The following is a 144,179-nucleotide window of genomic DNA, read 5'->3' on the forward strand; positions in this document are numbered from 1 at the left end:
CTTGAATTATTTATATAATAAATTAAACAATTGATTATAAATTAAACGATTGAATTATTGATATAATAAATTAAAGCATGAATTATTCATATAATAAATTAAAGCTTGAAATATTTACATAATAAATTAAACTATTGCATTATTTATGTAAAAAATTAAACTTTGAATTATTTTTATAATAAATTAAACAATTCATTTTGAAATAATCACTTCAATTATTTATATAATAAATTAAACAATTCATTCTAATGTAAACTATTGAATTATTTATATAATAAATTAAACAATTCATTATAAATTAAACGATTGAATTATTTTTATAATAAATTAAACCTTGAATTATTTTTATCATAAATTAAACAATTCATTTAAAAAATATTCACTTGAATTATTTCTATAATAAATTAAACAATTCATTCTAAATTAAACTGTTGAATTATTTATATCACAAATTAAACTTTGAATTATTTTTATAATAAATTAATCAATTTATTTTAAAATAATCACATGAATTATTTATATCATAAATTAAACAATTAATTATGAATTAAACTATTGAATTATTTATAAAATAAATTAAACAATTCATTATGAATTAAACTATTGAATTATTTATATAATAAATTATACAATTAATTTTAAATTTAACTGTTGAATTATTTATATGATAAATTAAACTTTGAATTATTGTTGTAATAAATTAAACTTTGAATTACTTTTATAATAATTTAAACAATTCATTTTCAAATAATCACATGAATTCTTTATAAAATAAGTTCAACAATTCATTATGAATTAAATTATTGCATTATTTATACAATAAATTAAACCTTGAATTATTTTTATAATAAATTAAACAATTCATTTCAAAATAATCTCTTGAATTATTTGTATAATAAATTAAACAATTCATTCCAATGTAAATATTGAATTATTTATATAACAAATTAAACTTTGAATTGTTTTCATAAAAAAATATCAATTTATTTTAAAATATTCACACGAATTATTTATATAATAAATTAAACAATTAATTATAAATTAAACTATTGAATTATTTATATAATAAATTAAACTTTGAATTGTTTTTATAACAAATTAAACTTTGAATTATTTATAAAATAAGTTAAACAATTCATTATTAATTAAAGTATTGATTTATGTATATAACAAATTAAACTTTGAATTATTTTTATAAAAAATCAATCAATTTAATATAAAATAATCACACGAATTATTTATATAATAAATTAAACAATTAATTATAAATTAAACTATTGAATTATTTATATAACAAATTAAACTTTGAATTATTTTTATAAAAAATTATTCAATTTATTGTAAAATAATCACATGAATTTTTTATATAATAAATTAAACAATGAATTATATATTAAAGTATTGAATTATTTATATAATAAATTAAACTTTGAATCATTTTTATAATAAATCAATCACTTTATTTTAAAATAATCACTTGAATTATTTATAAAATAAATTAAACAATTCATTTTTAAATAATCACATCAATTATTTATAAATTATATTAATCAATTCATTATAAGTTAAATTATTGAATTATTTATCAAATAAATTAAACAATTCATTATAAATTAAACTATTGAATTATTTATATAATAAATTAAACAATTGATTATAAATTAAACGATTGAATTATTGATATAATAAATTAAAGCGTGAATTATTCATATAATAAATTAAAGCTTGAATTATTTACATAATAAATTAAACTATTGCATTATTTATGGAAAAAATTAAACATTGAATTATTTTTATAATAAATTAAACAATTCATTTTGAAATAATCACTTCAATTATTTATATAATAAATTAAACAATTCATTCTAATGTAAACTATTGAATTATTTATATAATAAATTAAACAATTCATTATAAATTAAACGATTGAATTATTTTTATAATAAATTAAACGATTGAATTATTTATATAATAAATTAAACCTTGAATTATTTTTATCATAAATTAAACAATTCATTTAAAAAATATTCAATTGAATTATTTCTATAATAAATTAAACAATTCATTGTAAATTAAATTATTGCATTATTTATACAATAAATTAAACTTTGAATTATTTTTATAATAAATTTAACAATTCATTTTAAAATAATCACTTCAATTATTTATATAATAAATTAGACAAATCATTATAAATTAAACTATTGAATTATTTATATAACAAATTAAACTTTGAATTATTTTTATAAAAAATTATTCAATTTATTGTAAAATAATCACATGAATTTTTTATATAATAAATTAAACAATGAATTATATATTAAAGTATTGAATTATTTATATAATAAATTAAACTTTGAATCATTTTTATAATAAATCAATCACTTTATTTTAAAATAATCACTTGAATTATTTATATAATAAATTAAACAATTGATTATAAATTAAACGATTGAATTATTGATATAATAAATTAAAGCATGAATTATTCATATAATAAATTAAAGCTTGAAATATTTACATAATAAATTAAACTATTGCATTATTTATGTAAAAAATTAAACTTTGAATTATTTTTATAATAAATTAAACAATTCATTTTGAAATAATCACTTCAATTATTTATATAATAAATTAAACAATTCATTCTAATGTAAACTATTGAATTATTTATATAATAAATTAAACAATTCATTATAAATTAAACGATTGAATTATTTTTATAATAAATTAAACCTTGAATTATTTTTATCATAAATTAAACAATTCATTTAAAAAATATTCACTTGAATTATTTCTATAATAAATTAAACAATTCATTCTAAATTAAACTGTTGAATTATTTATATCACAAATTAAACTTTGAATTATTTTTATAATAAATTAATCAATTTATTTTAAAATAATCACATGAATTATTTATATCATAAATTAAACAATTAATTATGAATTAAACTATTGAATTATTTATAAAATAAATTAAACAATTCATTATGAATTAAACTATTGAATTATTTATATAATAAATTATACAATTAATTTTAAATTTAACTGTTGAATTATTTATATGATAAATTAAACTTTGAATTATTGTTGTAATAAATTAAACTTTGAATTACTTTTATAATAATTTAAACAATTCATTTTCAAATAATCACATGAATTCTTTATAAAATAAGTTCAACAATTCATTATGAATTAAATTATTGCATTATTTATACAATAAATTAAACCTTGAATTATTTTTATAATAAATTAAACAATTCATTTCAAAATAATCTCTTGAATTATTTGTATAATAAATTAAACAATTCATTGTAAATTAAATTATTGCATTATTTATACAATAAATTAAACTTTGAATTATTTTTATAATAAATTAAACAATTCATTTTAAAATAATCACTTCAATTATTTATATAATAAATTAAACAATTCATTCCAATGTAAATATTGAATTATTTATATAACAAATTAAACTTTGAATTGTTTTCATAAAAAAATATCAATTTATTTTAAAATATTCACACGAATTATTTATATAATAAATTAAACAATTAATTATAAATTAAACTATTGAATTATTTATATAATAAATTAAACTTTGAATTGTTTTTATAACAAATTAAACTTTGAATTATTTATAAAATAAGTTAAACAATTCATTATTAATTAAAGTATTGATTTATGTATATAACAAATTAAACTTTGAATTATTTTTATAAAAAATCAATCAATTTAATATAAAATAATCACACGAATTATTTATATAATAAATTAAACAATTAATTATAAATTAAACTATTGAATTATTTATATAACAAATTAAACTTTGAATTATTTTTATAAAAAATTATTCAATTTATTGTAAAATAATCACATGAATTTTTTATATAATAAATTAAACAATGAATTATATATTAAAGTATTGAATTATTTATATAATAAATTAAACTTTGAATCATTTTTATAATAAATCAATCACTTTATTTTAAAATAATCACTTGAATTATTTATAAAATAAATTAAACAATTCATTTTTAAATAATCACATCAATTATTTATAAATTATATTAATCAATTCATTATAAGTTAAATTATTGAATTATTTATCAAATAAATTAAACAATTCATTATAAATTAAACTATTGAATTATTTATATAATAAATTAAACAATTGATTATAAATTAAACGATTGAATTATTGATATAATAACTTAAAGCGTGAATTATTCATATAATAAATTAAAGCTTGAATTATTTACATAATAAATTAAACTATTGCATTATTTATGGAAAAAATTAAACATTGAATTATTTTTATAATAAATTAAACAATTCATTTTGAAATAATCACTTCAATTATTTATATAATAAATTAAACAATTCATTCTAATGTAAGCTATTGAATTATTTATATAATAAATTAAACAATTCATTATAAATTAAATGATTGAATTATTTTTATAATAAATTAAACGATTGAATTATTTATATAATAAATTAAACCTTGAATTATTTTTATCATAAATTAAACAATTCATTTAAAAAATATTCAATTGAATTATTTCTATAATAAATTAAACAATTCATTGTAAATTAAATTATTGCATTATTTATACAATAAATTAAACTTTGAATTATTTTTATAATAAATTTAACAATTCATTTTAAAATAATCACTTCAATTATTTATATAATAAATTAGACAAATCATTATAAATCAAACTATTGAATTATTTATATAATAAATGAAACTTTTAATTATTTTTAAAATAAATTAAACAATTCATTTTAAAATAATCACTTGAATTATTCATACAATAAATTAAACAATTCATTCTAAATTAAACTATTGAATTATTATTCAATAAATTAAACTTTGAATTATTTTTATAATAAATTGAACAATTCATTTTAAAATATTCACTTGAATTATTTATATCATAAATTAAGCAATTTATTAAAAATTAAACTATTGAATTATTTATATAATAAATTAAGCTTTGAGTTATTTTTATAATAAATTAAACAATTCATTTTAAAATAATCACTTGAATTATTCTATTGAATTACTTATATAATTTATTAAACTTTTAATTATTTTTATAATAAAGTAAACAATTCATTTTAAAATAATCACTTGAATTATTCATATAATAAATTAAACAATTCATTATAAATTAAACTATTGAATTATTATTCAATAAATTAAACTTTGAATTATTTATATAATAAATTGAACTATTTAATTATTTATATAATAAATTAAACTTTGAATTATTTTCATAATCAATTCAACAATTCATTTTAAAATAATCACTTGAATTATCTATAAAATAAATTAAACAATTCATTATGAATTAGCTATTGAATTATTTATATAATAACTTAAACAATACATTATAAATTAAACTATTGAATTATTTATACAATAAATTAAACTTTGAATCATTTTTATAATAAATTAAACAATTCATTTTAAAATAATCACTTGAATTATTTATATAATAAATTTTAAAAATCATTACAAATGAAACTCTTCAATTATCCATGTAATAAATTAAACTTTGAATTATTTTCATAATAAATTAAACAATTCATTTTAAAATTATAATTTGAATTATTTATATAATAAATTAAACAATTCATGAAAATTAAACTGATGAATTATTTATATGATAAATTAAACTTTGAATTATTTTTAGAATAAATTAATCAATTCATTTAAAAATAATCACTTGAATTATTTATAAAATAAATTAAACAATTCATTATAAATTAAACTATTGAATTATTTATAAAATTAATTCAATTTGAATTATTTTATAATAAATTAAACAATTCATTATAAATTGAACTATTGCATTATTTACATAATAAATTGAACTAGTGAATTATTTATATAATAAATTGAACTATTAAATTATTTATATAATAAATTCAACTTTGAATTATTTTTATAATAAATTAAACAATTCATTTTTAAATAATCACTTGAATTATTTATATAATAAATTTTAAAAATCATTATAAATTAAACTCTTCAATTATCCATGTAATAAATTAAACTTTGAATTATTTTTATAATAAATTAAACAATTCATTTTAAAATAATCATTTGAATTATTTATATAATAAATTGAACTTTGATTTATTCTTAAAATAAATTAAACAATTCATTTTAAAATAATCACTTGAATTATTTATATACTAAATTAGACAAATCATTATAAATTAAACTATTGAATTATTTTTAAAATAAATTAAACAATTCATTTTAAAATAATCACTTGAATTATTCATATAATAAATTAAACAATTCATTCTAAATTAAACTATTGAATTATTATTCAATAAATTAAACTTTGAATTATTTTTATAATAAATTGAACAATTCATTTTAAAATATTCACTTGAATTATTTATATCATAAATTAAGCAATTTATTAAAAATTAAACTATTGAATTATTTATATAATAAATTAAGCTTTGAGTTATTTTTATAATAAATTAAACAATTCATTTTAAAATAATCACTTGAATTATTCTATTGAATTACTTATATAATTTATTAAACTTTTAATTATTTTTATAATAAAGTAAACAATTCATTTTAAAATAATCACTTGAATTATTCATATAATAAATTAAACAATTCATTATAAATTAAACTATTGAATTATTATTCAATAAATTAAACTTTGAATTATTTATATAATAAATTGAACTATTTAATTATTTATATAATAAATTAAACTTTGAATTATTTTCATAATCAATTCAACAATTCATTTTAAAATAATCACTTGAATTATCTATAAAATAAATTAAACAATTCATTATGAATTAGCTATTGAATTATTTATATAATAACTTAAACAATACATTATAAATTAAACTATTGAATTATTTATACAATAAATTAAACTTTGAATCATTTTTATAATAAATTAAACAATTCATTTTAAAATAATCACTTGAATTATTTATATAATAAATTTTAAAAATCATTACAAATTAAACTCTTCAATTATCCATGTAATAAATTAAACTTTGAATTATTTTCATAATAAATTAAACAATTCATTTTAAAATTATAACTGGAATTATTTATATAATAAATTAAACAATTCATGAAAATTAAACTGATGAATTATTTATATGATAAATTAAACTTTGAATTATTTTTAGAATAAATTAATCAATTCATTTAAAAATAATCACTTGAATTATTTATAAAATAAATTAAACAATTCATTATAAATTAAACTATTGAATTATTTATAAAATTAATTCAATTTGAATTATTTTATAATAAATTAAACAATTCATTATAAATTGAACTATTGCATTATTTACATAATAAATTGAACTAGTGAATTATTTATATAATAAATTGAACTATTGAATTATTTATATAATAAATTCAACTTTGAATTATTTTTATAATAAATTAAACAATTCATTTTTAAATAATCACTTGAATTATTTATATAATAAATTTTAAAAATCATTATAAATTAAACTCTTCAATTATCCATGTAATAAATTAAACTTTGAATTATTTTTATAATAAATTAAACAATTCATTTTAAAATAATCATTTGAATTATTTATATAATAAATTGAACTTTGATTTATTCTTAAAATAAATTAAACAATTCATTTTAAAATAATCACTTGAATTATTTATATACTAAATTAGACAAATCATTATAAATTAAACTATTGAATTATTTTTAAAATAAATTAAACAATTCATTTTAAAATAATCACTTGAATTATTCATATAATAAATTAAACAATTCATTCTAAATTAAACTATTGAATTATTATTCAATAAATTAAACTTTGAATTATTTTTATAATAAATTGAACAATTCATTTTAAAATATTCACTTGAATTATTTATATCATAAATTAAGCAATTTATTAAAAATAAACTATTGAATTATTTATATAATAAATTAAGCTTTGAGTTATTTTTATAATAAATTAAACAATTCATTTTAAAATAATCACTTGAATTATTCTATTGAATTACTTATATAATTTATTAAACTTTTAATTATTTTTATAATAAAGTAAACAATTCATTTTAAAATAATCACTTGAATTATTCATATAATAAATTAAACAATTCATTATAAATTAAACTATTGAATTATTATTCAATAAATTAAACTTTGAATTATTTATAAATAAATTGAACTATTTAATTGTTTATATAATAAATTAAACTTTGAATTATTTTCATAATCAATTCAACAATTCATTTTAAAATAATCACTTGAATTATCTATAAAATAAATTAAACAATTCATTATGAATTAGCTATTGAATTATTTATATAATAACTTAAACAATACATTATAAATTAAACTATTGAATTATTTATACAATAAATTAAACTTTGAATCATTTTTATAATAAATTAAACAATTCATTTTAAAATAATCACTTGAATTATTTATATAATAAATTTTAAAAATCATTACAAATTAAACTCTTCAATTATCCATGTAATAAATTAAACTTTGAATTATTTTCATAATAAATTAAACAATTCATTTTAAAATTATAACTTGAATTATTTATATAATAAATTAAACAATTCATGAAAATTAAACTGATGAATTATTTATATGATAAATTAAACTTTGAATTATTTTTAGAATAAATTAATCAATTCATTTAAAAATAATCACTTGAATTATTTATAAAATAAATTAAACAATTCATTATAAATTAAACTATTGAATTATTGATAAAATTAATTCAATTTGAATTATTTTATAATAAATTAAACAATTCATTATAAATTGAACTATTGCATTATTTACATAATAAATTGAACTAGTGAATTATTTATATAATAAATTGAACTATTGAATTATTTATATAATAAATTCAACTTTGAATTATTTTTATAATAAATTAAACAATTCATTTTTAAATAATCACTTGAATTATTTATATAATAAATTTTAAAAATCATTATAAATTAAACTCTTCAATTATCCATGTAATAAATTAAACTTTGAATTATTTTTATAATAAATTAAACAATTCATTTTAAAATAATCATTTGAATTATTTATATAATAAATTGAACTTTGATTTATTCTTAAAATAAATTAAACAATTCATTTTAAAATAATCACTTGAATTATTTATATACTAAATTAGACAAATCATTATAAATTAAACTATTGAATTATTTTTAAAATAAAGTAAACAATTCATTTTAAAATAATCACTTGAATTATTCATATAATAAATTAAACAATTCATTATAAATTAAACTATTGAATTATTATTCAATAAATTAAACTTTGAATTATTTATATAATAAATTGAACTATTTAATTATTTATATAATAAATTAAACTTTTAATTATTTTCATAATCAATTCAACAATTCATTTTAAAATAATCACTTGAATTATCTATAAAATAAATTAAACAATTCATTATGAATTAGCTATTGAATTATTTATATAATAACTTAAACAATACATTATAAATTAAACTATTGAATTATTTATACAATAAATTAAACTTTGAATCATTTTTATAATAAATTAAACAATTCATTTTAAAATAATCACTTGAATTATTTATATAATAAATTTTAAAAATCATTACAAATTAAACTCTTCAATTATCCATGTAATAAATTAAACTTTGAATTATTTTCATAATAAATTAAACAATTCATTTTAAAATTATAACTTGAATTATTTATATAATAAATTAAACAATTCATGAAAATTAAACTGATGAATTATTTATATGATAAATTAAACTTTGAATTATTTTTAGAATAAATTAATCAATTCATTTAAAAATAATCACTTGAATTATTTATAAAATAAATTAAACAATTCATTATAAATTAAACTATTGAATTATTTATAAAATTAATTCAATTTGAATTATTTTATAATAAATTAAACAATTCATTATAAATTGAACTATTGCATTATTTACATAATAAATTGAACTAGTGAATTATTTATATAATAAATTGAACTATTGAATTATTTATATAATAAATTCAACTTTGAATTATTTTTATAATAAATTAAACAATTCATTTTTAAATAATCACTTGAATTATTTATATAATAAATTTTAAAAATCATTATAAATTAAACTCTTCAATTATCCATGTAATAAATTAAACTTTGAATTATTTTTATAATAAATTAAACAATTCATTTTAAAATAATCATTTGAATTATTTATATAATAAATTGAACTTTGATTTATTCTTAAAATAAATTAAACAATTCATTTTAAAATAATCATTTGAATTATTTATATAATAAATTGAACTTTGATTTATTCTTAAAATAAATTAAACAATTCATTTTAAAATAATCACTTGAATTATTTATATACTAAATTAGACAAATCATTATAAATTAAACTATTGAATTATTTTTAAAATAAATTAAACAATTCATTTTAAAATAATCACTTGAATTATTCATATAATAAATTAAACAATTCATTCTAAATTAAACTATTGAATTATTATTCAATAAATTAAACTTTGAATTATTTTTATAATAAATTGAACAATTCATTTTAAAATATTCACTTGAATTATTTATATCATAAATTAAGCAATTTATTAAAAATAAACTATTGAATTATTTATATAATAAATTAAGCTTTGAGTTATTTTTATAATAAATTAAACAATTCATTTTAAAATAATCACTTGAATTATTCTATTGAATTACTTATATAATTTATTAAACTTTTAATTATTTTTATAATAAAGTAAACAATTCATTTTAAAATAATCACTTGAATTATTCATATAATAAATTAAACAATTCATTATAAATTAAACTATTGAATTATTATTCAATAAATTAAACTTTGAATTATTTATATAATAAATTGAACTATTTAATTGTTTATATAATAAATTAAACTTTGAATTATTTTCATAATCAATTCAACAATTCATTTTAAAATAATCACTTGAATTATCTATAAAATAAATTAAACAATTCATTATGAATTAGCTATTGAATTATTTATATAATAACTTAAACAATACATTATAAATTAAACTATTGAATTATTTATACAATAAATTAAACTTTGAATCATTTTTATAATAAATTAAACAATTCATTTTAAAATAATCACTTGAATTATTTATATAATAAATTTTAAAAATCATTACAAATTAAACTCTTCAATTATCCATGTAATAAATTAAACTTTGAATTATTTTCATAATAAATTAAACAATTCATTTTAAAATTATAACTTGAATTATTTATATAATAAATTAAACAATTCATGAAAATTAAACTGATGAATTATTTATATGATAAATTAAACTTTGAATTATTTTTAGAATAAATTAATCAATTCATTTAAAAATAATCACTTGAATTATTTATAAAATAAATTAAACAATTCATTATAAATTAAACTATTGAATTATTGATAAAATTAATTCAATTTGAATTATTTTATAATAAATTAAACAATTCATTATAAATTGAACTATTGCATTATTTACATAATAAATTGAACTAGTGAATTATTTATATAATAAATTGAACTATTGAATTATTTATATAATAAATTCAACTTTGAATTATTTTTATAATAAATTAAACAATTCATTTTTAAATAATCACTTCAATTATTTATATAATAAATTTTAAAAATCATTATAAATTAAACTCTTCAATTATCCATGTAATAAATTAAACTTTGAATTATTTTTATAATAAATTAAACAATTCATTTTAAAATAATCATTTGAATTATTTATATAATAAATTGAACTTTGATTTATTCTTAAAATAAAGTAAACAATTCATTTTAAAATAATCACTTGAATTATTTATATACTAAATTAGACAAATCATTATAAATTAAACTATTGAATTATTTTTTAAATAAATTAAACAATTCATTTTAAAATAATCACTTGAATTATTCATATAATAAATTAAACAATTCATTCTAAATTAAACTATTGAATTATTATTCAATAAATTAAACTTTGAATTATTTTTATAATAAATTGAACAATTCATTTTAAAATATTCACTTGAATTATTTATATCATAAATTAAGCAATTTATTAAAAATTAAACTATTGAATTATTTATATAATAAATTAAGCTTTGAGTTATTTTTATAATAAATTAAACAATTCATTATTAATTAGCTATTGAATTATTTATATAATAACTTAAACAATACATTATAAATTAAACTATTGAATTATTTATACAATAAATTAAACTTTGAATCATTTTTATAATAAATTAAACAATTCATTTTAAAATAATCACTTGAATTATTTATATAATAAATTTTAAAAATCATTACAAATTAAACTCTTCAATTATCCATGCAATAAATTAAACTTTGAATTATTTTCATAATAAATTAAACAATTCATTTTAAAATTATAACTTGAATTATTTATATAATAAATTAAACAATTCATGAAAATTAAACTGATGAATTATTTATATGATAAATTAAACTTTGAATTATTTTTAGAATAAATTAATCAATTCATTTAAAAATAATCACTTGAATTATTTATAAAATAAATTAAACAATTCATTATAAATTAAACTATTGAATTATTTATATAATTAATTCAATTTGAATTATTTTATAATAAATTAAACAATTCATTATAAATTGAACTATTGCATTATTTACATAATAAATTGAACTAGTGAATTATTTATATAATAAATTGAACTATTGAATTATTTATATAATAAATTCAACTTTGAATTATTTTTATAATAAATTAAACAATTCATTTTTAAATAATCACTTGAATTATTTATATAATAAATTGAACTTTGATTTATTCTTAAAATAAATTAAACAATTCATTTTAAAATAATCACTTGAATTATTTATAACATAAATTAAACAATTCAATATATATGAAACTATTGAATTATTTATACATTAAATTTAACAATTCTTTATGTACAAAACTATTGAATTAATTATATAATAAATTAAACTAATGAATTATATATATAATAAATTAAACAATTCATCATAAGTTAAATTTTGAATTATTTTTATAATAAATTAAACAATTCATTTAAAAATAATCACATGAATGATTTAGAAAATAAATCAGCAATTCATTTTTAATTAAACTATTGAATTATTTATTCAATAAATTAAAAAATTCATTATAAATTAAACTACTGAATTATTTATATAATAAATTGAACTTTGAATTATTTTTATAATAAATTAAATAAGTTATTTTAAAATAATCACTTGAATTATTTATAAAATAAGTCATACCAATCATTAAAAATTAAACTATTGAATTATATATATAATAAATTAAACAATTCATCATAAGTTAAATTTTGAATTATTTTTATAATAAATTAAACAATTCATTTTAAAATAATCACATGAATGATTTAGAAAATAAATCAGCAATTCATTTTTAATTAAACTATTGAATTATTTATATAATAAAATAAACTTTGAATTATTTTTATAATAAATTAAACAATTCATTTTAAAATAAACACTTGAATTATTTATAAATTAAATGAAACAATTCATTATAAATGAAACTATTGAATTATTTATGTAACAAATTAAAATAATAAATAGTTTTTAGAATAAATTAATCAATTTATTTAAAAATAATCACTTGAATTATTTATAAAATAAACAATTCATTATAAATTAAACTATTGAATTATTTATACAATTAATTAAAGTTGAATTATTTTATAATAAATTATACAATTCATTATAAATTAAACTATTGTATTATTTATATAATAAATTGAACCATTGAATTATTTATATAATAAATTAAACTTTGAATTATTTTTATAATATATTAAACAATTCATTTTAAAATAATCACATGAATTATTTATATAATAAATTTAACAATTCATTAGAATTTAAACTATTGAAATATTTATATAATAAATGAAACTATTCAATTATTATATAATAAATTAAAATTTGAAATATTTTTATAATAAATTGTATTATTAATATAATAATTTAAACAATTCATTATAAATTAAACTATTGAATTATTATTCAATAAATTAAACTTTGAATTACTTATATAATAAATTAAACAATTTATTAGAATTTAAACTATTTAATTATTTATATAATCAATTAAACTTTCAATTATTTTTATAATACATTGAACAATTCATTTTAAAATAATCACTTGTATTATTTATACAATAAATTAAACATTTCATTATGAATTAAACTATTGCATTATTGAACCTTAAATTAAACTGTGAATTATTTTTTCAATAAATTAAACAATTCATTTTAAAATAATCACTTGAATTATTTATATAATAAATTAGACAAATCATTATAAATTAAACTATTGAATTATTTATATGATAAATGAAACTTTGAATTATTTTTAAAATAAATTAAAGAATTCATTTTAAAATAATCACTTGAATTATTCATATAATAAATTAAACAATTCATTCTAAATTAAACTATTGAATTATTATTCAATAAATTAAACTTTGAATTATTTTTATAATAAATTGAACAATTCATTTTAAAATATTCACTTGAATTATTTATATCATAAATTAAGCAATTTATTAAAAATTAAACTATTGAATTATTTATATAATAAATTAAGCTTTGAGTTATTTTTATAATAAATTAAACAATTCATTTTAAAATGATCACTTGAATTATTGATAAATTAAATGAAACAATTCATTATAAATGAAACTATTGAATTATTTATGTAACAAATTAAAATAATAAATAGTTTTTAGAATAAATTAATCAATTTATTTAAAAATAATCACTTGAATTATTTATAAAATAAACAATTCATTATCAATTAAACTATTGAATTATTTATACAATTAATTAAAGTTGAATTATTTTATAATAAATTATACAATTCATTATAAATTAAACTATTGTATTATTTATACAATAAATTGAACCATTGAATTATTTATATAATAAATTAAACTTTGAATTACTTTTATAATATATTAAACAATTCATTTTAAAATAATCACATGAATTATTTATATAATAAATTTAACAATTCATTAGAATTTAAACTATTGAATTATTTATATAATAAATGAAACTATTCAATTATTTATATAATAAATTAAAATTTGAAATATTTTTATAATAAATTGTATTATTAATATAATAATTTAAACAATTCATTATAAATTAAACTATTGAATTATTATTCAATAAATTAAACTTTGAATTATTTATATAATAAATTAAACAATTTATTAGAATTTAAACTATTTAATTATTTATATAATCAATTAAACTTTCAATTATTTTTATAATACATTGAACAATTCATTTTAAAATAATCACTTGTATTATTTATACAATAAATTAAACATTTCATTATGAATTAAACTATTGCATTATTGAACCTTAAATTAAACTGTGAATTATTTTTTCAATAAATTAAACAATTCATTTTAAAATAATCACTTGAATTATTTATATAATAAATTAGACAAATCATTATAAATTAAACTATTGAATTATTTATATGATAAATGAAACTTTGAATTATTTTTAAAATAAATTAAAGAATTCATTTTAAAATAACCACTTGAATTATTCATATAATAAATTAAACAATTCATTCCAAATTATACTATTGAATTATTATTCAATAAATTAAACTTTGAATTATTTTTATAATAAATTGAACAATTCATTTTAAAATATTCACTTGAATTATTTATATCATAAATTAAGCAATTTATTATAAATTAAACGATTGAATTATTATTCAATAAATTAAACTTTGAATTATTTTTATAATAAATTAAACAATTCATTTTAAAATAATCACTTGAATTATTCATATAATAAATTAGACAAATCATTATAAATTAAACTATTGAATTACTTATATCATTTATTAAACTTTTAATTATTTTTATAATAAAGTAAACAATTCATTTTAAAATAATCACTTGAATTATTCATATAATAAATTAAACAATTCATTATAAATTAAACTATTGAATTATTATTCAATAAATTAAACTTTGAATTATTTATATAATAAATTAAACAATTTATTAGAAATTAAACTATTTAATTATTTATATAATCAATTAAACTTTCAATTATTTTCATAATAAATTGAACAATTCATTTTAAAATAATCACTTGTAATATTTATACAATAAATTAAACATTTCATTATGAATTAAACTATTGCATTATTGAACCATAAATTAAACTGTGAATTATTTTTACAATAAATTAAACAATTCATTTTAAAATAATCACTTGAATTATTTATATAATAAATTAGACAAATCATTATAAATTAAACTATTGAATTATTTATATGATAAATGAAACTTTGAATTATTTTGAAAATAAATGAAAGAATTCATTTTAAAATAATCACTTGAATTATTCATATAATAAATTAAACAATTCATTCTAAATTAAACTATTGAATTATGATTCAATAAATTAAACTTTGAATTATTTTTAGAATAAATTAATCAATTCATTTAAAAATAATCACTTGAATTATTTATAAAATAAATTAAACAATTCATTATAAATTAAACTATTGAATTATTTATATAATTAATTCAATTTGAATTATTTTATAATAAATTAAACAATTCATTATAAATTGAACTATTGCATTATTTACATAATAAATTGAACTAGTGAATTATTTATATAATAAATTGAACTATTGAATTATTTATATAATAAATTCAACTTTGAATTATTTTTATAATAAATTAAACAATTCATTTTTAAATAATCACTTGAATTATTTATATAATAAATTGAACTTTGATTTATTCTTAAAATAAATTAAACAATTCATTTTAAAATAATCACTTGAATTATTTATAACATAAATTAAACAATTCAATATATATGAAACTATTGAATTATTTATACATTAAATTTAACAATTCTTTATGTACAAAACTATTGAATTAATTATATAATAAATTAAACTAATGAATTATATATATAATAAATTAAACAATTCATCATAAGTTAAATTTTGAATTATTTTTATAATAAATTAAACAATTCATTTAAAAATAATCACATGAATGATTTAGAAAATAAATCAGCAATTCATTTTTAATTAAACTATTGAATTATTTATTCAATAAATTAAAAAATTCATTATAAATTAAACTACTGAATTATTTATATAATAAATTGAACTTTGAATTATTTTTATAATAAATTAAATAAGTTATTTTAAAATAATCACTTGAATTATTTATAAAATAAGTCATACCAATCATTAAAAATTAAACTATTGAATTATATATATAATAAATTAAACAATTCATCATAAGTTAAATTTTGAATTATTTTTATAATAAATTAAACAATTCATTTTAAAATAATCACATGAATGATTTAGAAAATAAATCAGCAATTCATTTTTAATTAAACTATTGAATTATTTATATAATAAAATAAACTTTGAATTATTTTTATAATAAATTAAACAATTCATTTTAAAATAAACACTTGAATTATTTATAAATTAAATGAAACAATTCATTATAAATGAAACTATTGAATTATTTATGTAACAAATTAAAATAATAAATAGTTTTTAGAATAAATTAATCAATTTATTTAAAAATAATCACTTGAATTATTTATAAAATAAACAATTCATTATAAATTAAACTATTGAATTATTTATACAATTAATTAAAGTTGAATTATTTTATAATAAATTATACAATTCATTATAAATTAAACTATTGTATTATTTATATAATAAATTGAACCATTGAATTATTTATATAATAAATTAAACTTTGAATTATTTTTATAATATATTAAACAATTCATTTTAAAATAATCACATGAATTATTTATATAATAAATTTAACAATTCATTAGAATTTAAACTATTGAAATATTTATATAATAAATGAAACTATTCAATTATTATATAATAAATTAAAATTTGAAATATTTTTATAATAAATTGTATTATTAATATAATAATTTAAACAATTCATTATAAATTAAACTATTGAATTATTATTCAATAAATTAAACTTTGAATTACTTATATAATAAATTAAACAATTTATTAGAATTTAAACTATTTAATTATTTATATAATCAATTAAACTTTCAATTATTTTTATAATACATTGAACAATTCATTTTAAAATAATCACTTGTATTATTTATACAATAAATTAAACATTTCATTATGAATTAAACTATTGCATTATTGAACCTTAAATTAAACTGTGAATTATTTTTTCAATAAATTAAACAATTCATTTTAAAATAATCACTTGAATTATTTATATAATAAATTAGACAAATCATTATAAATTAAACTATTGAATTATTTATATGATAAATGAAACTTTGAATTATTTTTAAAATAAATTAAAGAATTCATTTTAAAATAATCACTTGAATTATTCATATAATAAATTAAACAATTCATTCTAAATTAAACTATTGAATTATTATTCAATAAATTAAACTTTGAATTATTTTTATAATAAATTGAACAATTCATTTTAAAATATTCACTTGAATTATTTATATCATAAATTAAGCAATTTATTAAAAATTAAACTATTGAATTATTTATATAATAAATTAAGCTTTGAGTTATTTTTATAATAAATTAAACAATTCATTTTAAAATGATCACTTGAATTATTGATAAATTAAATGAAACAATTCATTATAAATGAAACTATTGAATTATTTATGTAACAAATTAAAATAATAAATAGTTTTTAGAATAAATTAATCAATTTATTTAAAAATAATCACTTGAATTATTTATAAAATAAACAATTCATTATCAATTAAACTATTGAATTATTTATACAATTAATTAAAGTTGAATTATTTTATAATAAATTATACAATTCATTATAAATTAAACTATTGTATTATTTATACAATAAATTGAACCATTGAATTATTTATATAATAAATTAAACTTTGAATTACTTTTATAATATATTAAACAATTCATTTTAAAATAATCACATGAATTATTTATATAATAAATTTAACAATTCATTAGAATTTAAACTATTGAATTATTTATATAATAAATGAAACTATTCAATTATTTATATAATAAATTAAAATTTGAAATATTTTTATAATAAATTGTATTATTAATATAATAATTTAAACAATTCATTATAAATTAAACTATTGAATTATTATTCAATAAATTAAACTTTGAATTATTTATATAATAAATTAAACAATTTATTAGAATTTAAACTATTTAATTATTTATATAATCAATTAAACTTTCAATTATTTTTATAATACATTGAACAATTCATTTTAAAATAATCACTTGTATTATTTATACAATAAATTAAACATTTCATTATGAATTAAACTATTGCATTATTGAACCTTAAATTAAACTGTGAATTATTTTTTCAATAAATTAAACAATTCATTTTAAAATAATCACTTGAATTATTTATATAATAAATTAGACAAATCATTATAAATTAAACTATTGAATTATTTATATGATAAATGAAACTTTGAATTATTTTTAAAATAAATTAAAGAATTCATTTTAAAATAACCACTTGAATTATTCATATAATAAATTAAACAATTCATTCCAAATTATACTATTGAATTATTATTCAATAAATTAAACTTTGAATTATTTTTATAATAAATTGAACAATTCATTTTAAAATATTCACTTGAATTATTTATATCATAAATTAAGCAATTTATTATAAATTAAACGATTGAATTATTATTCAATAAATTAAACTTTGAATTATTTTTATAATAAATTAAACAATTCATTTTAAAATAATCACTTGAATTATTCATATAATAAATTAGACAAATCATTATAAATTAAACTATTGAATTACTTATATCATTTATTAAACTTTTAATTATTTTTATAATAAAGTAAACAATTCATTTTAAAATAATCACTTGAATTATTCATATAATAAATTAAACAATTCATTATAAATTAAACTATTGAATTATTATTCAATAAATTAAACTTTGAATTATTTATATAATAAATTAAACAATTTATTAGAAATTAAACTATTTAATTATTTATATAATCAATTAAACTTTCAATTATTTTCATAATAAATTGAACAATTCATTTTAAAATAATCACTTGTAATATTTATACAATAAATTAAACATTTCATTATGAATTAAACTATTGCATTATTGAACCATAAATTAAACTGTGAATTATTTTTACAATAAATTAAACAATTCATTTTAAAATAATCACTTGAATTATTTATATAATAAATTAGACAAATCATTATAAATTAAACTATTGAATTATTTATATGATAAATGAAACTTTGAATTATTTTGAAAATAAATGAAAGAATTCATTTTAAAATAATCACTTGAATTATTCATATAATAAATTAAACAATTCATTCTAAATTAAACTATTGAATTATGATTCAATAAATTAAACTTTGAATTATTTTTATAATAAATTGAACAATTCATTTTAAAATAATCACTTGAATTATTCATATAATAAATTAGACAAATCATTATAAATTAAACTATTGAATTACTTATATAATTTATTAAACTTTTAATTATTTTTATAATAAAGTAAACAATTCATTTTAAAATAATCACTTGAATTATTCATATAATAAATTAAACAATTCATTATAAATTAAACTATTGAATTATTATTCAATAAATTAAACTTTGAATTATTTATATAATAAATTAAACAATTTATTAGAAATTAAACTATTTAATTATTTATATAATCAATTAAACTTTCAATTATTTTCATAATAAATTGAACAATTCATTTTAAAATAATCACTTGTAATATTTATACAATAAATTAAACATTTCATTATGAATTAAACTATTGCATTATTGAACCATAAATTAAACTGTGAATTATTTTTACAATAAATTAAACAATTCATTTTAAAATAATCACTTGAATTATTTATATAATAAATTAGACAAATTATTATAAATTAAACTATTGAATTATTTATATAATAAATGAAACTTTGAATTATTTTTAAAATAAATTAAACAATTCATTTTAAAATAATCACTTGAATTATTCATATAATAAATTAAACAATTCATTCTAAATTAAACTATTGAATTATTATTCAATAAATTAAACTTTGAATTATTTTTATAATAAATTGAACAATTCATTTTAAAATATTCACTTGAATTATTTATAGCATAAATTAAGCAATTTATTAAAAATTAAACTATTGAATTATTTATATGATAAATTAAGCTTTTAGTTATTTTTATAATAAATCAAACAATTCATTATAAATTAAACTACTGAAATATTTATATAATAAATTAATCTTTGAATTATTTTTAAAATAAAGTAAACAATTCATTTTAAAATAATCACTTGAATTATTCATATAATAAGTTAGACAAATCATTATAAATTAAGCTATTGAATTATTTATATAATAAATTAAAACTTCAATTATTTTTATAATAAATTGAACAATTCATTTCAAAATAATCACATGAATTATTTATATCATAAATTAAACAAATCATTTTAAAATAATCACTTGAATTAATTATGCAATAAATTATACAATTAATTATAAATTAAACTACTGCATTATTTATATCTTAAATTAAACTTTGAATTATTTTTATAATAAATTTAACAATTCATTTTAAAATATTGACTTGAATTATTTATATAATAAATTGAACAATTCATTAAAAATTAAATTGTTGAATTATTTATATAATAAATTAAATGATTGAATTATTTATATTACAAATTTTACTTTGAATTATTTTCATAATAAATTAAACAATTCATTTTTAAATAATCACTTGAATTATTTATATCATAAATTAAACTTTGAATTATTTTTATAATATATTGAACAATTCATTTTAAAATAATCACTTGGATTATTTATAACATAAATTATACAATTCAATATAAATGAAACTATTGAATTATTTATACATTAAATTTAGCAATTCTTTATGTACAAAACTATTGAATTAATTATATAATAAATTAAAGTAATGAATTATACATATAATAACTTAAACTTTGAAATATTTTTATAAATATTTAAACAGTTCATTTTATATAATCACTTGAATTATTTGTATAATATGTTAAACTTTTGAATGATTTACATAATAAACTAAACCATTCATTATAAATTGAACTATTGAATTATTTATATAATCAATTAAGCTGTTCAATTATTTATATAATTAATTATATTTGAATTGTTTTTATAATAAATTAAACAATTCATCATCAAATAAACTATTGAATTATTTATGTAATAAATTAAACTTTGAATTATTTTTAGAATAAATTAATCAATTCATTTAAAAATAATCACTTGAATTATTTATAAAATAAATTAAACAATTCATTATAAATTAAACTATTGAATTATTATTCAATAAATTAAACTTTGAATTATTTATATAATAAATTAAACAATTTATTAGAAATTAAATTATTTAATTATTTATATAATCAATTAAACTTTCAATTATTTTCATAATAAATTGAACAATTCATTTTAAAATAATCTCTTGTAATATTTATACAATAAATTAAACATTTCATTATGAATTAAACTATTGCATTATTGATCCATAAATTAAACTGTGAATTATTTTTACAATAAATTAAACAATTCATTTTAAAATAATCACTTGAATTATTTATATAATAAATTAGACAAATTATTATAAATTAAACTATTGAATTATTTATATGATAAATGAAACTTTGAATTATTTTTAAAATAAATTAAACAATTCATTTTAAAATAATCACTTGAATTATTCATATAATAAATTAAACAATTCATTCTAAATTAAACTATTGAATTATTTATGTAACAAATTAAAATAATAAATAGTTTTTAGAATAAATTAATCAATTTATTTAAAAATAATCACTTGAATTATTTATAAAATAAACAATTCATTATAAATTAAACTATTGAATTATTTATACAATTAATTAAAGTTGAATTATTTTATAATAAATTATACAATTCATTATAAATTAAACTATTGTATTATTTATATAATAAATTGAACCATTGAATTATTTATATAATAAATTAAACTTTGAATTATTTTTATAATATATTAAACAATTCATTTTAAAATAATCACATGAATTATTTATATAATAAATTTAACAATTCATTAGAATTTAAACTATTGAAATATTTATATAATAAATGAAACTATTCAATTATTATATAATAAATTAAAATTTGAAATATTTTTATAATAAATTGTATTATTAATATAATAATTTAAACAATTCATTATAAATTAAACTATTGAATTATTATTCAATAAATTAAACTTTGAATTACTTATATAATAAATTAAACAATTTATTAGAATTTAAACTATTTAATTATTTATATAATCAATTAAACTTTCAATTATTTTTATAATACATTGAACAATTCATTTTAAAATAATCACTTGTATTATTTATACAATAAATTAAACATTTCATTATGAATTAAACTATTGCATTATTGAACCTTAAATTAAACTGTGAATTATTTTTTCAATAAATTAAACAATTCATTTTAAAATAATCACTTGAATTATTTATATAATAAATTAGACAAATCATTATAAATTAAACTATTGAATTATTATTCAATAAATTAAACTTTGAATTATTTATATAATAAATTGAACTATTTAATTATTTATATAATAAATTAAACTTTGAATTATTTTCATAATCAATTCAACAATTCATTTTAAAATAATCACTTGAATTATCTATAAAATAAATTAAACAATTCATTATGAATTAGCTATTGAATTATTTATATAATAACTTAAACAATACATTATAAATTAAACTATTGAATTATTTATACAATAAATTAAACTTTGAATCATTTTTATAATAAATTAAACAATTCATTTTAAAATAATCACTTGAATTATTTATATAATAAATTTTAAAAATCATTACAAATTAAACTCTTCAATTATCCATGTAATAAATTAAACTTTGAATTATTTTCATAATAAATTAAACAATTCATTTTAAAATTATAACTTGAATTATTTATATAATAAATTAAACAATTCATGAAAATTAAACTGATGAATTATTTATATGATAAATTAAACTTTGAATTATTTTTAGAATAAATTAATCAATTCATTTAAAAATAATCACTTGAATTATTTATAAAATAAATTAAACAATTCATTATAAATTAAACTATTGAATTATTTATAAAATTAATTCAATTTGAATTATTTTATAATAAATTAAACAATTCATTATAAATTGAACTATTGCATTATTTACATAATAAATTGAACTAGTGAATTATTTATATAATAAATTGAACTATTGAATTATTTATATAATAAATTCAACTTTGAATTATTTTTATAATAAATTAAACAATTCATTTTTAAATAATCACTTGAATTATTTATATAATAAATTTTAAAAATCATTATAAATTAAACTCTTCAATTATCCATGTAATAAATTAAGCTTTGAGTTATTTTTATAATAAATTAAACAATTCATTTTAAAATAATCACTTGAATTATTCTATTGAATTACTTATATAATTTATTAAACTTTTAATTATTTTTATAATAAAGTAAACAATTCATTTTAAAATAATCACTTGAATTATTCATATAATAAATTAAACAATTCATTATAAATTAAACTATTGAATTATTATTCAATAAATTAAACTTTGAATTATTTATATAATAAATTGAACTATTTAATTATTTATATAATAAATTAAACTTTGAATTATTTTCATAATCAATTCAACAATTCATTTTAAAATAATCACTTGAATTATCTATAAAATAAATTAAACAATTCATTATGAATTAGCTATTGAATTATTTATATAATAACTTAAACAATACATTATAAATTAAACTATTGAATTATTTATACAATAAATTAAACTTTGAATCATTTTTATAATAAATTAAACAATTCATTTTAAAATAATCACTTGAATTATTTATATAATAAATTTTAAAAATCATTACAAATTAAACTCTTCAATTATCCATGTAATAAATTAAACTTTGAATTATTTTCATAATAAATTAAACAATTCATTTTAAAATTATAACTTGAATTATTTATATAATAAATTAAACAATTCATGAAAATTAAACTGATGAATTATTTATATGATAAATTAAACTTTGAATTATTTTTAGAATAAATTAATCAATTCATTTAAAAATAATCACTTGAATTATTTATAAAATAAATTAAACAATTCATTATAAATTAAACTATTGAATTATTTATAAAATTAATTCAATTTGAATTATTTTATAATAAATTAAACAATTCATTATAAATTGAACTATTGCATTATTTACATAATAAATTGAACTAGTGAATTATTTATATAATAAATTGAACTATTAAATTATTTAGAAATAAATTCAACTTTGAATTATTTTTATAATAAATTAAACAATTCATTTTTAAATAATCACTTGAATTATTTATATAATAAATTTTAAAAATCATTATAAATTAAACTCTTCAATTATCCATGTAATAAATTAAACTTTGAATTATTTTTATAATAAATTAAACAATTCATTTTAAAATAATCATTTGAATTATTTATATAATAAATTGAACTTTGATTTATTCTTAAAATAAATTAAACAATTCATTTTAAAATAATCACTTGAATTATTTATATACTAAATTAGACAAATCATTATAAATTAAACTATTGAATTATTTTTAAAATAAATTAAACAATTCATTTTAAAATAATCACTAGAATTATTCATATAATAAATTAAACAATTCATTCTAAATTAAACTATTGAATTATTATTCAATAAATTAAACTTTGAATTATTTTTATAATAAATTGAACAATTCATTTTAAAATATTCACTTGAATTATTTATATCATAAATTAAGCAATTTATTAAAAATAAACTATTGAATTATTTATATAATAAATTAAGCTTTGAGTTATTTTTATAATAAATTAAACAATTCATTTTAAAATAATCACTTGAATTATTCTATTGAATTACTTATATAATTTATTAAACTTTTAATTATTTTTATAATAAAGTAAACAATTCATTTTAAAATAATCACTTGAATTATTCATATAATAAATTAAACAATTCATTATTAATTAGCTATTGAATTATTTATATAATAACTTAAACAATACATTATAAATTAAACTATTGAATTATTTATACAATAAATTAAACTTTGAATCATTTTTATAATAAATTAAACAATTCATTTTAAAATAATCACTTGAATTATTTATATAATAAATTTTAAAAATCATTACAAATTAAACTCTTCAATTATCCATGCAATAAATTAAACTTTGAATTATTTTCATAATAAATTAAACAATTCATTTTAAAATTATAACTTGAATTATTTATATAATAAATTAAACAATTCATGAAAATTAAACTGATGAATTATTTATATGATAAATTAAACTTTGAATTATTTTTAGAATAAATTAATCAATTCATTTAAAAATAATCACTTGAATTATTTATAAAATAAATTAAACAATTCATTATAAATTAAACTATTGAATTATTTATTTAATTAATTCAATTTGAATTATTTTATAATAAATTAAACAATTCATTATAAATTGAACTATTGCATTATTTACATAATAAATTGAACTAGTGAATTATTTATATAATAAATTGAACTATTGAATTATTTATATAATAAATTCAACTTTGAATTATTTTTATAATAAATTAAATAATTCATTTTTAAATAATCACTTGAATTATTTATATAATAAATTGAACTTTGATTTATTCTTAAAATAAATTAAACAATTCATTTTAAAATAATCACTTGAATTATTTATAACATAAATTAAACAATTCAATATATATGAAACTATTGAATTATTTATACATTAAATTTAACAATTCTTTATGTACAAAACTATTGAATTAATTATATAATAAATTAAACTTATGAATTATATATATAATAAATTAAACAATTCATCATAAGTTAAATTTTGAATTATTTTTATAATAAATTAAACAATTCATTTTAAAATAATCACATGAATGATTTAGAAAATAAATCAGCAATTCATTTTTAATTAAACTATTGAATTATTTATTCAATAAATTAAAAAATTCATTATAAATTAAACTACTGAATTATTTATATAATAAATTGAACTTTGAATTATTTTTATAATAAATTAAATAAGTTATTTTAAAATAATCACTTGAATTATTTATAAAATAAGTCATACCAATCATTAAAAATTAAACTATTGAATTATATATATAATAAATTAAACAATTCATCATAAGTTAAATTTTGAATTATTTTTATAATAAATTAAACAATTCATTTTAAAATAATCACATGAATGATTTAGAAAATAAATCAGCAATTCATTTTTAATTAAACTATTGAATTATTTATATAATAAAATAAACTTTGAATTATTTTTATAATAAATTAAACAATTCATTTTAAAATAAACACTTGAATTATTTATAAATTAAATGAAACAATTCATTATAAATGAAACTATTGAATTATTTATGTAACAAATTAAAATAATAAATAGTTTTTAGAATAAATTAATCAATTTATTTAAAAATAATCACTTGAATTATTTATAAAATAAACAATTCATTATAAATTAAACTATTGAATTATTTATACAATTAATTAAAGTTGAATTATTTTATAATAAATTATACAATTCATTATAAATTAAACTATTGTATTATTTATATAATAAATTGAACCATTGAATTATTTATATAATAAATTAAACTTTGAATTATTTTTATAATATATTAAACAATTCATTTTAAAATAATCACATGAATTATTTATATAATAAATTTAACAATTCATTAGAATTTAAACTATTGAAATATTTATATAATAAATGAAACTATTCAATTATTATATAATAAATTAAAATTTGAAATATTTTTATAATAAATTGTATTATTAATATAATAATTTAAACAATTCATTATAAATTAAACTATTGAATTATTATTCAATAAATTAAACTTTGAATTACTTATATAATAAATTAAACAATTTATTAGAATTTAAACTATTTAATTATTTATATAATCAATTAAACTTTCAATTATTTTTATAATACATTGAACAATTCATTTTAAAATAATCACTTGTATTATTTATACAATAAATTAAACATTTCATTATGAATTAAACTATTGCATTATTGAACCTTAAATTAAACTGTGAATTATTTTTTCAATAAATTAAACAATTCATTTTAAAATAATCACTTGAATTATTTATATAATAAATTAGACAAATCATTATAAATTAAACTATTGAATTATTTATATGATAAATGAAACTTTGAATTATTTTTAAAATAAATTAAAGAATTCATTTTAAAATAATCACTTGAATTATTCATATAATAAATTAAACAATTCATTCTAAATTAAACTATTGAATTATTATTCAATAAATTAAACTTTGAATTATTTTTATAATAAATTGAACAATTCATTTTAAAATATTCACTTGAATTATTTATATCATAAATTAAGCAATTTATTAAAAATTAAACTATTGAATTATTTATATGATAAATTAAGCTTTTAGTTATTTTTATAATAAATCAAACAATTCATTATAAATTAAACTACTGAAATATTTATATAATAAATTAATCTTTGAATTATTTTTAAAATAAAGTAAACAATTCATTTTAAAATAATCACTTGAATTATTCATATAATAAGTTAGACAAATCATTATAAATTAAGCTATTGAATTATTTATATAATAAATTAAAACTTCAATTATTTTTATAATAAATTGAACAATTCATTTCAAAATAATCACATGAATTATTTATATCATAAATTAAACAAATCATTTTAAAATAATCACTTGAATTAATTATGCAATAAATTATACAATTAATTATAAATTAAACTACTGCATTATTTATATCTTAAATTAAACTTTGAATTATTTTTATAATAAATTTAACAATTCATTTTAAAATATTGACTTGAATTATTTATATAATAAATTGAACAATTCATTAAAAATTAAATTGTTGAATTATTTATATAATAAATTAAATGATTGAATTATTTATATTACAAATTTTACTTTGAATTATTTTCATAATAAATTAAACAATTCATTTTTAAATAATCACTTGAATTATTTATATCATAAATTAAACTTTGAATTATTTTTATAATATATTGAACAATTCATTTTAAAATAATCACTTGGATTATTTATAACATAAATTAAACAATTCAATATAAATGAAACTATTGAATTATTTATACATTAAATTTAGCAATTCTTTATGTACAAAACTATTGAATTAATTATATAATAAATTAAAGTAATGAATTATACATATAATAACTTAAACTTTGAAATATTTTTATAAATATTTAAACAGTTCATTTTATATAATCACTTGAATTATTTGTATAATATGTTAAACTTTTGAATGATTTACATAATAAACTAAACCATTCATTATAAATTGAACTATTGAATTATTTATATAATCAATTAAGCTGTTCAATTATTTATATAATTAATTATATTTGAATTGTTTTTATAATAAATTAAACAATTCATCATCAAATAAACTATTGAATTATTTATGTAATAAATTAAACTTTGAATTATTTTTAGAATAAATTAATCAATTCATTTAAAAATAATCACTTGAATTATTTATAAAATAAATTAAACAATTCATTATAAATTAAACTATTGAATTATTATTCAATAAATTAAACTTTGAATTATTTATATAATAAATTAAACAATTTATTAGAAATTAAACTATTTAATTATTTATATAATCAATTAAACTTTCAATTATTTTCATAATAAATTGAACAATTCATTTTAAAATAATCTCTTGTAATATTTATACAATAAATTAAACATTTCATTATGAATTAAACTATTGCATTATTGATCCATAAATTAAACTGTGAATTATTTTTACAATAAATTAAACAATTCATTTTAAAATAATCACTTGAATTATTTATATAATAAATTAGACAAATTATTATAAATTAAACTATTGAATTATTTATATAATAAATGAAACTTTGAATTATTTTTAAAATAAATTAAACAATTCATTTTAAAATAATCACTTGAATTATTCATATAATAAATTAAACAATTCATTCTAAATTAAACTATTGAATTATTATTCAATAAATTAAACTTTGAATTATTTTTATAATAAATTGAACAATTCATTTTAAAATATTCACTTGAATTATTTATATCATAAATTAAGCAATTTATTAAAAATTAAACTATTGAATTATTTATATGATAAATTAAGCTTTTAGTTATTTTTATAATAAATCAAACAATTCATTATAAATTAAACTACTGAAATATTTATATAATAAATTAATCTTTGAATTATTTTTAAAATAAAGTAAACAATTCATTTTAAAATAATCACTTGAATTATTCATATAATAAGTTAGACAAATCATTATAAATTAAGCTATTGAATTATTTATATAATAAATTAAAACTTCAATTATTTTTATAATAAATTGAACAATTCATTTCAAAATAATCACATGAATTATTTATATAATAAATTAAACAATTCATTTTAAATAATCACTTGAATTATTTATATCATAAATTAAACAAATCGTTTTAAAATAATCACTTGAATTAATTATGCAATAAATTATACAATTAATTATAAATTAAACTACTGCATTATTTATATCTTAAATTAAACTTTGAATTATTTTTATAATAAATTTAACAATTCATTTTAAAATATTGACTTGAATTATTTATATAATAAATTGAACAATTCATTAAAAATTAAATTGTTGAATTATTTATATAATAAATTAAATGATTGAATTATTTATATTACAAATTTTACTTTGAATTATTTTCATAATAAATTAAACAATTCATTTTTAAATAATCACTTGAATTATTTATATCATAAATTAAACTTTGAATTATTTTTATAATATATTGAACAATTCATTTTAAAATAATCACTTGGATTATTTATAACATAAATTAAACAATTCAATATAAATGAAACTATTGAATTATTTATACATTAAATTTAGCAATTCTTTATGTACAAAACTATTGAATTAATTATATAATAAATTAAAGTAATGAATTATACATATAATAACTTAAGCTTTGAAATATTTTTATAAATATTTAAACAGTTCATTTTATATAATCACTTGAATTATTTGTATAATATGTTAAACTTTTGAATGATTTACATAATAAACTAAACCATTCATTATAAATTGAACTATTGAATTATTTATATAATCAATTAAGCTGTTCAATTATTTATATAATTAATTATATTTGAATTGTTTTTATAATAAATTAAACAATTCATCATCAAATAAACTATTGAATTATTTATGTAATAAATTAAACTTTGAATTATTTTTAGAATAAATTAATCAATTCATTTAAAAATAATCACTTGAATTATTTATAAAATAAATTAAACAATTCATTATAAATTAAACTATTGAATTATTTATATAATTAATTCAATTTGAATTATTTTATAATAAATTAAACAATTCATTATAAATTGAACTATTGCATTATTTACATAATAAATTGAACTAGTGAATTATTTATATAATAAATTGAACAATTCATTTTTAAATAATCACTTGAATTATTTATATAATAAATTTTAAAAATCATTATAAATTAAACTCTTCAATTATCCATGTAATAAATTAAACTTTGAATTATTTTTATAATAAATTAAACAATTCATTTTAAAATAATCATTTGAATTATTTATATAATAAATTGAACTTTGATTTATTCTTAAAATAAATTAAACAATTCATTTTAAAATAATCACTTGAATTATTTATAACATAAATTAAACAATTCAATATATATGAAACTATTGAATTATTTATACATTAAATTTAACAATTCTTTATGTACAAAACTATTGAATTAATTATATAATAAATTAAACTTATGAATTATATATATAATAAATTAAACAATTCATCATAAGTTAAATTTTGAATTATTTTTATAATAAATTAAACAATTCATTTTAAAATAATCACATGAATGATTTAGAAAATAAGTCAGCAATTCATTTTTAATTAAACTATTGAATTATTTATACAATAAATTATACAATTCATTATAAATTAAACTACTGAATTATTTATATAATAAATTGAACTTTGAATTATTTTTAGAATAAATTAAATAAGTTATTTTAAAATAATCACTTGAATTATTTATAAAATAAGTCATACCAATCATTAAAAATTAAACTATTGAATTATATATATAATAAATTAAAGAATTCATCATAAGTTAAATTTTGAATTATTTTTATAATAAATTAAACAATTCATTTTAAAATAATCACATGAATGATTTAGAAAATAAATCAGCAATTCATTTTTAATTAAACTATTGAATTATTTATAAATAAATTAAACAATTCATTATAAATTAAACTATTGAATTATTTATATAATAAAATAAACTTTGAATTATTTTTATAATAAATTAAACAATTCATTTTAAAATAAACACTTGAATTATTTATAAATTAAATGAAACAATTCATTATAAATGAAACTATTGAATTATTTATGTAACAAATTAAAATAATAAATAGTTTTTAGAATAAATTAATCAATTTATTTAAAAATAATCACTTGAATTATTTATAAAATAAACAATTCATTATAAATTAAACTATTGAATTATTTATACAATTAATTAAAGTTGAATTATTTTATAATAAATTATACAATTCATTATAAATTAAACTATTGTATTATTTATATAATAAATTGAACCATTGAAGTATCTATATAATAAATTAAACTTTGAATTATTTTAATAATATATTAAACAATTCATTTTAAAATAATCACATGAATTATTTATATAATAAATTTAACAATTCATTAGAATTTAAACTATTGAATTATTTATATAATAAATGAAACCATTCAATTATTTATATAATAAATTAAAATTTGAAATATTTTTATAATAAATTGTATTATTAATATAATAACTTAAACAATTCATTATAAATTAAACTATTGAATTATTATTCAATAAATTAAACTTTGAATTATTTATATAATAAATTAAACAATTTATTAGAATTTAAACTATTTAATTATTTATATAATCAATTAAACATTCAATTATTTTTATAATACATTGAACAATTCATTTTAAAATAATCACTTGTATTATTTATACAATAAATTAAACATTTCATTATGAATTAAACTAGTGCATTATTGAACCATAAATTAAACTGTGAATTATTTTTACAATAAATTAAACAATTCATTTTAAAATAATCACTTGAATTATTTATATAATAAATTAGAAAAATCATTATAAATTAAACTATTGAATTATTTATATGATAAATGAAACTTTGAATTATTTTTAAAATAAATTAAAGAATTCATTTTAAAATAATCACTTGAATTATTCATATAATAAATTAAACAATTCATTCTGAATTAAACTTTTGAATTATTATTCAATAAATTAAACTTTGAATTATTTTTATATAATAAATTGAACAATTCATTTTAAAATATTCACTTGAATTATTTATATCATAAATTAAGCAATTTATTAAAATTTAAACTATTGAATTATTTATATAATAAATTAAGCTTTGAGTTATTTTTATAATAAATTAAACAATTCATTTTAAAATAATCACTTGAATTATTCATATAATAAATTAGACAAATCATTATAAATTAAACTATTGAATTACTTATATAATTTATTAAACTTTTAATTATTTTTATAATAAAGTAAACAATTCATTTTAAAATAATCACTTGAATTATTCATATAATAAATTAAACAATTCATTATAAATTAAACTATTGAATTATTATTCAATAAATTAAACTTTGAATTATTTATATAATAAATTAAACAAATTATTAGAATTTAAACTATTTAATTATTTATATAATCAATTAAACTTTCAATTATTTTTATAATACATTGAACAATTCATTCTAAAATAATCACTTGTATTATTTATACAATAAATTAAACATTTCATTATGAATTAAACTATTGCATTATTGAACCATCAATTAAACTGTGAATTATTTTTAAAATAAATTAAAGAATTCATTTTAAAATAATCACTTGAATTATTCATATAATAAATTAAACAATTCATTCTAAATTAAACTATTGAATTATTATTCAATCAATTAAACTTTGAATTATTTTTATAATAAATTGAACAATTCATTTTAAAATATTCACTTGAATTATTTATATCATAAATTAAGCAATTTATTAAAAATTAAACTATTGAATTGTTTATATAATAAATTAAGCTTTGAGTTATTTTTATAATAAATTAAACAATTCATTTTAAAATAATCACTTGAATTATTCATATAATAAATTAGACAAATCATTATAAATTAAACATTGAATTACTTATATAATTTATTAAACTTTTAATTATTTTTATAATAAAGTAAACAATTCATTTTAAAATAATCACTTGAATTATTTATATCATAAATTAAGCAATTTATTAAAAATTAAACTATTGAATTATTTATGTGATAAATTAAGCTTTCAGTTATTTTTATAATAAATCAAACAATTCATTATAAATTAAACTACTGAAATATTTATATAATAAATTAATCATTGAATTATTTTTAAAATAATGGAAACAATTCATTTTAAAATAATCACTTGAATTATTCATATAATAAATTAGACAAATCATTATAAATTAAACTATTGAATTATTTATATAATAAATTAAACAATTCATTATAAATTAAGCTATTGAATTATTTATATAATAAATTAAAACTTCAATTATTTTTATAATAAATTGAACAATTCATTTTGAAATAATCACATGAATTATTTATTTTATAAATTAGACAAATCATTATAAATTAAACTATTGAATTACTTATATAATTTATTAAAATTTTAATTATTTTTATAATAAAGTAAACAATTCATTTTAAAATAATCACTTGAATTATTCATATAATAAATTAAACAATTCATTATAAATTAAACTATTGAATTATTATTCAATAAATTAAACTTTGAATTATTTATATAATAAATTAAACAATTTATTAGAAATTAAACTATTTAATTATTTATATAATCAATTAAACTTTCAATTATTTTCATAATAAATTGAACAATTCATTTTAAAATAATCACTTGTAATATTTATACAATAAATTAAACATTTCATTATGAATTAAACTATTGCATCATTGAACCATAAATTAAACTGTGAATTATTTTTACAATAAATTAAACAATTCATTTTAAAATAATCACTTGAATTATTTATATAATAAATTAGACAAATCATTATAAATTAAACTATTGAATTATTTATATAATAAATGAAACTTTGAATTATTTTTAAAATAAATGAAACAATTCAATTTAAAATAATCACTTGAATTATTCATATAATAAATTAAACAATTCATTCTAAATTAAACTATTGAATTATTATTCAATAAATTAAACTTTGAATTATTTTTATAATAAATTGAACAATTCATTTTAAAATATTCACTTGAATTATTTATATCATAAATTAAGCAATTTATTAAAAATTAAACTATTGAATTATTTATATGATAAATTAAGCTTTCAGTTATTTTTATAATAAATCAAACAATTCATTATAAATTAAACTACTGAAATATTTATATAATAAATTAATCATTGAATTATTTTTATAATAAATTGAACAATTCATTTTAAAATAATCACTTGAATTATTCATATAATAAATTAGACAAATCATTATAAATTAAACTAATGAAATATTTACATAATAAATTAAACAATTCATTATAAATTAAGCTATTGAATTATTTATATAATAAATTAAAACTTCAATTATTTTTATAATAAATTGAACAATTCATTTTAAAATAATCACATGAATTATTTATATAATAAATTAAACAATTCATTTTAAATAATCACTTGAATTATTTATATCATAAATTAAACAAATCATTTAAAAATAATCACTTGAATTAATTATACAATAAATTATACAATTAATTATAAATTAAACTACTGCATTATTTATATCTTAAATTAAACTTTGAATTATTTTTATAATATATTAAACAATTCATTTTAAAATAATCACTTGAATTATTCATATAATAAATTAAACAATTCATTATAAATTAAACTATTGAATTATTATTCAATAAATTAAACTTTGAATTATTTATATAATAAATTAAACAATTTATTAGAAATTAAACTATTTAATTATTTATATAATCAATTAAACTTTCAATTATTTTCATAATAAATTGAACAATTCATTTTAAAATAATCACTTGTAATATTTATACAATAAATTAAACATTTCATTATGAATTAAACTATTGCATTATTGAACCATAAATTAAACTGTGAATTATTTTTACAATAAATTAAACAATTCATTTTAAAATAATCACTTCAATTATTTATATAATAAATTAGACAAATCATTATAAATTAAACTATTGAATTATTTATATAATAAATGAAACTTTGAATTATTTTTAAAATAATTTAAACAATTCAATTTAAAATAATCACTTGAATTATTCATATAATAAATTAAACAATTCATTCTAAATTAAACTATTGAATTATTATTCAATAAATTAAACTTTGAATTATTTTTATAATCAATTGAACAATTCATTTTAAAATATTCACTTGAATTATTTATATCATAAATTAAGCAATTTATTAAAAATTAAACTATTGAATTATTTATATGATAAATTAAGCTTTCAGTTATTTTTATAATAAATCAAACAATTCATTATAAATTATACTACTGAAATATTTATAGAATAAATTAATCTTTGAATTATTTTTAAAATAAAGTAAACAATTCATTTTAAAATAATCACTTGAATTATTCATATAATAAATTAGACAAATCATTATAAATTAAACTATTGAATTACTTATATAATTTATTAAACTTATAATTATTTTTATAATAAAGTAAACAATTCATTTTAAAATAATCACTTGAATTATTTATATAATAAATTTTAAAAATCATTACAAATTAAACTCTTCAATTATCCATGTAATAAATTAAACTTTGAATTATTTTCATAATAAATTAAACAATTCATTTTAAAATAATCATTTGAATTATTCATATAATAAATTAGACAAATCATTATAAATTAAACTATTGAATTACTTATATAATTTATTAAACTTTTAATTATTTTTATAATAAAGTAAACAATTCATTTTAAAATAATCACTTGAATTATTCATATAATAAATTAAACAATTCATTATAAATTAAACTATTGAATTATTATTCAATAAATTAAACTTTGAATTATTTATATAATAAATTAAACAATTTATTAGAAATTAAACTGTTTAATTATTTATATAATCAATTAAACTTTCAATTATTTTCATAATAAATTGAACAATTCATTTTAAAATAATCACTTGTAATATTTATACAATAAATTAAACATTTCATTATGAATTAAACTATTGCATTATTGAACCATAAATTAAACTGTGAATTATTTTTACAATAAATTAAACAATTCATTTTAAAATAATCACTTGAATTATTTATATCATAAATTAGACAAATCATTATAAATTAAACTATTGAATTATTAATATAATAAATGAAACTTTGAATTATTTTTAAAATAAATTAAACAATTCAATTTAAAATAATCACTTGAATTATTCATATAATAAATTAAACAATTCATTCTAAATTAAACTATTGAATTATTATTCAATAAATTAAACTTTGAATTATTTTTATAATAAATTGAACAATTCATTTTAAAATATTCACTTGAATTATTTATATCATAAATTAAGCAATTTATTAAAAATTAAACTATTGAATTATTTATGTGATAAATTAAGCTTTCAGTTATTTTTATAATAAATCAAACAATTCATTATAAATTAAACTACTGAAATATTTATATAATAAATTAATCATTGAATTATTTTTAAAAGAATGGAAACAATTCATTTTAAAATAATCACTTGAATTATTCATATAATAAATTAGACAAATCATTATAAATTAAACTATTGAATTATTTTTATAATAAATTAAACAATTCATTTTAAAATAATCACTTGAATTATTTATATAATAAATTTTAAAAATCATTACAAATTAAACTCTTCAATTATCCATGTAATAAATTAAACTTTGAATTATTTTCATAATAAATTAAACAATTCATTTTAAAATTTTAACTTGAATTATTTATATAATAAATTAAACAATTCATGAAAATTAAACTGATGAATTATTTATATGATAAATTAAACTTTGAATTATTTTTAGAATAAATTAATCAATTCATTTAAAAATAATCACTTGAATTATTTATAAAATAAATTAAACAATTCATTATAAATTAAACTATTGAATTATTTATATAATCAATTTGAATTATTTTATAATAAATTAAACAATTCATTATAAATTGAACTATTGCATTATTTACATGATAAATTGAACTAGTGAATTATTTATATAATAAATTGAACGATTGAATTATTTATATAATAAATTAAACTTTGAATTATTTTTATAATAAATTAAACAATTCATTTTTAAATAATCACTTGAATTATTTATATAATAAATTTTAAAAATCATTATAAATTAAACTCTTCAATTATCCATGTAATAAATTAAACTTTGAATTATTTTTATAATAAATTAAACAATTCATTTTAAAATAATCATTTGAATTATTTATATAATAAATTGAACTTTGATTTATTCTTAAAATAAATTAAACAATTCATTTTAAAATAATCACTTGAATTATTTATAACATAAATTAAACAATTCAATATATATGAAACTATTGAATTATTTATACATTAAATTTAACAATTCTTTATGTACAAAACTATTGAATTATTTATACAATAAATTAAACAATTCATTATAAATTAAACTATTGAATTATTTATATAATAAAATAAACTTTGAATTATTTTTATAATAAATTAAACAATTCATTTTAAAATAAACACTTGAATTATTTATAAATTAAATGAAACAATTCATTATAAATTAAACTATTGAATTATTTATGTAACAAATTAAAATAATAAATAGTTTTTAGAATAAATTAATCAATTTATTTAAACATAATCACTTGAATTATTTATAAAATAAACAATTATTATAAATTAAACTATTGAATTATTTATACAATTAATTAAAGTTGAATTATTTTATAATAAATTATACAATTCATTATAAATTAAACTATTGTATTATTTATATAATAAATTGAACCATTGAAGTATTTATATAATAAATTAAACTTTGAATTATTTTTATAATATATTAAACAATTCATTTTAAAATAATCACATGAATTATTTATATAATAAATTTAACAATTCATTAGAATTTAAACTATTGAATTATTTATATAATAAATGAAACTATTCAATTATTTATATAATAAATTAAAATTTGAAATATTTTTATAATAAATTGTATTATTAATATAATAACTTAAACAATTCATTATAAATTAAACTATTGAATTATTATTCAATAAATTAAACTTTGAATTATTTATATAATAAATTAAACAATTTATTAGAATTTAAACTATTTAATTATTTATATAATCAATTAAACATTCAATTATTTTTATAATACATTGAACAATTCATTTTAAAATAATCACTTGTATTATTTATACAATAAATTAAACATTTCATTATGAATTAAACTATTGCATTATTGAACCATAAATTAAACTGTGAATTATTTTTACAATAAATTAAACAATTCATTTTAAAATAATCACTTGAATTATTTATATAATAAATTAGAAAAATCATTATAAATTAAACTATTGAATTATTTATATGATAAATGAAACTTTGAATTATTTTTAAAATAAATTAAAGAATTCATTTTAAAATAATCACTTGAATTATTCATATAATAAATTAAACAATTCATTCTGAATTAAACTTTTGAATTATTATTCAATAAATTAAACTTTGAATTATTTTTATATAATAAATTGAACAATTCATTTTAAAATATTCACTTGAATTATTTATATCATAAATTAAGCAATTTATTAAAATTTAAACTATTGAATTATTTATATAATAAATTAAGCTTTGAGTTATTTTTATAATAAATTAAACAATTCATTTTAAAATAATCACTTGAATTATTCATATAATAAATTAGACAAATCATTATAAATTAAACTATTTAATTACTTATATAATTTATTAAACTTTTAATTATTTTTATAATAAAGTAAACAATTCATTTTAAAATAATCACTTGAATTATTCATATAATAAATTAAACAATTCATTATAAATTAAACTATTGAATTATTATTCAATAAATTAAACTTTGAATTATTTATATAATAAATTAAACAAATTATTAGAATTTAAACTATTTAATTATTTATATAATCAATTAAACTTTCAATTATTTTTATAATACATTGAACAATTCATTCTAAAATAATCACTTGTATTATTTATACAATAAATTAAACATTTCATTATGAATTAAACTATTGCATTATTGAACCATCAATTAAACTGTGAATTATTTTTAAAATAAATTAAAGAATTCATTTTAAAATAATCACTTGAATTATTCATATAATAAATTAAACAATTCATTCTAAATTAAACTATTGAATTATTATTCAATCAATTAAACTTTGAATTATTTTTATAATAAATTGAACAATTCATTTTAAAATATTCACTTGAATTATTTATATCATAAATTAAGCAATTTATTAAAAATTAAACTATTGAATTGTTTATATAATAAATTAAGCTTTGAGTTATTTTTATAATAAATTAAACAATTCATTTTAAAATAATCACTTGAATTATTCATATAATAAATTAGACAAATCATTATAAATTAAACATTGAATTACTTATATAATTTATTAAACTTTTAATTATTTTTATAATAAAGTAAACAATTCATTTTAAAATAATCACTTGAATTATTCATATAATAAATTAAACAATTCATTATAAATTAAACTATTGAATTATTATTCAATAAATTAAACTTTGAATTATTTATATAATAAATTAAACAATTTATTAGAAATTAAACTATTTAATTATTTATATAATCAATTAAACTTTCAATTATTTTCATAATAAATTGAACAATTCATTTTAAAATAATCACTTGTAATATTTATACAATAAATTAAACATTTCATTATGAATTAAACTATTGCATTATTGAACCATAAATTAAACTGTGAATTATTTTTACAATAAATTAAACAATTCATTTTAAAATAATCACTTGAATTATTTATATCATAAATTAGACAAATCATTATAAATTAAACTATTGAATTATTAATATAATAAATGAAACTTTGAATTATTTTTAAAATAAATTAAACAATTCAATTTAAAATAATCACTTGAATTATTCATATAATAAATTAAACAATTCATTCTAAATTAAACTATTGAATTATTATTCAATAAATTAAACTTTGAATTATTTTTATAATAAATTGAACAATTCATTTTAAAATATTCACTTGAATTATTTATATCATAAATTAAGCAATTTATTAAAAATTAAACTATTGAATTATTTATGTGATAAATTAAGCTTTCAGTTATTTTTATAATAAATCAAACAATTCATTATAAATTAAACTACTGAAATATTTATATAATAAATTAATCATTGAATTATTTTTAAAAGAATGGAAACAATTCATTTTAAAATAATCACTTGAATTATTCATATAATAAATTAGACAAATCATTATAAATTAAACTATTGAATTATTTTTATAATAAATTAAACAATTCATTTTAAAATAATCACTTGAATTATTTATATAATAAATTTTAAAAATCATTACAAATTAAACTCTTCAATTATCCATGTAATAAATTAAACTTTGAATTATTTTCATAATAAATTAAACAATTCATTTTAAAATTTTAACTTGAATTATTTATATAATAAATTAAACAATTCATGAAAATTAAACTGATGAATTATTTATATGATAAATTAAACTTTGAATTATTTTTAGAATAAATTAATCAATTCATTTAAAAATAATCACTTGAATTATTTATAAAATAAATTAAACAATTCATTATAAATTAAACTATTGAATTATTTATATAATCAATTTGAATTATTTTATAATAAATTAAACAATTCATTATAAATTGAACTATTGCATTATTTACATGATAAATTGAACTAGTGAATTATTTATATAATAAATTGAACGATTGAATTATTTATATAATAAATTAAACTTTGAATTATTTTTATAATAAATTAAACAATTCATTTTTAAATAATCACTTGAATTATTTATATAATAAATTTTAAAAATCATTATAAATTAAACTCTTCAATTATCCATGTAATAAATTAAACTTTGAATTATTTTTATAATAAATTAAACAATTCATTTTAAAATAATCATTTGAATTATTTATATAATAAATTGAACTTTGATTTATTCTTAAAATAAATTAAACAATTCATTTTAAAATAATCACTTGAATTATTTATAACATAAATTAAACAATTCAATATATATGAAACTATTGAATTATTTATACATTAAATTTAACAATTCTTTATGTACAAAACTATTGAATTATTTATACAATAAATTAAACAATTCATTATAAATTAAACTATTGAATTATTTATATAATAAAATAAACTTTGAATTATTTTTATAATAAATTAAACAATTCATTTTAAAATAAACACTTGAATTATTTATAAATTAAATGAAACAATTCATTATAAATGAAACTATTGAATTATTTATGTAACAAATTAAAATAATAAATAGTTTTTAGAATAAATTAATCAATTTATTTAAACATAATCACTTGAATTATTTATAAAATAAACAATTCATTATAAATTAAACTATTGAATTATTTATACAATTAATTAAAGTTGAATTATTTTATAATAAATTATACAATTCATTATAAATTAAACTATTGTATTATTTATATAATAAATTGAACCATTGAAGTATTTATATAATAAATTAAACTTTGAATTATTTTTATAATATATTAAACAATTCATTTTAAAATAATCACATGAATTATTTATATAATAAATTTAACAATTCATTAGAATTTAAACTATTGAATTATTTATATCATAAATGAAACTATTCAATTATTTATATAATAAATTAAAATTTGAAATATTTTTATAATAAATTGTATTATTAATATAATAACTTAAACAATTCATTATAAATTAAACTATTGAATTATTATTCAATAAATTAAACTTTGAATTATTTATATAATAAATTAAACAATTTATTAGAATTTAAACTATTTAATTATTTATATAATCAATTAAACATTCAATTATTTTTATAATACATTGAACAATTCATTTTAAAATAATCACTTGTATTATTTATACAATAAATTAAACATTTCATTATGAATTAAACTATTGCATTATTGAACCATAAATTAAACTGTGAATTATTTTTACAATAAATTAAACAATTCATTTTAAAATAATCACTTGAATTATTTATATAATAAATTAGAAAAATCATTATAAATTAAACTATTGAATTATTTATATGATAAATGAAACTTTGAATTATTTTTAAAATAAATTAAAGAATTCATTTTAAAATAATCACTTGAATTATTCATATAATAAATTAAACAATTCATTCTGAATTAAACTTTTGAATTATTATTCAATAAATTAAACTTTGAATTATTTTTATATAATAAATTGAACAATTCATTTTAAAATATTCACTTGAATTATTTATATCATAAATTAAGCAATTTATTAAAATTTAAACTATTGAATTATTTATATAATAAATTAAGCTTTGAGTTATTTTTATAATAAATTAAACAATTCATTTTAAAATAATCACTTGAATTATTCATATAATAAATTAGACAAATCATTATAAATTAAACTATTGAATTACTTATATAATTTATTAAACTTTTAATTATTTTTATAATAAAGTAAACAATTCATTTTAAAATAATCACTTGAATTATTCATATAATAAATTAAACAATTCATTATAAATTAAACTATTGAATTATTATTCAATAAATTAAACTTTGAATTATTTATATAATAAATTAAACAAATTATTAGAATTTAAACTATTTAATTATTTATATAATCAATTAAACTTTCAATTATTTTTATAATACATTGAACAATTCATTCTAAAATAATCACTTGTATTATTTATACAATAAATTAAACATTTCATTATGAATTAAACTATTGCATTATTGAACCATCAATTAAACTGTGAATTATTTTTAAAATAAATTAAAGAATTCATTTTAAAATAATCACTTGAATTATTCATATAATAAATTAAACAATTCATTCTAAATTAAACTATTGAATTATTATTCAATCAATTAAACTTTGAATTATTTTTATAATAAATTGAACAATTCATTTTAAAATATTCACTTGAATTATTTATATCATAAATTAAGCAATTTATTAAAAATTAAACTATTGAATTGTTTATATAATAAATTAAGCTTTGAGTTATTTTTATAATAAATTAAACAATTCATTTTAAAATAATCACTTGAATTATTCATATAATAAATTAGACAAATCATTATAAATTAAACATTGAATTACTTATATAATTTATTAAACTTTTAATTATTTTTATAATAAAGTAAACAATTCATTTTAAAATAATCACTTGAATTATTTATATCATAAATTAAGCAATTTATTAAAAATTAAACTATTGAATTATTTATGTGATAAATTAAGCTTTCAGTTATTTTTATAATAAATCAAACAATTCATTATAAATTAAACTACTGAAATATTTATATAATAAATTAATCATTGAATTATTTTTAAAAGAATGGAAACAATTCATTTTAAAATAATCACTTGAATTATTCATATAATAAATTAGACAAATCATTATAAATTAAACTATTGAATTATTTTTATAATAAATTAAACAATTCATTTTAAAATAATCACTTGAATTATTTATATAATAAATTTTAAAAATCATTACAAATTAAACTCTTCAATTATCCATGTAATAAATTAAACTTTGAATTATTTTCATAATAAATTAAACAATTCATTTTAAAATTTTAACTTGAATTATTTATATAATAAATTAAACAATTCATGAAAATTAAACTGATGAATTATTTATATGATAAATTAAACTTTGAATTATTTTTAGAATAAATTAATCAATTCATTTAAAAATAATCACTTGAATTATTTATAAAATAAATTAAACAATTCATTATAAATTAAACTATTGAATTATTTATATAATTAATTCAATTTGAATTATTTTATAATAAATTAAACAATTCATTATAAATTGAACTATTGCATTATTTACATGATAAATTGAACTAGTGAATTATTTATATAATAAATTGAACGATTGAATTATTTATATAATAAATTAAACTTTGAATTATTTTTATAATAAATTAAACAATTCATTTTTAAATAATCACTTGAATTATTTATATAATAAATTTTAAAAATCATTATAAATTAAACTCTTCAATTATCCATGTAATAAATTAAACTTTGAATTATTTTTATAATAAATTAAACAATTCATTTTAAAATAATCATTTGAATTATTTATATAATAAATTGAACTTTGATTTATTCTTAAAATAAATTAAACAATTCATTTTAAAATAATCACTTGAATTATTTATAACATAAATTAAACAATTCAATATATATGAAACTATTGAATTATTTATACATTAAATTTAACAATTCTTTATGTACAAAACTATTGAATTATTTATACAATAAATTAAACAATTCATTATAAATTAAACTATTGAATTATTTATATAATAAAATAAACTTTGAATTATTTTTATAATAAATTAAACAATTCATTTTAAAATAAACACTTGAATTATTTATAAATTAAATGAAACAATTCATTATAAATGAAACTATTGAATTATTTATGTAACAAATTAAAATAATAAATAGTTTTTAGAATAAATTAATCAATTTATTTAAACATAATCACTTGAATTATTTATAAAATAAACAATTCATTATAAATTAAACTATTGAATTATTTATACAATTAATTAAAGTTGAATTATTTTATAATAAATTATACAATTCATTATAAATTAAACTATTGTATTATTTATATAATAAATTGAACCATTGAAGTATTTATATAATAAATTAAACTTTGAATTATTTTTATAATATATTAAACAATTCATTTTAAAATAATCACATGAATTATTTATATAATAAATTTAACAATTCATTAGAATTTAAACTATTGAATTATTTATATAATAAATGAAACTATTCAATTATTTATATAATAAATTAAAATTTGAAATATTTTTATAATAAATTGTATTATTAATATAATAACTTAAACAATTCATTATAAATTAAACTATTGAATTATTATTCAATAAATTAAACTTTGAATTATTTATATAATACATTAAACAATTTATTAGAATTTAAACTATTTAATTATTTATATAATCAATTAAACATTCAATTATTTTTATAATACATTGAACAATTCATTTTAAAATAATCACTTGTATTATTTATACAATAAATTAACATTTCATTATGAATTAAACTATTGCATTATTGAACCATAAATTAAACTGTGAATTATTTTTACAATAAATTAAACAATTCATTTTAAAATAATCACTTGAATTATTTATATAATAAATTAGAAAAATCATTATAAATTAAACTATTGAATTATTTATATGATAAATGAAACTTTGAATTATTTTTAAAATAAATTAAAGAATTCATTTTAAAATAATCACTTGAATTATTCATATAATAAATTAAACAATTCATTCTGAATTAAACTTTTGAATTATTATTCAATAAATTAAACTTTGAATTATTTTTATATAATAAATTGAACAATTCATTTTAAAATATTCACTTGAATTATTTATATCATAAATTAAGCAATTTATTAAAATTTAAACTATTGAATTATTTATATAATAAATTAAGCTTTGAGTTATTTTTATAATAAATTAAACAATTCATTTTAAAATAATCACTTGAATTATTCATATAATAAATTAGACAAATCATTATAAATTAAACTATTGAATTACTTATATAATTTATTAAACTTTTAATTATTTTTATAATAAAGTAAACAATTCATTTTAAAATAATCACTTGAATTATTCATATAATAAATTAAACAATTCATTATAAATTAAACTATTGAATTATTATTCAATAAATTAAACTTTGAATTATTTATATAATAAATTAAACAAATTATTAGAATTTAAACTATTTAATTATTTATATAATCAATTAAACTTTCAATTATTTTTATAATACATTGAACAATTCATTCTAAAATAATCACTTGTATTATTTATACAATAAATTAAACATTTCATTATGAATTAAACTATTGCATTATTGAACCATCAATTAAACTGTGAATTATTTTTAAAATAAATTAAAGAATTCATTTTAAAATAATCACTTGAATTATTCATATAATAAATTAAACAATTCATTCTAAATTAAACTATTGAATTATTATTCAATCAATTAAACTTTGAATTATTTTTATAATAAATTGAACAATTCATTTTAAAATATTCACTTGAATTATTTATATCATAAATTAAGCAATTTATTAAAAATTAAACTATTGAATTGTTTATATAATAAATTAAGCTTTGAGTTATTTTTATAATAAATTAAACAATTCATTTTAAAATAATCACTTGAATTATTCATATAATAAATTAGACAAATCATCATAAATTAAACATTGAATTACTTATATAATTTATTAAACTTTTAATTATTTTTATAATAAAGTAAACAATTCATTTTAAAATAATCACTTGAATTATTTATATAATAAATTTTAAAAATCATTACAAATTAAACTCTTCAATTATCCATGTAATAAATTAAACTTTGAATTATTTTCATAATAAATTAAACAATTCATTTTAAAATTTTAACTTGAATTATTTATATAATAAATTAAACAATTCATGAAAATTAAACTGATGAATTATTTATATGATAAATTAAACTTTGAATTATTTTTAGAATAAATTAATCAATTCATTTAAAAATAATCACTTGAATTATTTATAAAATAAATTAAACAATTCATTATAAATTAAACTATTGAATTATTTATATAATTAATTCAATTTGAATTATTTTATAATAAATTAAACAATTCATTATAAATTGAACTATTGCATTATTTACATGATAAATTGAACTAGTGAATTATTTATATAATAAATTGAACGATTGAATTATTTATATAATAAATTAAACTTTGAATTATTTTTATAATAAATTAAACAATTCATTTTTAAATAATCACTTGAATTATTTATATAATAAATTTTAAAAATCATTATAAATTAAACTCTTCAATTATCCATGTAATAAATTAAACTTTGAATTATTTTTATAATAAATTAAACAATTCATTTTAAAATAATCATTTGAATTATTTATATAATAAATTGAACTTTGATTTATTCTTAAAATAAATTAAACAATTCATTTTAAAATAATCACTTGAATTATTTATAACATAAATTAAACAATTCAATATATATGAAACTATTGAATTATTTATACATTAAATTTAACAATTCTTTATGTACAAAACTATTGAATTATTTATACAATAAATTAAACAATTCATTATAAATTAAACTATTGAATTATTTATATAATAAAATAAACTTTGAATTATTTTTATAATAAATTAAACAATTCATTTTAAAATAAACACTTGAATTATTTATAAATTAAATGAAACAATTCATTATAAATGAAACTATTGAATTATTTATGTAACAAATTAAAATAATAAATAGTTTTTAGAATAAATTAATCAATTTATTTAAACATAATCACTTGAATTATTTATAAAATAAACAATTCATTATAAATTAAACTATTGAATTATTTATACAATTAATTAAAGTTGAATTATTTTATAATAAATTATACAATTCATTATAAATTAAACTATTGTATTATTTATATAATAAATTGAACCATTGAAGTATTTATATAATAAATTAAACTTTGAATTATTTTTATAATATATTAAACAATTCATTTTAAAATAATCACATGAATTATTTATATAATAAATTTAACAATTCATTAGAATTTAAACTATTGAATTATTTATATAATAAATGAAACTATTCAATTATTTATATAATAAATTAAAATTTGAAATATTTTTATAATAAATTGTATTATTAATATAATAACTTAAACAATTCATTATAAATTAAACTATTGAATTATTATTCAATAAATTAAACTTTGAATTATTTATATAATACATTAAACAATTTATTAGAATTTAAACTATTTAATTATTTATATAATCAATTAAACATTCAATTATTTTTATAATACATTGAACAATTCATTTTAAAATAATCACTTGTATTATTTATACAATAAATTAACATTTCATTATGAATTAAACTATTGCATTATTGAACCATAAATTAAACTGTGAATTATTTTTACAATAAATTAAACAATTCATTTTAAAATAATCACTTGAATTATTTATATAATAAATTAGAAAAATCATTATAAATTAAACTATTGAATTATTTATATGATAAATGAAACTTTGAATTATTTTTAAAATAAATTAAAGAATTCATTTTAAAATAATCACTTGAATTATTCATATAATAAATTAAACAATTCATTCTGAATTAAACTTTTGAATTATTATTCAATAAATTAAACTTTGAATTATTTTTATATAATAAATTGAACAATTCATTTTAAAATATTCACTTGAATTATTTATATCATAAATTAAGCAATTTATTAAAATTTAAACTATTGAATTATTTATATAATAAATTAAGCTTTGAGTTATTTTTATAATAAATTAAACAATTCATTTTAAAATAATCACTTGAATTATTCATATAATAAATTAGACAAATCATTATAAATTAAACTATTGAATTACTTATATAATTTATTAAACTTTTAATTATTTTTATAATAAAGTAAACAATTCATTTTAAAATAATCACTTGAATTATTCATATAATAAATTAAACAATTCATTATAAATTAAACTATTGAATTATTATTCAATAAATTAAACTTTGAATTATTTATATAATAAATTAAACAAATTATTAGAATTTAAACTATTTAATTATTTATATAATCAATTAAACTTTCAATTATTTTTATAATACATTGAACAATTCATTCTAAAATAATCACTTGTATTATTTATACAATAAATTAAACATTTCATTATGAATTAAACTATTGCATTATTGAACCATCAATTAAACTGTGAATTATTTTTAAAATAAATTAAAGAATTCATTTTAAAATAATCACTTGAATTATTCATATAATAAATTAAACAATTCATTCTAAATTAAACTATTGAATTATTATTCAATCAATTAAACTTTGAATTATTTTTATAATAAATTGAACAATTCATTTTAAAATATTCACTTGAATTATTTATATCATAAATTAAGCAATTTATTAAAAATTAAACTATTGAATTGTTTATATAATAAATTAAGCTTTGAGTTATTTTTATAATAAATTAAACAATTCATTTTAAAATAATCACTTGAATTATTCATATAATAAATTAGACAAATCATCATAAATTAAACATTGAATTACTTATATAATTTATTAAACTTTTAATTATTTTTATAATAAAGTAAACAATTCATTTTAAAATAATCACTTGAATTATTTATATAATAAATTTTAAAAATCATTACAAATTAAACTCTTCAATTATCCATGTAATAAATTAAACTTTGAATTATTTTCATAATAAATTAAACAATTCATTTTAAAATTTTAACTTGAATTATTTATATAATAAATTAAACAATTCATGAAAATTAAACTGATGAATTATTTATATGATAAATTAAACTTTGAATTATTTTTAGAATAAATTAATCAATTCATTTAAAAATAATCACTTGAATTATTTATAAAATAAATTAAACAATTCATTATAAATTAAACTATTGAATTATTTATATAATTAATTCAATTTGAATTATTTTATAATAAATTAAACAATTCATTATAAATTGAACTATTGCATTATTTACATGATAAATTGAACTAGTGAATTATTTATATAATAAATTGAACGATTGAATTATTTATATAATAAATTAAACTTTGAATTATTTTTATAATAAATTAAACAATTCATTTTTAAATAATCACTTGAATTATTTATATAATAAATTTTAAAAATCATTATAAATTAAACTCTTCAATTATCCATGTAATAAATTAAACTTTGAATTATTTTTATAATAAATTAAACAATTCATTTTAAAATAATCATTTGAATTATTTATATAATAAATTGAACTTTGATTTATTCTTAAAATAAATTAAACAATTCATTTTAAAATAATCACTTGAATTATTTATAACATAAATTAAACAATTCAATATATATGAAACTATTGAATTATTTATACATTAAATTTAACAATTCTTTATGTACAAAACTATTGAATTATTTATACAATAAATTAAACAATTCATTATAAATTAAACTATTGAATTATTTATATAATAAAATAAACTTTGAATTATTTTTATAATAAATTAAACAATTCATTTTAAAATAAACACTTGAATTATTTATAAATTAAATGAAACAATTCATTATAAATGAAACTATTGAATTATTTATGTAACAAATTAAAATAATAAATAGTTTTTAGAATAAATTAATCAATTTATTTAAACATAATCACTTGAATTATTTATAAAATAAACAATTCATTATAAATTAAACTATTGAATTATTTATACAATTAATTAAAGTTGAATTATTTTATAATAAATTATACAATTCATTATAAATTAAACTATTGTATTATTTATATAATAAATTGAACCATTGAAGTATTTATATAATAAATTAAACTTTGAATTATTTTTATAATATATTAAACAATTCATTTTAAAATAATCACATGAATTATTTATATAATAAATTTAACAATTCATTAGAATTTAAACTATTGAATTATTTATATAATAAATGAAACTATTCAATTATTTATATAATAAATTAAAATTTGAAATATTTTTATAATAAATTGTATTATTAATATAATAACTTAAACAATTCATTATAAATTAAACTATTGAATTATTATTCAATAAATTAAACTTTGAATTATTTATATAATACATTAAACAATTTATTAGAATTTAAACTATTTAATTATTTATATAATCAATTAAACATTCAATTATTTTTATAATACATTGAACAATTCATTTTAAAATAATCACTTGTATTATTTATACAATAAATTAACATTTCATTATGAATTAAACTATTGCATTATTGAACCATAAATTAAACTGTGAATTATTTTTACAATAAATTAAACAATTCATTTTAAAATAATCACTTGAATTATTTATATAATAAATTAGAAAAATCATTATAAATTAAACTATTGAATTATTTATATGATAAATGAAACTTTGAATTATTTTTAAAATAAATTAAAGAATTCATTTTAAAATAATCACTTGAATTATTCATATAATAAATTAAACAATTCATTCTGAATTAAACTTTTGAATTATTATTCAATAAATTAAACTTTGAATTATTTTTATATAATAAATTGAACAATTCATTTTAAAATATTCACTTGAATTATTTATATCATAAATTAAGCAATTTATTAAAATTTAAACTATTGAATTATTTATATAATAAATTAAGCTTTGAGTTATTTTTATAATAAATTAAACAATTCATTTTAAAATAATCACTTGAATTATTCATATAATAAATTAGACAAATCATTATAAATTAAACTATTGAATTACTTATATAATTTATTAAACTTTTAATTATTTTTATAATAAAGTAAACAATTCATTTTAAAATAATCACTTGAATTATTCATATAATAAATTAAACAATTCATTATAAATTAAACTATTGAATTATTATTCAATAAATTAAACTTTGAATTATTTATATAATAAATTAAACAAATTATTAGAATTTAAACTATTTAATTATTTATATAATCAATTAAACTTTCAATTATTTTTATAATACATTGAACAATTCATTCTAAAATAATCACTTGTATTATTTATACAATAAATTAAACATTTCATTATGAATTAAACTATTGCATTATTGAACCATCAATTAAACTGTGAATTATTTTTAAAATAAATTAAAGAATTCATTTTAAAATAATCACTTGAATTATTCATATAATAAATTAAACAATTCATTCTAAATTAAACTATTGAATTATTATTCAATCAATTAAACTTTGAATTATTTTTATAATAAATTGAACAATTCATTTTAAAATATTCACTTGAATTATTTATATCATAAATTAAGCAATTTATTAAAAATTAAACTATTGAATTGTTTATATAATAAATTAAGCTTTGAGTTATTTTTATAATAAATTAAACAATTCATTTTAAAATAATCACTTGAATTATTCATATAATAAATTAGACAAATCATCATAAATTAAACATTGAATTACTTATATAATTTATTAAACTTTTAATTATTTTTATAATAAAGTAAACAATTCATTTTAAAATAATCACTTGAATTATTTATATCATAAATTAAGCAATTTATTAAAAATTAAACTATTGAATTGTTTATATAATAAATTAAGCTTTGAGTTATTTTTATAATAAATTAAACAATTCATTTTAAAATAATCACTTGAATTATTCATATAATAAATTAGACAAATCATTATAAATTAAACATTGAATTACTTATATAATTTATTAAACTTTTAATTATTTTTATAATAAAGTAAACAATTCATTTTAAAATAATCACTTGAATTATTTATATCATAAATTAAGCAATTTATTAAAAATTAAACTATTGAATTATTTATGTGATAAATTAAGCTTTCAGTTATTTTTATAATAAATCAAACAATTCATTATAAATTAAACTACTGAAATATTTATATAATAAATTAATCATTGAATTATTTTTAAAAGAATGGAAACAATTCATTTTAAAATAATCACTTGAATTATTCATATAATAAATTAGACAAATCATTATAAATTAAACTATTGAATTATTATTCAATAAATTAAACTTTGAATTATTTATATAATAAATTAAACAAATTATTAGAATTTAAACTATTTAATTATTTATATAATCAATTAAACTTTCAATTATTTTTATAATACATTGAACAATTCATTCTAAAATAATCACTTGTATTATTTATACAATAAATTAAACATTTCATTATGAATTAAACTATTGCATTATTGAACCATCAATTAAACTGTGAATTATTTTTAAAATAAATTAAAGAATTCATTTTAAAATAATCACTTGAATTATTCATATAATAAATTAAACAATTCATTCTAAATTAAACTATTGAATTATTATTCAATCAATTAAACTTTGAATTATTTTTATAATAAATTGAACAATTCATTTTAAAATATTCACTTGAATTATTTATATCATAAATTAAGCAATTTATTAAAAATTAAACTATTGAATTGTTTATATAATAAATTAAGCTTTGAGTTATTTTTATAATAAATTAAACAATTCATTTTAAAATAATCACTTGAATTATTCATATAATAAATTAGACAAATCATTATAAATTAAACATTGAATTACTTATATAATTTATTAAACTTTTAATTATTTTTATAATAAAGTAAACAATTCATTTTAAAATAATCACTTGAATTATTTATATCATAAATTAAGCAATTTATTAAAAATTAAACTATTGAATTATTTATGTGATAAATTAAGCTTTCAGTTATTTTTATAATAAATCAAACAATTCATTATAAATTAAACTACTGAAATATTTATATAATAAATTAATCATTGAATTATTTTTAAAAGAATGGAAACAATTCATTTTAAAATAATCACTTGAATTATTCATATAATAAATTAGACAAATCATTATAAATTAAACTATTGAATTATTATTCAATAAATTAAACTTTGAATTATTTATATAATAAATTAAACAAATTATTAGAATTTAAACTATTTAATTATTTATATAATCAATTAAACTTTCAATTATTTTTATAATACATTGAACAATTCATTCTAAAATAATCACTTGTATTATTTATACAATAAATTAAACATTTCATTATGAATTAAACTATTGCATTATTGAACCATCAATTAAACTGTGAATTATTTTTAAAATAAATTAAAGAATTCATTTTAAAATAATCACTTGAATTATTCATATAATAAATTAAACAATTCATTCTAAATTAAACTATTGAATTATTATTCAATCAATTAAACTTTGAATTATTTTTATAATAAATTGAACAATTCATTTTAAAATATTCACTTGAATTATTTATATCATAAATTAAGCAATTTATTAAAAATTAAACTATTGAATTGTTTATATAATAAATTAAGCTTTGAGTTATTTTTATAATAAATTAAACAATTCATTTTAAAATAATCACTTGAATTATTCATATAATAAATTAGACAAATCATTATAAATTAAACATTGAATTACTTATATAATTTATTAAACTTTTAATTATTTTTATAATAAAGTAAACAATTCATTTTAAAATAATCACTTGAATTATTTATATCATAAATTAAGCAATTTATTAAAAATTAAACTATTGAATTATTTATGTGATAAATTAAGCTTTCAGTTATTTTTATAATAAATCAAACAATTCATTATAAATTAAACTACTGAAATATTTATATAATAAATTAATCATTGAATTATTTTTAAAAGAATGGAAACAATTCTTTTTAAAATAATCACTTGAATTATTCATATAATAAATTAGACAAATCATTATAAATTAAACTATTGAATTATTTTTATAATAAATTAAACAATTCATTTTAAAATAATCACTTGAATTATTTATATAATAAATTTTAAAAATCATTACAAATTAAACTCTTCAATTATCCATGTAATAAATTAAACTTTGAATTATTTTCATAATAAATTAAACAATTCATTTTAAAATTTTAACTTGAATTATTTATATAATAAATTAAACAATTCATGAAAATTAAACTGATGAATTATTTATATGATAAATTAAACTTTGAATTATTTTTAGAATAAATTAATCAATTCATTTAAAAATAATCACTTGAATTATTTATAAAATAAATTAAACAATTCATTATAAATTAAACTATTGAATTATTTATATAATTAATTCAATTTGAATTATTTTATAATAAATTAAACAATTCATTATAAATTGAACTATTGCATTATTTACATGATAAATTGAACTAGTGAATTATTTATATAATAAATTGAACGATTGAATTATTTATATAATAAATTAAACTTTGAATTATTTTTATAATAAATTAAACAATTCATTTTTAAATAATCACTTGAATTATTTATATAATAAATTTTAAAAATCATTATAAATTAAACTCTTCAATTATCCATGTAATAAATTAAACTTTGAATTATTTTTATAATAAATTAAACAATTCATTTTAAAATAATCATTTGAATTATTTATATAATAAATTGAACTTTGATTTATTCTTAAAATAAATTAAACAATTCATTTTAAAATAATCACTTGAATTATTTATAACATAAATTAAACAATTCAATATATATGAAACTATTGAATTATTTATACATTAAATTTAACAATTCTTTATGTACAAAACTATTGAATTATTTATACAATAAATTAAACAATTCATTATAAATTAAACTATTGAATTATTTATATAATAAAATAAACTTTGAATTATTTTTATAATAAATTAAACAATTCATTTTAAAATAAACACTTGAATTATTTATAAATTAAATGAAACAATTCATTATAAATGAAACTATTGAATTATTTATGTAACAAATTAAAATAATAAATAGTTTTTAGAATAAATTAATCAATTTATTTAAACATAATCACTTGAATTATTTATAAAATAAACAATTCATTATAAATTAAACTATTGAATTATTTATACAATTAATTAAAGTTGAATTATTTTATAATAAATTATACAATTCATTATAAATTAAACTATTGTATTATTTATATAATAAATTGAACCATTGAAGTATTTATATAATAAATTAAACTTTGAATTATTTTTATAATATATTAAACAATTCATTTTAAAATAATCACATGAATTATTTATATAATAAATTTAACAATTCATTAGAATTTAAACTATTGAATTATTTATATAATAAATGAAACTATTCAATTATTTATATAATAAATTAAAATTTGAAATATTTTTATAATAAATTGTATTATTAATATAATAACTTAAACAATTCATTATAAATTAAACTATTGAATTATTATTCAATAAATTAAACTTTGAATTATTTATATAATAAATTAAACAATTTATTAGAATTTAAACTATTTAATTATTAATATAATCAATTAAACATTCAATTATTTTTATAATACATTGAACAATTCATTTTAAAATAATCACTTGTATTATTTATACAATAAATTAAACATTTCATTATGAATTAAACTATTGCATTATTGAACCATAAATTAAACTGTGAATTATTTTTACAATAAATTAAACAATTCATTTTAAAATAATCACTTGAATTATTTATATAATAAATTAGAAAAATCATTATAAATTAAACTATTGAATTATTTATATGATAAATGAAACTTTGAATTATTTTTAAAATAAATTAAAGAATTCATTTTAAAATAATCACTTGAATTATTCATATAATAAATTAAACAATTCATTCTGAATTAAACTTTTGAATTATTATTCAATAAATTAAACTTTGAATTATTTTTATATAATAAATTGAACAATTCATTTTAAAATATTCACTTGAATTATTTATATCATAAATTAAACAATTTATTAAAATTTAAACTATTGAATTATTTATATAATAAATTAAGCTTTGAGTTATTTTTATAATAAATTAAACAATTCATTTTAAAATAATCACTTGAATTATTCATATAATAAATTAGACAAATCATTATAAATTAAACTATTGAATTACTTATATAATTTATTAAACTTTTAATTATTTTTATAATAAAGTAAACAATTCATTTTAAAATAATCACTTGAATTTTTCATATAATAAATTAAACAATTCATTATAAATTAAACTATTGAATTATTATTCAATAAATTAAACTTTGAATTATTTATATAATAAATTAAACAAATTATTAGAATTTAAACTATTTAATTATTTATATAATCAATTAAACTTTCAATTATTTTTATAATACATTGAACAATTCATTCTAAAATAATCACTTGTATTATTTATACAATAAATTAAACATTTCATTATGAATTAAACTATTGCATTATTGAACCATCAATTAAACTGTGAATTATTTTTAAAATAAATTAAAGAATTCATTTTAAAATAATCACTTGAATTATTCATATAATAAATTAAACAATTCATTCTAAATTAAACTATTGAATTATTATTCAATCAATTAAACTTTGAATTATTTTTATAATAAATTGAACAATTCATTTTAAAATATTCACTTGAATTATTTATATCATAAATTAAGCAATTTATTAAAAATTAAACTATTGAATTGTTTATATAATAAATTAAGCTTTGAGTTATTTTTATAATAAATTAAACAATTCATTTTAAAATAATCACTTGAATTATTCATATAATAAATTAGACAAATCATTATAAATTAAACATTGAATTACTTATATAATTTATTAAACTTTTAATTATTTTTATAATAAAGTAAACAATTCATTTTAAAATAATCACTTGAATTATTTATATCATAAATTAAGCAATTTATTAAAAATTAAACTATTGAATTATTTATGTGATAAATTAAGCTTTCAGTTATTTTTATAATAAATCAAACAATTCATTATAAATTAAACTACTGAAATATTTATATAATAAATTAATCATTGAATTATTTTTAAAAGAATGGAAACAATTCATTTTAAAATAATCACTTGAATTATTCATATAATAAATTAGACAAATCATTATAAATTAAACTATTGAATTATTTATATAATAAATTAAACAATTCATTATAAATTAAGCTATTGAATTATTTATATAATAAATTAAAACTTCAATTATTTTTATAATAAATTGAACAATTCATTTTGAAATAATCACATGAATTATTTATTTTATAAATTAGACAAATCATTATAAATTAAACTATTGAATTACTTATATAATTTATTAAAATTTTAATTATTTTTATAATAAAGTAAACAATTCATTTTAAAATAATCACTTGAATTATTCATATAATAAATTAAACAATTCATTATAAATTAAACTATTGAATTATTATTCAATAAATTAAACTTTGAATTATTTATATAATAAATTAAACAATTTATTAGAAATTAAACTATTTAATTATTTATATAATCAATTAAACTTTCAATTATTTTCATAATAAATTGAACAATTCATTTTAAAATAATCACTTGTAATATTTATACAATAAATTAAACATTTCATTATGAATTAAACTATTGCATCATTGAACCATAAATTAAACTGTGAATTATTTTTACAATAAATTAAACAATTCATTTTAAAATAATCACTTGAATTATTTATATAATAAATTAGAAAAATCATTATAAATTAAACTATTGAATTATTTATATAATAAATGAAACTTTGAATTATTTTTAAAATAAATGAAACAATTCAATTTAAAATAATCACTTGAATTATTCATATATTAAATTAAACAATTCATTCTAAATTAAACTATTGAATTATTATTCAATAAATTAAACTTTGAATTATTTTTATAGTAAATTGAACAATTCATTTTAAAATATTCACTTGAATTATTTATATCATAAATTAAGCAATTTATTAAAAATTAAACTATTGAATTATTAATATGATAAATTAAGCTTTCAGTTATTTTTATAATAAATCAAACAATTCATTATAAATTAAACTACTGAAATATTTATATAATAAATTAATCATTGAATTATTTTTATAATAAATTGAACAATTCATTTTAAAATAATCACTTGAATTATTCATATAATAAATTAGACAAATCATTATAAATTAAACTATTGAATTATTTACATAATAAATTAAACAATTCATTATAAATTAAGCTATTGAATTATTTATATAATAAATTAAAACTTCAATTATTTATATAATAAATTAAACAATTCATTTTAAATAATCACTTGAATTATTTATATCATAAATTAAACATATCATTTAAAAATAATCACTTGAATTAATTATACAATAAATTATACAATTAATTATAAATTAAACTACTGCATTATTTATATCTTAAATTAAACTTTGAATTATTTTTATAATATATTAAACAATTCATTTTAAAATAATCACTTGAATTATTCATATAATAAATTAAACAATTCATTATAAATTAAACTATTGAATTATTATTCAATAAATTAAACTTTGAATTATTTATATAATAAATTAAACAATTTATTAGAAATTAAACTATTTAATTATTTATATAATCAATTAAACTTTCAATTATTTTCATAATAAATTGAACAATTCATTTTAAAATAATCACTTGTAATATTTATACAATAAATTAAACATTTCATTATGAATTAAACTATTGCATTATTGAACCATAAATTAAACTGTGAATTATTTTTACAATAAATTAAACAATTCAATTTAAAATAATCACTTGAATTATTCATATAATAAATTAAACAATTCATTCTAAATTAAACTATTGAATTATTATTCAATAAATTAAACTTTGAATTATTTTTATAATAAATTGAACAATTCATTTTAAAATATTCACTTGAATTATTTATATCATAAATTAAGCAATTTATTAAAAATTAAACTATTGAATTATTTATATGATAAATTAAGCTTTCAGTTATTTTTATAATAAATCAAACAATTCAATATAAATTAAACTACTGAAATATTTATAGAATAAATTAATCTATGAATTATTTTTAAAATAAATTAAACAATTCATTTTAAAATAATCACTTGAATTATTTATATAATAAATTTTAAAAATCATTACAAATTAAACTCTTCAATTATCCATGTAATAAATTAAACTTTGAATTATTTTCATAATAAATTAAACAATTCATTTTAAAATAATCACTTGAATTATTCATATAATAAATTAGACAAATCATTATAAATTAAACTATTGAATTACTTATATAATTTATTAAACTTTTAATTATTTTTATAATAAAGTAAACAATTCATTTTAAAATAATCACTTGAATTATTCATATAATAAATTAAACAATTCATTATAAATTAAACTATTGAATTATTATTCAATAAATTAAACTTTGAATTATTTATATAATAAATTAAACAATTTATTAGAAATTAAACTATTTAATTATTTATATAATCAATTAAACTTTCAATTATTTTCATAATAAATTGAACAATTCATTTTAAAATAATCACTTGTAATATTTATACAATAAATTAAACATTTCATTATGAATTAAACTATTGCATTATTGAACCATAAATTAAACTGTGAATTATTTTTACAATAAATTAAACAATTCATTTTAAAATAATCACTTGAATTATTTATATCATAAATTAGACAAATCATTATAAATTAAACTATTGAATTATTAATATAATAAATGAAACTTTGAATTATTTTTAAAATAAATTAAACAATTCAATTTAAAATAATCACTTGAATTATTCATATAATAAATTAAACAATTCATTCTAAATTAAACTATTGAATTATTATTCAATAAATTAAACTTTGAATTATTTTTATAATAAATTGAACAATTCATTTTAAAATATTCACTTGAATTATTTATATCATAAATTAAGCAATTTATTAAAAATTAAACTATTGAATTATTTATATGATAAATTAAGCTTTCAGTTATTTTTATAATAAATCAAACATTCATTATAAATTAAACTACTGAAATATTTATAGAATAAATTAATCTTTGAATTATTTTTAAAATAAAGTAAACAATTCATTTTAAAATAATCATTGAATTATTCATATAATAAATTAGACAAATCATTATAAATTAAACTATTGAATTATTTTTATCATAAATTAAACAATTCATTTTAAAATAATCACTTGAATTATTTATATAATAAATTTTAAAAATCATTACAAATTAAACTCTTCAATTATCCATGTAATAAATTAAACTTTGAATTATTTTCATAATAAATTAAACAATTCATTTTAAAATTTTAACTTGAATTATTTATATAATAAATTAAACAATTCATGAAAATTAAACTGATGAATTATTTATATGATAAATTAAACTTTGAATTATTTTTAGAATAAATTAATCAATTCATTTAAAAATAATCACTTGAATTATTTATAAAATAAATTAAACAATTCATTATAAATTAAACTATTGAATTATTTATATAATCAATTTGAATTATTTTATAATAAATTAAACAATTCATTATAAATTGAACTATTGCATTATTTACATGATAAATTGAACTAGTGAATTATTTATATAATAAATTGAACGATTGAATTATTTATATAATAAATTAAACTTTGAATTATTTTTATAATAAATTAAACAATTCATTTTTAAATAATCACTTGAATTATTTATATAATAAATTTTAAAAATCATTATAAATTAAACTCTTCAATTATCCATGTAATAAATTAAACTTTGAATTATTTTTATAATAAATTAAACAATTCATTTTAAAATAATCATTTGAATTATTTATATAATAAATTGAACTTTGATTTATTCTTAAAATAAATTAAACAATTCATTTTAAAATAATCACTTGAATTATTTGTAACATAAATTAAACAATTCAATATATATGAAACTATTGAATTATTTATACATTAAATTTAACAATTCTTTATGTACAAAACTATTGAATTATTTATACAATAAATTAAACAATTCATTATAAATTAAACTATTGAATTATTTATATAATAAAATAAACTTTGAATTATTTTTATAATAAATTGAACAATTCATTTTAAAATAAACACTTGAATTATTTATAAATTAAATGAAACAATTCATTATAAATGAAACTATTGAATTATTTATGTAACAAATTAAAATAACAAATAGTTTTTAGAATAAATTAATCAATTTATTTAAACATAATCACTTGAATTATTTATAAAATAAACAATTCATTATAAATTAAACTATTGAATTATTTATACAATTAATTAAAGTTGAATTATTTTATAATAAATTATACAATTCATTATAAATTAAACTATTGTATTATTTATATAATAAATTGAACCATTGAAGTATTTATATAATAAATTAAACTTTGAATTATTTTTATAATATATTAAACAATTCATTTTAAAATAATCACATGAATTATTTATATAATAAATTTAACAATTCATTAGAATTTAAACTATTGAATTATTTATATAATAAATGAAACTATTCAATTATTTATATAATAAATTAAAATTTGAAATATTTTTATAATAAATTGTATTATTAATATAATAACTTAAACAATTCATTATAAATTAAACTATTGAATTATTATTCAATAAATTAAACTTTGAATTATTTATATAATAAATTAAACAATTTATTAGAATTTAAACTATTTAATTATTTATATAATCAATTAAACTTTCAATTATTTTTATAATACATTGAACAATTCATTTTAAAATAATCACTTGTATTATTTATACAATGAATTAAACATTTCATTATGAATTAAACTATTGCATTATTGAACCATAAATTAAACTGTGAATTATTTTTACAATAAATTAAACAATTCATTATAAATTAAACTACTGAAATATTTATAGAATAAATTAATCTTTGAAGTATTTTTAAAATAAACTAAACAATTCATTTTAAAATAATCATTGAATTATTCATATAATAAATTAGACAAATCATTATAAATTAAACTATTGAATTATTTTTATAATAAATTAAACAATTCATTTTAAAATAATCACTTGAATTATTTATATAATAAATTTAAAAAATCATTACAAATTAAACTCTTCAATTATCCATGTAATAAATTAAACTTTGAATTATTTTCATAATAAATTAAACAATTCATTTTAAAGTTTTAACTTGAATTATTTATATAATAAATTAAACAATTCATGAAAATTAAACTGATGAATTATTTATATGATAAATTAAACTTTGAATTATTTTTAGAATAAATTAATCAATTCATTTAAAAATAATCACTTGAATTATTTATAAAATAAATTAAACAATTCATTATAAATTAAACTATTGAATTATTTATATAATCAATTTGAATTATTTTATAATAAATTAAACAATTCATTATAAATTGAACTATTGCATTATTTACATGATAAATTGAACTAGTGAATTATTTATATAATAAATTGAACGATTGAATTATTTATATAATAAATTAAACTTTGAATTATTTTTATAATAAATTAAACAATTCATTTTTAAATAATCACTTGAATTATTTATATAATAAATTTTAAAAATCATTATAAATTAAACTCTTCAATTATCCATGTAATAAATTAAACTTTGAATTATTTTTATAATAAATTAAACAATTCATTTTAAAATAATCATTTGAATTATTTATATAATAAATTGAACTTTGATTTATTCTTAAAATAAATTAAACAATTCATTTTAAAATAATCACTTGAATTATTTGTAACATAAATTAAACAATTCAATATATATGAAACTATTGAATTATTTATACATTAAATTTAACAATTCTTTATGTACAAAACTATTGAATTATTTATACAATAAATTAAACAATTCATTATAAATTAAACTATTGAATTATTTATATAATAAAATAAACTTTGAATTATTTTTATAATAAATTGAACAATTCATTTTAAAATAAACACTTGAATTATTTATAAATTAAATGAAACAATTCATTATAAATGAAACTATTGAATTATTTATGTAACAAATTAAAATAACAAATAGTTTTTAGAATAAATTAATCAATTTATTTAAACATAATCACTTGAATTATTTATAAAATAAACAATTCATTATAAATTAAACTATTGAATTATTTATACAATTAATTAAAGTTGAATTATTTTATAATAAATTATACAATTCATTATAAATTAAACTATTGTATTATTTATATAATAAATTGAACCATTGAAGTATTTATATAATAAATTAAACTTTGAATTATTTTTATAATATATTAAACAATTCATTTTAAAATAATCACATGAATTATTTATATAATAAATTTAACAATTCATTAGAATTTAAACTATTGAATTATTTATATAATAAATGAAACTATTCAATTATTTATATAATAAATTAAAATTTGAAATATTTTTATAATAAATTGTATTATTAATATAATAACTTAAACAATTCATTATAAATTAAACTATTGAATTATTATTCAATAAATTAAACTTTGAATTATTTATATAATAAATTAAACAATTTATTAGAATTTAAACTATTTAATTATTTATATAATCAATTAAACTTTCAATTATTTTTATAATACATTGAACAATTCATTTTAAAATAATCACTTGTATTATTTATACAATGAATTAAACATTTCATTATGAATTATTTATATAATAAATTGAACTAGTGAATTATTTATATAATAAATTGAACGATTGAATTATTTATATAATAAATTAAACTTTGAATTATTTTTATAATAAATTAAACAATTCATTTTTAAATAATCACTTGAATTATTTATATAATAAATTTTAAAAATCATTATAAATTAAACTCTTCAATTATCCATGTAATAAATTAAACTTTGAATTATTTTTATAATAAATTAAACAATTCATTTTAAAATAATCATTTGAATTATTTATATAATAAATAATCACTTGAATTATTTATAAAATAAACAATTCATTATAAATTAAACTATTGAATTATTTATACAATTAATTAAAGTTGAATTATTTTATAATAAATTATACAATTCATTATAAATTAAACTATTGTATTATTTATATAATAAATTGAACCATTGAAGTATTTATATAATAAATTAAACTTTGAATTATTTTTATAATATATTAAACAATTCATTTTAAAATAATCACATGAATTATTTATATAATAAATTTAACAATTCATTAGAATTTAAACTATTGAATTATTTATATAATAAATGAAACTATTCAATTATTTATATAATAAATTAAAATTTGAAATATTTTTATAATAAATTGTATTATTAATATAATAACTTAAACAATTCATTATAAATTAAACTATTGAATTATTATTCAATAAATTAAACTTTGAATTATTTATATAATAAATTAAACAATTTATTAGAATTTAAACTATTTAATTATTTATATAATCAATTAAACTTTCAATTATTTTTATAATACATTGAACAATTCATTTTAAAATAATCACTTGTATTATTTATACAATGAATTAAACATTTCATTATGAATTAAACTATTGCATTATTGAACCATAAATTAAACTGTGAATTATTTTTACAATAAATTAAACAATTCATTATAAATTAAACTACTGAAATATTTATAGAATAAATTAATCTTTGAATTATTTTTAAAATAAAGTAAACAATTCATTTTAAAATAATCATTGAATTATTCATATAATAAATTAGACAAATCATTATAAATTAAACTATTGAATTATTTTTATAATAAATTAAACAATTCATTTTAAAATAATCACTTGAATTATTTATATAATAAATTTTAAAAATCATTACAAATTAAACTCTTCAATTATCCATGTAATAAATTAAACTTTGAATTATTTTCATAATAAATTAAACAATTCATTTTAAAATTTTAACTTGAATTATTTATATAATAAATTAAACAATTCATGAAAATTAAACTGATGAATTATTTATATGATAAATTAAACTTTGAATTATTTTTAGAATAAATTAATCAATTCATTTAAAAATAATCACTTGAATTATTTATAAAATAAATTAAACAATTCATTATAAATTAAACTATTGAATTATTTATATAATTAATTCAATTTGAATTATTTTATAATAAATTAAACAATTCATTATAAATTGAACTATTGCATTATTTACATGATAAATTGAACTAGTGAATTATTTATATAATAAATTGAACGATTGAATTATTTATATAATAAATTAAACTGAATTATTTTTATAATAAATTAAACAATTCATTTTTAAATAATCACTTGAATTATTTATATAATAAATTTTAAAAATCATTATAAATTAAACTCTTCAATTATCCATGTAATAAATTAAACTTTGAATTATTTTTATAATAAATTAAACAATTCATTTTAAAATAATCATTTGAATTATTTATATAATAAATTGAACTTTGATTTATTCTTAAAATAAATTAAACAATTCATTTTAAAATAATCACTTGAATTATTTGTAACATAAATTAAACAATTCAATATATATGAAACTATTGAATTATTTATACATTAAATTTAACAATTCTTTATGTACAAAACTATTGAATTATTTATACAATAAATTAAACAATTCATTATAAATTAAACTATTGAATTATTTATATAATAAAATAAACTTTGAATTATTTTTATAATAAATTGAACAATTCATTTTAAAATAAACACTTGAATTATTTATAAATTAAATGAAACAATTCATTATAAATGAAACTATTGAATTATTTATGTAACAAATTAAAATAACAAATAGTTTTTAGAATAAATTAATCAATTTATTTAAACATAATCACTTGAATTATTTATAAAATAAACAATTCATTATAAATTAAACTATTGAATTATTTATACAATTAATTAAAGTTGAATTATTTTATAATAAATTATACAATTCATTATAAATTAAACTATTGTATTATTTATATAATAAATTGAACCATTGAAGTATTTATATAATAAATTAAACTTTGAATTATTTTTATAATATATTAAACAATTCATTTTAAAATAATCACATGAATTATTTATATAATAAATTTAACAATTCATTAGAATTTAAACTATTGAATTATTTATATAATAAATGAAACTATTCAATTATTTATATAATAAATTAAAATTTGAAATATTTTTATAATAAATTGTATTATTAATATAATAACTTAAACAATTCATTATAAATTAAACTATTGAATTATTATTCAATAAATTAAACTTTGAATTATTTATATAATAAATTAAACAATTTATTAGAATTTAAACTATTTAATTATTTATATAATCAATTAAACTTTCAATTATTTTTATAATACATTGAACAATTCATTTTAAAATAATCACTTGTATTATTTATACAATGAATTAAACATTTCATTATGAATTAAACTATTGCATTATTGAACCATAAATTAAACTGTGAATTATTTTTACAATAAATTAAACAATTCATTATAAATTAAACTACTGAAATATTTATAGAATAAATTAATCTTTGAATTATTTTTAAAATAAAGTAAACAATTCATTTTAAAATAATCATTGAATTATTCATATAATAAATTAGACAAATCATTATAAATTAAACTATTGAATTATTTTTATAATAAATTAAACAATTCATTTTAAAATAATCACTTGAATTATTTATATAATAAATTTTAAAAATCATTACAAATTAAACTCTTCAATTATCCATGTAATAAATTAAACTTTGAATTATTTTCATAATAAATTAAACAATTCATTTTAAAATTTTAACTTGAATTATTTATATAATAAATTAAACAATTCATGAAAATTAAACTGATGAATTATTTATATGATAAATTAAACTTTGAATTATTTTTAGAATAAATTAATCAATTCATTTAAAAATAATCACTTGAATTATTTATAAAATAAATTAAACAATTCATTATAAATTAAACTATTGAATTATTTATATAATTAATTCAATTTGAATTATTTTATAATAAATTAAACAATTCATTATAAATTGAACTATTGCATTATTTACATGATAAATTGAACTAGTGAATTATTTATATAATAAATTGAACGATTGAATTATTTATATAATAAATTAAACTGAATTATTTTTATAATAAATTAAACAATTCATTTTTAAATAATCACTTGAATTATTTATATAATAAATTTTAAAAATCATTATAAATTAAACTCTTCAATTATCCATGTAATAAATTAAACTTTGAATTATTTTTATAATAAATTAAACAATTCATTTTAAAATAATCATTTGAATTATTTATATAATAAATTGAACTTTGATTTATTCTTAAAATAAATTAAACAATTCATTTTAAAATAATCACTTGAATTATTTATAACATAAATTAAACAATTCAATATATATGAAACTATTGAATTATTTATACATTAAATTTAACAATTCTTTATGTACAAAACTATTGAATTATTTATACAATAAATTAAACAATTCATTATAACTTAAACTATTGAATTATTTATATAATAAAATAAACTTTGAATTATTTTTATAATAAATTAAACAATTCATTTTAAAATAAACACTTGAATTATTTATAAATTAAATGAAACAATTCATTATAAATGAAACTATTGAATTATTTATGTAACAAATTAAAATAATAAATAGTTTTTAGAATAAATTAATCAATTTATTTAAACATAATCACTTGAATTATTTATAAAATAAACAATTCATTATAAATTAAACTATTGAATTATTTATACAATTAATTAAAGTTGAATTATTTTATAATAAATTATACAATTCATTATAAATTAAACTATTGTATTATTTATATAATAAATTGAACCATTGAAGTATTTATATAATAAATTAAACTTTGAATTATTTTTATAATATATTAAACAATTCATTTTAAAATAATCACATGAATTATTTATATAATAAATTTAACAATTCATTAGAATTTAAACTATTGAATTATTTATATAATAAATGAAACTATTCAATTATTTATATAATAAATTAAAATTTGAAATATTTTTATAATAAATTGTATTATTAATATAATAACTTAAACAATTCATTATAAATTAAACTATTGAATTATTATTCAATAAATTAAACTTTGAATTATTTATATAATAAATTAGACAAATCATTATAAATTAAACTATTGAATTATTTATATAATAAATGAAACTTTGAATTATTTTTAAAATAAATGAAACAATTCAATTTAAAATAATCACTTGAATTATTCATATATTAAATTAAACAATTCATTCTAAATTAAACTATTGAATTATTATTCAATAAATTAAACTTTGAATTATTTTTATAATAAATTGAACAATTCATTTTAAAATATTAACTTGAATTATTTATATCATAAATTAAGCAATTTATTAAAAATTAAACTATTGAATTATTTATATGATAAATTAAGCTTTCAGTTATTTTTATAATAAATCAAACAATTCATTATAAATTAAACTACTGAAATATTTATATAATAAATTAATCATTGAATTATTTTTATAATAAATTGAACAATTCATTTTAAAATAATCACTTGAATTATTCATATAATAAATTAGACAAATCATTATAAATTAAACTATTGAATTATTTACATAATAAATTAAACAATTCATTATAAATTAAGCTATTGAATTATTTATATAATAAATTAAAACTTCAATTATTTTTATAATAAATTGAACAATTCATTTTAAAATAATCACATGAATTATTTATATAATAAATTAAACAATTCATTTTAAATAATCACTTGAATTATTTATATCATAAATTAAACAAATCATTTAAAAATAATCACTTGAATTAATTATACAATAAATTATACAATTAATTATAAATTAAACTACTGCATTATTTATATCTTAAATTAAACTTTGAATTATTTTATAATAAATCAAACAATTCATTTTAAAATAATCACTTGAATTATTCATATAATAAATTAGACAAATCATTATAAATTAAACTATTGAATTATTTACATAATAAATTAAACAATTCATTATAAATTAAGCTATTGAATTATTTATATAATAAATTAAAACTTCAATTATTTTTATAATAAATTGAACAATTCATTTTAAAATAATCACATGAATTATTTATATAATAAATTAAACAATTCATTTTAAATAATCACTTGAATTATTTATATCATAAATTAAACAAATCATTTAAAAATAATCACTTGAATTAATTATACAATAAATTATACAATTAATTATAAATTAAACTACTGCATTATTTATATCTTAAATTAAACTTTGAATTATTTTTATAATAAATCAAACAATTCATTTTAAAATAATCCCTTGAATTATTTATATAATAAATTAAACAATTCATTATAAATTAATCTATTGAATTATTTATACAATAAATTAAACTATTGAATTACTTATATAATAAATTAAACTTTGTGTTATGTTTTATAATAAATCAAATAATACATTTTAAAATAATCACCTGAATTATTTATACAATAAATTATACAATTCATTATAAATTAAACTACTGAATTATTTATATAATAAGTTAAGATTTGAATTGTTTTCATAATAAATTAAGCAATTCATTTTAAACTAATAACTTGTGTTATTTATGTAATAAATTAAACAATTCATTATAAATTAAACGATAGAATTATTTATGTAATAAATTAAACTAATTATTAATATAATTTATTAAACTTTTAATTATTTTTATAATAAAGTAAACAATTCATTCAAAAATAATCACTTGAATTATTTATATAATAAATTAAACAATTTATTAGAAATTAAACTATTTAATTATTTATATAATAAATGAAACTTTGAATTATTTTTAAAATAAATTAAACAATTCATTTTAAAATTTTCACTTGAATTATTTATATCATAAATTAAGCAATTCATTATAAATTAAACTATTGAATTATTGCTCAATAAATTAAACTTTGTATTATTTATATAATAAATTAAACAATTTATTAGAATTTAATCTATTTAATTATTTATATAATCAATTAAACTTTCAATTATTTTTATAATAAATTGAACAATTCATTTTACAATAATCACTTGTATTATTTATACAATAAATTAAACATTTCATTATGAATTAAACTATTGCATTATTGAACCATAAATTAAACTGTGAATTATTTTTACAATAAATTAAACAATTCATTTTAAAATAATCACTTGAATTATTTATATAATAAATTAGACAAATCATTATAAATTAAACTATTGAATTATTTATATAATAAATGAAACTTTGAATTATTTTTAATATAAATTAAACAATTCATTATAAATTAAACTACTGAAATATTTATATGATAAATTTATCTTTGAATTATTTTTAAAATAAAGTAAACAATTCATTTTAAAATAATCACTTGAATTATTCATATAATGAATTAGACAAATCATTATAAATTAAAATATTGAATTATTTACATAATAAATTAAACAATTCATTATAAATTAAGCTATTGAATTATTTATATAATAAATTAACCTATTGAAACATTTATATAATAAATTTAACGATTCATTAGAATTTAAACTATTGAATTATTTACATAATAAATTAAAACTTCAATTATTTTTTATAATAAATTGAACAATTCATTTTAAAATAATCACATGAATTATTTATATAATAAAATAAACAATTCATTTTAAATAATCACTTGAAATATTTATATAATAAATTAAACAATTCATTTTAAAATAATCATTTGAATTATTTATATAATAAATTATACAATTCATTATAAATTCAATTACTGATTTATTTATATCATAAATTAAACTTTGAATTATTTTTATAATAAATCAAACAATTAATTTTAAAACAATCACTTGAATTTTTTATATAATAAATTAAACAATTCATTATAAATTAAACTATTGAATTATTTACATAATAAATTAAACAATTCATTTAAAATAATCACATGAATTATTTATATAATAAATTAAACAATTCATTTTAAATAATCACTTGAATTATTTATATCATAAATTAAACAAATCATTTAAAAATAATCACTTGAATTAATTATACAATAAATTATACAATTAATTATAAATTAAACTACTGCATTATTTATATCTTAAATTAAACTTTGAATTATTTTTATAATAAATCAAACAATTCATTTTAAAATAATCACTTGAATTATTCATATAATAAATTAGACAAATCATTATAAATTAAACTATTGAATTATTTACATAATAAATTAAACAATTCATTATAAATTAAGCTATTGAATTATTTATATAATAAATTAAAACTTCAATTATTTTTATAATAAATTGAACAATTCATTTTAAAATAATCACATGAATTATTTATATAATAAATTAAACAATTCATTTTAAATAATCACTTGAATTATTTATATCATAAATTAAACAAATCATTTAAAAATAATCACTTGAATTAATTATACAATAAATTATACAATTAATTATAAATTAAACTACTGCATTATTTATATCTTAAATTAAACTTTGAATTATTTTTATAATAAATCAAACAATTCATTTTAAAATAATCCCTTGAATTATTTATATAATAAATTAAACAATTCATTATAAATTAATCTATTGAATTATTTATACAATAAATTAAACTATTGAATTACTTATATAATAAATTAAACTTTGTGTTATGTTTTATAATAAATCAAATAATACATTTTAAAATAATCACCTGAATTATTTATACAATAAATTATACAATTCATTATAAATTAAACTACTGAATTATTTATATAATAAGTTAAGATTTGAATTGTTTTCATAATAAATTAAGCAATTCATTTTAAACTAATAACTTGTGTTATTTATGTAATAAATTAAACAATTCATTATAAATTAAACGATAGAATTATTTATGTAATAAATTAAACTAATTATTAATATAATTTATTAAACTTTTAATTATTTTTATAATAAAGTAAACAATTCATTCAAAAATAATCACTTGAATTATTTATATAATAAATTAAACAATTTATTAGAAATTAAACTATTTAATTATTTATATAATAAATGAAACTTTGAATTATTTTTAAAATAAATTAAACAATTCATTTTAAAATATTCACTTGAATTATTTATATCATAAATTAAGCAATTCATTATAAATTAAACTATTGAATTATTGCTCAATAAATTAAACTTTGTATTATTTATATAATAAATTAAACAATTTATTAGAATTTAATCTATTTAATTATTTATATAATCAATTAAACTTTCAATTATTTTTATAATAAATTGAACAATTCATTTTACAATAATCACTTGTATTATTTATACAATAAATTAAACATTTCATTATGAATTAAACTATTGCATTATTGAACCATAAATTAAACTGTGAATTATTTTTACAATAAATTAAACAATTCATTTTAAAATAATCACTTGAATTATTTATATAATAAATTAGACAAATCATTATAAATTAAACTATTGAATTATTTATATAATAAATGAAACTTTGAATTATTTTTAATATAAATTAAACAATTCATTATAAATTAAACTACTGAAATATTTATATGATAAATTTATCTTTGAATTATTTTTAAAATAAAGTAAACAATTCATTTTAAAATAATCACTTGAATTATTCATATAATGAATTAGACAAATCATTATAAATTAAAATATTGAATTATTTACATAATAAATTAAACAATTCATTATAAATTAAGCTATTGAATTATTTATATAATAAATTAACCTATTGAAACATTTATATAATAAATTTAACGATTCATTAGAATTTAAACTATTGAATTATTTACATAATAAATTAAAACTTCAATTATTTTTTATAATAAATTGAACAATTCATTTTAAAATAATCACATGAATTATTTATATAATAAATTAAACAATTCATTTTAAATAATCACTTGAAATATTTATATAATAAATTAAACAATTCATTTTAAAATAATCATTTGAATTATTTATATAATAAATTATACAATTCATTATAAATTCAATTACTGATTTATTTATATCATAAATTAAACTTTGAATTATTTTTATAATAAATCAAACAATTAATTTTAAAACAATCACTTGAATTTTTTATATAATAAATTAAACAATTCATTATAAATTAAACTATTGAATTATTTACATAATAAATTAAACAATTCATTTAAAATAATCACTTGAATTAATTATATAATAAATTATACAATTCATTATAAATAAACTACTGCATTATTTATATCATAAATTAAACTTTGAATTATTTTTATAATAAATCAAACAATTCATTTTAAAATAATCACTTGAATTAATTATACAATAAATTAAACAATTTATTAAAAGTTAAACTATTGAATTGTTTATATAATAAATGAGACCATTTCATTATTTGTATAATAAATTAAGATTTGAATTGTTTTCATTATAAATTAAACAATTCATTTCAAAATAATCACTTGTACTATTTTTACAATAAATTAAACAATTCATTATAAATTAAACTTCTGAATTGTTTATATAATAAATTAAACTTTGAATTTTTTAATAATAAATCAAACAATTCATTTTAAAATAATCACTTGAATTATTTATGTAATAAAATAAACAATTCATTATAAATTAATCTGTTGAATTATTTATATAATAAATTAAACTTTGTATTTTTTTATAATAAATCAAATAATACATTTTAAAATAGTCACTTGAATTATTCATATAATAAATTATACAATTCATTATAAATTAAACTACTGATTTATTTATATAAAAATTTAAGATTTGAATTATTTTCATAATAAATTAAACAATTCATTTTAAAATAATCACTTGTATTATTTATATAATACATTTAACAATTCATTATGAATTAAACTATTGAATTATTATGCAATAATTTAAACTATTGAATTATTTATATAATAAATTAAACTATTTAATTATTTATATAATAAATTAAACTTTGAATTACTTTAACAATAAACTAAACAATTCATTTTAAAATAAACATTTGAATTATTTATATGATAAATTTAACAATTCATTAGAATTTAAACTGTTGAATTATTTTTATAATAAATTGAACAATTCATTTTAAAATAATCACATGAATTATTTATATAATAAATTAACAATTCATTATAAATTAAACTATTTAATTATTTATATAATAAATTAAACTGTGAATTATTTTAAAAATAATTTAAACAATTCATTTTAAAATAATCACTTGAATTATTTATATAATACATTTAACAATTCATTATAAATTAAACTATTTAATTATTTATATAATAAATTAAACTGTGATTTATTTTTACAATAATTTAAACAATTCATTTTAAAATAATCACTTGAATTATTTATATAATAAATTAAACTTTGAATTATTTTTATATTTAATTGAACAATTCATGTTAAAATAATCACTTGAATTATTTATATAATAAGTTAATCAATTTATTAGAATTTAAACTCTTGAATTATTCACATAATAAATGAAACTACTTAATTATTTACATAAAAAATTAAGCTTTGAATTATTTTCATAATAAATTAAACAATTCATTTTAAAATAATCACTTGTATTATTTATATAATAAAATAAACAATTCATTTTCAATTAAAATATTGAATTATGATGCAATAATTAAACTGTGAATTATTTTTACAATAAATTAAACAATTCATTTTAAAATAATCACTTGAATTATTTATATAATAAATGAAGCAATTAATTACAAATTAACTGTTGAATTATTTGTATAATGAATTAAATTATTTAATTATTTATATGATAGATTAAACTTTGAATTGTTTTTATAATAAATTGAACAATACATTTTTAAATAATCACTTCAATCATTTATATAATAAATCAAACAAATCATTGTAAATTAAACTATTGAATTATTTATATAATAAATTAAACTTTGAATTATTTTTATAATAAATCAAACAATTCATTTTAAAATAATCACTTGAATTCATTATATAATACATTTAACAATTCATTATAAATTAAACTATTTAATTATTTATATAATAAATTAAACTGTGAATTATTTTTACAATAATTTAAACAATTCATTGTAAAATAATCACTTGAATTCTTTATATAATAAATTAAACTTTGAATTATTTTTATAATAAATTGAACAATTCATTATAAATTAAACTATTGAATTATTATTCAATAAATTAAACTTTGAATTATTTATACAATAAATTAAACAATTTATTAGAATTTAAACTATTTAATTATTTATATAATCAATTAAACGTTCAATTATTTTTATAATAAATTGAACAATTCATTTTAAAATAATCATGTGTATTATTTATACAATAAATTAAACATTTCATTATGAATTAAACTATTGCATTATTGAACCATAAATTAAACTGTGAATTATTTTTACAATAAATTAAACAATTCATTTTAAAATAATCACTTGAATTATTCATATAATGAATTAAACAATTCATTATAAATTAAACTATTTAATTATTTATATGATAAATTAAAATTTGAATTATTTTTATAATAAATTGAACAATTCATTTCAAAATTATCACTTGAATTATTTATATAATAAATTAAACAATTTGCTATAAATTAAACGATAGAATTATTTATGTAATAAATTAAACTATTTAATTATTTACATAATTTATTAAACTTTGAATTATTTTTATAATAAAGCAAACAATTCATTTTAAAATAATCACTTGTATTATTTATGTAATAAATTAAACAATTCATTATAAATTAAACTATTGAATTATTTATATAATAAATTAAACAATTCGTTATAAATTAAACTGTTGAATTATTTATATAAAAATTTGAACAATTCATTATAAATTAATCTATTGAATTATTTATATCATAAATTAAACTTTGAATTATTTTTATAATAAATCAAAATTTTCATTTTAAAATAATCACTTGAATTATTTATACAATAAATTAAATAATTTATTAAAATTTAAACTATTGAATTGTTTATATAATAAATGAAACTATTTCATTATTTATTAAAAGTTAAACTATTGAATTATTTATATAATAAATTAAGCTTTCAATTATTTTTAAAATAAATTAAACAATTCATTATAAATTAAACTACTGAAATATTTAGATAATAAATTAATCTTTGAATTATTTTTAAAATAAAGTAAACAATTCATTTTAAAATAATCACTTGAATTATTCATATAATAAATTAGACAAATCATTATAAATTAAACTATTGAATTATTTATATAATAAATTAAACAATTCATTATAAATTAAGCTATTGAATTATTTATATAATAAATTAACCTATTGAATTATTGAAATAATAAATTTAACGATTCATTTGAATTTAAACTATTGAATTATTTATATAATAAAATAAAACTTCAATTATTTTTATAATAAATTGAACAATTCATTTTAAAATAATCACATGAATTATTTATATAATAAATTAAACAATTCATTTTAAATAATCAGTTGAATTATTTATACCATAAATTATACTTTGAATTATTTTTATAATAAATCAAACAATTCATTTTAAAATAATCACTTGAATTTTTTATATAATAAATTAAACAATTCATTATAAATTAAACAATTGAATTATTTACATAATAATTTAAACAATTCATTTTAAAATAATCACTTGTATTATTTTTACAATAAATTAAACAATTCATTATAAATTAAACTTCTGAATTATTTATATAATAAATTAAACTTTGAAATTTTTTATAATAAATCAAACAATTCATTTTAAAATAATCACTTGAATTATTTATATAATAAATTAAACAATTCATTATAAATTAAACAATTGAATTATTTACATAATAAATTGAACAATTCATTTTAAAATAATCACTTGAATTAATTATATAATAAATTATACAATTCACTATAAAGAAACTACTGCATTATTTATATCATCAATTAAACTTTGAATTATTTTGATAATAAATCTAAATATTCATTTTAAAATAATCACTTGAATTAATTATACAATAAATTAAACAATTTATTAAAATTTAAACTATTGAATTGTTTATATAATAAATGAAACCATTTCATTATTTATATTATAAATTAAGAATTGAATTGTTTTCATAATAAATTAAACAATTCATTTTAAAATAATCACTTGTATTATTTTTACAATAAATTAAACAATTCATTATAAATTAAACTTCTGAATTATTTATATAATAAATTAAACTTTGAATTTTTTTATAATAAATCAAACAATTCATTTTAAAATAATCACTTGAATTATTTATATAATAAATTAAACAATTCATTATAAATTAATCTATTGAAGTATTTATATAAAAATTAAACTTTGAATTATTTTTATATTAAATTGAACCATTCATTTTGAAATAATCACTTGAATTATTTATATAATAAGTTAATCAATTTATTAGAATTTAAACTATTGAATTATTTATATAATAAATGAAACTACTTAATTATTTTATAATAAATTAAGCTTTGAATTATTTTCATAATAAATTAAACAATTCATTTTAAAATAATCACTTGTATTATTTATATAATAAATTAAACAATTCATTTTCAATTAAAATATTGAATTATGATACAATAATTAAACTGTGAATTATTTTTACAATAAATTAAACAATTCATTTTAAAATAATCATTGAATTATTTATATCATAAATTAAGCAATTAATTACAAATTAAACTGTTGAAATATTTAATTATTTATATGAAAGATTAAACTTTGAATTATTTTTATAATAAATTGAACAATACATTTTAAAATAATCACTTGAATTATTTATATAATAAATTAAACAAACCATTGCAAATTAAACTATTGAATTATTTATGTTATAAATTAAACTTTGAATTATTTTTATAATAAATTGAACAATTCATTTCAAAATACTCACTTGAATTATTTATAAAATAAATTAAACAATTCATTATAAATTAAACGATAGAATTATTATGTAATAAATTAAACTATTTAATTATTTATATAATTTATTAAACTTTGAATTATTTTTATAATAAAGTAAACAATTCATTTTAAAATAATCACTTGAATTATTCATCTAATAAATTAAACAATTCATTATAAATTAAACTATTGAATTATTATTCAATAAATTAAACTTTGAATTATTTTTATAATAAATTGAACAATTCATTTTAAAATATTCATTAATTATTTATATCATAAATTTAGCAATTTATTAAAAGTTAAACTATTGAATTATTTATATAATAAATTAAGCTTTGAATTATTTTTATAATAAATTAAACAATTCATTATAAATTAAACTACTGAAATATTTATATAATAAATTAATCTTTGAATTATTTTAATAATAAAGTAAACAATTCATTTAAAAATAATCACTTGAATTATTCATATAATAAATTAGACAAATCATTATAAATTAAACTATTGAAATACTTATATAATTTATTAAACTTTTAATTATTTTTATAATAAAGTAAACAATACATTTTAAAATAATCACTTGAATTATTTATATAATAAAATAAACTTTGAATTATTTTTATAATAAATTGAACAATTCATTTTAAAATATTCATGAATTATTTATATCATAAATTTAGCAATTTATTAAAAGTTAAACTATTGAATTATTTATATAATAAATTAAGCTTTGAATTATTTTTATAATAAATTAAACAATTCATTATAAATTAAACTACTGAAATATTTATATAATAAATTAATCTTTGAATTATTTTTATAATAAAGTAAACAATTCATTTTAAAATAATCACTTGAATTATTCATATAATAAATTAGACAAATCATTATAAATTAAACTATTGAATTATTTATATAATAAATTAACCTATTGAATTATATACATATAATAAATTTAACAATTCATTTGAATTTAAACTGTTGAATTACTTATATAATGAATTAAAATTGAATTATTTTTATAATAAATTGAACAATTCATTTAAAAATATTCACGAATTATTTATATCATAAATTAAGCAATTTATTAAAAGTTAAACTATTGAATTATTTTTTCATAAATTAAGCTTTGAATTATTTTTAAAATAAATTAAACAATTCATTATAAATTAAACTACTGAAATATTTATATAATAAATTAACCTATTGAATTATTTATATAATAAATTAAACAATTCATTTTAAAATCGTCCCTTGAATTATTTATATCATAAATTAAACTTTGAATTATTTTGATAAAAAATGAAACTATTTAATTATTGATATAATAAATAAAACTTTGAATTATTTATATAACAAATTGAACAATTCATTTTAAAGTAATCACTTGAATTATTTATATAATAAATTAAACAATGCATTATAAATTAAACTATTGAATTATTATACAATAATTTAAACTATTGAATTTTTTATATAATAAATTAAACTATTTAATTATTTATATAATAAATTAAACTTTGAATTACTTTAACAATAAATTAAACAATTCATTTTAAAATAAACACTTGAATTATTTATATAATAAATTTAACAATTCATTAGAATTTAAACTATTGAATTATTTATATGATAAATTAAAATTTGAATTATTTTTATAATAAATTGAACAATTCATTTTAAAATAATCACATGAATTATTTATATAATAAATTAAACAATTCATTTTAAATAATCACTTTAATTATTTATATAATAAATTAAACAATTCATTATAAATTAAACTATTGAATTATTTATGTCCTAAATTAACCTATTGAATTATTTATGTAATAAATTATACAATTCATTATAAATTAAATTACTGAATTATTTATATCATAAATTAAACTTTGAATTGTTTTTATAATAAATTTAACAATTCATTATAAATTAAACTATTTAATTATTTATATAATAAATTAAAATTTGAATTATTTTTATAATAAATTGAACAATTCATTTTAAAATAATCACATGAATTATTTATATAATAATTTAAACAATTCATTTTAAAATAATCACTTGTATTATTTATATAATAAATTAAACTTTGAATTATTTTTATATTAAATTGAACAATTCATTTTAAAATAATCACTTGAATTATTTATATAATAAGTTAATCAATTTATTAGAATTTAAACTATTGAATTATTTATATAATAAATGAAACTACTTAATTATTTATATAATAAATTAAGCTTTGAATTATTTTCATAATAAATTAAACAATTCATTTTAAAATAATCACTTGTATTATTTATATCATAAATTAAACAATTCATTTTCAATTAAAATGTTGAATTATGATACAATAATTAAACTGTGAATTATTTTTACAATAAATTAAACAATTCATTTCAAAATAATCACTTGAATTATTTATATCATAAATTAAGCAATTAATTACAAATTAAACTGTTGAATTATTTGTATAATGAATTAAACTATTTAATTATTTATATAATTTATTAAACTTTGAATTATTTTTATAATAAAGTAAACAATTCATTTTAAAATAATCACTTGAATTATTCATATAATAAATTAAACAGATCATTGTAAATTAAACTATTGAATTATTTATATAATAAATTAAACTTTGAATTATTTTTATATTAAATTGAACAATTCATTTTAAAATAATCACTTGAATTATTTATATAATAAGTTAATCAATTTATTAGAATTTAAACTATTGAATTATTTATATAATAAATGAAACTACTTAATTATTTATATAATAAATTAAGCTTTGAATAATTTTCATAATAAATTAAACAATTCATTTTAAAATAATCACGTATTATTTATATCATAAATTAAACAATTCATTTTCAATTAAAATGTTGAATTATGATACAATAATTAAACTGTGAATTATTTTTACAATAAATTAAACAATTCATTTCAAAATAATCACTTGAATTATTTATATCATAAATTAAGCAATTAATTACAAATTAAACTGTTGAATTATTTGTATAATGAATTAAACTATTTAATTATTTATATAATTTATTAAACTTTGAATTATTTTTATAATAAAGTAAACAATTCATTTTAAAATAATCACTTGAATTATTCATATAATAAATTAAACAGATCATTGTAAATTAAACTATTGAATTATTTATATAATAAATTAAACTTTGAATTATTTTTATATTAAATTGAACAATTCATTTTAAAATAATCACTTGAATTATTTATATAATAAGTTAATCAATTTATTAGAATTGAAACTATTGAATTATTTATATAATAAATGAAACTACTTAATTATTTATATAATAAATTAAGCTTTGAATAATTTTCATAATAAATTAAACAATTCATTTTAAAATAATCACGTATTATTTATATCATAAATTAAACAATTCATTTTCAATTAAAATGTTGAATTATGATACAATAATTAAACTGTGAATTATTTTTACAATAAATTAAACAATTCATTTCAAAATAATCACTTGAATTATTTATATCATAAATTAAGCAATTAATTACAAATTAAACTGTTGAATTATTTGTATAATGAATTAAACTATTTAATTATTTATATAATTTATTAAACTTTGAATTATTTTTATAATAAAGTAAACAATTCATTTTAAAATAATCACTTGAATTATTCATATAATAAATTAAACAGATCATTGTAAATTAAACTATTGAATTATTTATATAATAAATTAAACTTTGAATTATTTTTATATTAAATTGAACAATTCATTTTAAAATAATCACTTGAATTATTTATATAATAAGTTAATCAATTTATTAGAATTGAAACTATTGAATTATTTGTATAATCAATTAAACTTTCAATTATTTTTAAATAAATTAAACAATTCATTTCAAAATAATCACTTGAATTATTTATATAATAAATTAAACAATTCATTATAAATTAAACTCTATAATTATTTAGATAATTTATTAACCTTTAATTATTTTTATAATAAATTGAACAATTCATTTTAAAATATTCACTTGAATTATTTATATCATAAATTAAGCAATTTATTAAAAATTAAACTATTGAATTATTTATATAATAAATTAAACAATTCATTATAAATTAAACGATTGAATTATTTATGTACTAAATTAACCTATTGAATTATTTATGTAATAAATTATACAATTCATTATGAATTAAATTACTGAATTATTTATATCATAAATTGAACTTTGAATTGTTTTTATAATAAATTTAACAATTCATTATAAATTAAACTGTTTAATTATTTATATAATAAATTAAAATTTGAATTATTTTTATAATAAATTGAACAATTCATTTTAAAATAATCACATGAATTATTTATATAATAATTTAAACAATTCATTTTAAAATAATCACTTGTATTATTTATATAATAAATTAAACTTTGAATTATTTTTATATTAAATTGAACAATTCATTTTAAAATAATCACTTGAATTATTTATATAATAAGTTAATCAATTTATTAGAATTTAAACTATTGAATTATTTATATAATAAATGAAACTACTTAATTATTTATATAATAAATTAAGCTTTGAATTATTTTCATAATAAATTAAACAATTCATTTTAAAATAATCACTTGTGTTATTTATATCATAAATTAAACAATTCATTTTCAATTAAAATATTGAATTATGATACAATAATTAAACTGTGAATTATTTTTACAATAAATTAAACAATTCATTTCAAAATAATCACTTGAATTATTTATATCATAAATTAAGCAATTAATTACAAATTAAACTGTTGAATTATTTGTATAATGAATTAAACTATTTAATTATTCTTTTATTTATTAAACTTTGAATTATTTTTATAATAAAGTAAACAATTCATTTTAAAATAATCACTTGAATTATTCATATAATAAATAAAACAATTCATTATAAATTAAACTATTGAATTATTATTCGATAAATTAAACTTTGAATTATTTTTGTAATAAATTGAACAATACATTTACAATAATCACTTGAATTATTTATACAAAAAAATTAAACAATTTATTAGAATTGAAACTATTGAATTATTTGTATAATCAATTAAACTTTCAATTATTTTTATAATAAAATGAACAATTCATTTTAAAATAATCACTTGTATTATTTATACAATAAATTTAACATTTCATTATGAATTAGCTATTGCATTATTGAACAATAAATTAAACTGTGAATTATTTTTACAATAAATTAAACAATTCATTTTAAAATAATCACTTGAATTATTTATATAATAAATTAGACAAATCATTATAAATTAAACTATTGAATTATTTATATAATAAATTAAACTTTGAATTATTTTTAAATAAATTAAACAATTCATTTCAAAATAATCACTTGAATTATTTATATAATAAATTAAACAATTCATTATAAATTAAACTCTATAATTATTTAGATAATTTATTAACCTTTAATTATTTTTATAATAAATTGAACAATTCATTTTAAAATATTCACTTGAATTATTTATATCATAAATTAAACTTTGAATTATTTTTATATTAAATTGAACAATTCATTTTAAAATAATCACTTGAATTATTTATATAAGTTAATCAATTTATTAGAATTTAAACTATTGAATTATTTATATAATAAATGAAACTACTTAATTATTTATATAATAAATTAAGCTTTGAATTATTTTCATAATAAATTAAACAATTCATTTTAAAATAATCACTTGTATTATTTATATCATAAATTAAACAATTCATTTTCAATTAAAATATTGAATTATGATACAATAATTAAACTGTGAATTATTTTTACAATAAAAAACAATTCATTTCAAAATAATCACTTGAATTATTTATATCATAAATTAAGCAATTAATTACAAATTAAACTGTTGAATTATTTGTATAATGAATTAAACTATTTAATTAATTATATAATTTATTAAACTTTGAATTATTTTTATAATAAAGTAAACAATTCATTTTAAAATAATCACTTGAATTATTCATATAATAAATTAAACAGATCATTGTAAATTAAACTATTGAATTATTTATATAATAAATTAAACTTTGAATTATTTTTATATTAAATTGAACAATTCATTTCAAAATAATCACTTGAATTATTTATATAATAAATTAAACAATTCATTATAAATTAAACGATAGAATTATTTATGTAATAAATTAAACTATTTAATTATTTATATAATTTATTAAACTTTGAATTATTTTTATAATAAAGTAAACAATTAATTTTAAAATAATCACTAGAATTATTCATATAATAAATAAAACAATTCATTATAAATTAAACTATTGAATTATTATTCAATAAATTAAACTTTGAATTATTTATATAATAATTTAAACAATGTATTAGAATTGAAACTATTGAATTATTTATATAATCAATTAAACTTTCAATTATTTTTATAATAAATTGAACAATTCATTTTAAAATAATCACTTGTATTATTTATACAATAAATTAAACAATTCATTATGAATTAAACTATTGCATTATTGAACCATAAATTAAACTGTGAATTATTTTTACAATAAATTAAACAATTCATTTAAAAATAGTCACTTGATTTATTTATATAATAAATTAGAGAAATCATTATAAATTAAACTATTGAATTATTTATAAAATAAATTAAACATTGAATTATTTTTAAAATAAATTAAACAATTCATTTTAAAATAATCACTTCAATTATTCATATAATAAATTAAACAATTCATTATAAATTAAACTATTGAATTATTTATGTTTTAAATTAAACTTTGAATTATTTTTATAATAAATTGAACAATTCATTTTAAAATATTCACGAATTATTTATATCATAAATTAAGCAATTTATTAAAAGTTAAACTATTTAATTATTTTTTCATAAATTAAGCTTTGAATTATTTTTAAAATAAATTAAACAATTCATTATAAATTAAACTGCTGAAATATTTATATAATAAATTAACCTATTGAATTATTTATATAATAAATTAAACAATTCATTTTAAAATAATCATTTGAATTATTTATATAATAAATTATACAATTCATTATAAATTAAATTAATGATTTATTTATATCATAAATTAAACTTTGAATTATTTTTTATAATAAATTAAACAATTCATTATAAATAAACTACTGCATTATTTATATCATAAATTAAACTTTGAATTATTTTTATAATAAATTAAACAATAAATTAAACAATTTATTAAAATTTAAACTATTGAATTGTTTATATAATAAATGAAACCATTTCATTATTTATATAATATATTAAGATTTGAATTGTTCTCATAACAAATTAAACAACTCATTTTAAAATAATCACTTGTATTATTTTTACAATAAATTAAACAATTCATTATAAATTAAACTTCTGAATTATTTATATAATAAATTAAACTTTGAATTTTTTATAATAAATCAAACAATTCATTTTAAAATAATCACTTGAATTATTTATATAATAAATTAAACAAATCATTATAAATTAATCTATTGAATTATTTATATAATAAATTAAACTTTGTATTATTTTTTATAATAAATCAAATAATACATTTTAAAATAATCACTTGTATTATTTATATAATAAATTAAACAATTCATTATGAATAAAACTATTGAATTATGATGCTATAAATTAAACTGAATTATTTTAGAATAAATTAAACAATTCATTTTAAAATAATCACTTGAATTATTTTTATCATAAATTAAACTTTGAATTATTTTGATAATAAATAAAACTATTTAATTATTGATATAATAAATAAAACTTTGAATTATTGATATCACAAATTGAACAATTCATTTTAAAGTAATCACTTGAATTATTTATATAATAAATTAAACAATGCATTATAAATTAAACTATTGAATTATTATACAATAATTTAAACGATTGAATTTTTTATATAATAAATTAAACTATTTAATTATTTCTATGATAAATTAAACTTTGAATTACTTTAACAATAAATTAAACAATTCATTTTAAAATAAACACTTGAATTATTTATATAATAAATTTAACAATTCATTATAAATTAAACTGCTGAAATATTTATATAATAAATTAACCTATTGAATTATTTATATAATAAATTAAACAATTCATTTTAAAATAATCATTTGAATTATTTATATAATAAATTATACAATTCATTATAAATTAAATTAATGATTTATTTATATCATAAATTAAACTTTGAATTATTTTTTATAATAAATTAAACAATTCATTATAAATAAACTACTGCATTATTTATATCATAAATTAAACTTTGAATTATTTTTATAATAAATTAAACAATAAATTAAACAATTTATTAAAATTTAAACTATTGAATTGTTTATATAATAAATGAAACCATTTCATTATTTATATAATATATTAAGATTTGAATTGTTCTCATAACAAATTAAACAACTCATTTTAAAATAATCACTTGTATTATTTTTACAATAAATTAAACAATTCATTATAAATTAAACTTCTGAATTATTTATATAATAAATTAAACTTTGAATTTTTTATAATAAATCAAACAATTCATTTTAAAATAATCACTTGAATTATTTATATAATAAATTAAACAAATCATTATAAATTAATCTATTGAATTATTTATATAATAAATTAAACTTTGTATTATTTTTTATAATAAATCAAATAATACATTTTAAAATAATCACTTGTATTATTTATATAATAAATTAAACAATTCATTATGAATAAAACTATTGAATTATGATGCTATAAATTAAACTGAATTATTTTAGAATAAATTAAACAATTCATTTTAAAATAATCACTTGAATTATTTTTATCATAAATTAAACTTTGAATTATTTTGATAATAAATAAAACTATTTAATTATTGATATAATAAATAAAACTTTGAATTATTGATATCACAAATTGAACAATTCATTTTAAAGTAATCACTTGAATTATTTATATAATAAATTAAACAATGCATTATAAATTAAACTATTGAATTATTATACAATAATTTAAACGATTGAATTTTTTATATAATAAATTAAACTATTTAATTATTTCTATGATAAATTAAACTTTGAATTACTTTAACAATAAATTAAACAATTCATTTTAAAATAAACACTTGAATTATTTATATAATAAATTTAACAATTCATTAGAATTTAAACTATTGAATTATTTATAAGATAAATTAAAATTTGAATTATTTTTATAATAAATTGAACAATTCATTTTAAAATAATCACATGAATTATTTATATAATAAATTAAACAATTCATTATTAATTAAACTATTGAATTATTTATGTAATAAATTATACAATTCATTATAAATTAAATTACTGAATTATTTATATCATAAATTGAACTTTGAATTGTTTTTATAATAAATTTAACAATTCATTATAAATTAAACTATTTAATTATTTATATAATAAATTAAAATTTGAATTATTTTTATAATAAATTGAACAATTCATTTTAAAATAATCACATGAATTATTTATATAATAATTTAAACAATTCATTTTAAAATAATCACTTGTATTATTTATATAATAAATTAAACTTTGAATTATTTTTATATTAAATTGAACAATTCATTTTAAAATAATCACTTGAATTATTTATATAATAAGTTAATCAATTTATTAGAATTTAAACTATTGAATTATTTATATAATAAATGAAACTACTTAATTATTTATATAATAAATTAATCTTTGAATTATTTTCATAATAAATTAAACAATTCATTTTAAAATAATCACTTGTATTATTTATATCATAAATTAAACAATTCATTTTCAATTAAAATATTGAATTATGATACAATAATTAAACTGTGAATTATTTTTACAATAAATTAAACAATTCATTTCAAAATAATCACTTGAATTATTTATATCATAAATTAAGCAATTAATTACAAATTAAACTGTTGAATTATTTGTATAATGAATTAAACTATTTAATTATTCTTTTATTTATTAAACTTTGAATTATTTTTATAATAAAGTAAACAATTCATTTTAAAATAATCACTTGAATTATTCATATAATAAATTAAACAATTCATTATAAATTAAACTATTGAATTATTATTCGATAAATTAAACTTTGAATTATTTTTATAATAAATTGAACAATACATTTAAAATAATCACTTGAATTATTTATATAAAAAATTAAACAATTTATTAGAATTGAAACTATTGAATTATTTGTATAATCAATTAACTTTCAATTATTTTTATAATAAAATGAACAATTCATTTTAAAATATTCACGAATTATTTATATCATAAATTAAGCAATTTATTAAAAGTTAAACTATTTAATTATTTTTTCATAAATTAAGCTTTGAATTATTTTTAAAATAAATTAAACAATTCATTATAAATTAAACTGCTGAAATATTTATATAATAAATTAACCTATTGAATTATTTATATAATAAATTAAACAATTCATTTTAAAATAATCATTTGAATTATTTATATAATAAGTTAATCAATTTATTAGAATTTAAACTATTGAATTATTTATATAATAAATGAAACTACTAAATTATTTATATAATAAATTAAGCTTTGAATTATTTTCATAATAAATTAAACAATTCATTTTAAAATAATCACTTGAATTATTCATATAATAAATTAAACAGATCATTGTAAATTAAACTATTGAATTATTTATATAATAAATTAAACTTTGAATTATTTTTATAATAAATTGAACAATTCATTTCAAAATAATCACTTGAATTATTCATATAATAAATAAAACAATTCATTATAAATTAAACTATTGAATTATTATTCAATAAATTAAACTTTGAATTATTTATATAATAATTTAAACAATGTATTAGAATTGAAACTATTGAATTATTTATATAATCAATTAAACTTTCAATTATTTTTATAATAAATTGAACAATTCATTTTAAAATAATCACTTGTATTATTTATACAATAAATTAAACAATTCATTATGAATTAAACTATTGCATTATTGAACCATAAATTAAACTGTGAATTATTTTTACAATAAATTAAACAATTCATTTCAAAATAGTCACTTGAATTATTTATATAATAAATTAGACAAATCATTATAAATTAAACTATTGAATTATTTATAAAATAAATTAAACGTTGAATTATTTTTAAAATAAATTAAACAATTCATTTTAAAATAATCACTTCAATTATTCATATAATAAATTAAACAATTCATTATAAATTAAACTATTGAATTATTTATGTTTTAAATTAAACTTTGAATTATTTTTATAATAAATTGAACAATTCATTTCAAAATACTCACTTGAATTATTTACAAAATAAATTCAACAATTCATTATAAATTAAACGATAGAATTATTATGTAATAAATTAAACTATTTAATTATTTATATAATTTATTAAACTTTGAATTATTTTTATAATAAAGTAAACAATTCATTTTAAAATAATCACTTGAATTATTCATCTAATAAATTAAACAATTCATTATAAATTAAACTATTGAATTATTATTCAATAAATTAAACTTTGAATTATTTTTATAATAAATTGAACAATTCATTTTAAAATATTCACGAATTATTTATATCATAAATTAAGCAATTTATTAAAAGTTAAACTATTTAATTATTTTTTCATAAATTAAGCTTTGAATTATTTTTAAAATAAATTAAACAATTCATTATAAATAAACTACTGCATTATTTATATCATAAATTAAACTTTGAATTATTTTTATAATAAATTAAACAATAAATTAAACAATTTATTAAAATTTAAACTATTGAATTGTTTATATAATAAATGAAACCATTTCATTATTTATATAATATATTAAGATTTGAATTGTTCTCATAACAAATTAAACAACTCATTTTAAAATAATCACTTGTATTATTTTTACAATAAATTAAACAATTCATTATAAATTAAACTTCTGAATTATTTATATAATAAATTAAACTTTGAATTTTTTATAATAAATCAAACAATTCATTTTAAAATAATCACTTGAATTATTTATATAATAAATTAAACAAATCATTATAAATTAATCTATTGAATTATTTATATAATAAATTAAACTTTGTATTATTTTTTATAATAAATCAAATAATACATTTTAAAATAATCACTTGTATTATTTATATAATAAATTAAACTTTGAATTATTTTGATAATAAATGAAACTATTTAATTATTGATATAATAAATAAAACTTTGAATTATTGATATTACAAATTGAACAATTCATTTTAAAGTAATCACTTGAATTATTTATATAATAAATTAAACAATGCATTATAAATTAAACTATTGAATTATTATACAATAATTTAAACGATTGAATTTTTTATATAATAAATTAAACTATTTAATTATTTCTATGATAAATTAAACTTTGAATTACTTTAACAATAAATTAAACAATTCATTTTAAAATAAACACTTGAATTATTTATATAATAAATTTAACAATTCATTAGAATTTAAACTATTGAATTATTTATATGATAAATTAAAATTTGAATTATTTTTATAATAAATTGAACAATTCATTTTAAAATAATCACATGAATTATTTATATAATAAATTAAACAATTCATTAAAAATTAAACTATTGAATTATTTATGTACTAAATTAAACTATTGAATTATTTATGTAATAAATTATACAATTCATTATAAATTAAATTACTGAATTATTTATATCATAAATTGAACTTTGAATTGTTTTTATAATCAATTTAACAATTAATTATAAATTAAACTATTTAATTATTTATATAATAAATTAAAATTTGAATTATTTTTATAATAAATTGAACAATTCATTTTAAAATAATCACATGAATTATTTATATAATAATTTAAACAATTCATTTTAAAATAATCACTTGTATTATTTATATAATAAATTAAACTTTGAATTATTTTTATATTAAATTGAACAATTCATTTTAAAATAATCACTTGAATTATTTATATAATAAGTTAATCAATTTATTAGAATTTAAACTATTGAATTATTTATATAATAAATGAAACTACTTAATTATTTATATAATAAATTAATCTTTGAATTATTTTCATAATAAATTAAACAATTCATTTTAAAATAATCACTTGTATTATTTATATCATAAATTAAACAATTCATTTTCAATTAAAATATTGAATTATGATACAATAATTAAACTGTGAATTATTTTTATAATAAATTGAACAATTCATTTTAAAATAATCACATGAATTATTTATATAATAATTTAAACAATTCATTTTAAAATAATCACTTGTATTATTTATATAATAAATTAAACTTTGAATTATTTTTATATTAAATTGAACAATTCATTTTAAAATAATCACTTGAATTATTTATATAATAAGTTAATCAATTTATTAGAATTTAAACTATTGAATTATTTATATAATAAATGAAACTACTTAATTATTTATATAATAAATTAATCTTTGAATTATTTTCATAATAAATTAAACAATTCATTTTAAAATAATCACTTGTATTATTTATATCATAAATTAAACAATTCATTTTCAATTAAAATATTGAATTATGATACAATAATTAAACTGTGAATTATTTTTACAATAAATTAAACAATTCATTTCAAAATAATCACTTGAATTATTTATATCATAAATTAAGCAATTAATTACAAATTAAACTGTTGAATTATTTGTATAATGAATTAAACTATTTAATTATTCTTTTATTTATTAAACTTTGAATTATTTTTATAATAAAGTAAACAATTCATTTCAAAATAATCACTTGAATTATTCATATAATAAATTAAACAATTCATTATAAATTAAACTATTGAATTATTATTCGATAAATTAAACTTTGAATTATTTTTATAATAAATTGAACAATACATTTAAAATAATCACTTGAATTATTTATACAAAAAAATTTAACATATTATTAGAATTGAAACTATTGAATTATTTGTATAATCAATTAAACTTTCAATTATTTTTATAATAAAATGAACAATTCATTTTAAAATAATCACTTGTATTATTTATACAATAAATTTAACATTTCATTATGAATTAAACTATTGCATTATTGAACAATAAATTAAACTGTGAATTATTTTTACAATAAATTAAACAATTCATTTTAAAATAATCACTTGAATTATTTATATAATAAATTAGACAAATCATTATAAATTAAACTATTGAATTATTTATATAATAAATTAAACAATTCATTATAAATTAAACTCTATAATTATTTAGATAATTTATTAACCTTTAATTATTTTTATAATAAATTGAACAATTCATTTTAAAATATTCACTTGAATTATTTATATCATAAATTAAGCAATTTATTAAAAATTAAACTATTGAATTATTTATATAATAAATTAAGCTTTGAGTTATTTTTATAATAAATTAAACAATTCGTTATAAATTAAACTACTGAAATATTTATATAATAAATTAATCTTTGAATTATTTTTAAAATAAAGTAAACAATTCATTTTAAAATAATCACTTGAATTATTCATATAAGAAATTAGACAAATCATTATAAATTAAACTATTGAATTATTTATATAATAAATTAAACAATTCATTATAAATTAAACTATTGAATTATTTATGTACTAAATTAACCTATTGAATTATTTATGTAATAAATTATACAATTCATTATGAATTAAATTACTGAATTATTTATATCATAAATTGAACTTTGAATTGTTTTTATAATAAATTTAACAATTCATTATAAATTAAACTATTTAATTATTTATATAATAAATTAAAATTTGAATTATTTTTATAATAAATTGAACAATTCATTTTAAAATAATCACTTGTATTATTTATATCATAAATTAAACAATTCATTTTCAATTAAAATATTGAATTATGATACAATAATTAAACTGTGAATTATTTTTACAATAAATTAAACAATTCATTTCAAAATAATCACTTGAATTATTTATATCATAAATTAAGCAATTAATTACAAATTAAACTGTTGAATTATTTGTATAATGAATTAAACTATTTAATTATTCTTTTATTTATTAAACTTTGAATTATTTTTATAATAAAGTAAACAATTCATTTCAAAATAATCACTTGAATTATTCATATAATAAATTAAACAATTCATTATAAATTAAACTATTGAATTATTATTCGATAAATTAAACTTTGAATTATTTTTATAATAAATTGAACAATACATTTAAAATAATCACTTGAATTATTTATACAAAAAAATTTAACATATTATTAGAATTGAAACTATTGAATTATTTGTATAATCAATTAAACTTTCAATTATTTTTATAATAAAATGAACAATTCATTTTAAAATAATCACTTGTATTATTTATACAATAAATTTAACATTTCATTATGAATTAAACTATTGCATTATTGAACAATAAATTAAACTGTGAATTATTTTTACAATAAATTAAACAATTCATTTTAAAATAATCACTTGAATTATTTATATAATAAATTAGACAAATCATTATAAATTAAACTATTGAATTATTTATATAATAAATTAAACAATTCATTATAAATTAAACTCTATAATTATTTAGATAATTTATTAACCTTTAATTATTTTTATAATAAATTGAACAATTCATTTTAAAATATTCACTTGAATTATTTATATCATAAATTAAGCAATTTATTAAAAATTAAACTATTGAATTATTTATATAATAAATTAAGCTTTGAGTTATTTTTATAATAAATTAAACAATTCGTTATAAATTAAACTACTGAAATATTTATATAATAAATTAATCTTTGAATTATTTTTAAAATAAAGTAAACAATTCATTTTAAAATAATCACTTGAATTATTCATATAAGAAATTAGACAAATCATTATAAATTAAACTATTGAATTATTTATATAATAAATTAAACAATTCATTATAAATTAAACTATTGAATTATTTATGTACTAAATTAACCTATTGAATTATTTATGTAATAAATTATACAATTCATTATGAATTAAATTACTGAATTATTTATATCATAAATTGAACTTTGAATTGTTTTTATAATAAATTTAACAATTCATTATAAATTAAACTATTTAATTATTTATATAATAAATTAAAATTTGAATTATTTTTATAATAAATTGAACAATTCATTTTAAAATAATCACATGAATTATTTATATAATAATTTAAACAATTCATTTTAAAATAATCACTTGTATTATTTATATAATAAATTAAACTTTGAATTATTTTTGTATTAAATTGAACAATTCATTTTAAAATAATCACTTGAATTATTTATATAATAAGTTAATCAATTTATTAGAATTTAAACTATTGAATTATTTATATAATAAATGAAACTACTTAATTATTTATATAATAAATTAAGCTTTGAATTATTTCCATAATAAATTAAACAATTCATTTTAAAATAATCACTTGTATTATTTATATCATAAATTAAACAATTCATTTTCAATTAAAATATTGAATTATGATACAATAATTAAACTGTGAATTATTTTTACAATAAATTAAACAATTCATTTCAAAATAATCACTTGAATTATTTATATCATAAATTAAGCAATTAATTACAAATTAAACTGTTGAATTATTTGTATAATGAATTAAACTATTTAATTATTTATATAATTCATTAAACTTTGAATTATTTTTATAATAAAGTAAACAATTCATTTCAAAATAATCACTTGAATTATTCATATAATAAATTAAACAATTCATTATAAATTAAACTATTGAATTATTATTCGATAAATTAAACTTTGAATTATTTTTATAATAAATTGAACAATACATTTAAAATAATCACTTGAATTATTTATACAAAAAAATTAAACAATTTATTAGAATTGAAACTATTGAATTATTTGTATAATCAATTAAACTTTCAATTATTTTTATAATAAAATGAACAATTCATTTTAAAATAATCACTTGTATTATTTATACAATAAATTTAACATTTCATTATGAATTAAACTATTGCATTATTGAACAATAAATTAAACTGTGAATTATTTTTACAATAAATTAAACAATTCATTTTAAAATAATCACTTGAATTATTTATATAATAAATTAGACAAATCATTATAAATTAAACTATTGAATTATTTATATAATAAATTAAACTTTGAATTATTTTTAAATAAATTAAACAATTCATTTCAAAATAATCACTTGAATTATTTATATAATAAATTAAACAATTCATTATAAATTAAACTCTATAATTATTTAGATAATTTATTAACCTTTAATTATTTTTATAATAAATTGAACAATTCATTTTAAAATATTCACTTGAATTATTTATATCATAAATTAAGCAATTTATTAAAAATTAAACTATTGAATTATTTATATAATAAATTAAGCTTTGAGTTATTTTTATAATAAATTAAACAATTCGTTATAAATTAAACTACTGAAATATTTATATAATAAATTAATCTTTGAATTATTTTTAAAATAAAGTAAACAATTCATTTTAAAATAATCACTTGAATTATTCATATAAGAAATTAGACAAATCATTATAAATTAAACTATTGAATTATTTATATAATAAATTAAACAATTCATTATAAATTAAACTATTGAATTATTTATGTACTAAATTAAACTATTGAATTATTTATGTAATAAATTATACAATTCATTATGAATTAAATTACTGAATTATTTATATCATAAATTGAACTTTGAATTGTTTTTATAATAAATTTAACAATTCATTATAAATTAAACTATTTAATTATTTATATAATAAATTAAAATTTGAATTATTTTTATAATAAATTGAACAATTCATTTTAAAATAATCACATGAATTATTTATATAATAATTTAAACAATTCATTTTAAAATAATCACTTGTATTATTTATATAATAAATTAAACTTTGAATTATTTTTATATTAAATTGAACAATTCATTTTAAAATAATCACTTGAATTATTTATATAATAAGTTAATCAATTTATTAGAATTTAAACTATTGAATTATTTATATAATAAATGAAACTACTTAATTATTTATATAATAAATTAAGCTTTGAATTATTTTCATAATAAATTAAACAATTCATTTTAAAATAATCACTTGTATTATTTATATCATAAATTAAACAATTCATTTTCAATTAAAATATTGAATTATGATACAATAATTAAACTGTGAATTATTTTTACAATAAATTAAACAATTCATTTCAAAATAATCACTTGAATTATTTATATCATAAATTAAGCAATTAATTACAAATTAAACTGTTGAATTATTTGAATAATGAATTGAACTATTTAATTATTTATATAATTTATTAAACTTTGAATTATTTTTATAATAAAGTAAACAATTCATTTTAAAATAATCACTTGAATTATTCATATAATAAATTAAACAATTCATTATAAATTAAACTATTGAATTATTATTCGATAAATTAAACTTTGAATTATTTTTATAATAAATTGAACAATACATTTAAAATAATCACTTGAATTATTTATATAAAAAATTAAACAATTTATTAGAATTGAAACTATTGAATTATTTGTATAATCAATTAAACTTTCAATTATTTTTATAATAAAATGAACAATTCATTTTAAAATAATCACTTGTATTATTTATACAATAAATTTAACATTTCATTATGAATTAAACTATTGCATTATTGAACAATAAATTAAACTGTGAATTATTTTTACAATAAATTAAACAATTCATTTCAAAATAATCACTTGAATTATTTATATGATAAATTAAACAATTCATTATAAATTAAGCTATTGAATTATTTATATAATAAATTTAACAATTCATTTGAATTTAAACAGTTGAATTATTTATCTAATAAATTAAAATTGAATTATTTTTATAATAAATTGAACAATTCATTTTAAAATATTCACGAATTATTTATATCATAAATTAAGCAATTTATTAAAAGTTAAACTATTGAATTATGTTTTCATAAATTAAGCTTTGAATTATTTTTAAAATAAATTAAACAATTCATTATAAATTAAACTACTGAAATATTTATATAATAAATTAACCTATTGAATTATTTATATAATAAATTAAACAATTCATTTTAAAATAATCATTTGAATTATTTATATAATAAATTAAACAATTCATTATAAATTAAACTCTATAATTATTTAGATAATTTATTAACCTTTAATTATTTTTATAATAAATTGAACAATTCATTTTAAAATATTCACTTGAATTATTTATATCATAAATTAAGCAATTTATTAAAAATTAAACTATTGAATTATTTATATAATAAATTAAGCTTTGAGTTATTTTTATAATAAATTAAACAATTCGTTATAAATTAAACTACTGAAATATTTATATAATAAATTAATCTTTGAATTATTTTTAAAATAAAGTAAACAATTCATTTTAAAATAATCACTTGAATTATTCATATAAGAAATTAGACAAATCATTATAAATTAAACTATTGAATTATTTATATAATAAATTAAACAATTCATTATAAATTAAGCTATTGAATTATTTATATAATAAATTTAACAATTCATTTGAATTTAAACAGTTGAATTATTTATTTAATAAATTAAAATTGAATTATTTTTATAATAAATTGAACAATTCATTTTAAAATATTCACGAATTATTTATATCATAAATTAAGCAATTTATTAAAAGTTAAACTATTGAATTATGTTTTCATAAATTAAGCTTTGAATTATTTTTAAAATAAATTAAACAATTCATTATAAATTAAACTACTGAAATATTTATATAATAAATTAATCTTTGAATTATTTTTAAAATAAAGTAAACAATTCATTTTAAAATAATCACTTGAACTTTTCATATAAGAAATTAGACAAATCATTATAAATTAAACTATTGAATTATTTATATAATAAATTAAACAATTCATTATAAATTAAGCTATTGAATTATTTATATAATAAATTTAACAATTCATTTGAATTTAAACAGTTGAATTATTTATCTAATAAATTAAAATTGAATTATTTTTATAATAAATTGAACAATTCATTTTAAAATATTCACGAATTATTTATATCATAAATTAAGCAATTTATTAAAAGTTAAACTATTGAATTATGTTTTCATAAATTAAGCTTTGAATTATTTTTAAAATAAATTAAACAATTCATTATAAATTAAACTACTGAAATATTTATATAATAAATTAACCTATTGAATTATTTATATAATAAATTAAACAATTCATTTTAAAATAATCATTTGAATTATTTATATAATAAATTAAACAATTCATTATAAATTAAACTCTATAATTATTTAGATAATTTATTAACCTTTAATTATTTTTATAATAAATTGAACAATTCATTTTAAAATATTCACTTGAATTATTTATATCATAAATTAAGCAATTTATTAAAAATTAAACTATTGAATTATTTATATAATAAATTAAGCTTTGAGTTATTTTTATAATAAATTAAACAATTCGTTATAAATTAAACTACTGAAATATTTATATAATAAATTAATCTTTGAATTATTTTTAAAATAAAGTAAACAATTCATTTTAAAATAATCACTTGAATTATTCATATAAGAAATTAGACAAATCATTATAAATTAAACTATTGAATTATTTATATAATAAATTAAACAATTCATTATAAATTAAGCTATTGAATTATTTATATAATAAATTTAACAATTCATTTGAATTTAAACTGTTGAATTATTTATTTAATAAATTAAAATTGAATTATTTTTATAATAAATTGAACAATTCATTTTAAAATATTCACGAATTATTTATATCATAAATTAAGCAATTTATTAAAAGTTAAACTATTGAATTATGTTTTCATAAATTAAGCTTTGAATTATTTTTAAAATAAATTAAACAATTCATTATAAATTAAACTACTGAAATATTTATATAATAAATTAACCTATTGAATTATTTATATAATAAATTAAACAATTCATTTTAAAATAATCATTTGAATTATTTATATAATAAATTATACAATTCATTATAAATTAAATTACTGATTTATTTATGTCATAAATTAAACTTTGAATTATTTTTATAATAAATCAAACAATTCATTTTAAAATAATCACTTGAATCTTTTATACAATAAATTAAACAATTTATTAAAATTTAAACTATTGAATTGTTTATATAATAAATGAAATCATTTCATTATTTATATAATATATTAAGATTTGAATTGTTTTCATAACAAATTAAACAACTCATTTTAAAATAATCACGAATTATTTATATCATAAATTAAGCAATTTATTAAAAGTTAAACTATTGAATTATTTTTTCATAAATTAAGCTTTGAATTATTTTTAAAATAAATTAAACAATTCATTATAAATTAAACTATTGAATTATTATTTGATAAATTAAACTTTGAATTATTTTTATAATAAATTGAACAATATATTTAAAATAATCACTTGAATTATTTATATAAAAAATTAAACAATTTATTAGAATTGAAACTATTGAATTATTTGTATAATCAATTAAACTTTCAATTATTTTTATAATAAAATGAACAATTCATTTTAAAATAATCACTTGTATTATTTATACCATAAATTTAACATTTCATTATGAATTAAACTGTTGCATTATTGAACAATAAATTAAACTGTGAATTATTTTTACAATAAATTAAACAATTCATTATAAATTAAACTATTGAATTATTATTCGATAAATTAAACTTTGAATTATTTTTATAATAAATTGAACAATACATTTAAAATAATCACTTGAATTATTTATATAAAAAATTAAACAATTTATTAGAATTGAAACTATTGAATTATTTGTATAATCAATTAAACTTTCAATTATTTTTATAATAAAATGAACAATTCATTTTAAAATAATCACTTGTATTATTTATACAATAAATTTAACATTTCATTATGAATTAAACTATTGCATTATTGAACAATAAATTAAACTGTGAATTATTTTTACAATAAATTAAACAATTCATTTTAAAATAATCACTTGAATTATTTATATAATAAATTAGACAAATCATTATAAATTAAACTATTGAATTATTTATATAATAAATTAACTTTGAATTATTTTTAAATAAATTAAACAATTCATTTCAAAATAATCACTTGAATTATTTATATAATAAATTAAACAATTCATTATAAATTAAACTCTATAATTATTTAGATAATTTATTAACCTTTAATTATTTTTATAATAAATTGAACAATTCATTTTAAAATATTCACTTGAATTATTTATATCATAAATTAAGCAATTTATCAAAAATTAAACTATTGAATTATTTACATAATAAATTAAGCTTTGAGTTATTTTTTATAATAAATTAAACAATTCGTTATAAATTAAACTACTGAAATATTTATATAATAAATTAACCTATTGAATTATTTATATAATAAATTAAACAATTCATTTTCAAATAATCATTTGAATTATTTATATAATAAATTATACAATTCATTATAAATTAAATTACTGATTTATTTATATCATAAATTAAACTTTGAATTATTTTTATAATAAATCAAACAATTCATTTTAAAATAATCACTTGAATTTTTTATGTAATAAATTAAACAATTCATTATAAATAAACTACTGCATTATTTATATCATAAATTAAACTTTGAATTATTTTTATAATTGTACAATAAATTAAACAAGTTATTAAAATTTAAACTATTGAATTGTTTATATAATAAATGAAACCATTTCATTATTTATATAATATATTAAGATTTGAATTGTTTTCATAACAAATTAAACAACTCATTTTAAAATAATCACTTGTAATATTTTTACAATAAATTAAACAATTCATTATAAATTAAACTTCTGAATTATTTATATAATAAATTAAACTTTGAATTTTTTAATAATAAATCAAACAATTCATTTTAAAATAATCACTTGAATTATTTATATAATAAATTAAACAATTCATTATAAATTAATCTATTGAATTATTTATATAATAAATTAAAATTTGTATTATTTTTTATAATAAATCAAATAATACATTTTAAAATAGTCACTTGAATTATTTATATAATAAATTATACAATTCATTATAAATTAAACTACTGATTTATTTATGCAATAAATTAAGATTTGAATTATTTTCATAATAAATTAAACAATTCATTTTAAAATAATCACTTGTATTATTTATATAATAAATTAAACAATTCATTATGAATAAAACTATTGAATTATGATGCTATAAATTAAACTGAATTATTTTTAGAATAAATTAAACAATTCATTTTAAAATAATCACTTGAATTATTTATATCATAAATTAAACTTTGAATTATTTTGATAATAAATGAAACTATTTAATTATTGATATAATAAATAAAACTTTGAATTATTGATATAACAAATTGAACAATTCATTTTAAAGTAATCACTTGAATTATTTATATAATAAATTAAACAATGCATTATAAATTAAACTATTGAATTATTATACAATAATTTAAACTATTGAATTATTTATATAATAAATTAAACTATTTAATTATTTATATAATAAATTAAACTTTGAATTACTTTAACAATAAATTAAACAATTCATTTTAAAATAAACACTTGAATTATTTATATAATAAATTTAACAATTCATTAGAATTTAAACTATTGAATTATTTATATGATAAATTAAAATTTGAATTATTTTTATAATAAATTGAACAATTCATTTTAAAATAATCACATGAATTTTTTATATAATAAATTAAACAATTCATTATATATTACACTATTGAATTATTTATGTACTAAATTAACCTATTGAATTATTTATGTAATAAATTATACAATTCATTATAAATTAAATTACTGAATTATTTATATCATAAATTGAACTTTGAATTGTTTTTATAATAAATTTAACAATTCATTATAAATTAAACTATTTAATTATTTATATAATAAATTAAAATTTGAATTATTTTTATAATAAATTAAACAATTCATTTTAAAATAATCACATGAATTATTTATATAATAAATTAAACTTTGAATTATTTTTATATTAAATTGAACAATTCATTTTAAAATAATCACTTGAATTATTTATATAATAAGTTAATCAATTTATTAGAATTTAAACTATTGAATTATTTATATAATAAATGAAACTACTTAATTATTTATATAATAAATTAAGCTTTGAATTATTTTCATAATAAATTAAACAATTCATTTTAAAATAATCACTTGTATTATTTATATCATAAATTAAACAATTCATTTTCAATTAAAATGTTGAATTATGATACAATAATTAAACTGTGAATTATTTTTACAATAAATTAAACAATTCATTTCAAAATAATCACTTGAATTATTTATATCATAAATTAAGCAATTAATTACAAATTAAACTGTTGAATTATTTGTATAATGAATTAAACTATTTAATTATTTATATAATTCATTAAACTTTGAATTATTTTTATAATAAAGTAAACAATTCATTTTAAAATAATCACTTGAATTATTCATATAATAAATTAAACAATTCATTATAAATTAAACTATTGAATTATTATTTGATAAATTAAACTTTGAATTATTTTTATAATAAATTGAACAATACATTTAAAATAATCACTTGAATTATTTATATAATAAATTAAACAATTTATTAGAATTGAAACTATTGAATTATTTGTATAATCAATTAAACTTTCAATTATTTTTATAATAAAATGAACAATTCATTTTAAAATAATCACTTGTATTATTTATACAATAAATTTAACATTTCATTATGAATTAAACTATTGTATTATTGAACATAAATTAAACTGTGAATTATTTTTACAATAAATTAAACAATTCATTTTAAAATAATCACTTGAATTTTTTATGTAATAAATTAAACAATTCATTATAAATAAACTACTGCATTATTTATATCATAAATTAAACTTTGAATTATTTTTATAATTGTACAATAAATTAAACAAGTTATTAAAATTTAAACTATTGAATTGTTTATATAATAAATGAAACCATTTCATTATTTATATAATATATTAAGATTTGAATTGTTTTCATAACAAATTAAACAACTCATTTTAAAATAATCACTTGTAATATTTTTACAATAAATTAAACAATTCATTATAAATTAAACTTCTGAATTATTTATATAATAAATTAAACTTTGAATTTTTTAATAATAAATCAAACAATTCATTTTAAAATAATCACTTGAATTATTTATATAATAAATTAAACAATTCATTATAAATTAATCTATTGAATTATTTATATAATAAATTAAAATTTGTATTATTTTTTATAATAAATCAAATAATACATTTTAAAATAGTCACTTGAATTATTTATATAATAAATTATACAATTCATTATAAATTAAACTACTGATTTATTTATACAATAAATTAAGATTTGAATTATTTTCATAATAAATTAAACAATTCATTTTAAAATAATCACTTGTATTATTTATATAATAAATTAAACAATTCATTATGAATAAAACTATTGAATTATGATGCTATAAATTAAACTGAATTATTTTTAGAATAAATTAAACAATTCATTTTAAAATAATCACTTGAATTATTTATATCATAAATTAAACTTTGAATTATTTTGATAATAAATGAAACTATTTAATTATTGATATAATAAATAAAACTTTGAATTATTGATATAACAAATTGAACAATTCATTTTAAAGTAATCACTTGAATTATTTATATAATAAATTAAACAATGCATTATAAATTAAACTATTGAATTATTATACAATAATTTAAACTATTGAATTATTTATATAATAAATTAAACTATTTAATTATTTATATAATAAATTAAACTTTGAATTACTTTAACAATAAATTAAACAATTCATTTTAAAATAAACACTTGAATTATTTATATAATAAATTTAACAATTCATTAGAATTTAAACTATTGAATTATTTATATGATAAATTAAAATTTGAATTATTTTTATAATAAATTGAACAATTCATTTTAAAATAATCACATGAATTATTTATATAATAAATTAAACAATTCATTATATATTACACTATTGAATTATTTATGTACTAAATTAACCTATTGAATTATTTATGTAATAATTTATACAATTCATTATAAATTAAATTACTGAATTATTTATATCATAAATTGAACTTTGAATTGTTTTTATAATAAATTTAACAGTTCATTATAAATTAAACTATTTAATTATTTATATAATAAATTAAAATTTGAATTATTTTTATAATAAATTGAACAATTCATTTTAAAATAATCACATGAATTATTTATATAATAATTTAAACAATTCATTTTAAAATAATCACTTGTATTATTTATATAATAAATTAAACTTTGAATTATTTTTATATTAAATTGAACAATTCATTTTAAAATAATCACTTGAATTATTTATATGATAAGTTAATCAATTTATTAGAATTTAAACTATTGAATTATTTATATAATAAATGAAACTACTTAATTATTTATATAATAAATTAAGCTTTGAATTATTTTCATAATAAATTAAACAATTCATTTTAAAATAATCACTTGTATTATTTATATCATAAATTAAACAATTCATTTTCAATTAAAATGTTGAATTATGATACAATAATTAAACTGTGAATTATTTTTACAATAAATTAAACAATTCATTTCAAAATAATCACTTGAATTATTTATATCATAAATTAAGCAATTAATTACAAATTAAACTGTTGAATTATTTGTATAATGAATTAAACTATTTAATTATTTATATAATTCATTAAACTTTGAATTATTTTTATAATAAAGTAAACAATTCATTTTAAAATAATCACTTGAATTATTCATATAATAAATTAAACAATTCATTATAAATTAAACTATTGAATTATTATTTGATAAATTAAACTTTGAATTATTTTTATAATAAATTGAACAATACATTTAAAATAATCACTTGAATTATTTATATAATAAATTAAACAATTTATTAGAATTGAAACTATTGAATTATTTGTATAATCAATTAAACTTTCAATTATTTTTATAATAAAATGAACAATTCATTTTAAAATAATCACTTGTATTATTTATACAATAAATTTAACATTTCATTATGAATTAAACTATTGCATTATTGAACAATAAATTAAACTGTGAATTATTTTTACAATAAATTAAACAATTCATTTTAAAATAATCACTTGAATTATTTATATAATAAATTAGACAAATCATTATAAATTAAACTATTGAATTATTTTGTATAATAAATTAAACTTTGAATTATTTTTAAATAAATTAAACAATTCATTTCAAAATAATCACTTGAATTATTTATATAATAAATTAAACAATTCATTATAAATTAAACTCTTTAATTATTTATATAATTTATTAACCTTTAATTATTTTTATAATAAAGTAAACAATTCATTTTAAAATAATCACTTGAATTATTCATGTGATAAATTAAACAATTCATTATAAATTAAACTATTGAATTATTATTCAATAAATTAAACTTTGAATTATTTTTATAATAAATTGAACAATTCATTTTAAAATATTCACTTGAATTATTTATATCATAAATTAAGCAATTTATTATAAATTAAACTATTGAATTTTTTATCTAAAAAATTAAACTTTGAATGACTGAATCCCCTTGATTTATTTCTGGACTCGATGAGGTCGGGGTATAATTCTCGATTCCTGGTTCATACCCCGGAGAAGCCCAAATTTAGCCTTAGAATTTTGATCTTGACCTGCTGTTCAAACTTTTGTAAAGATGGAAAAGAAGTCCCCAAATCACTCCACCTGGATCTCAAGTGCTTTCGGGAGAAGTTCAGTTCAAACAATCTGGACTTTACAGGCACCTCAATGACCTACACTTTCATTGAACGAGCTTTCTTTGCAATTGCATTCCACCTTGAAACTGCTCTGGTCTTTCATCTCACTGAAGTAGAGTGTTGCCGCTTTGTATCTGTGAGCATATCGGTGAAGAGTTTAGCTTTGATATTGGTCGCTTACAAATTTGAAGATCTCGTCAAGTTCAGGGAAAAGAAACTTAGAATCAAATTGTCCCTGTAAGTGATGAATTGAAGGGATTGGTGCTCCAAGCAGATCTGGAAAATGCACAGTGCGGTCGCTCAGGAATTCCAAATCCAACCTCTCGCCAATCGGCGATCATATTAACTGAGCTTTACTCTGGCCCAGTGTCACCGCGCTGAAATCGAGTATTTCTCCGGCACGTTTCTCTTAACTTCACAGTTGCTGGTTTAAGAGTGAAGACCGGCTCGTTGGATTTTCACTCCTGCAAGTTTCAACCATTCATTTTGGAGAAATAAACTGACAGTAGACAGCTGTTATATTGGTCGCCGCAACCTCAAGATTTAGCTCAGTGAATTACTGGTTTAGCAGGTGACCTCTTCACTCGATGGTGCTATTGGTTTTATTGATTCGAGCCCTTATTTTATTTTTGCTGAGGATGCATCGCCTCAAAGTTCCAGGGTTTCAATGTGTGTTTTGTCTGCAAGAAAATGTACCGTGATCATTGCCGGCTGAGCAGGGCTGATATTCCACAATTTACCCTGTGGACTAAAAATGTGATCGGATAGCAGGCACATGAAACTTACAAAGGAATGGAACATTGGCTTCACGTAAATCACAAATCATCTTGACAGACAAGGTCCCGAAAGGCTAATTCGCTGTGACATGGAGATTTCTGTAGTGAGCGAGACCGGACTGTTTCTGTGTTCAGAGAATAAATGGCACACATTTTAAGTTGGAAAAAGCAAAACGGTGGGCATTTTTTCACAGCCCGATGCCTTTCGTGTTGTATCAATTGTCCCTCGTTGCGATACTTTCATCTTGATCGCATAACCAGTTAGGGCGTTCCTGTGATAAACGGCGACAATTGCCTGTTATTGATAAATTTAACAACGGCTGAACCAGATTCCTGGTGTCATAAGCACTGAACTTTTAATCCCACTCTTAAAATACATTCTGTAAAATGATGAAATTTCATCACATGCAAAGCACAAAAATCAAAGATTCCAACCACTCGCTGTGTAAAAAAGTTTTTACTCATGCCCTTTGCTTCATGTCCCTTCCGCCAATGGAAACAGTTTCTCTCTATCTACCCCGTCTAGGCCTTTCATGATTTTGAATATCTCTATCAAATCTCCTCTCCAACTTCTCAGTTCCAAGGAGAACAATCCCAGCTTCTTCAGTCTATCCATGTAATTTAAGAGTCCCTCATCCCTGGAATCATTCCAGTAAATCTCCTCTGCTCCCTCTCAAGGCCTTCACATCCTTCCAAAAGTGCACTGCCCAGAACTGGACCCAATACTCCATTTGTGGCCGAAATATTGTTTTATAAAGGTTCATCATGACTTCCTTCTTTTTGTACTCTCTGCCCCTCTTTATAAAGCCCAGGACCCCGTCTGCTTTTTAAACCACTTTCTCAAACTGCCCGGCCAATTTCAACGATTTGTGCACATATACCCCCAGGTCCCTCTGTACCTCTACCCCATTTAGAATTGTCCCCACTAGTTTATATTGCCTCTCCACGGTTTTCCCACCGCAATCCTCTTCAAGTCTATCCACATCGCTGTTCACTACCCTTCCAAGTTTTGTGTCATCTCCAAATTTTGATATTGTACCCTTTACTCCCAAGTCCAAGTCATTAACATATATCAAGAAAAGTAGTGGTCCCAGCACCGACCCCTATGGAACACCATTGCCCACCTCACTCCAGTCCGAAGAAGAACCGTTCAACACAACTCATTGTTTCCTGTCATTTAGCCGGTGCTGCATCCATGTTGCTATTGCCCTCTGTGGTCCATGGGCTGCAAACTCGATCGCAAGCCTACCACATGCCACTTTATCAAACGCTTTTTGAAAGTCCATATACACCACGTCAACTGCATTGACCTCATCTTCCCTCTCTGTTACCTCATCAAACAACTCTATCAAGTTGGTTAAACACGATTTGCCTTTAACAAATCCGTGCTGGCATTCCCTAATCAATCCACACTCGTCCAAGTGGCTGTTAATTCTGTCCAGGATTATCGTTTCCAAAACTTTCCCCATCACCGAGGTTAAACTGACTGACCTATAGTTGCTGGGTTTATCTTTACACCCTTTTTTTGAACAAGGTTGTAACATTTGCAATTCTCCAGTCCTCTGGCACCATCCCCATATCTAAGGATGTCTGGAATATTATGGCCAGTACCTCTGCAATTTCCACCCTTACTTCCGTCAGCATCCGAGGTTGCATCCCATCCAGACTAGTTGACTTATCTATTTTAAGTAGAGCAAGCATTTCTAGTGCCTCTTCTTTCTCATTTTTTAGCCCATCCAGTATCTTAACTATATCTTCCTTTACCGAGAATGTAGCAGCATCTTCTTCCTTGGTAAAGACCAATGCATAGTACTAATTTAGTACCTCTGCCATGCCCACTGCCTCCATGAGTAGATCTCCTTTATGGTCCCTAATCGGCCCCACTCCTCCTCTTACTGCCTGTTTACTGTTAACATGTCTGTAGAAGACTTTTGGATTCCCTTTTATGTTTTCCGCTATTCTTATACTCTTTCTTTGCCCCTCTTCTTTCCTTTTTCATTTCCCCTCTGAACTTTCTATATTCTCTCTGGTTGGCACTTGTGTTATCAATCTGACACCTGTCATACGCCACTTTTTCCCGCTTCATCTTACTCTCTATCTCTCTTATTATCCAGGGAGCTCTGGCTTTAGTTGCCCTACCTTTCTACATCGTTGGAATGTATCTTCTCTATACCTGAATCATCTTTTTAAAAGCCGCCCACTGTTCAATTATATTTTTGCCTGACAATCTTTAATTCCAATTTACCGGGGCCAGATCTGTTCTCATCCCACTGAAATTGACTCTCCTCCAATTGAGTATTTTTACTTTAGAGTGGACAGAGTCCATTTCCATAGCTATTCTAATCCTTATGATACTGATCGCTGCTCCCTAAATGCTTCCCCACTGGCACTTGCTCCACTTGGCCCGCCTCATTCCCTTGACTCAAGTCCAGCAATGGCTCCTTCCTCAGTGGGCCAGAAACGTACTGGTTGAGAAAGTTATCCTGAACACATTTCAAAAATTCTTCCCCTTCTTTGCGCCTTATGTTATTGTTATCCCAGTCTATGTTAGGATAGTTAAAATCCCCTGTTATCACTACTACATAAGAACATAAGAACATAAGAAATTGGAGCAGGAGTAGGCCAATCGGCCCCTCGAGCCTGCTCCGCCATTCAATAAGATCATGGCTGATCTGATCCCAACCACAAATCTAAAGAACACAAGAAGTAGGAGCAGGACCCGGCCACACAGCCCCTGGGCCCTCTCCGCCACCCACAGGGCATTGACCGATCCGAAGTCAGCTTCATGTCCAATTTCCTGCCCGCTCCCCATAACCCCTAATTCCCTTTACTTCTAGAAAACTGTCTATTTCTGTTTTAAATTTATCTAATGATGTAGCTTCCACAGCTTCCTGGGGCAGCAAATTCCACAGACCTACCACCCTCTGAGTGAAGAAGTTTCTCCTCATCTCAGTTTTGAAAGAGCAGCCCCTTATTCTAAGATTATGTCCCCGCGTTCTAGTTTCACCCATCTTTGGGAACATCCTTACCGCATCCACCCGATCAAGCCCCTTCACAATCTTATATGTTTCAATAAGATCGCCTCTCATTCTTCTGAACTCCAATGAGTAGAGTCCCAATCTACTCAACCTCTCCTCATATGTCCGCCCCCTCATCCCCGGGATTAACCGAGTGAACCTTCTTTGTACTGCCTCGAGAGCAAGTATGTCTTTTCTTAAGTATGGAGACCAAAACTGTATGCAGTATTCCAGGTGCGGTCTCACCAATACCCTATATAACTGCAGCAATACCTCCCTGTTTTTATATTCTATCCCCCGAGCAATAAAAGCCAACATTCCGTTGGCTTTCTTGATCACCTGCTGCACCTGCATACCAACTTTTTGATTTTCTTGCACTCGGACCCCCAGATCCCTTTCTACTGCAGTACTTTCCAGTCTCTCGCCATTAAGAAAATAACTTGCTCTCTGATTTTTCCTGCCAAAGTGCATAACCTCACATTTTCCAATATTATATTGCATCTGCCAAATCTCCGCCCACTCACCCAGCCTGTCTATATCCCCCTGCAGGTTTTTTATGTCCTCCTCACTCTCTACTTTCCCTCCCATCTTTGTATCATCTGCAAATTTTGATATGTTGCACTCGGTCCCCTCCTCCAAATCGTTAATATAGATTGTAAAGAGTTGGGGACCCAGCACCGACCCCTGTGGAACACCACTGGTTACTGGTTGCCAGTCCGAAAATGAACCATTTATCCCAACTCTCTGCTTCCTGTTCGATAACCAATCCTCCACCCATGCCAGAATGTTACCCCCAATCCCGTGATTTTTTATCTTAAGTAATAATCTTTTATGTGGCACCTTGTCGAATGCCTTCTGGAAGTCTAAATACACTACGTCCACTGGTTCCCCTTTATCCACCCTGTACGTTATATCCTCAAAGAACTCAAGCAAATTTGTCAGACATGACTTCCCCTTCATAAAGCCATGCTGACTTTGTCCTATTAAATTATGCTTATCTAAATGTTCCGTTACTGTCTCCTTAATAATAGACTCCAAAATTTTACCCACCACAGATGTTAAGCTAACTGGCCTATAATTTCCAGCCTTCTGCCTACTACCCTTTTTAAATAACGGTGTTACATTAGCAGTTTTCCAATCTGCCGGGACCTCTCCTGAGTCCAGGGAATTTTGGAAAACTATCACCAAAGCATCCACAATCCCTACTGCCACTTCCCTCAAGACCCTAGGATGGAAGCCATCAGGTCCAGGGGATTTATCCGCTTTGAGTCCCATTATTTTACTGCGTACCATCTCCTGAGTGATTTTAATCGTATTTAGCTGTTTATATCCCCGCTCTGGTCTCGATCTCTCCCGCCGCTCACCGACTGAACTCCGCTCTGTTTATATCCCCGCTCTGGTCTCGATCTCTCCCGCCACTCACCGACTGAACTCCGCTCTCTCCGCGCTGTTTATATCCCCGCTCTGGTCTCGATCTCTCCCGCCGCTCACCGACTGAACTCTCGCTCTCTCCGCGCTGTTTTTATCCCCGCTCTGGTCTCGCTCTTTCCCGCCGCTCACCGACTGAACTCTCGCTCTCTCCGCGCTGTTTTTATCCCCGCTCTGGTCTCGCTCTTTCCCGCCGCTCACCGACTGAACTCCGCTCTCTCCGCGCTGTTTATATCCCCGCTCTGGTCTCGCTCTTTCCTGCCGCTCACCGACTGAACTCCGCTCTGTTTATATCCCCGCTCTGGTCTCGCTCTCTCCCGCCGCTCACCGACTGAACTCCGCTCTCTCCACGCTGTTTATATCCCCGCTCTGGTCTCGCTCTCTCCCGCCGCTCACCGACTGAACTCCGCTCTCTCCGCGCTGTTTATATCCCCGCTCTGGTCTCGCTCTCTCCCGCCGCTCACTGACTGAACTCCGCTCTCTCCGCGCTGTTTATATCCCCGCTCTAGTCTCGCTCTCTCCCGCCGCTCACCGACTGAACTCCGCTCTCTCCGCGCTGTTTATATCCCCGCTCTGGTCTCGCTCTTTCCCGCCGCTCACCGACTGAACTCCGCTCTCTCCGCGCTGTTTATATCCCCGCTCTGGTCTCGCTCTCTCCCGCCGCTCACCGACTGAACTCTCACTCTCTCCGCGCTGTTTATATCCCCCTCTGGTCTCGCTCTCTCCCGCCGTTCACCGACTGAACTCCCGCTCTCTCCGCACTGTTTTTATCCCCGCTCTGGTCTCGCTCTCTCCCGCCGCTCACCGACTGTGGCTTTTGCACCTCTCTGTAATTTCCCTGCAAATTTGCTCCTCTATATCCGTCCCACTAGCTGGTGGCCTATAGAATACACCAAGTAGTGTAATCGCACCTCTATTGTTCCTTAACTCGAACTCAGTACCCAGGAGAAATTCTCTCGTTCCTGGGAACTTTGTATTAAGCAGACTGGTCAAGAAGGTACGAGCCCATGGAATCCAGTGTGCCTTGGCACTTTGGATACAAAACTGGCTTAGTGGCAGAAGGCAGAGGGTGATGGTCGAAGGTTGTTTTTGTGACTGGAAGCCTGTGGCCAGTGGGGTACCACAGGGATCGGTGCTGGGTCCCTTGCTGTTTGTGGTCTACATTAATGACTTGGATATGAATGTAAAAGGTATGATCAGTAAGTTCGCTGATGATACAAAAATTGGTAGGGTGGTAAATAGCGAGGAGGATAGCCTCAGTCTGCAGGACGATATAGATGGGTTGGTCAGATGGGCGGAACAGTGGCAAATGGAATTTAACCCGGAAAAGTGCGAGGTGATGCACTTTGGAGGGACTAACAAGGCAAGGGAATACACAATGAATGGGAGGACCCTAGGCAAGACAGAGGGTCAGAGGGATCTTGGTGTGCATGTTCACAGATCCCTGAAGGCGGCGGAACAGGTAGATAAGGTGGTAAAGAAGGCATATGGGATACTTGCCTTTATTAGCCGAGGCATAGAATATAAGAGCAAGGAGGTTATGATGGAGCTGTATAAAACACTGGTTAGGCCACAGCTGGAGTACTGTGTGCAGTTCTGGTCGCCACACTACAGGAAGGATGTGATCGCTTTGGAGAGAGTGCAGAGGAGGTTCACCAGGATGTTACCAGGGCTGGAGCGCTTCAGCTATGAAGAGAGACTGGGAAGATTGGGTTTGTTTTCCTTGGAGCAGAGGAGGCTGAGGGGGGACATGATTGAGGTGTACAAAATTATGAGGGGCACAGATAGGATGGATACTAAGGAGCTTTTTCCCTTCGTTGAGGGTTCTATAACAAGGGGACATCGATTCAAGGTAAAAGGCGGGAGGTTTAGAGGGGATTTGAGAAAGAACTTTTTCACCCAGAGGGTGGTTGGAGTCTGGAACTCACTGCCTGAAAGGGTTGTGGAGGCAGGAACCCTCACAACATTCAAGAAGCATTTGGATGAGCACTTGAAATGCCATAGCATACAAGGCTACGGACCAAATGCTGGAATATGGGATTAGAGTAGACAGGGCTTGATGGCCGGCGCGGACACGATGGGCCGAAGGGCCTCTATCCGTGCTGTATAACTCTATGACTCTGTGACTCTATGAGAAGTTAGCAGCAAAAAGTGTTCGTGGTGGGACTGGGAAATGTTTAAACAGCCGGCACCCTGTAAAACAGAGCTCCAAGTGTTTGTTTAAATAAAGACCTGAACTGACAGAGCGGCGGGCAGATGAGGATTGAATTAAATCCCAATTCACTGAATCTAAACAAGGTTTAAATAAGTGAATCTGTCAGGAGTGGGATTCCTGAGTTTGTGTGTGAGCTGAAACTGGATCGGTCCCGTTCTGTAAAGACTGAATGGCAGGCAGCTCCCAGACAGAGCTCAGGCCGGGACTGGCAGCTCTCCGCTGGTTCCGGCTGGATTGGAGAGCGGGGTTCCTACGCTGTTGCTGCTGCTGCTTCCGCCTCTTCGAGTCCCTGTGGCGGTCGGTACTTGATCTCCCTCCTATGGATCCGGCTCCAACTGCATGCTGTGGAGCTCCTGGTGCAACGGTAGCGCGTCTGACTCCAGGTTAGAAGGTATTCCAATCACATCGGGGTCAACGCATTTTCGCAACGTTTCAGTGTCACTCTGTTTTATCGCGGGGCAGTGTTTTCGGGACGGTCTGTTCACTGTATGTAAAATAATATTTATCATAGAATCATAAAATGAACACACCACAGAAGGAGGTCTTTCGACCCGTCAATCCGGTACCTGCCTTTTGTAAGAGCAATCGGATTAGTCCCTTTCCCTGGCCCTTTCCCCGTGGCTCTGCATTTTCCCCTTCAAGTATTTATCAAATTCCTTTTTGAAAGCCACGATTGAATCTGCTTCCACCAGACTTTCAGGCAGCGCATTCCAGATCATAACTACTCGCTGCGTAAAAAAGACTTGCAAGGCGTTGTGCCAACGGAGCTCACTGCTTTAAGACAATAAATCCAATCGCTGTGGGGGCGCTGGGTTCAAATCCTGCTACTGATAGAATTTCTGGCAATGTTTATTTTGACCTGTTCACAGAAAACCCGATTGTAGTGCGATGGAGCAGAGGATGTGAAAGAAGCTGAAAGTGGAAGTGCAGATATTAGTTTCATCACGGGGACAGGTAAGGACCTCTCATCTTAAGAATCTTTCCAGCAGAGTGGGACAGGTGATCAAAGTGACCGGGCTCCAGCGGCACAATCGTTCAGTGCGCGGTCCTCTTATATGACAGTACAGGATGGGGAAATACCGAGGTTGTTCATTCGAGTCTCACCTCGATCAAACAATCCTTTTCCTTGTGAACATTTCGACCTGAGTTGAAGGTACAATTGGTGTGTTCCAAAATGCATCTACTTATCTGAATTGCCATGTGGTTCCTCCGGACTACACTGTTTGCAATAGCAGATGAGATGTTTCGTATTACTTGTTTACAGGAGGGAGGCTGCGGTTTTGGAGACGCAAACTATGATTTTGATCCTTCTGTAAATCATGGGAATTAACTGGCGCTTTAAACCAGTGCCTCAGACCGCTCAGCCAGGATACTTTCCATCCTACACTTCAGGAGCTAGTTTTACAGGAATAGAATTACTACAAGCAAGAATTCTACCCCTGAAGCACCAATGCTGCCACGGCAGCCGGATACATGTGTCCGGTTAGAAACCTGTCTGAAGGAACATTCAGTTTGACAGAGCCGGAAACCCAGCAGATTGACTTTCGGTCTGAGCAGATGTTGAGTCTCCTTCTTGAGAGTGTTTCACCAATCCAGTTCAGAGTGGATTAAGAATAATAAATTCGGGTATGACCTTAGCCACTTGTGTAAGATGAAGTGTAGGGGGCAGTTTCACATCCCTGACGGACATTTATGATCGTGTTGCGGTTTTGCTGCAAAATTTAACTTCCCAGCTCCCGACCTCTGCACTAAAATCCAACTCTGGTGGTAGGTGAACCCACAACCTTTGAATGTTTTTTTACTAATCATTAAGTAGAAATCCAACACGCTATCCAATGCACCAGGGAATCAGTTATGCAAGAGGCGAGACAGCGGAGATCCTGTGCTGTTGTTGAGGCGGTCTGGCTGCTCCTGTTTCCGCCTCTCATATTCCGAGAGCCGCGGGAGCGGCCTGTCCCGATCGCCCTCCAATGGATCCGGCTCCAGCCGCTTGCTGTGGACCTGGTGCAAGAATGGTTTCGTCTGACTCCAAATCAGAAGGTTGCGTGTTTGAACCAGGTTGAAGTCACAGCATTTTCTCTGCGGCTCAGGATTCTGCCGATTGATTTGAGATCGAGACAGTGTTTTCGGGATGGGCTGCTCAGTGATTGAGCAACAGTATCAAAATTAAATTTGATACATTGATGAGCTATTTTTCAGTTACTTTCCATTTACACCCTCTCCAGTTTTATGTAGAAGCAGTAAACAATGTTTAAGGGATGTGGTGCGCAGTGCTTGTGGAATCAGTGTAATTAAATTTGATACTTTCTTCTGTTCCTTCTCCAACCCAGACTCTTATCATTAGATTTGTCGCTTCACCCTGTTTAAAATAGGTTACTCAGTGATACAAATGAATCAGGAACAATCCCGAGACCTCAGCGGGTATATTTCTTCCAATGCTTTGTGATGGTCTCGATTTCCATTGAAATTTTCAATCAGCACATCCCAACGGGTGCTTTGGATTTGACAAACTAATTTATTAGTTGACTGGTTCCTGGAAATGATCCAGTGGGGATTTCCTTACCCGTACAGATATAGAAATAAATACATTCCATCATTTCACAAATGACAGTTGCGTAAATAAATATATCGCGATATGTAAGATGTTCTTCATGTTCTTTAACAAAGTTCCTCATTTTATTTTATTAATCCACTTACGTTTCACTGTAGAACATATATTCAGAGCATCCCTCCAAACTTGAAGAATGGTAAAACAATTGCAGATTTTACAAACACATAACACACTGTCGTATAAGGAAGATTAATCATTACTTTGTGAAATTTGTATTCTAATTGTCTTTATGATGTTACGAAAAATATTTCTAGATGTCCGTCCCCAACTTAACGGAGAAACTAAGATGAAAATCAAAAGGATTTTTCAAAAACTATTTGGAGCGATTTAATCGGTTCCACTTCTCCTTTCTTTAATTGTTCCCTTTTGCTAATTGTTCTTCTTGATCCGTTTGCTTCATTTTTTTCAGTCATTTATGGTGAGTTTTCTATCTGTTAACGTTCTTAAATATTTAATTTGTTCTCTCCCTCTTGACTTGTGACTTGTTGACCTTCAGGTAAAAGTCTGAAACAGAAATGTGTTTATATGCAGGCGTGACTCTGAAGTGTGAGACCGAGAGGTGATGCCGGATATGTGACCAAGAGAAAAACTGCTGGAGGCGGAACTGTCCGTAACCTAACATACCCCATGTGGCATTGCTCATGGCAGGTCGGATGACAATGTTTTATATTGACTGAACGGCTATGTGTATAACACACAACGGATTTTACAGCTGCTTTAACTCCATAAAGTATAATCACCATAAATGACCAAAGTCTCAGATCAGTTAGAATTGAATTGCTGTTGGTGAGGGGAGTTTGTACATTGGAAGGAGTTTATACATTTACAGCTCCAGGTAAAACTGCAAACCTCCCTCACCTGGAGGTTACGTCACCATGAGGTGTCTACCTTCCTTTGCGCTTCTGGCCTTCTGAAATGTGATTGAACCTTACCAAATGTTTCCTATAATTAGTAAGGAAGGAAGGTATCAGTGAAAATGGGAGATATAAACGTGGATGTTTCACTGGGTAACCATGGGAACCAGATACACTGCTCATTCCAGTTATTTGTCCAGCAGGAAACAGAAATCATTCTCTTCAACTGTACTCGCCCGAAGGAAAAGGGAACAAACAAAACTGCTCAGTTCTTTGTTTTAACTTCTTCTGCTGGTTTAGGTTCACTCACTGAGAAAGTGACAGAGAGCGACTGATAGATTGGATTGGCTTTTTCACTTTGTAATCGATTATACTTTGTACTTATTGCAAGAGACGGTTCCATCCCAATTGTCATGCACCTGATATTCTCATTAACACTAAGATGTGTTCAAAATGAGTTTCTACTAATTTTACAAAAGCTGAACAGCGAAAACTGCTCTGAAACAAGTTTCCCTTCGCAACTTTTAATGGAGATGGGTTGCTGGTTGCAACTAAAGTAGTTTGTAAAATCAGCCCTCTGGAGCAGTATCCTCGAAACGTGTTTCGAAGACATTGTATGAGAGGTCCGTCTGTACAATGAAGGAGAACTTCCGCACTGCAGTTATGGAATCCTTTCCTTGTTGACTCCGAAACTAATACAAATATTATTTTGTTAAATGTTATTTTATTGCTTAACCCGCAAATTGGGTAAATATCACATAGGAGGATTAAGACAATAAAGGACCCGACGAAACAGGTACTTTGAGCAGCGAAGCCACGGAGCCAAATCAAGCTGCAAAATCACCATCTCCTCTCACTGATACCTGTCAGATACTCGCCACTGTTGGAGTTTGAGGCCGTTTGGTTCATTTCTATTTCTCTTGTCCATTTCGCTGAGTTCATCTGTCAACCTGTCGGTTGATTCTGAATGAAAAATGAAATAAAACGCACTAGTTATAATCACACGGGCCAGTGGCGCAATGGATAACACGTCTGACTATGGATTAGACGATTGTAGGTCCGATTCCTACCTGGCTCGGGTTCATGCAATTTTATCTCTGACACCGGGGAACGAAGAATCAAATTTCGGAAGAAGATATTGGTTATGGTAAAGCAGCAAAGAAAACATTCCATCTTGAAAGATTTAGGTTCAATTACAAAAAGGAACTGTGACCACAACCTTTTCCAACAAGCCGCCTTTGAAGTTGATGTCAGACACACTGACATTGCAGCACGAGGTGGAGGCACCGCGCTGATGATCTTCATGTGTATACGGGCCTTTCAGACACTTCGTGCGATACAAGAGCTTTCCAATCCCCGCTCGCTCCTGGACGCGGAGACGTCCGTTGAAATCAGCATTCACCGCCAGGACCGCTATTCCGCTCCCTTTGCCGGTCTGCAGGAAACCCCATGCTGAAAAACGCAAAGCAGGACGGACTTTCCTGTTAAACAGTTAAACTTTCAGTGTTCAGACTTTGATAAGAACTATAAACAAGACTTTGGGTACATATAAAGTGGGTGTGGTGTAGCAGTGCGCTGTTCTATTATCAACAGTGGGAGTGTAGATATGAGTGCGATGTTTATATATGAACTATGGGTGTGTATATCTGAGTGTGATGTTTATATATGAACTGTGGGTGTGTATATATGAGTGCGATGTTTATACATGATCTGTGGGTGTGTATATATGAGTGCGATGTTTATACATGATCTGGGAGTGGCACTTCCTCCCGGGGTTAAATGTTTTTCCAACATAAGGACACAAAGTTCAATTAACAGTGGGAAGGAAATCGCTCAGTTGGGAGGCCGTTTGACTAAAAGTCTAAAGATCTCGGGTTTCGGCAGTTTGAGTTATTTAGTTTCTGCTTCTTTGAATCCTCGAATCATAGAATGGTTTCAGGAAGGAAGGAGACCATTCGGCGCGTCGGGTCCGTGCTGGCCCTCTGCAAGAGCAATCCAGCTAGTCACACTCCCCCGCAGTTTACCCGTAGCCCAGCGCCTTTTCCCGTCAAGTACTGATCCAGTTCCATTTTGAAAGCCACGATAGAATCTGCCTCCAGCACTCACTCAGGCAGTGAATTCCAGATCTTAACCACTCGCTGTGCATAACCGTTTTACCTCATGTCGACTTTGATTCTTTTTCAATCACCATAAATATTTGTCCTCTGGTTCCGGACTCTTCCGCCCATGGGTGCAGTTTCTCTCCATCTACCCTGTCTAGACTCTTCATGATTTTAAATACATCGACGAAATCTCCTCTCAACATTCTCTGCTCTAAGGAGAACAACCCCAGCTTCTCCAGTCTACCCACGGAACTGAAGTCCTTCATCCCTACAACCATTCCATTAATTCTCTTCTGCACCCTCTCTAAGACCTTCACAGCCTTCCTAAAGTGCGGTGCCCAGAACTGGACACAATACTCCAGTTGTGGCCGAAGCAGTGTTTTATAAAGGCTCATTGTAACGTCCTTGTTTTTGCACTCTATGCCTCTATTTGTAAAGCCCATGATCCCGTGTGCTTTTTTAACCGCTTTCTCAATTTGCCCTGCCGCCTTTAAATATTTGTTCACATATAGACCAAGATTTCTCGGTTCTTGCAAATCCTTTCGAATTGTGCCCTTTAGTTTATTCCGCTTCTCCTCGTCCTTCCTCCCAAAATGTATTGCTTCGCACTTCTCTGCATTAAATCTCATCTGTCATGTGTCCGCCCATTCCACCAGCCTGTCTTTGTCGTATCACTATCCTCCTCGTTGTTCACGACACTTCCAAGCTTTGTGTCATATGCAAATTTTGAAATTGTGCCCTGTACTCCCAAGTCCAAGTCATTAATATATATCAAGAAAAGCAGTGGTCCTTGTACCGACCCGTGGGGAACACTACTGTACACCTCCCTCCAGTCTGATAAACAACCGTTCACCACTGCTCTCTGTTTCCTGTCATTTAGCCAATTTCGTACGGCCACTGCCCCTTTTATTCCATGGGCTTCAACTTTGATGACAAGCCTATTATGCAGCACTTTATCAAACGCCTATTGGTAGTCCATATATATCATGTAAACCACATCGCCCTCATCGACTCTCTCTCTTACTTCAACAAAAAACTCAATCAAGTTAGTTAAACACGATTTCCCTTCAACAAATCCATGCTGGCTATCCTTAATTAATCCACACTTGTCCAAGTGACGATTAACTTTGTCTCGGATTATCGTTTCTAAAAGTTTCCCCTTCACCGAGGTTAAACTGACTGGCCTGTAGTTCCTGGGTTTATCCATAGACGCCTTTTTGAACAAGGGTGTAATATTTGCAATTCTCCAGTCCTCTGGCACCACCCGCATATCTAAGGATGTTTGGAAGATTATGGCCAGTACCACCACAATTTCCACCCTTAATTCCCTCAGCATTCTAGGATGCATTCCATCCGGACCAGGTGACTGATCTACTTTAAATACAGATGGCCTTTCTAATACCTCTTCTTTATCAATTTATAGCCCGCCTCGTATCTCAACTACTTCGTTTACTGTAACTTGGCAGCATCTTCTTCCTTTGTAAAGAAAAATGCAACGTACTCATTTAGTACCTCAGCCATGCCCTTTGCCTCCATGCGTAGCTCTCCTTTTTGGTCCCTAATCGGTCCCACCCCTCCTCTTCCTACCCGTTTACTCTTCATGTGCCAAAAGAAGACTTTTGGATTCCCTTTTATGTTAGCCACCAGTCTATACTCATACACTATGACCCTTTTTTTCCCTTTTCAGTTCCCCTCTGAACTCTTTCCATCAGCCGAGTTCTCATTGTATTATCAACCTGACATCTGTCCTACGCCCTTTTTTTTCTGTTTCACCTTGCACTCTGTCTCCTTCGTCATCCAGGGATCTCTGGCTTTATTTGCCCTACTTTTCCCCCTCGTGGGAATGTACCTAGACTGCACCTGAACCATCACTTCTTTAAAGGCCACCCATTGTTCAATTATAGTTTTGCCTGCCAATCTTTGATTCCAATTTACCCTGGGAGATCCGTACTCAACCTACTGAAATTAGCCCTCCTGCAATTAACGAATTTTATTCGAAATTGCTCCTTGTCCTTTTCCATAAACCTTATGGATTCTAAATCTTATGATGAAATGATCGCTGTTCCCTGAATGTTCCCCCACTGACATTTGCTCCACTTGGTCCACCTCATTCCCCAGAATCTGATTTGGGTCTCGCATTTATTTACAGTGATATTTTATATCCGCCACTGAAGGATTGAGGATGGAATAGAAAGGAATCAAGTTTGGGAAAAATTTCGATCGTATTCATTTATCTTTTATTTCTCTGTCCCCCTCTGCCTTTTTCTCTTGGTTTTGTCTCCCCCGGCTCCAGGAGACCATTTGATTTGATGCATTTGTCCTAAACTGTTGCCTTTTCCCGATCTCGGGGCGGCCAGACCCGCTCTGTCTGTCTGTTACTGCTTCTGACCATTAATGGGAACAGGCTCCGAGTTAAACGTTTATCAGCAAACCGGAGGAAGGCAAATAAAAATAAAGATCTGTTTTTCCGCCCCAGGGCAAAGATGGAGCAGATGTTAAGATGTTAACCAGAAAAATTCCCTTGACTCGGAGTGTGGATTTGCTTATAAAGGTTGGATTTTAAGAATTGCAAAAAACCGGAACAAATCCAGTGAGCTTCTGATGGCCCGCACGGGGATCAAACCCGCGATTTTGACTAATCACGTGAGCTAACCAGTCATTCTAATAGTCCGTTATTGATCTGAATTATGTTTTGTACCTGCGCGCTCGTTGGCAGTGGTTTCTGTAAATAGACCCCTAAATCTGTCTACTCCTCCATAATTCCTAGCTTCTCGTCATTTAGAATATACTCTGATCTATCTTTCTTCGGACCAAAGTGGATGACCTCGCACTTTCCCACATTGAACTCTATTTGCCGCAGTTTTGCCCACTCATTTAATCTATCAACATCACTTTTCAGCTTCCTGCTTCCATCTACATTACTTATTGTGTCACAGGAAGGCTGCGCGTTCAAATTAGGCCGGGGTCACAGTTGTTTTTTAGAGTTGATCGGATTCTGGATGTTCCAGAATGAATGTTTTATTTGCTCCATTCTAAATATACAGAACCTTGCTCTAAAGTCTGTCTCCCGAATTCCCCAGTTTCAAGGAGGTGTCTCATTCTACCCTCGACTTTTACATAGAGTCCACAACACCGAAACAGGCCATTCGGCCCAACTTGTCAATGCTGGCGTTTATGCACCACACGAGCCTTCTCTCACCCTTCCACATCTAACCCGATCAGCATATCCTTCTATTCCTTTCTCCTTTGTGTGCTTAACTAGTTTTCCTTTAAAAAAAATCTGTGCTGTTTGCCTCAACTACTCTTTGTGCTAGCGTGCTCCACATTTCGACCACACCCTGGGTAAAGAAGATTATCCTGAATTGCCTATTGGATTTATCAGTGACTATCTTATACTTATGACCACTAGTTTTGGACACCTCAGCAAGGCAAGTGGAAAGATTTTCTCCATGTTTACCCCATGAAACCATTTCATTATCTTCATTACTTTTATCAGGTCACACATCGGCCTTCTCTTTTCTAGAGAAAAGAGCATTAGCCTGTTCAGCCTTTCCTGATAAGTGTATCCTCTCAGTCCTGGTATCATCCTTGTGAATCATATTGCACCTAACCCATTACCCCTATATCCTTCTTATAATATGGAGACCTGAACTGTAGCCAGCACTCCAAATGTTGTCTAACCTAGGGCTCACTGCAAGTTTAATCTAACTTCTCTGCTTTTCAATTCTATCCATCTAGAAATGAACCCCGGTGCTTGGTTTGTTTTCTTATAGTCTTATTAACCTGCGTAGTGACTTTTAAAGACTTGTCCATCTGTACCCATAGATCCCTTTGCTCCTCTCCTTCATTTAGACTCTTATTATCAGCAGTATGTGGCCTACTTATTCTTCCGACCAAAATGCACCTCTTCACACTTATCTATATTGAAATTATTCTGCCATTTACACGCCCATTCTGCAAGTTTACTAATGTCTTCCTGTATTTTTCGCATTTTTCTTTTGTATTAACTACAGCTCCCAATTAGGTTGTAATTTGAAATTGTACTTCCGATTTCCGTGTCCAAATCATTAATGCAAATTATGAACAACAGTGCTCCCAGCACCGATAAATTGTGAGCAACAGTGGTCCCAGTACCGATAAATTGTGAGCAACAGTGGTCCCAGTACCGATAAATTGAGAACAACAGTGGTCCCAGCACCGATAAATTGAGAACAACAGTGGTCCCAGCACCAATAAACTGTGAACAACAACGGTCCCAGCACCGATAAACTGTGAACTAAAACGGTCCCAGCACCGATAAATTGTGAACAAGTGGTCCCAGCACCGATACATTGTGAACAACAGTGGTCCCAGCACCGATACATTGTGAACAACGGTGGTCCCAGCACCGATAAACTGTGAACAACAACGGTCCCAGCACCGATAAATTGTGAACTAAAACGGTCCCAGCACCGATACATTGTGAACAACAGTGGTCCCAGCACTGATAAATTGTGAGCAACAGTGGTCCCAGCACTGATAAATTGTGAGCAACAGTGGTCCCAGCACTGATAAATTGTGAGCAACAGTGGTCCCAGCACCGATAAATTGTGAGCAACAGTGGTCCCAGCACCGATAAATTGTGAGCAACAGTGGTCCCAGCACCGATAAATTGTGAGCAACAGTGGTCCCAGCACTGATAAATTGTGAGCAACAGTGGTCCCAGCACTGATAAATTGTGAGCAACAGTGGTCCCAGCACTGATAAATTGTGAGCAACAGTGGTCCCAGCACCGATAAATTGTGAGCAACAGTGGTCCCAGCACCGATACATTGTGAACAACAGTGGTCCCAGCACCGATAAATTGTGAGCAACAGTGGTCCCAGCACCGATAAATTGAGAACAACAGTGGTCCCAGCACCGATAAATTGAGAACAACAGTGGTCCCAGCACCGATAAATTGTGAGCAACAGTGGTCCCAGCACCGATAAATTGAGAACAACAGTGGTCCCAGCACCGATAAATTGTGAGCAACAGTGGTCCCAGCACCGATAAATTGAGAACAACAGTGGTCCCAGCACCGATAAATTGTGAGCAACAGTGGTCCCAGCACCGATAAATTGAGAACAACAGTGGTCCCAGCACCGATAAATTGAGAACAACAGTGGTCCCAGCACTGATAAATTGTGAGCAACAGTGGTCCCAGCACCGATAAATTGAGAACAACAGTGGTCCCAGCACCGATAAATTGTGAGCAACTGTGGTCCCAGCACTGATAAATTGTGAGCAACTGTGGTCCCAGCACCGATAAATTGAGAACAACAGTGGTCCCAGCACCGATAAATTGAGAACAACAGTGGTCCCAGCACCGATAAATTGAGAACAACAGTGGTCCCAGCACCAATAAACTGTGAACAACAACGGTCACAGCACCGATAAACTGTGAACTAAAACGGTCCCAGCACCGATAAATTGTGAACAACAGTGGTCCCAGCGCCGATGAATTTTGAACAACAGTGGTCCCAGCGCCGATGAATTTTGAACAACAGTGGTCCCAGGGCTTTTGACCTTGAACTGCAGTTGAAACTTTTGCATAAAATGAAAAGAAGTCCCCAAATCGCCCCACGTGAATCTCAAACGCTTTGGGAAGAAGTTCAGTGCAAACAATCAGAACTTTAAAGGCATCTCAGTGACCTGAACTTGCTTTGAATTAGTTTTGTTGGCTATTGCATTCGACCGTGAAATTGCCCTCGGCTTTCATCTCACCGAAGCTCACTGTCGCCGCTTTGTATCTGTCAGCGTGTAAGTGACGAGCTTGGACCAGCCACGGGTCTTATCCAATTTTTGAACTATCACCAAGCGCCAGGGAAAAGGAACTTGGAGTCGAACTGTCCCTGTTAGTGATGAGTTGAAGGAATATCGATCCAAACAGATCTGGACAGCGCGCAGTGCAGTCTCACAGGAGTTCCAAATCCACTGTTCAGCTACTCGGCAATCACAAATTTTAACTGAACTTTACTCTGGCCCGGAGTCACCCGCTGAAATCCAGTCTTTCTCGGGCACATTTTTTTCTTAATATTAGAACCACTGGTTTAAAAGTGAAAACTACGGTCCGCTTCACTGTGAGTGCAAGAGACAACTTTAGAGATGCTGTGTAGTGTTACAGGCCGGTTCGTTGGACCTGCTTATTTCAACTCATCTTATTTTCAGCAAACCTGAGCATTACTGAAATAGAGGATGGTGAATCACAGCTCGAAAAATCAATGCTGTCCATCACTGGGTGACTGAGTCTTCCAACATTTAGGGGCAAGGGGAGTTTGAAGTTCAGAAATAAGACAGCACCGATTTTCAATCGTACAAGCTGCACACCCTTTATTTTTGAAAAGTAAACTGATGGTAAGACAGCTGTTATATTTATCGCTGCAAGCTGAAGCTTTAGCTCCGAAAATTAATGGTTCAGTGCGCAAGGCATCGTGTTTCTGTCGCGCAATTGGTTATTGATAATGGTTGGTGGTTCAAGTCCACTCACAGAGAGAAGGGGGTAACTGTTACCTTAACATTCATTGTCTCGCATTGTCAGGTTTCTAATGTGTCTCTTAGTTGCTGCTATCAGCTGAGCACGGCTTCGAATTCTCACATTCAGTCCTTCACATGTCGGATTTTTATTTGTTCCTTAGGCTGGAGGTGATTTTCCCGCGCAGTTGATTTGCTGTTTCCAGAAAACCAACCCGACATCCGTCCACGGCAGGTTTGTTTTTATTGGTTGTAAGAATGTGTAGTGTTGGGGGTCAGCAGAACACGGCCCGTGGAATCAATCCATTGTGGCATTGACCAGTTGATCCAATACCTTAGCCACTCGCCTCATCTGGCGAAATGGGAATCCAAATGTGGCTAATTGCAATTGCGATTATTGAATAAGAATGAGTAATGGACACAGTCTTTGGGACTGTGATCTCAATACTAATATTCGCATGACGTATGCATGTGGACTTTAAACTTTTTCTGTGTTTTTGATCAAATGGTGAAAAGCAGAGTGTAAGGGTATTTTGATCGTTCTGAGTGCTTTACTTCCTTGCTTGACTTATCTCCAGCAGAGCATGTTTGAGCACCAGAGGACAGAATGCACAGGGTTTGCCCACGCAACACACGTAGACGAAATGAAGATAATCTTTCAAGAAGTTTTACAGATTGAAGCCGGCACGTGAATTTATCCCAATTCAGGCGATCTCACGTGTACAGAATAACAAGGTAAAGGATTCTGCATTGGCCTGGAACCAAACCCCTGGTTTCCCACCGGCAGGCAATGGTTCCACCACTGAACCGCTAATGCACACACAGCTGCAGGTTGCACGTGTAGCGTTGGATATATGTCTGGAATATGCAGTCTGCAAAGCTCCCGTGCAGCCTGCTTTCCAGCCGCGCGGTACCTGTGGGTTACCGAGCGAATGAATTATAGGCATAGACTTTGAAATTCACTGGCCGTTCGAAACCAACTCACACTCATAGTACGAAATAAATAAGAGGTAAAGAGATAATCCAGCCAAATGTTTACCTGTAAGATTTCACGATATGGGATTTACTTTAAGCTTCAGCTTAATCACCGAATGTGGAGATTTACACTATTATTTTCTTTGCGTGCTTCTCTCTATCTCTGTCTGCATTTCTTCTCTCTCTCTGTCTTTTCCCCTGATGGACTTATCGGGCTTCCTTGAACGGCCAGGTCTGGATGGGATACGGCTGACGGTTCTTCAGTCAAATGTTGTATTTCGACGGGATGATCTTTGCGATTTTCCGTCTCCGTTTTCGGAAAATATAAACTCAGATGGGATTTCCCCTCCTCAGGTCCCGTCACCTGCGGGTAATGGGAATGAACCTGATCTGTTACTCGGTCTTAATATCTGTATTCTCATTGCTCAAGAATAAGATAACGGGGTTACAGCTATTTTCAGGTCACATTTTAGAAATTAATACATAACAGATTTATTCGAAAACTAGAAACACGTGGGGTTAAAGGACCGGTGGAAACGCGGGCACGTAATTGGCTAAGGGATAGGAGGCAGAGAGTAGTGGTGAACGGATGTTTTCCTGACTGGAGTGAACCATGCCGAGTGATCCCCCAGGTGTCGGTACTCGGACTATTGCTTTTCTTGTTCTATATAAATGATTTGGATGTGGGAACAGGGAGTACAGTTTCGAAGTTTGCGGATATTACAAAACTTGCCAAATATTAAATAGAGAGGAAGATAGTAGCAGACTTCAGGAGGATATGGACAGAATGGTGAAATGGGCAGTTACGTGACAGATTTAATGCAGATCAGTGTGAAGTGATGCACTTTTGGAAGAAGAACATGGAGAGGCAGTATAATCTAAATGGAACAATTTATAGGGGGGGGGCGGGGTGGTGCAAGAGCAGAGGAACCTGGGGGTGCATATTCACAAAACACGGCAAGTTGATAAGGCGGTTTAGAAAGCATAAGGGATACTTTGCTTTGTAAATAGGGGCATTGAATACAAAAAAAGGAAGTCATACTAATCCTTACAAATCAGTGGTTAGGCCTCAGCTGGAGTATATGTAGGGTTCTGAGCACCACACTTTAGGATGACCTGGATGACACCAGGGATGAGGGACTTCAGTCACGTGGAGAGATTGGAGAAGCTGGGATTATTCTCCTTACAGCAGAGAAGGTTAAGGGGAGACCTAATAGAGATATTCAAAATAATGAGGGGTTTTGAAAGTACAAGTAGGGAGAAACTGTTTGCTCTGGCAAGTGGGTCGATAACCAGAGGTCATAGATTTAGAATAATTGGGAAAAGAACTAGAGCGGAATTGAGGAGAATTTTTTTCACACAGAGGGTTTGTTAAGATCTGGAATGCACTTCCTGAAAGGATGGTGGAAGCCGATTCCATGGGATCATTCAAAAGGCAATTGGACATGTACTTGAAGAGGACTAATTTGCAGGGAAAAATCTGGGGTGTGGGTCTTGAGAATCCCTACGTGGTCAGTTTTCGGTAAAATATTAAAATGCCAACGTGGCAAAGAAGCAGAATGCAAAATGGTTAGAAATGGTTAATTAGTTAGTAACTGAGATTGGTACAGGTGGCCTGGCCTCCTGCTGGGCCATATGTTTGTGTAGTCAGCAGGTTTGCATGGTCTTAGCAATGTAGAGTCTTTGATGTGATTCAAGGACTGGTCTGAATGTCTCCATGTTTATGGCAGATCAATATAGGTAACGAGCTTAGCCAAAGTTGAAAGACATTCCAGGTTGGGAGATAAGGAACAGAAGGAACAGGGAAGAACATTCCAAGTTGGAAGGTGAGGAAGTATCCCCTTTGATGTCTAACAGCAGCATGATCAGCACATGGACGATCTATGATTGGCCGGAAATAATGTAACCTCGCATGGCAACCTGTGCCCGGCTTATGATTGGTGTTGACCCTCGTTAAGTATGTTCCAACCCCTATTGATTGTATAAAAACGTGTGGATTTCTGAATGTTTCTTGTTCTTGCTCTGCCAGCATAGAGGGACTCTATCAGGAGTCCAAATCAATGCTGCAGACTAAGAACCCTGCTATTAAAGTTGTGCTGAACTTTAAAATGTATTCGACTTCAGTTTTTACTGAACCAGACTGAGGGGAAAGAATCCGGATCGTCAGTCTAATTGGACAAGTCTTCGGAAGATCCAGCACAGGTACCACTGCGGAATGGCCTCCTTCTGTGCTGTAAGCTTCTATGATTCTATGATTACCTTCTGAATCATTACAATTGATGCTATTCAGTGTTGAGGAACCAAGAAAATTATAACCATGATATTCGGCTTCTCCATTCCCTTATGAATATCGCAGATTATAATGTCCAGGCGGGGGTGGGACTGAATGGGGGATAGAGTGCAGAGATTTGAATGGAAGCCCAGCGGAATGAACTTGGTCTCATCAGTTTTTGTTATTTTTCCTACCAGTTGCCTGAAGCAGGCGGTGAAATTTCTTCTCGAGAGAGGATCGTCATTTCAGTTCAGAAGGAAAAAGGTATCAAGAAAATCGAGTGAAACGCACACGCAATGCTCCGGGACTTACAGCACATCCCTTTTAAACAGACACAGACACGGAATGATCCGGGATATAAATCACAATTATGGTCGATTAGTTTCTCTTACGTTGACCATAAGAGAGACTCTTTTTACCAGGACACCGCTGTACGTTTGATACGTCGCGATCTCACAATCTCAACACCTTCGTGGAAGGAAATGTTGCTGATTGCAGCAAACAACGCCAAAAGCTCCGTCTGCCGTTTCGAGAAGCATGGGACTGACAGCCACACCTTCTGGATGGAGTGAATGAGAGAAACAAGACTTAAACACAAAAATCGACGCCGATCGGATTCAAACCTACACGTGCAGAGCACAATAGATTAACAATCCATAGCCTTACCCTCTGGGCCACCGCGTCACATGAGCAGAAATTGGAAAGCCCTTTCATTGAAAATGAAAATACTGGCTCTGTTGCCAATCTGAAATAATAACAGTAGATGCTGGAAATCGTCAGCAGGTCAGACAGAATCTTTAGACATAGAGAGTTAATGTTTCAGGTCGATGACCTTTCGACTGAGCTGAGTCAGAATAAAAGCGCTTTTATTTTCATTTTTTGAATGCAAAGCCCTGGACTCTGAGGACAAGAAAGTCTGACCGTACAATATGACCTGCCCATGCACCCAAATCGAGAATGTTGAAAATATCCAGTCAGCAGAAAACTTCGGTGAAAGAACAGATTTTGTCAATGCATGCAGCGTGCTGGAAGGACCAAAGACTAATGGTGAGCGTGGGGAATTGCCAGGATACCAAGCATTAGGATTCACTCGATATTTTGGCAGAGAGTCCGTTGATGAATTTCAGATGCAACAGCAACATATTGAAATCCAGTCGGTGTGTGAAAGAAAGCGAATGCTGATGGAAGGGGCTGGGAGTTCAGCAGTGTGGGGCCGTGTGCCGAAACATAGCAGTTAAATCCGATTCCCAATTAATGAACCCATCCAAAAGGTCTGCTTGTTTGGTTGAGGTTTTTTTTTATTCGTTCATGGGATGTGACCATTGCTGGCGAGGCCGGCATTTATTGCCTATCCCTATATTGCCCTTGAGAAGGTGGTGATGAGCCGCCTTCTTGAACCGCTGCAGTCCGTGTGGTGAAGGTTCTCCCACAGTGCTGTTCGGTAGTGAGTTCCAGGATTTTGACCCAGCCACGATAAAGGAACGGTGATATATTTCCAAGTCGGGATGGTGTGTGACTTAGAGGGGAACGTGCAGGTGGTGTTGTTCCCATGTACCTGCTGCTCTTGTCCTGGTGGTAGAGGTCGCAGGTTTGGGAGGTGCTTTCGAAGAAGCCTTGGCGAGTTGCTGCAGTGCATTCTGTGGATGGTACACACTGCAGCCACTGTGCGCCGGTGTTGGAGGGAGTGAATGTTTAGGGTGGTGGATGGGGTGCCAATCAAGTGGGCTGCTTTGTTCTGGATGGTGTGGAGCTGCGCTCATCCAGGCAAGTGGAGAGTATTCCATCACACTCCTCACTAGTGCCTTGTAGATGGTGGAAAGGCTTTGGGGAGTCAGGAGGTGAGTCACTCGCTGCAGAATATGCAGCGTCTGACCTGCTCTTGTAGCCACAGTATTTATATGGCTGGTCCAGTTCAGTTTCTGGTCAATGTGACCCCAAGGATGTTGATGGTTGGGGATTCGGCGATGGTAATGCCGTTGAATTTCAAGGGGACATGGTTAGACTCTCTCTTGTTGGAGATGGCCATTGCCTGGCACTTGTCTGGCGCGAATGTTACTTGCCACTTATCAGCCCAAGCCTGGAATTTGTCCAGGTCTTGCTGCATGCGGGCACGGACTGCTTCTTTATCTGAGGGGTTGCGAATGGAACTGAACACCGTGCAATCGTCAGCGAACATCCTCATTTGTGGCCTTATGATGGAGGCCATTGATGAAGCAGCTGAAGATGATTTGGCCTAAAACACTACCCTGTACTGTGCACTACTTTTTAAATATTACAGCTAAGCAGAGCACTTGAGCAGTCACAGCTGTGACTTTGACTTTTCTCCCTCTCCTCTAGATCTCCCCGGCAACTGTCACTAACCAACCGCAATCTTGTGTCACACTTCTCCACGAGAAATTTCCGTGCCTCAGTTTTCAAATGAAATAACGTCCATCTCTTCAGTCACGGACAGCCCAGAGAGAGTTTCTGAATTTCAGGTCCCACTTTGCCTAAATCCTCCTTAAAGTATCATTAAAAAATGTGCTTCAGTGAATAATAATATGAATAAAAGTTCTTATCTTTTGGGGTTTTGTTCAGATTCCACGGCTTATAAAGATAATTGCGGATATTTGACGAAGCGCCTCTTGATTGGCGGCTTCTCTTTGAAAAAGATCCCGAAGCGATCATTGAGAGACTGAAAATCAAGCTGTTTGACAAAAGCACTGATACTTCGGTCCTTGTGTAAGCAGTGTGGTCTCTGGATAGTACTTAAGTTGTGAGGTAGAGTCTCACCTTCAACAATCAAACATTTCAATCTGGACATTTTGACCGGAGTTCAAAGTACAACTGGTATGTTCCATGACGCATCGACTTCTTAGTGTTCCCATGTGGGCACTTGGGTTCCTCTGGCCTTCCGACTTGCTTGAGCAGATGCGAGTTTCGTTGTTTTCGAGGGAGAGGGGGATCTCAGCGTCAGCTGTAATGGCACAGGGGCCGGGATGAGACCTTTAAATCGAAGGAACCAAACATAAGATTATTCTTTTCGTCAAGCGGATATTCATCGGTTGCAATTTTCGTGTGGGGAAAATTTGGAAGGGAAATAATCGGGTGAAATAATTCAGCTTACAGATGTTAATAGACTGAAAGGTCGAGAGGCCTTTTCCAGCTCCCGTGTGGGCCACTGGGTAAAGTGTTATTTTAATTGGTGCTAACGAATGACAAGTCATTTGGCACAAACAAGAAGAATTGTAAACTCACGAGTTCACTGTCCATGTTTCTTAGATCATGTTCAATAAAATCAAGGATACCCCTCAACACGTGACCGAGAATTTGGTGGGAGATGTTTGCTATGAAATATACACATGTGAAGTACTGTATATTGTTTGTGTGTAAGATGTTTTCTACTAAAATACGTTCATGCGCCTAAAACGATGGGCTCGAATTTAGCAGGCCTGCGGGTTCCCAGCGGGTGGTCCTCCGGGAGCGTCGAAAACGTGGACGGCGAAATGAATGGGTTGCCCACGCGATCGTACCAGGCAACCCACTAATAGGGGCTCGATTTTAGGGTCGTGTTTCCGGCGGGTTTCCAGGGGGGGGGAGGGGGGGCCCAAAAATCCCGATCTCCGGTCACGTGACCGGATCGCGACGAAATCCCGGCCACTTCCGGGTACAGCGCTGACGTGCGGGGCTGCGCGGGCAGGGGGCCTGCGCGCGCAGCCCCGCTGGTGGGAATCCCGAAGGCAATTAAAGCCAGCGGGGTTCCACTTGAGAGTACTTACCTTGCTCGTTGTGGTCAGCTGAAGCAGCTGTCAAAAGAGGAAGTGTGGGATTTCAACTGCATCGCAGAGTGTTTCACACACTGGGGGAAACAGTCTCTCTCCAACCAGGCGTGTTGCAGCCAGCAGCCTGTGGCAGGTGCCAAGGTGCACTCCACGGGGGAGAGCCCTCACCCACGCAGGAGGCCACCGCGTCACATAGGGCAACCCCTGCCCCCCACCACCCCCCGCCAAGCCAGAGGACAGACCGACACGAAACCGCAGCCCCAGTCCGAGGAACCACACACCTACCCTGCACAACCCCTCAGACCAACACCTGCCAGTTGGGTGGTGTGTGGACACCCTCGGAGGACGAAGAGCATGACCAGCACCAGCAGCCTCGCAGTCCACGCCGTCCGCCGCAGAGACGTGGATCCCCCCAACACGGTGTTGTTGCACGCCCACCTGCACAGCAGGAGGGAGGGCTACTGCAGAAAGAAACGCGTCGCAGAGGGCACTACCCTCGTCACAGGGTCCACAGACCGAGGCGCAGCTCCCCGGACCTCTCCGAGCAGCAGTGCACAGGGAGGCGCAGATTCGCTCGACATGTAGTCGTGGAGATCTGCAGCCTCTTTCATGCCGAGCTGCTCCTGGCTGGCCCCAGCACCAACTGCTTACCTGTCGCTGGCAAAGTCACCACTGCCCTCCACACCTTCTCCTCCGCATCCTTCCAGGGTGCAGCCGGCTACACCGCCGATGTCTCTCAGTCGTCTGCGCGGACGAGCCCTGCAAATACACCTGCACTTACTCTGCAGTAACACGATGGGTGGCATCAGTGGTGGGTCCTCATAGTGATACCCAGGAGCGGGCATTATTGGACACAACGGACAGGATTCGCGGAGACATGGCAGTGGTGGTGTCAATATAATGTGTGCTGTTTGTTGCTCTGAAATTTAATATGAGTAACACCCATGACAAACCCTCAGACACCCTTGTGCACCCCCTTCATGCTGACGAGACGTTTGCCTTACGCTGCCTACTGCACATATGTGATGCATGCCCTGTGGCTGCAGCACAGGTGGTGGCAGGTTGAGTGAGGCTGGCCGTGAGGGAGAAGCACGAGAGGGTGAGTATGGGATGGAGCCATGAGATTGTATGAGGATTGGGTCGCGTGTTAGTGGCAGGATGAGTACTGGCGAGGTGAGTAGGTGGAGGTAAGATGAGGGAGGGGTGTGAGTGGGTATGAAGGGTGATGTGACAGAATAGTGTTGGCGGTGCTGAAGGAGATTTGGGGTGGGGGCAGTGTTGTGGCAGACGGAGTGTAGGGGAAAGACTTCGTGTTCTCACTGTGGCGGACCTACTGCGGTCATTGCAGCGCCTCCTGCACTGTATGCAGGTGGGCCATATGTTGCAGGTGACCCCCTCTGCCACCTCGAGCCAGGCCTTCTTGGTGGCAGAGGCAGGCCGCTTCCTCCCGCCCGCCGGGGGGAAGATCAGTGTCCGCCCCCTCCTCCTCACCCCATCTGATGATACCTGGGGTGAGGCATCATTAAACTGGGAGCAGCCTTCCCCCTGGGCTGCTCCATGCTGCAATTTGTTCTATTGGTTGCAGCATCTGTCAGTGGAGGACTGCCCCTTTAACTAGAGAGCCTCCAGCTGACAGATCGTACTGCGCATGCGCAGCCCGCCCGACGCGCAGATCAGCAGCGTGGACCCCGGAGGAGCAGGTAATTGATTCCTATTAGTCGGTTGCCTGCTACGATCGTGTGGGCAACCCACTAATTTCGCCGTTCGCGTTTTCGACGCTCCCGGTGGACCACCCGCTGGGAACCCGCAGGCCTGCTAAATTCGAGCCCTAGGAATCAATTACCTGCTCCTCCGGGGTCCACGGCGCTGGCCTGAGCGTCGGGCGGGCTGCGCATGCGCAGTACGATCTGTCAGCTGGAGGCTCTCTAGTTAAAGGGGCAGTCCTCCACTGACAGATGCTGCAACCAATGGGACAAATTGCAGCATGGAGCAGCCCAGGGGGAAGGCTGCTCCCAGTTTAATGATGCCTCACCCCAGGTATCATCAGATGGGGTGAGGAGGAGGGGGAGGACACAGATCTTCCCCCCGGCGGGCGGGAGGAAGCGGCCTGCCTCTGCCACCAAGAAGGCCTGGCTCGAGGTGGCAGAGGGGGTCACCTGCGCCACCAACATATGGCCCACCTGCATACAGTGCAGGAGGCGCTGCAATGACCGCAGTAGGTCCGCCACAGTGAGAACACGAAGTCTTTCCCCTACACTCCGTCTGCCACAACACTGCCCCCACCCCAAATCTCCTTCAGCACCGCCAACACTATTCTGTCACATCACCCTTCATACCCACTCACACCCCATCCTCATCTTACCTCCACCTACTCACCTCGCCAGTACTCACCCTGCCACTAACACGCAACCCACTCCTCATACAATCTCATTGCTCCATCCCACACTCACCCTCTCGTGCATCTCCCTCACGGCCAGCCTCACTCAACCTGCCACCACCTGTGCTGCAGCCACAGGGCATGCATCACATATGTGCAGTAGGCAGCGTAAGGCAAACGTCTCGTCAGCATGAAGGGGGTGCACAAGGGTGTCTGAGGGTTTGTCATGGGTGTTACCCATATTGAATTTCAGAGCAACAAACAGCACACATTATATTGACACCACCACTGCCATGTCTCCGCGAATCCTGTCCGTTGTGTCCAATAATGCCCGCTCCTGGGTATCACTATGAGGACCCACCACTGATGCCACCCATCGTGTTACTGCAGAGTAGGTGCAGGTGTATTTGCAGGGCTCGTCCGCGCAGACGACTGAGAGACATCGGCGGTGTAGCCGGCTGCACCCTGGAAGGAGGCGGAGGAGAAGGTGTGGAGGGCAGTGGTGACTTTGCCAGCGACAGGTAAGCAGTTGGTGCTGGGGCCAGCCAGGAGCAGCTCGGCATGAAAGACACTGCAGATCTCCACGACTACATGTCGAGCGAATCTGCGCCTCCCTGTGCACTGCTGCTCAGAGAGGTCCGGGGAGCTGCGCCTCGGTCTGTGGACCCTGTGGCGAGGGTAGGGCCCTCTGCGACGCGTCTCTCTCTGCAGTAGCCCTCCCTCCTGCTGTGCAGGTGGGCGTGCAACAACACCGTGTTGGGGGGATCCACATCTCTGCGGCGGACGGCGTGAACTGCGAGGCTGCTGGTGCTGGTCATGCTCTTCGTCCTCCGAGGGTGTCCACGCACCACGCAACTGGCAGGTGTTGGTCTGAGGGGTTGTGCAGGGTAGGTGTGTGGTTCCTCGGACTGGGGCTGCGGTTTCGTGTCGGTCTGTCCTCTGGCTTGGCGGGGGGTGGTGGAGGGCAGGGGTTGCCCTATGTGACGCGGTGGCCTCCTGCGTGGGTGAGGGCTCTCCCCCGTGGAGCGCACCTTGGCACCTGCCACAGGCTGCTGGCTGCAACACGCCTGGTTGGAGGGAGACTGCTTCCCCCAGTGTGGGAAACTCACTGCCTTGAGCCTAAAATCCCACACTTCCTCTTTTGACAGCTGCTTCAGCTCATTAACTGACCACAACGAGCAAGTTAAGTACTCTCAAGTGGAACCCCGCTGGCTTTAATTGCCTGCGGGATTCCCACCAGTGGGGCTTGCGCGCGCAGCCCCGCACGTCAGCGCGGTACCCGGAAGTGGCCGGGATTTCGTCGCGATCCGGTCACGTGACCGGAGATCGGGATTTTCGGGGCCGCTGGTAACCCGCCGGAAACACGCTCCTAAAATCGAGCCCGATGTCACCATAGCCACGCCTGCGGCTAGTCAGCAATTTCTCCTGGACAACACTGCATGGAGGCATAGAGCATGGCCGAGTGGATTGAGCCCGGACATTGATATTCCAGGATTGTCCGGGTGGGTTTCGATTTTCGTCGCTCGCAAACTTTCCATTGACACGGAGTGATTGGCGGCTGCTGTTGCATAATGTCGCAGTCAAGCAAACGCACACACACTTTGGGCTCGAATTTAGCAGGCCTGCGGGTTCCCAGCGGGTGGTCCTCCGGGAGCGTCGAAAACGCGAACGGCGAAATTAGTGGGTTGCCCACGCGATCGTAGCAGGCAATCCACTAATAGGATCCAATTACCTGCTCCTCCGGGGTCCACGGCGCTGGCCTGAGCGTCGGTCGGGCTGCGCATGCGCAGTACGATCTGTCAGCTGGAGGCTCTCTAGTTAAAGGGGCAGTCCTCCACTGACAGATGCTGCAACCAATGGGACAAATTGCAGCATGGAGCAGCCCAGGGGGAAGGCTGCTCCCAGTTTAATGATGCCTCACCCCAGGTATCATCAGATGGGGTGAGGAGGAGGGGGAGGACACAGAACTTCCCCCCGGCGGGCGGGAGGAAGCGGCCTGCCTCTGCCACCAAGAAGGCCTGGCTCGAGGTGGCAGAGGGGGTCACCTGCGCCACCAACATATGGCCCACCTGCATACAGTGCAGGAGGCGCTGCAATGACCGCAGTAGGTCAGCCGCAGTGAGAACACGAAGTCTTTCCCCTACACTCCGTCTGCCACAACACTGCCCCCTTCCCCAAATCTCCTTCGGCACCGCCAGCACTATTCTGTCACATCACCCTTCATGCCCACTCACACCCCATCCTCATCTTACCTCCACCTACTCACCTCGCCAGTACTCATCCTGCCACTAACACGCGACCCAATCCTCATACAATCTCATGGCTCCATCCCATACTCACCCTCTCGTGCATCTCCCTCACGGCCAGCCTCACTCAACCTGCCACCACCTGTGCTGCAGCCACAGGGCATGCATCACATATGTGCAGTAGGCAGGGTAAGGCAAACGTCTCGTCAGCATGAAGGGGGTGCACAACGGTGTCTGAGGGTTTGTCATGGGTGTTACCCATATTGAATTTCAGAGCCACAAACAGCACACATTATATTGACACCACCACTGCCATGTCTCCGCGAATCCTGTCCATTGTGTCCAATAATGCCCGCTCCTGGGTATCACTATGAGGACCCACCACTGATGCCACCCATCGTGTTACTGCAGAGTAGGTGCAGGTGTATTTGCAGGGCTCGTCCGCGCAGACGACTGAGAGACATCGGCGGTGTAGCCGGCTGCACCCTGGAAGGATGCGGAGGAGAAGGTGTGGAGGACAGTGGTGACTTTGCCAGCGACAGGTAAGCAGTTGGTGCTGGGGCCAGCCAGGAGCAGCTTGGCATGAAAGAGGCTGCAGATCTCCACGACTACATGTCGAGCGAATCTGCGCCTCCCTGTGCACTGCTGCTCAGAGAGGTCCGGGGAGCTGCGCCTCGGTCTGTGGACCCTGTGGCGAGGGTAGTGCCCTCTGCGACGCGTCTCTCTCTGCGGTAGCCCTCCCTCCTGCTGTGCAGGTGGGCGTGCAACCACATCGTGTTGGGGGGATCCACGTCTCTGCGGCGGACGGCGTGGACTGCGAGGCTGCTGGTGCTGGTCATGCTCTTCGTCCTCCGAGGGTGTCCACACACCACCCAACTGGCAGGTGTTGGTCTGAGGGGTTGTGCAGGGTAGGTGTGTGGGTCCTCGGACTGGGGCTGCGGTTTCGTGTCGGTCTGTCCTCTGGCTTGGCCGGGGGGTGGTGGGGGGCAGGGGTTGCCCTATGTGAAGCGGTGGCCTCCTGCGTGGGTGAGGGCTCTCCCCCGTGGAGCGCACCTTGGCACCTGCCACAGGCTGCTGGCTGCAACACGCCTGGTTTGAAGGGTCCTGTTTCCCCCAGTGTGGGAAACTGACTGCCTTGAACGTAAAATTCCACACTTCCTCTTTTGACAGCTGCTTCAGCTCATTAACTGACCACAACGAGCAAGGTAAGTACTCTCAAGTGGAACCCCGCTGGCTTTAATTGCCTGCGGGATTCCCACCAGGGTGGCTTTCGCGCGTAGCCCCGCACGTCAGCGCGGTACCCGGAAGTGGCCGGGATTTCGTCCGAATCCGGTCACGTGATCGGAGATCGGGATTTTCGGGGCCCCCCCGCTGGAAACCCGCAGCTAACCCGACCCTAAAATCGAGCCCTTTGTATGTACACATTTGGGGTTGTACAATAGAGGGGGGCAATAGTTCATGTACTTTAATTGAGGCGGCACTAGTTGGGGTTGTATGATAAAGTGGAGCAGTAGTCGCCCTTCTGTGTTACTGAGGTGATGAATTTAACTGCACCAGATTCCTTGAATCATAAAACACGGAACATTTTTAACCAAGTCCGAAAATCACGACTGTAAAATGGGAAGGATGACAATTCAACTCAGGCAAAACACAAAAAACTTATTAAAGTTTAGATTGTCACTTGGTCACCAAGGTGGAAAACCGACAACGTTGATAATTGCTCAGGTATGTCCTCTTCAGAAAAAGCAAGAAAAATCCAATCCAGTCAATTACCGCCCCATCAGTCTACTCTCAATCATCAGCAAAGTGATGGAAGGTGTCGTCGGCAGTGCTATCAAGCGGCACTTACTCACCAATAACCTGCTCACCGATGCTCAGTTTGGGTTCCGCCAGGACCGCTCTGCTCCATGGCTCAGTAAAGCCTTTGGTCCAAACATGGGCAAAAGAGATGAATTCCAGAGGTGAGGCGAGAGTGACTGCCCTTGACATCAAGACAGCCTTGACCGAGTGTAGCATCATGGAGCCTTAGGAAAGTAGAAGTCAATGGGAATCAGGTGGAAAACTCTCCAGTGACTGGAGTTTTACCCAGCACAAAGGAAGATGGTAGTGGTTGTTGGAGGCGAATCATCTCAGCCCCAGGATATTGCTGCAAGAGATCCTGAGGGCACTGTCCTAGTCTCAACCATCTTCAGCTGCTTCATCAATGAACTTCTCTCCATCCTAAGGTCAGGAGTGAGGACGTTTACTGATGATTACACTGTTTTCAGTTCCATTCGCAACCCTTCAGATAATGAAGCAGTCCGTGCCTGCATGCAGCAAGACCTGGACAACATTCAGACTTGGGCTGATAAGTGGCAAGTAACATTCAACAGCAGGCAATGATCATATCCAACAAGAGAGAGTCGAACCACCTCCCCTTAATATTTAACAGCAAAACCATCGCCGAATCCCCCATCATCAACATCCTGGGGGTCACTATTGACCCGAAACTTAACTGACTTAGCATGGTAGCATCGTGGTTATGTTACTGAACTAGTAATACAAACAACCTACACTCATTTGTCCAAAATTATACGTTCAAATCTCGCTGCGGCAAGTGGAAAATTTAAATTCAATTAAATAAAATCGGGAATTAAAAAAACTGTAATCAGTAAAAACAACAATGAAACTTCTGGATTATCGCAAAAACCCATCTGGTTCAGTAATGTCCTTTTGGGAAGGAAACCTGCCGCCCTTACCCGGTTTGGCCGATATGTGACTCCAGACCCAAAGCAATGTGCTTGATTCTCAATTGCCCTCTGAAATGTCCCAGCAAGCCACTCAGTTGCACAATCTAGCCAAAACAAAATCATAATAAGAATGAAACCGGATAGAGCACTCGGCACTGGATACGACAAAGGCAAATCAAGCCCTTGTTTACCCTCCAAAGTCCTCCTCACTAACATCTGGGGACATGTGCGAAAATTGGGAGAGCTGTCCCACAGACGAGTCAAGCAACAGCCTGACATAGCCATACTCACAGAATCGGACCTTTCAGCCAAGGTCCCAAACTCTGCCATCATACATCTCTGGGTATGCTCTGTCCCATCGGCAGGGCAGATCGACCGGAGGTGGCGGTGCAGTGATCAACAGTTCGGAGGGAGCCCTCAACATTGATGCCGGACCGCATGAAATCTCATGACATCAGGTAAAACATGGGCAGGGAAACCTCCTGCTGATTTCCACCTAACGTCCGCCCTCAGCTGATGAATCAGTCCTCTTCCATGTTGGGAAGCACTGAGGGTGGAAAGGGAACAGAATGTACTATGGTGGGGGACTTCAATGTCTATCACCAAGAGTGGCTCGGTAGCACCACTACTGAACGAGCTGGCTGAGTCCTGAAGGCCATAGCTGCAGGCCCGGCATGCGACAGGTGGTGAGTGAACCAACAGGAGGGAAAAACCTACATGACCTCGTCTCTCACCAATCTTCTTGTCGCAGATGCATCTGTCCATGACAGTATTGGTAGGAGTGACCACCGCACAGTCCGCGTGGAGACGAATTCCCGTCTTCACAATGAGGACACCATCCAACGTGTTTTGTGGCACTACCACCGTGCTAAATGGGACAGATTCAGAACATATCACGCAACTCAAAACTGGGCATCCATGAGGTGCGGTGGTCCATCAGCAGCAGCAGAATCCACAACCAACGGATCAGATCAAAGCTTTGCAGTCCTGCCACATCCAGTTGTGAATGGTGGTGGACAATTAAACAACTGAGGGGAGGAGAAGGCTCTGTAAACATCTCCCTCCTCAATGATGGCGGAGTCCAGCACGTGAGTGCAAAAGACAAGCCTGAAGCGTTTGAAACCATCTTCAGCCTGAAGTGCTGAGTGGATGATCCATCTCGGCCTCCTTCCGATATCCCCACCATCACAGAAGCCAATCTTCAGCCAATTCGATTCACTCCACGTGATATCAAGAAACGACTGAGTGCACTGGATACAGCAAAGGCTACGGGCCCCGTCAACATCCCAGCTGTAGTGCTGAAGTCTTGTGCTCCAGAACGAGATGCGCCTCTAGCCAAGCTGTTCCAGTACAGCTACAACACTGGCATCTACCCTACAATGTGGAAAATTGCCCAGTTATGTCCTGTCAACAAAAAGCAGGACAAATCCAATCCGGCCAATTACCGCCCCATCAGTCTACTCTCAATCATCAGCAAAGTGATGGAAGGTTTCGACGACAGTGCTTTCAAGAGGCACTTACTCACCAATAACCTGCTCACCGATGCTCAGTTTGGGTTCCGCCAGGACAAC

The sequence above is a fragment of the Heptranchias perlo genome, unplaced genomic scaffold (assembly GCF_035084215.1).
Source record: "Heptranchias perlo isolate sHepPer1 unplaced genomic scaffold, sHepPer1.hap1 HAP1_SCAFFOLD_170, whole genome shotgun sequence".
Lineage (NCBI taxonomy): Eukaryota > Metazoa > Chordata > Chondrichthyes > Hexanchiformes > Hexanchidae > Heptranchias > Heptranchias perlo.